At 44.7% G+C, this 144,179-nt stretch overlaps 4 protein-coding genes across 5 annotated transcripts; all 4 read left to right on the forward strand.

Moving 5' to 3' along the window:
* Window positions 1-9,364: 9,364 nt before the first annotated feature.
* LOC142564380 (uncharacterized) lies at window positions 9,365-49,282 on the forward strand. Of its 2 annotated transcripts, none has more exons than XM_075675368.1 (6): window positions 9,365-10,011; window positions 33,850-33,865; window positions 36,345-36,674; window positions 42,036-42,347; window positions 46,237-46,527; window positions 47,935-49,282. In XM_075675368.1, exons 1-6 carry the CDS (start codon window positions 9,766-9,768, stop codon window positions 48,093-48,095), a joined length of 1,356 nt encoding a protein of 451 aa, XP_075531483.1. In that variant the 5' UTR covers window positions 9,365-9,765; the 3' UTR covers window positions 48,096-49,282. The 2 variants fall into 2 exon arrangements, with proteins under 2 accessions (XP_075531483.1, XP_075531482.1); XM_075675367.1 differs by lacking the exon at window positions 9,365-10,011 and adding an exon at window positions 20,781-21,724.
* A 6,732-nt stretch (window positions 49,283-56,014) lies between these two features.
* Window positions 56,015-68,458, forward strand: LOC142564712 (uncharacterized). The gene is made up of 4 exons (XM_075675846.1): window positions 56,015-56,311; window positions 59,149-59,164; window positions 60,279-60,572; window positions 66,706-68,458. The coding sequence occupies exons 1-4, from the start codon at window positions 56,219-56,221 to the stop codon at window positions 66,861-66,863; spliced, it is 561 nt and encodes a 186-aa protein (XP_075531961.1). The 5' UTR covers window positions 56,015-56,218; the 3' UTR covers window positions 66,864-68,458.
* Window positions 68,459-78,534: 10,076 nt separating this feature from the next.
* LOC142564670 (uncharacterized) lies at window positions 78,535-91,912 on the forward strand. Its single transcript, XM_075675777.1, has 4 exons — window positions 78,535-79,034; window positions 83,356-83,371; window positions 84,111-84,443; window positions 90,764-91,912. The coding sequence occupies exons 1-4, from the start codon at window positions 78,906-78,908 to the stop codon at window positions 91,057-91,059; spliced, it is 774 nt and encodes a 257-aa protein (XP_075531892.1). The 5' UTR covers window positions 78,535-78,905; the 3' UTR covers window positions 91,060-91,912.
* A 26,319-nt stretch (window positions 91,913-118,231) lies between these two features.
* Window positions 118,232-139,009, forward strand: LOC142563220 (uncharacterized). The gene is made up of 7 exons (XM_075673770.1): window positions 118,232-118,619; window positions 122,498-122,626; window positions 124,318-124,525; window positions 125,768-125,991; window positions 130,265-130,460; window positions 136,113-136,355; window positions 138,479-139,009. The coding sequence occupies exons 1-7, from the start codon at window positions 118,492-118,494 to the stop codon at window positions 138,746-138,748; spliced, it is 1,398 nt and encodes a 465-aa protein (XP_075529885.1). The 5' UTR covers window positions 118,232-118,491; the 3' UTR covers window positions 138,749-139,009.
* The last annotated feature ends 5,170 nt before the right edge of the window (window positions 139,010-144,179 follow it).

A 144,179-nucleotide genomic window follows, 5' to 3' on the forward strand; every position in this document is an offset into this window, starting at 1 on the left:
CAAATCACTTGCATGAGAAATACCAACGTTCACGTATCTCCATACAAATGCATATTAAGTTATGTTTTTTATTCAATTTGTATTCAATTTATTCAATTCAACAGTAATGTGATATTCTACTTTGGAGGCTTTGCAGATGACCATTCAAGTAATTTATTCAAACGATCTCTCGAAATTCCCTAGATATTCGCACATGCCAAGAAATTACTATAGCGTAGGACCTTAGTAGACTACGGACACACCAAAAAAGTCAATTACATGCGAATCAAGAGCCCAGCATCAACAAAGACAAAAGATACACATATTCGTTGTCTAGAAAATTGGTTGGATCCTTGCGAACAGCATCATTTACTGTATCAGCTTCGGTGATATCCATTATAATAGTGTGGTGACCGCCATAAACTTTTGAGAGAAGCGTTACTTCGAGATACACTCTTGTGAAATGCGCTGCAAGACGCACTTAAGTTCCCTGCTGCACTTTCCGAAATTTGTGCGTCAAGCAATTTGAGATTGCTGGAACTTCAATGCCAACGCAATTCACCTGGACTGGCCATGTGCATCATGTGATTTTAGAAATATAATCAGAATAAAAACTATTTGCGAATGTGTGGTGTGTGTCGGGGACGAGTGTTTTAGAGAGGGCTCACTTGCTTGGACTTCGTGCAGTAGAATGCTGTGCCATGAACAGAAATTCATAATTGTTAAAGCTTCCCTTTCAGATGAAGCCTCAAAAACCAAGAAGCATTGCCTCATGAGCTCTGTTTGAATTCGGCTAGCGATTCCATTCACCGAAGCTGCCGTACACATTTATGTCAGCCATTTCATCCGGCATGTCTGCTGCACCACAACATGCGCTAATATTGTCGTCACTTCCACGAAAGCAGGATGGGCTCCTCCTGATCTGCTAAATAACACGTCTAGATTTCAGTATTAAATTCTCGAACCAGCACCAGCCCCATGGAATGCTCTTGATTGTAAAATAAAGCACGCAAGAACAGTGACATGCACAAATAATGAGTGAAGCCGAGCGATGTCATTTGATTCGGTGACCCCTGGCGATGGTCGCCACTATCCTGGTTGTCATTCAATCTAAGAAATATTGCAACTTTTCTGGCTGATATTGTCACGAAACAATAATCTTCAGCTGTCGTGCACGTCATTCCTTTGTTTAACGCTGCGCGCCCTTGGTGTATTTCCCGGTGAAGAACGACTTGAACGTTATCAACGTGACATAGCACTCCTGATAGAAAAGTAGCCAGTGCATTGTTTCCAAAAAACGAAACGCAAGCACGACAGATGACGACTATTGTTTGGAAACAAAACACGCCTTATAGAGAGTAAACTGTTCTTGAGCTTTATCCTGCGTTTCTCTGCTTTTTGAGCACAAGATCGACCAATTATCAGTTCAATTTCAGAGGTACTGTTTAAGCGAATGTTTCTCACTCCGCAGTGTCAGAACCCCATGTGAATAAACCACCTGTTTCATTTCTCATTTTCAGGCGCTTAATTTAGAGAAAAGCACCTATGCACTCAATTATCAGGATTACTTGAATTGAGGACATTGCTTGTAATAAATTCGAAACACGCATTCGAAAGATTACCAAATATTAAGTTATGAACATTAAAACTAACTAGATCAGCGCCCATATTAGAAGCTACAAAATGAAGCTATTGGGATTTCGCTATGTACGTTCACTTTAAAAGAATTCTGGAACTATCCCCAATTTCGGGCTGGGCGCTGTCTGACTTGCCGTTTCACTTTCTTAACGAAACCTTTTTTCTGCATTGAAGCTCAACAATTACAGAAGCAACAATGCATTCCCACGCATAGTTTGAAAACCCACATCTGAAAACTGCTGGAAACCTTCGAGCTGATTTCAAGAGGATATGACGCTTGATGTTGCCGCGAATAACGCGTAAATTTCAATATATGCCAATGAGCAATAAGTATTGAGGTTTTCAGGAATAATATACCCTGCTTTTTTCCGGAATTGTTTTGTTTATTTATGGACGTACGCTTCGTAAGCCCTGTCTCTGTATGGAGCAGGCGGTTTCTGTTGATATATAACTTGCCATCCTGAACCAACCTATATGGTATATTGCCAGGAAAGGTAAATAAAAAGGCATTTTCGCACGTGCATTTCTTGCACTGCGGGAAATCAAATGAACAGTCTTCAATTTGGTGTTAAACTATTTTTCCGTTGTGATCGCGCGCAATTCAATTGCTAAATTATCTATGGATTTTCGTTGAATTAAAGAGAGAAGACAACTATGTGGACAAATTTTACTCATTACATAAACGATCCGCGGGGGTGCCTGCGTCAGCAGGCGTTTAGTGGGCTGCGACGCCTGCTGTCACGAAATCGAACAATCCATGTACGCTTACGCACAATGCACTCGCGCACTATTGTTAAAAAAATGGCGTTCCACAATCTTGTGTGCTGAGTACAACACTTTTCGTTGTGAATATAAACTCTATAAATGCAGTAATGCTCGCTTGCATCACGTACTCATTATATGTCGACGACCTTCAGATTGCACGCCAAGCTGCTAGCTTGTCTACATGCGAAAGGCAAGTCCGGAAAACCACAAATAAACTGACAAAATGGGCAGGTGAAGATTTTTTTTCACAAAAAATCGTTCGCTGTTCTGTTTTCGCAGAAGCACGGTTTGCACCCAGACCCGCTACTAAACTTGAATGAAAGCCCCTACCAGTTAAGGCAGAACAAAAAAAAATTAGGGATTACATAATGCTAAACTGAACTTTCTTGCCCGAATGAAAAGCGTAAAAAACAATGCAAACAAAACACTCAATATCCTGCAGGTTCTATCACGAAGGCATTGGGAAGCCAACCGAACGTGCCTTTTACGCATTCACTGCTTAATAGTAGAAATCATACTTGATTACGGCTACGTAGTTTATGGATCGGCAAGGCAGTCGTGTCTCAAACAGCTCGATCCACACATAATCACGGATTGCTTCCAGCCACCGGCGCGTACAGAACTTTGGCTCTCAAAAGCATATACAACGTAAGCAATGAACCCTGCCTGGAACACCGAATAGCATTGCTCACAATGTCATATGTCTTAAGAACTAGAGCGGTACCGAATCACATATGCCGCACTATTTTATCTGACACCACAAATGGAATACACTACATAAACCAACCACCCACATTAAGACCACTTGCTCTCATGTTTGAAGAAATATGCGCGGTATATAATGTACCGAACGAGGCGCTTTATGTTGCCCAAATACCACGCTAGCTCCATGGTATGGTCTTGAACATTTTTTTGTGATATTGTTCTTGCATATCACAGGAAAAAGGAGAAACTGCAAAAGCACATATTACAATATTTTGAAAAGTGCAGGGAAAGTGCAGTAACTACATATAAGTTTTACACCGATGGTTCAAAGCCAGAAAACATGTCGGTAGTGCAATGGTGCACAAACAATTGGGCAACTGTGACTAATTGCCACAGTTTGTCTCGGTTTTTACAACTGAAGTATATGCTTCATATACAGCGTTGGACAAAATTATATGCAAAATTGGACAGGGAACTATAAAAAGGCAGTCGTGTACACCGATGCACTCAGCGCTCTGAAGGCTCTTCGTACAAAATCAGACTGCCAACCAGTGTTGGGTGGAATTTCAGGCTTACGGGTCAAAACCGAAAAAAAAATGCGCGAAAAATCAGTATCTGCTGCGTCCAAAGAGACGCAGGCATTCCTGGAAATGAAGGAAAGCAGGCAAGCGTGCATCTATGGCGGTGCACGAAATATTATTGGAAACAAAGATTCATTTCAAGGGCTCTATCATAAAACCCATCCTCAAAGAATGAAAGGAATGTAACCACCAAGAACGTCTTATGGAAATAATTTTATGTCCCCATTTGCATTGGACACACACATCTCACGCACAATTTGTATGGAGAAATGAAGACGCACCATTGTGTAATGCGTGCCAGCAATTCCTTAACATGAACCACATTCTAATAAGGTGCCCTGCTCTGGAGAGGGAAACACAGAAGTATTTTCGCGAACTTAAAAAAAAACCACTAACACCAATGCATCCCGTTTTGATCCTTTCTAAAAACACAATTGTATCCCCTGACGCTGTTTTAAAATTTTTACAGGCAATGGACTTCTAGAACAAACTGGGATAATAATTTGGCTGCTCTACCGCCCACTAGAACGTTTCACCTTGTCGTTGCCACATCATAGCCTCAATTGCTTTTGCGCCATGAAACGCTACCTAACTACAACTTCATTACCTCCACATTTTAAGTTTCCCGCTTGGCGTCGGCTTTAGAACTGCCGCAGTACGTTAGCGACACCTATCCAGAATTGGCAGAGACAGTTAGTGCCAAGTGCATGCAAGTCCCGGCAGCTGCCGCGAGCAGCACCTCAGATAAAAAATTATTAGGCTTGCGCATTGTAAATCTACATATCCTTGCCGAAATCAAGTGCTGCAACAAACGCTGAGATCCAGTTTTGACTATACAATATGCACTTTCTTTAGCTGGACCAAATTTTTAAAATGAGAAAAATCTAAATTACGCTAACTTGATGTTTACCATTCGAGTGTACGCATCGGCAGCCTTTAGATGCAGAGCAATTTCCGCAATTGCGTCTTTAATTAGCGATGTTACGGCAATTACTTTCTAATTATCCAAAATGGGTGACAACAGCAAATGAGTACTTTGGGGCCCGCACTCGACGCTACCTAACCCAACGATAACTGTTTCAATAGCTGATTTCATGTGGGAGCTATGCGAACAATTAGTTCCGCTTGGCAGGCTCCTTGAAACCGATACTGGCTGAGAAAAGAGCGTCTCTGTCGTCGATGTCGTGGCACCCCGCTTTTCATCACCTCTCTGAAGTCACGGCCGGTCGGCCCCGCAAGCAGCTTGCGTTATCACCTTGCTGGCTGGGACGTTGGCCTAACGCTTCAACGCCGGCAGACGGCCAAATTTCCTTCGTCATTCCCTTGGGCCCCTGAAAAAGCGTTTCGTCGGTGGAAGTGGACATGTGACGCTCAAAGAAAAACAATTTTGTTTTCTGTTTTCATTTCACCTAGCGCTTCGGTGCTGCAGCCAACCGTATTTCCAGAAATTATAGAAAAATAACGAAATACAATGTAGACAATGGACGATGAACCAAGCAGGTATGTCACAAAGGCGTCGTGGAATGAAAGATGTCATCACTTAATTAAGTAGGTAGCACATTGATTTGTTTCAAAAAGCAGACATCTCCGGCGATAACGCCATAAAAATATTTCTATCAACACTGTGAATACCACTGCATCAATTCATATTTGAATACTGTGACTTCTTGAAGTAAAATATGCAGGCTGGGGTAGCGCATTGTACTCAGTGGCCGTTCTCTTGATGATCATTGAACGATATTCTGCTTCAAACCGCGTCTATATTTTAAATATATAGTATAAAAAATATTGGATATTCAAGATAAGCACGAAGGGAAACATTATCCGAGTCATGAAAACCCCCGTCCTCGGTCATGTAATAACGTTAAAGAAAGTATTATAGGACTCTCACGTACATTCAATGAAAATGTGCTTGTGCTGGCAATCGGCGCCAATCGCGATGCATGGTGGTGACAGGCAATGCCGTTCAAATGAAATCATTCTGAGAGTGCCAAAGAATATGAGTGTAGCGGCGTACGGGCATGTTATTTTCGACTGTTACTTGTTGCATTAAATGAAGGTTCGGGAGTTCTCGACCTTAGAAAAAAAAAATCCGAAGACACTAAGCACTTCGTGTGAGTTGTGTAAGCGAAATCATTCATCTTCAATTTAAAGGCTGCTGAGCGGTCCTTTGAGTTTTGTGTGTAATGTGCCATTGCGGCACGCGCTGCCCAAGCCAGCAAAGAACAGCGGCCTGCAGTGCAAACGCTGCATGCCACCGACCAGGCGATACCCATCGAGCTACTGCGGTTGCATGTGAACCCTTTCGCCCACTCTTCTCCGTAGAGACGCGCCTGTGACGTGGCGCCGCAGCCAATAGTAATTTAGGTGCCATTTCGCTGCTAAAGACGCCAGCTTTTTCGCTCAATGAGCCGTGTGAAGCTTTTGCATCAAACTATTCGCAGGACATAGCGGCTAAAACATTTATTATAATAGCTCTGCGAGAGCCAGTTTCACTGTTAATCCGACTCTGACGCGGCGTCATGACGTCATGGTTTCCCAAGGCGTATCTTAATTTTTATCTAGAGCCTTGAGCAAGCAAGTCACTATATATAGCAAACGAAGGCAAACGTTGCAGCTTGCATTGCCGTAAAGATATTTTAAGTCAACAATTTTATATAACAAGGGGCTTCCACTTACCTGCTTGCAGAAGCACAGCTTGAAGATTTTCATTGCACAACACAATACTGCTGCGAAAGCCTGTATGGTGACGTCCTTGTTCTGCTTATTACCCGCTTTCATGTGTTTACTTCATTGTGACTGGTTGTCTATATGTATATTCTATGCGTTTTGACTTGAGCTACCGAAAATTTGGGAGCAAAATTAAGAAAATATCGAACCCAGCAAGGCTAAAAGTGCGAAAATTCTTGTTGGACATAACCAATTTTCTTAGTATATGTGGATGCGTTCGCACTTTTGGTATTTGACAAGTGTGTCTTGGATTGCCGCGGTGTTCATCAACGGCTGAAACCATTGCGATTGCACACGATTTCCCAGCCAAGACCCATATAGTCATGGAAGCACTCAGAGCACACGTAAGACACCTTGCTCGAGCCCCTGCCCATCATCTAGCCTCACTGCCAGAGGATCGACCACGCGCTTCCTTTTGTGCAACTGTCCTGCCCTATCGTGCATACCTTCCATCAGGTTATACAGCTCCAGCGACAGTTCCGTTTCCACCATGGTGCTTGGCTCAAGCAAAGGTTCGACTTATCGTACCAGGCATACGAACAAAAGCCCAACTCTCGTCTCCAGCACTCAAGCAGCTTTCACTGCTCTTGCTGTACGAGACGTACAACGATCATCATCATCTGTATACTGACGCTTCAACCACGGTGAATGGGTCTGCAGGATCGGTGATCTTTCCTGCAAAACCTTCCACCATAAAGATTCGACTCTCTCACCAGACTACATCGACTGCCGCGGAGCTTGCTGCTATTCGTTGTGCACTTCGGGTAATTTCTGAAGAACTACCCAAGAAATGGAGCGTGTTCACTGACTCCAAGGCTGCACTTCATTGTTTGGTTTCTCCCTTACGCCGAGGACCCCACGAACAACTAGTTCTAGAAATCAGACTGCTGCTTCACCACCTCGTCGAGCAAGGACACGACATCACGTTTCAGTGGATTCCAAGCCACTGTGGCATAATGAGCAATGAACTTGCCGACGCAGCAGCACGATCTGCACATGAGGAGGGCTTGCAAGACTCCATTCCATTCTCAAGAACAGACGCTGCAACGAAAATTTGTGTGCTTGCAAATGAATCCATCAAAACTTTATGGAACACACCAAGCTTACAGCATACACGTCTACACCGACTGGACCCATCCCTTCGACTTCGACCACCATCTGAACTCTCTCGACTAGAAACAGCAGTACTTTTCCGACTGTGGCTTGGTGTCGCCTATACAAGATCCTTCGCCTTCCGAGTCGGTATGGACGACAGCGCGGCTTGCAGACACTGCGGCGGCGAGGAGACCATCGAACACGTGCTCTGCCACTGTCCTCAATACAGCGCGCACCGGCTGTCACTAGCGACCACGTTGGCACGCCTTGACGACAGGCCACTTTCAGAACAGTCAGTTTTGGAATGCCGACGTGAACTGTCGTCGCAGCAAAAGTCGGTCAAGGCTTTGTTGACTTTTCTACGTGACAGTGGCCTATTAGAAAGACTATAAGGACCCCATTTCATCCCTTTTCATATTTTTTTTTCTCACGCTTTCATTTTTGTCACGCTCTTCTTTCCGTCTTTACTTCCCCTTTCCCTTCCCCTAGTGCAGGGTAGCAAACCGGAGGTTTTAAGTCTGGTTAACCTCCCTGCCTTTCTCTCATTTGCATCTCTCTCTCTCTATTTTTATGAAATCAAGATGTATATGTATGTCTACGTGTGCGTGTCTACTTGTCTGTCGAGAAAATTAGCGTGAAGATGCAGTTGCTGACTAGGAGAGCTACTCATTACAACGCGGTAACAAAAGGCTATCGCGATGGCCCGCCTACGACTGCAAAGTGCCGATGCACTCAATTTACCCGGGTCCAATGAATAATCATTACCACGTTCTCTAGCGAAGTGACCTTTTGAGTTCAATTTCGTAGCATGAGAAATTGGCACCTCATCTTGTACGCACCCTTCAACGTGTCCGTGTCAAATATACTAGCGCATCTCGTAAGTATTTCATGCCAGAAACATATCTTCGCCTCCGCCAAGGACAGGGATCATTAAAAAAAGAACACAGTGGTATCATGCAGCACATTAACGCCGGAATGCTACGAAAAACAGTTTATTGCTTTGTTTTTTCAAGCGGCTTCATGGATCATAATTTATATCTATCTGAAGACGAAAATATGAGACTGGGCTGCGACCTTTTCTGAGCGGGGGCTTTGAGCAACAGGCTACTTTGTTTATGTCCACCATAAAGCGCTTATCGGTGCTCACTCCTGTTCTTAGAAGCGACAATCGATTCTTTTTTTTGCCTATATAGCATTTTGCATGCGTTGGATACCGCTTTAAACATTTTTGACTCGCAGCTCATTTTAGAAACAAATTTAGTGATAAAATGCGAATAGCACGAGGCGCCGGCTTCATTTTCTTACTATGAGTGCCACCTCCAGCCATATTGTAAGAAATAAAGCTTCTTAATTATGTATGCGGGTAGACAACCCTTCGGAATATTTGCGTCGAAATCTGTTTTGTTTGATCTAATAACTTACATTCGTGCTCCAAGTCGGAATTCTATGTCGCACGTGTTTTATTTTTCCAACTATTCGCTGAACGGCATCCCCTTCGCAAATTTTTTGTCTTCGGATGAAGTTAAAATGAAAGGAAGCGGCTGACTTTACACAAATTCGAAGTCCGTTAACGTTAACAGCAGACCACGTTAGCTGACGCAAAAAAAAAGTCCGACACCGGATGCACCGTTCCTGGCGACATCAGCTGAGCGTGCGACGACGCGTAACCTGATAGTTGCGAGGAGTTCCGCCGCAACGTCGCAAACAGGCACATCCGTCTATCGTTGCTAGGGTGTTTTCTCTCAACTGATTATGTAGTCTATTACTGCCCCCTCCTCTCTTTCGCTCTCTCCTTTCCTTCTCCAGCAGACAGGGCTCTCTTGTAACAGCGCTTGCTCGCACATGTTCTTTGACATTGAGTGGAAGATAGGTGCCGTTCCCAACGCTTCTGTCCTCTTTGTCAGAGCAACTGATGTCAGCGCTTCAACCCTGATTTTCCCGCATTCCGTGCGTGCATTCATACGAAAATATTCGTTGAGCCTGAACCTGAGGTATGTAAGTGTAGTTGCAAAGGGTGAAAAGAGGCGTACAAGCTGTGGCTTGTGGTGCCCTCACTCGACGTCTACAAGTATACGGTGATGCAGCACTGCGGAGCAGGCGTTTGAAGGTCAGCCGCGGGCACGGTGTGCATGTGGACGTTTTGTGGACTGAGCTCTAAATGTAACTTTCGTGCGTTGACGGACGCGCGCCTGGCGACGGAAAAGGAGGTTGCCAGACACAGTAATCTCTTTTTTTTTAATTCCGACGAATTAGTTGTCTCAGGGCGTTTCCTATGTATCCGTTCAAAATGGTGAAGGATAAACGGACCCCACCATATGTTCAATACGTGCCAGTGAACACCTCTTCCGATACGTTCGAAGATCTCGATCTCGACGAGACGACACCTCAAGGGACCACACCAGCAAAAGTGCATGTTCGTCGGTGGATTCGTTTCAAACTTGTGAAAGTGATTCTGCCAGCCACCTTTCTCACCGTGGCTACTGCGGTGACGGTGATACTCATCTCATCTAATCTGAAGGTGAGAGTTTATCTCATTGTCTTTAGCTGTGAAATTTTTCGGCCTCCAGTTGGTAAATGCTTTAAAACTGCTTTATTTTTTATTCTTAGAGACTTTTCTATTACTCTTGAAGCTTAAGGCGCGGTTATAGAAAGCCGAGACAAACTTCAATAAACACACACAAGGTTCTTGTGTTTCCCTACTACACAAGAACCAAAATCACGTAGAATTGGTACTCGCAGTGGTTCACACTATATATCTTGTTCAATAACATCTATGTGTTATTCACTCTTTGCTTTGATATACGCCGAGCGATGCTCCAACACCACGACAAGGCACAGCGCCGTTACATCCCATTAAAAATATTCTACGTGAGCAGTATCAAACTATTCTTTATGAATTATTCAATGACTATCCCGTTTGAAACCCGTGTATTTTCATATATACCGAGAAATTCTGCTGTTTACGGGAGAAACGTAGCGGCTGCCATCAAAATCCTGGTTAGCAATGCTTAGGCTCTCAATTATTTATAGTCAAGGTAATATATTGAGATCTATCGGAGAGTGGTTATATGACAGACTTTATTCGTGAGGAAAAGCGGGCTAACCAAGGGGCCCGATTTTTACCAATAATATCATAAGAAGCCCACAAACAAAAACACCAAGGACAACATAACGGAAATTACTTGTACTAACTAATTGAAATAAAGAAATCATAAATTAATGTATATGAAAGCGGATGAAAAAACAACTTACCGCCAGTGGTGAACGACCCCACGTCTTCGCATTACGCGTGCGATGCTCTGTGCGATGCTCTGTTGGCTTGTTACGATAACACATTTTTCGTGTAGCATTCATTTCAAAATGGAGCGCAGAAGCAAAGCAATTTGCTTCACATCATAAACCTGCTTCTCCATTTCTTTGCCATTTTTCCAGCACAGACTGATGGATCAATATATCTGCCTAAACCGATGGATTGACGGCTGATGTACGCCTTAGCATTTCCTTAAAGAGAGCGCGCTTGCTGGCATCTGTGGGCCTAGGCCTAGCTTGTGCACACCATACATCTCGTTTTCGGGCTCTACTCAATGATCGTGTGCGGGCGCGTGCATGCGTGTGAGTGCACATACTGAAGCGACGTGCTTCGGAATTATCGTTGCTTTCAAAGCAGTTTGAATGTCTAACGACGTTCTACATATGAAGCGTTTCTATTTTGGATGTCCGCATTAGTAGTGATAACAATAATTTTTCAAGTAAATAAAGAAAATGCTGAACTTTCACTGAAATAGATATCCCGACGCCATCTTTCGACCACGGTGAACAGCAATGAATATTGGTTTATTGCTGCTGTCCTCCACTTTCCCCCAATAACCACCTTCTATACTATGGCTTTGCGCTGTCCATCTTTTCACGCCGAATGCAATAAGACGACACACCACCACATCGTGAAGCAGTAACTAGTCGAGCAAAGATTCCCCTAAGACTCGAAGTAGGAAGGTACAAAAATTTATGAAGCTCGATTCAGTATCATCTCGCCATAGTGGCCGCATTATATTCATGTGTAAAAACAGCATTAGCAATAGCTGAGAAACTGCAGTTTATGTCATATCACGAGAGGACGTGCTAATCCAGGATTCAGTATTTCAAAGGAGCGCTACAGGAAAAGCATAGCCGGTTCTTATTCATTTTGTTCTACTACAAAAACACAGTCGGTAGATGGCAACAGATTTGCGCCGGGCTTCGACGCATCCATTGCCTGCTTATAGATATTTCTTGAGCCAATAGGAGTACTTCTGGGACAGGTTTTCGTCAGTATATAATAGCTGGGATTTCTCGCGCAGTTGTACAACTACTTTAAACCGTATCAACAAAACTATTCATCAACTTTTCAGCAGCTTCCAAGAGTTGCCGCTGCTCAAATGTCGTGTCTCGAGGCTGGCTACTGTATGAGTAGCCAGCCTCGAGACACGGTTCTGCAAAGTAGAACCAATTTGGTTCAATGCTGGAAAAACGTTGGCCCTGATTCTCGTGACGACGGGCTAGCCTTTGACAGTCCCATCAAGCAGACTTATAGCACCTTGCATACAAGTTGTTCTTGAAAAGATGGTCCCCGCCGTGGTTGCTTATAGTGGCTATGGTGTTCAACCGCTGAGGTCGCATTTCGATGGGGACGATATGCGAAAACAGGTTTCTGCGTTGATTTAGGTGCACGTGAAACAGCCCCCCCCCCCCCATGTGTTCCAAATTTCCGGAATCCACCACTACGGCGTGCCTCATAATCAGATCGTTCTTTTGGCACATAAAGCCCTATAATCTAATTTAATTTTTTTAAAGGATGGTGGTGCGGATGTCGAAGCCTATGCTGTCGCGGTGTAAATACTTCGGTGAGCACCGAATCGACAAGCCTGTCGGGTTTTCGCTGCCATGTCATCAGCAGATGCAACACTTACATTGGAACGTATGGGAAAGGAAGCTTTCGTTAAGCGGGTAATCATATACAATAAGTTTGCCCATTGATCATCCCTTCTTCTTTGGCTTGAAGAAAACGCACGCGCGTGTACGTGCTGTCGCACACCCGTTGTGCGCCATGTGAAACACGGGGTGTTCATCTGCAAGAGCTACATGGCATTGGCATGAAAGATGTGTAGATGCGACTGTAGCCTAATGATTAGGGCATGGCCCTGCTGTACTGCGACCGTTGAGCATGTAATTAATCTTCTTTCAAGCATCAGCTATTCGGACATGTGGCAGCAGCACCCAACAGCCACGACCAAGAAGGTCCCAGAAGGATCGTAAAGAAAACTTTAATGCTGCTGCCCTGTCCAGCAGTCTCCCACTTTAAGACGCGTTGTTAGAGCGCAATCTGCTGTTTGCCGTTGCACTAATTAGTTCCCCGTTTTTTTTTCTTTAGACGCTCAGCATGCGCCGTAAAGCTAGCGTTATCACTTTCCCGCTTCCTAACTCGTTCCCACATCATCCGGGCGGGAAACTTATCGCGCTGCATCAGCGAAGCAAAAAATGACTCACACAGCGGCATTGTTGCATCATTTCCCCTTGTGTTTCAGCTTCATTACACACACTGCCTTTGCAGAGAAATGGTGTGGGTGTATGCGCCTCTGAAGCTGCATCATCTACGGATCCATTCACTTGATCCACCATTATCGCTCATCACAATTAGCTATAATGCAGCCGGGTTTGTGCTATTGCCTTAATGAACAACTCGGTGCGTCGCATCATTGCGAAATAAATGCGGAAAGCTGAGTGAATGAATGAATGAAGGAATGAAGTCGATGAGGAACTTTATCGAATGCTTTTTTGTTTTCGAGTGTTTTTAGTGTCCTTGTGAATCAGGGCAATGCCTCCTTTACTAGATAACTGCCGCAACGCTAGTCTTCCCATCGAAGCGGAGGTTCCCTAAGTTCAGGGTAGTCGTGGAGAGACGGCGCTCGCAGCCGACCCACCTCCTGTTGCGGAGGAAGTGACGATTACTAGGCTGGCGCGCGCTCGACTAACCATTTGACGAGAGATTGTGGGTCCTGCCTCCGGGATCGCAACAGACGCCGCTAAAATCTCGGAGGCTGGGCTACGTGATTTAGGTTTGCAGCGGCCACCGCAGCTAGTGCTCGCAGCCGACCCGGGTTACCCCGGGTGGGGGAGAGTAAAGAGGGGAGGGGCAGGAACCAGCTTCTCGGCTCACGCGGCAGGCATCTAGTAGAAGAGGCATTGACCAGGGTTTCTCAACAAACTTTTTCGAAAACTCCATGTTGGGAAGTATTTATTTGTTAGTTCGATAATTGTATGTTTGAAAAGTGCCAAGTGTTCACTTACGCTTCTTGATAAAAGGTCGTTTCAAAGACCAACGAAAAGATAGTTACTTCAGTGTTGATTGCTTTGTAGTTTCCCTTATCATATAGCCTATTCCATTGCTGTGGTGTTTGTTTTATTGCAGGCGAGAAGTTAAAACTAGCATGTATTACTTTACGGTCACTCATTTCTCGGAGGCAAATAATAGATTTAAGGAAGTCAGGATGAGTGGTCAGTACGAGGTCCAGAGTGTTAGCTGTTCCCCTGCGACTCGTGGCAGTTCAGATACAAGTTGGGTTACGTTAAAATTAAGGCGAAGATCAATGAAATCTTTCGGCTCTTCTTGATTAATTATATGGTGAGGTTGATTACTCAAGTCGATATTGGGGGAACTGAAATCCCCAAATACGACGATGACTGCTTTAGTGTGCTTCGAAACTAGGTGGTTTTGGAACTTTCTTAAGGTTGCAGGGAAAGTCAGGATTAGTACGAAGTGGCCTATAACACAAACCAATTAATAGTATCAGTGGTCAAGCCCGCCACATAACCCACATCATTTCCAAATTTGACGCGACAAGGCAAGTGCTCGTTGACTGCGATTAGAACTGTTCCTCCGCGAAAATCTTTGCGATCCAAGCGAATAAGAAAATCGGGTACCTCAAACAGAACCTCCGAGTTAGTGATATCGTTGTGCAACCACGTTTCGGTTAATATAAGTACATTGTTTCGTGACGATATTATAATGTTTGATACGTTATTGTGTTTCGGCAGGAATGTGAATGTTAGTATAGATTACCGATACCCAAATGTTAGCACGAGGAGAAGGCGGTGGATAGAGTGGTGGCCAGCAAGGATGAGTTGATTTTTAAGATATTGCTTTTACAGATTCTGCAGTTTCATCAAAAACGTAATGTTTTAGGCCATTGTGCAATGTTTCAAACCTCAGGGCAAAAGACGTTTACTTTGCCCTGGCAAAAGCGACAACGTGTTTCCGGCAGTTTGGAACACGGCGCGAAAGGTCTTCACCTACGCTACGTTTGAAGTTTTGGCCTTTAGAAAGAAGTGATTCATTAGCTTTGAACGATGCAAACTTAACGATAATCTCGAGTTGCCTGTCCTTAGAGTGTCTTCGGAGCTGAGGTGCGAGTTGAATGCCGTCAGGGCTCATCTGGGTGTCCAGGCGGTGGAGTGGTGTCAAATGACTAAGTAGAAACCATAGAAATGTAGGTAGTTTCGCCGGGATCGATTTTACGCGCCAACAGACAAGTCTCTAGTACGCTAACCAAACAAGTTGTTTCAGTTGCAGTGGTGGGAATCCTCTATAAATCACTGCGCAGTGTAAATATATAGATACACTTTCTTAGTGAGTTTCTAAAGTGCTGAAACGTGTGGTCATATCCGTCATTTCCTGGTCCATTGAGAGCAGTTGATAAACAAACTAGAAATTGGGATCTGATTTCCTCAAGGAACTTTTAAGTCGTGAAAGGTAACCATGAATTGATATCGTTACTAAACAATATTGTTCCTGTAAAAATGCACGATGACCATCTTTCCGTTTATGAAATACATGTAAGCCAGTGAAACAATGAATTCACTCGAAACCATCTGACATGAATTAATAGCGATATCGCCGGGTCTGCATCAGTACGGCTCCTAAATACCTAAATTTACTTATTATTATTACAGAATGTTACACGGCGTACTAAAGTCACACTACTTTATAAAATTCTCAATTCATTTATTTTGTTAACACGCGAAGCATTTACGCGAATTTTATTTTTTTTTATTTATACATACTGCAGCCCGTTAGGGCTATGGCAGGAGTGGGATTACATGCGAAGAAAACTGATTATGACATGGAGAAACAAGAACATAGAAATATAAAGATGTGAAGGAATCAGCAATAGCATTTTAAAAATTGAGAAATGGGTAACAAACGAAATATAAAAATCTGAAGGAACTATACATCAGCAATAGCATTTAAAAATTGAGAAATCGGTAACAAACGAACTTCGGCAGGTAACAAATTCCTCTGTTCAATCATGCGGGGAAAAAAACTGTATTTGAAAGTGTTAGTGCGTGGATGGAGTGGTCTGATATTAGAGGCGTGATAAGCTCTAGTTGAAGTCGGGCAAGCAGGCATTAAAAGGGAGGGATCTGATAGGTGACAAAGAGAGTTCTTATAAGAATAGAAAATCTTCAGAGATTCTATGTGCCGCCGCCTAGAAAGAAACTGGAGGCCTAATTCCGTAAGAGCAGCTGACGGTGAAAAGTCTCGGTCGAATAGACGGTAAACAAAACGAATAGCCTTCCTCTGGACAGACTCAATACAATTGATTTCACATCGTTTATATGGGCTCCATACGGAGGAAGCATATTCTAAAATTGGGCGAATCAGTGTTTTATATGTTACTAATTTAGTGTCCCTCGGAGCAGGAGACAACGTCCGGCGAATGTAACGAAGTTTTTTTTACGCTTTACTACAAATGTAATCTATATGTTTAGACCAAGACAAGGTGAGTGTAAAAATGACGCCTAAATATTTGTATTGAAAAACTCGTGTTAGCGGTACACCGTTGCATATATAATCATAACATACGGGCATGTGTCTGTGAGTAAAAGACATTAGAACAGTTTTATCAAAATTTATGCTCATTTTCCAAGTCGCACACCAGTCACAAAATGAAACAAAGGAATCTTTAAGGCGCTGATGATCAGCGAGTGAGTCAACTGGGCTGTACATAACACAATCATCTGCATAGTGGCGTATTTTAGAAGTAACATGGTCTGGAAGGTCGTTAATGAACAATAATAATAGTAGAGGGCCAAGTACGGATCCCTGTGGGACTCCTGAGGTGACATCGACTACCGACAAATCCGCAGAATCATAGCACACGAATTGGGAACGCAAAGAAAGGAAACTGGAAATCCAAGACACTAACTGAGGGTTATTTAGAATATTATCCCTATTGCAAAAACCAGCGCCACTGGGACCCAGTGCGCCGGATTATGGGCCCAGTGCAGCGCGCTGGACGCTGGGGCGCTGGGAAGGCGCGGCGTACTGGGAGGCACTGGCTACTCGTGCGAAAAACAGCTCTAGCGCGTTAAATATGCGGTGCCTGGACACCGTATATATTTTTTTGAATACAGAAAGCAAGGAAGAGCGCTTTAGTGCAATAAAAAAAAAGAAAAAAAAAACGTAAAAATAAAACCGCTCGGACAAAGATTCGAACTACCGACCTACAGATTCCAAGCCCGGCACTTTACCACTACGCCACGCCAGCAGACGGAACTTCGCGGATAATTTGCCATGTCAAACCCGAGAAGCAGTTTGTTTCGCAGAGCTACGTCTCGTACAGCCATGGTTGATGCGCTATCGCCCAGCAACTAAATCTCACGCCTGTACCAGCAAGAAAAAGTTGCTGTCCGTATTTCGCAGTATGCTTGGAAGTGTCACACCATCGATTTGCACTTTCGATTGCTGTTTTAACTTCGAGAAAAAGTCCTAAATGAACCGCTGACCCGGGATGGTGTATGGCCTGTTACTGCCGATTTCGATAGCCATTTCTTGTTTTTCACGTAAAGGATATGCACCGTTTCCTTAGTGCAGTGATGCCTTTCAGTCAAGACGCCTGGCTAGTCATCAATCTTCGTCAGAGAAGCGCGGGCTAGTGCTGGGAGCCTTCGGCGATAGCACACATACCTGTGTTTATGACGCGTCACATCTGCGGTCATCGCTTCTTATGCTGGCACTGTAGACATGAAAAAAATGTTTATTTAAGAACATCGATGCGAAAGCTGGCATACAGAGTGATTTATCCTTGTTAGATTTCTTGATTCCTGCGCCTAGACACGCCCAGAGGACGGACTCGGCGGATACGCTAGGCCTAAGCTTCGGTGGGGAGCGATCTCGGCGCGGGTAGTTAAAATAGCAATCACAAGTGAAAATCGATGGTGTGGCACTTCCAAGCATACTGCTGAATACGGACAGCAACTTTTTATTTCTGGTACAGGCGTGAGTTTTAGTTGCTGGGCGATAGCGCATCCACTATGGCTGTACGAGACGTAGCTCTGCGAAACAAACTGCTTCTCGGCTTTGACATGGCAAACTATCCGTAAATTTCCGTCTGCTGGCGTGGCGTAGTGGTAAAGTGCCGGTCATGGGATGTGTAGGTGGGTAGTTCGAATCCTTGTCAGAGCGGTTTTATTTTTACGTTTTCTTTTCTTTTTTTTTATTGCACTAAAGCGCTCTTCCTTGCTTTCTGTATTCAAAAAAATATATACGGTGTCCAGGCACCGCATATTTAACGAGCTAGAGCTGTTTTTCGCACGAGTAGCCAGTGGCTCCCAGTACGCCGCGCCTTCCCAGCGCCTTCCCAGCGCCCCAGCGTCCAGCGCGCTGCACTGGGCCCATAATCCGGCGCACTGGGTCCCAGTGGCGCTGGTTTTTGCAATAGGGATGGAGTTTCAAAAGCAATTTAGAATGTAATACAGTGTCAAAAGCTTTGCTAAAGTCAATGAAAATGGTGTCAATCTGTAATGGGAAAGGTCATGAGTGAACTCCGTAAGTTGTGTTACAGTACTAAAACCGCGCCTGAAGCCGTGCTGAAAGCTGTTCAATAGGTTATTATTTTCAAGGAACAGTATTATATGCTTATAGATTATGTGTTCTAGTATTTTACATGAGGTTGCATTTAAAGAAATGGGCCTATAGTTAGATAAGAGCTGCCTGTCACCAGATTTATATAAAGGTAGTACTTTAGCTCTTTTCCAGGAAGAAGGCACAACGCCACTATTAAGGGACTTCTGACATATAATAAACAGATATTTAGATGTCCATTGCGAGAATCGTACTAAAAAGGAATTCGGAATTCCATCAGGGCCGGCTGGCTTTTTAGTATCTAAGTTTAGTGTGAGATTCAAAACACCTTCTAGGCTAATGTTGATATCATCAATTGCATATGAATCGTTAGTTGCAAATGTTGAACGACTGGAATCATCCGAGGCGAATACTGACTGAAAATATGTATTAAACGCTTCTGAAATCTCTAATGGATCGTTAACAACACTGTTGTTGAGTTTAAAAGATGTGGAAGAAGAAGAGCCAGGAGATATGAAAGACCAGAATTTACGGGGGTTAGACTTGAGCAGTTTCGGCAACTGAACATGATAGAATTTCTTTCCGTCTTCCATCGTTTCTATCGTTGACGCCAAAGAGTTGAAGAAAACCATGATTAACAACTTATTTTAACCCTGATACGCTGGTAAAATGGGTTTTGTTCTAATACCACATGGTGGATCCATCGATTCCCAGACAATATAAATCAAATGAAATTGGAACAGTCTTATGTACGGCAGCATTGAAGCAAATTTGTTGCAAATATTTACATTTCAAATGCAGCAGAGTACTAAGAAAAGAGTGCCAGAATAACTTTTGCGTTAGGTACAATGAATCCCCTAGGTAAATATTTGATTATGCCTTAGTTTCGCGTTGTTAACTCAGCCGAACGTAACTGCAAAGGGGCCTGTTGTCGTTAAGTGTGCAAGGCCTAAAAGCTGTCTGTAAAAATGAAAGATTCCGAGGGCCGCCCTGTTTACACATTGCATTTCGCAAAGCAATAGTGTAGCTGATCGGCTGCCTCTGTACAAGCGCAAAAGCCTGTTACAGATTGTGCAGAATACACGGCAGAGAAATATGTGACACAAAATAAAACTAAAAGCGCTGACTTCCGGCAGGAAGTTGTAAACACTACATTAAATTCAGGCTCATAGTTACGCTCACCGCATATTGTCTGCATTGTGAACCTTGCCTTACCACAGCGCTTCCTTCGGTTCGGCCGTTCAGACTAAACATGTCTGAAATAAATAATCAAAAAAACTCGCGACGAACCCATCTAGCGATGGCTGGTGACCTTTGTGCGATTAGCACTTAAGCAATTTAGCGACACAATTTGTTGCTTAAGGCACGTTTTTCTACGATTTATAGTAACACGCGTTGCTGCGGGTATGTGCACCTACACTGTTCTCAGGTATCGGCCAAGGTCGCTATGGACCGCGCTTGCAAAAGTGGCCTAGGGCGTGCGCGCTGAGTTGGCGTAATATGTTCGATAGATAGATAGATAGATAGATAGATAGATAGATAGATAGATAGATAGATAGATAGATAGATAGATAGATAGATAGATAGATAGATAGATAGATAGATAGATAGATAGGCATACTGAAGATTCCTGAAGTAGGCAAACATTTTCTCGCATTACTAATTGTCTTACCAGCTAGCCGCATTAAGCATCATGTCCCATACTCTTAAACTCTAGTTTATTGCTCTCGCTTTCATGTTCTGCAGTTTCGTGCCTGAAATTCTCTTCTAATTGCATTTAAAGAAAAAATATATATTTTTAATGGCTGGATGCAGGTCACAGTTGTTTTTGGCTCCAGTATGAAAACACCTCTATCACTGCTCTCACTTGGCACCGATGGAAGCATATTGCCTATCCGTAAATTTATCTTCTTCCAAAGGAAGCTACGCCCGAACGGCAGTAAAGATAGTTCTGATCTTAATATTGACGATGACGACGATTTTTAAAGCACTAAATAATTTGCTGGAAGCTTTCATTTCTTTTTCTAACTCAAAAAAGAAACTCTACGACACATTTATAGGTTCTCGTCTTCTCTATTCTTCCTCGCTTGACTTGCGTTGATTTACGCTCCCCGCCCCCCTCTCATTTAGTCATGCTAACTCCTCGAAGAATTTTACATAAGGTTGAAAACTTGCAAACGACTCTCCAGAATCGGCCCCCGCAGATTCGTGCGCAAATAAATAGAGCCAACCGGAAAACCAGGTTACATCCTCCGCTGCCGTTCACCGTCATCCGCACTGATTCTCCCGTTCCCGCCAAGCAACCGACGGCGCGACGTGACGCAACTACCGCTTTTGCCACAGTGGGCGCAGACGCCGTCGAGCGGTGGCGGCGGCTCGGCCGGTGTTGCGTTTAGCTCTCGCCGCTGCGATATCACGAAACTCTGCCTGCGCTCTTTACCATACGACTTTCCTTCTCTCCCAACCACCGCGGAATCCGCTCGCGGTGCGAGGCCAGCGAGCCTGCCCCTGCCTACGCCAGGCGCCGCAGCAGCAGCAGCAGCAGCAGCCGCCGCTTGTGCGGGCGGGCGCAGACGCAACAGACGCGTTGTTTTGATCACTCGTCTGCTCTCGTTTCGGGTCGCGCACTGAGCTAAGCCTTGTTTCCGCTCGCATCGCGCGAAGTGTTCCGAAGCTCAACGAACCTCTCTGGACCTGACCGTGTGTGCTGCTTCGTCGCCAGTGATCACGTGTGGCCACATTTCCTACACCGCCAGTACTTCATGCGGAAGCCTCTCGGCGGTTTTGCGCACGAAGTGTCCGCATTCTTGGAAGCGCCATAGTTTCGTATTTCTACCGCATCCGGCCAAGCTGAGTAGGCGTGGTGAAGTTTCGTATTAGCGACTTGTTCAAGTTTTATCCGGTTCTGATCCCGCGTTTTGTGTTTGTACCTTTCTCACAAATAAGACCATCTTTCACTTCCCTACGATACTGCCCATTATCCCGGCATTTTGATTGCAAAATTCATCAACTGACAGAAAAGACCATGGCTACCTCTAAAGAACGGGAGCTTGCACTGGCGACGGACATTCCACCAGTTTACTCAGAACTGCCCCCGCCGTATCCAGACTTGAAGGAAACACCGCCGCCGTATGTTCAGTATGTGCATTCGGGACCATCCGGTAATAGGTTCGGTGGTCTGAACCCTGCGTCATCAGTTGTGCCACCGCAAGGATCACAGCACAAAACACCCCGATTGACGAAAAGAACGATAGTGAAATCTGCCGTGTTCGCTTCTATTTTTCTTGCGTTTGCCGTCGTGGCTATAGTGCTTCTTCTGCGCTTTGTCAAGGTGAGTGTGCTTTATTCGTTATCGCTTCTGACGTTGTTGCTTGCAGAAAGGTATATGTTTATGCTATTATGAGAAAAAAAGAACATAACACATGAGCTGGCGGGAACTGCAGGCAACTTTAGTGGCAAAATAAACGTGTTTTTAGTAGCTCGCCGATAGTTGGTGACGTTGCATATGCTTGGGATACAGAGTTCGATTAGGTATTATTCGTAAGGTGTGTGTGTATGTGTGTGTGTGCTTGATATACAAGCGGGAGATTAGCCAAGCGCAGTTTACATTTAAAGATTTTCCAGCCTTATGGCTGCATGCAACTGTTAAATCGAACAGCTTAGCGTAGAGTCACGGCGGATGAATACATAGTTGCCAGACAGCCGATAAACGATCCGTAGCGAACGATGCCACATATATCGTTGTTAGAAAAAGCCAGCGGCTCGCCAGAATAAGTGACCAAGAAAAAATGTTCTTAAATTTCTCGGTGTATCCTCTGTACCATTAGCGTTCGAATAATAACATAATGTGATAATATACTGCAGTATTGCTTTAAAGTATTAGAAACAACTTTCCAAGTCATTAGACGCTTTGCGTATCTTGCCTTCACCGAGCACGAAGAACAGAGGTTTTGACGCGGAAGCCCCATCGAGACTCAAAGAGAGCCCGGGCATGCAAAATTCGCTTTTACACTTCGTGTGTGTAAACTTGTTCAAGTAGTGTTAGTAACTTGGTCTTGTGTTGTTGAAGTCTGAACATGTCAATAGACGGATGACGCTGCAGCCTACGTGAGAACAGGCAGCAACGCCGAATCAGGTGCTGCGTGTGTCCTTTATCCCTTTTTTTTTCTAAAAAGCCTGTCAATTTCGCTGAAGTTTGGCATCGTGTTCGCGGTCGACACTCCGATTTTATAGTTTCACTTCATATCAGGGGCGAAAGTATTCAAGACAAGCATTAAACATATGGACGAATTTATGTTCCCTGCCGCAGCTATACTGAATGCATTTAGTTAGCATAACTTTTTCTCAATAACAAGGTGGCAGGTATACGAAAAATATTTTGCATTTCAATTCAACGTGCGCATATCAACATTTTTCATTTCTTATCAGATTTTTCTTCACATTAGAGGTACTTTAGTGTGCAGCTTATGCTGATACCATACAACTATCAAGCGTTCGCAGGCTGCCACAAGAAACCGTAAAAAGGCGCACAGGCATGCCGAAGCGGCCTTTGTCGATGTGTGATGTATATGCTCGGCAACTGAAGCACTATGCAGTGTACCCCTTCATTCCGCGCTGCAATATCACTGACCAAAGGGCTTAGTTAATATACAACAATCAGTAAATGCATTGCGCGTCATCTCATTCTCGTTGACTTTGCGTTATTTGAATCTGCGGGCCCGAGGCAGCACCTATACACAGGAAATGCCTAATACGTTCCTACTTCGTAAAACAACAGGTGAAACAATTGTTTTGCGAGGTGCTATGAACAACATTTCATTGGCAAAGGCTGTGAGAAAGGTCCTCGTCTGCGGCAGCGTGAATCGCACTAAGCAAACTAAAAGAAGTATTGATGCTAGTTCATGTGCGAGTCGCAGGAAGTGTGGCTCTGCGCAGACAAAATTTGATATATAACACCTTGATTTTCTTTTTCACGTTATTTTGCCTCTCTTATTCACACGGCCTTTTGTGCTTTGTTTTGTTTCTTACGTTAGCAACCTTAAATATTTTGCGCCACCTCGAATTACTTTCAACTAGCCTAAACTTGGTGCTATTTTCTAGTTTCACCAGTATAACATTATTAAGTGCTTAAAATAAGAAAATAATTACCCTGGGAACCATGTGGAGACTTCATCGTGCAACGGTGTTCACGGATTGCTTAACGTTTTCCTCAGGACCCTGTGATGTGCCCAAAGAGCTCTGCCTTCGCGTTTCAAGCGCACGCTATCCATCTGCTGTGGCTGTGTCTATGCGGGAACAAATGTGATAGGGCAAAAAGTGTTTTGCAGGTAATTGAATAGTAAATACCATCCTACAGACTACGAGCGGTTAATTGTGTAAAATAATTTCAAAATCCACTTGCGCATCTTGTTTATAATGGCACGACCATTCATTCGACTATAATATGCCGCGTTGGCCGCCAATGCGAACAGAAATGCACACAGTGCCTACTTCTGGCGAAATATCAAGTCGTAGTGCTATTCCAATGTCGTCTTATTGCTTTCTAAGCAACAAATTACGCGCTAAAATGAACTAGGAGACTACGAAACCCTAATGATTGCTCCAGTCAAATATAACAAAGCCAGGTTGAAGAAAAACTGGACACGAAATAACTATTTTTAAAAGCCCCAAGCTGTTTTCTCAACGAAGGGGCGATGACTCGCAGAAATGTACACCACTACACGTGGTTATTCCCGCGGTTGAAAAGTGGTGGTGCCAAATTTAGCTCTAGAATGCGTTCAAGGTCTGTGGTGCATTTTGCTACGGACCGATCCCGAGGAGTGAAAAGTGTAAGGCTATTGCGCACGTTATAATACAGATAAAGCGGTAGATATATTTTCTTAGTCTCAACGTACTGCAAAGGAAAGTCACTATAAGTCGTCCACAACATGTATCCAAACGCTGCAGTCATTCGTGTCTGCTCTCAACGGTCAGGTGAGAATATGCACAAGCGATCAGTTCATGTAGCGTGAAGGTTCCTTCACGCTTTTCTGGCTATAGAGAATGTCTTTTTTTTTCTCTGAAACAAAGAAGCCCACAGATTCGCGAAGCTACTTGTTATCAATATCGTGTCATTGCCATAACTGTGCCAAACTGTAGCAATAGCAGCGCTTGTCTGATCTTTTTTTTTTTGCTGTCCCCCGTTCGTGTTTACTGTGCATGTGAACGTGGAGTGGCGCTTGTAAGTAACGAGATGCTGGGGAAGGTGTCAGCTGCAGAAAGCAAAGAGCTTAAGAAATATAACTCTAATGTGATTCATTCATCTGGTTGTTAGAGTATTGTTAAGTAATGCTAATTGCAGGACATTTACCAAAATACTGCAACTAACTCATTGCAACTGTAAATTGTTTTACGACTAAACGTATACATCGCCTTATATAGAGCTGGTGTTGATACGTGGCTTTATGGCATATGCACCAGCGACCTTTACCATCTTCTTAGGTCGCATGCTGCATCGCCTGCACAAAATGCAACAACGGCACGTTTCATTGTTTGTTCGCGATACGCTGCAGCTATCAGAGAAAGCGGCCTCTCGCAGCATCCCGCATCGCCGACGGATGAGCAGAGTGAGATAAAAGCGACCGCCTCACGTCGACAGAATTCTTCCTCGCGATATCTACAGCGACTGCGATAAGCACACGGCTACATAGCCGTTGGTACACCCGCCAGCGTGCTTAGTTCAGCGTTTCACGTGCTCCTTTCTTGCCTTGGCTACAGCGTATAAGGGAAAGCAAAACGTCGGAAGAAAGGACATGCCAAGTAGCTTAGCACATGCAATGTTTGTGCGTAGCGTGGGTTGCTCGCACAAAAGAGCAGTACGTGGATCTGCCCTGCAGAAACACCGAAGGGAATTTCTAACCACTTTTCACCTGTGGAGCACTCGATCGGAATTTTATTTCCTTTTATTTTCTTTAGCAGGTTTAATAATTAACGAAGTTGACGAAGATCAAACTGCAACAACCTAATTTGGCGCCGAAATGTCTGCGCGGACGCCGGTTGTACGTCGCGTAGTTTGTTTTCGTGTTTGTTTCTGGTATATTATACACTTGGTCAACGTTTAGAAATGAAAGGCTCTTGTAATAGTACTGAAAGCTGGGCAAGTTGTCAAGAAATCGTTATGATACTGCAGCGCGCACAAAACAAACGAGGACGCAAGATACTGTACATTACATTTGCATTCGGTCCTCGTTTGTAGTTTGCGCACAGCAGTATAATAATGAATAGCTCCTGTTGTCACCATGTTGCTCATTTTAGAATGCAATATTCATCACTTATAATCTGTTAAATCGCTGCCAGCAACCACGAAAAGTAGATAGCGTTATGTTGCGGTAGGCTTCGCCACCAGTCTTTTGTTTAGCTCTTTGCTTGGCTTTCCAAAAGCCTTCATACTTGGTAAAATATACATATTTCCTTTTCGAGGGAAGTGTAAGCTGCCATACTAGGTGACCTTCATTTCATGCTGCGTTAATCTTGGCACTAGCGCACGAGAAACGCTTCCTGTTCGGGCTTTCGGCTCCGTATGTTGTCCCTGACTATCTTGTCAGTCATCATGTCGAACTGATGTGAAATCCGCGTTCACTTCTTTGAGTCATGCAGAAAACGCAAGCTAACATATGGAGTCATGTGGAGAACGACGAAACATCCCACATGCCGCTAAACCTGAGCCGCAGCGTGCGGGTTTCCACTCGCTGCTGTTTTATCAAAGGCTTCACCTGTGTTCGCTGCGGAAATTCAGGTTCTGCTTTGCGTGGAAGCAGATCTGATGACGTTGCAGCTGGCAGCCCGAGACTAAAGCACAAGTCAAATTGCGTCATCTGCACGACTCAGTGTGGCAAATACTCTCCCCTTCGCCACCACCCTCCCTCCCTTGTGGTAGCCATAAATTCAACATTCTAGCTCAGTCAGGCGAACAATGCAGCTGGCTTTGGTGAGAAAAAAACGCGCCAGCTGTCACGGCCTGTAGTGCACGTACATTCGTACACAACAACGCTAGTCCCGTGAACGCTAGGTCTAACGGTGACAGAAAACCGAGGAGCCTTGCATACAGAAAAAAAAGTGATAAAAATTGCCACGATGCGTCTTGCCAGTATTTCACCGGTTCGTACAGAACATCTTATGAAGTGGAATGACCAGGAAGCGAGTAAACAAAAACACAAACAGTGTCGAAGTGCCGAACATACGAAATAAGTCTAAGAATGACGCCTAGCATAGGATTTTCATCGTTCGGGTTTATACGCAGGCGTCATATAGGGGAAAATTTAGTAGTATAACGTACTAAAGCAGCTGGCGATCTAAGCAGGACACGGCAGTTGGGTATGCGGATTCATTTGAACAACGCGGTGTTCTTAAACGAGTGCGCAAAGCATGGTATACGTGTGTTCTTTGCACTGAGCTTCATTGCAAGATGCAGCCGGCATGACTGGTAATCGAGTCCTCGTTTTCATTCGTAGCAGTAGAACGCCGCAACTAGTGAGGACGTGGCATTATTTTTCGTCGCTAAAGTGACTTCCAGTGATCGGTACTTGGGAATTAGCGCGTTTCTTGGAATGGCACAGTTACGCATCCCAGATTGGGCAACACGCAGAACATTTGCAATGGGCAGGTGGAGGCAAAAGCTGGACCCAGAACGTCGCCAGCATCTAGGGCACTCATCGAGTATGTGACCTTTCTCAAAGTGGTTCTGACATAGCTTGGCCCTTTGAGGAAAAACATAATACAATGTTTTGCTCGAAATTGAACTAGAATATTGATTTCAACATTAAAAAAAGCATGCGTTAGTTCTAAGGGTAAGTACCCCCAAAGAGTATAATGTCCTTAGAAGAGTAAGAACTATTGCGACACGTTGGACGATGTTATTTTTATTCACCATGGTCACCGACTTATCTTTTTTGGATGCGCTCGAGCTTCTTCTATTTCCGACCTTAGGCGATATGTCAACAGAGTTGAGGACTTGACGCAATCCCTTCAGGTCGGCGCTAATTAGCGTGATTCTGACGCACACGGACGTAAACTTTTTCAAGGAACATATCGCCTCCCTGATGGTAGCTTAACCGCCATTACGAACTAACTTTGAGCGATAGCTAAAATGTTTGTTTGCTTTTGTTTTTCGCTGAGTAGTGCTGAGTTCTAATTAACATAGCATAATAATGGAGACCTCCTTTCCGAGATACACGGATAATCTCCAAGTGTACTTGGCACGAATGATATCAAGAACCGCACGGTATACTTTTCCCAAAAAAGAGTTTACAGGCTTCATTCGGCTGTATTCGTTGTCGTGCGACCGATAAGAGATCAGAGGCTGTGCGCTCAGTCGCAGGCCATCCATGGCCAGCGAGATTCTATCGTGGACGTCTGACCAAGAGCAGCAGTGGGTTGTTGGTAATGCCGGCCTGAATAAATTAGTGGCTGGTGGCATTGAATTGCAGCCAACGGGGAATATGCTTAAGCCAGCCGGCTGTATACTCGCTGCGGCAGCCGTGGTGCTCCTTCGGCTGAATCTTACGGAGCGGCACAAGAGGTGCATTTCCTTTCACTTCCTTGACATCACGAAGAAAGGATGCGGTTTGTCAATTACACACTGTAGTCTTCATAGTAATAGCTCTGAGCAGCGTTTTCGTCATGCCAATGGGTTCACCTTATTTTTTTCTAATAATTTATTATTATACGCTTCTATTCAAACGATGACAATCTTAGCAGGGTGGCTGGCATAAATAAAATAATAAACAATATTTTCATGAAGTAAGAAACAGTGCGATTTGCAGTAAGAATTGCAAATGCCAAAATCCTCTCAGGGTCAAATCTTGCGCAGGTACATAAACAGTAGTAAATGTCCAAGAACGTGGACGGCAGGACAGCCGTCGCCGTAGTTCAATGGGAGAGCATCGCACGCGCAATGTGGAGGTTGTGGGTTGGGCCCCCACTGGAAGCAACTTGCTTTTTTGGTTCGCACTTATTTCCCTTCAGCTTTGATTTAAAAAAAAACGAAGTGATTTTCTCTTTGCATCCTTGGCTTCAAATTTTCTTTTCGCTTCATGTGGCAGTGACGAACAAACGTCGGGCCCCTAGGATTTTCCGCATTTCTCATACACAACTCCAAGATCAATTAAACAAATTTGAATGCAAACTACTTTAGTGTAGATGCGACGACAATTCTAGTATTGGTCTGTGACATTTCGTGGAAGGAATTTGGTTAAAACTCGTTGGCGAGCTAGTTGGTTTGAATCCATGATAGAATGTGTAAGCGCGACTGAATGAGCAAGTATAAAGAAAGGAAGACAGGGACAGCGCTACTTTCAACTGTATGTTTTAATTTCTCACGCATCGATAAATGTATACCGATTGAGCGAAAAGAAACGAGACAAAAAAACATTCAGTGGTGCATGCCGGTGAACTCTACACTTGTCTAAGGCATCACCAAAACATACACTTTAATAGCTGCAGCAATAAACCAAGCAATGGTATCTCTTTTTCAGATAGCGACACTGATGGCTAGCTCAAGCCGCGTTCTTCTAATTTTTTTTTTTGCAATTTCATAGGCCTCCACAATCTCTCGTGTCATTCGGGTATGAGCCCCGTAAAAAGTAGAAGCACTTTCAAACATGGGTTTGCAGGGAAAATTGCGGCAATGATTGGCCAAATGGCCCGAGGTTAATTAGTGACGTTTATTAATTTTTAGTCTCTGAATGACGCATGCAAGTCAGGGGTGGACCTGGTTTTCTCTGCCCTTGAGCGTCTACGGAAGCTATACATACAATTTAATTCAGAGAATAACAAAGGGAACGCATGCTTGTTTGTTTGTTTGTTTATTGACAAAACAACCCTCAATAGAGGTTTGTCTTGGTGCCAAGGCAAAAGGCGCACTAAAAGTCACCTGACTAGGCCTTTGGCACCAGGCAGCGCACTGTAATAGTTACAGCAATAAACCGAGCAATCGTATCTCTTTTTCAGATAGCGACACTGCTGGCTAGCTCAAGTACCTTTCTGCTATTTGTTGCAATTTCATAGGCCTCCACTATCTCCCGTGTCTACCTGTTATGAGCCTCATACAAAGTAGAAGCACTTGCACTGTATGTTTTGATCATGCCATAAACACGTCTACAGTTCATCGACATGCACCACTGAGAGTTCTTTCTTATCTCGTGCTGTGTTCTACTCAACATCCCAAACAATTTGTGCCCTGCGCTCACAACGTTGTATATGCCATTCCGCTTTCCCGCGGTACAGCATATGTTAGTCAAAGTGGCAGATGCACCAATAAGACAAAAAGAGCATCAATATAATGTCGCTAGATTGGTATCGGGCCATTCGGGAAATCATTGTCGAGATTGTCCCTGCAAAACTATGTTTCAAGTTACTTCTATTTTTATAGGGATCATAGCAGGATAATAAGGCAGGTTGTGGAGGTCTATGAATTTGCAAAATTAGGAGAAAGGTGCATGAGCCAAACCATCAATGTTACTACCTGAAAAACATAAGATTCCTCGGTTTATTATTGTAACTATTGCAGTATGTGTTTTTATCATGCTTTAGACATGTATACAGTTCACCGACCTGTACCACTGAATGTTCCTTTTTGTCGCGTTTGTTTCCGCTCGTCCAGTATATATTTATCGGTGCGTCGGAAAAAATCTGCAGTTGAAAGTAGCGCTATCTTCGTGTCTATTTCTTTCTATGTCCTCTTAGAGTCGCGCTTACGCATTCTATCGTGGAAGTAATATTGATACGTGTACTTGTCTATCTTTAGCGGGCGACCGCGGTTCACCGCCTGACAAATGTTATCGCACAGCGCAGGACGCGCCGGTATGTATCGGAACGTTCTGGAATGTTGTCGATGGTTCGATCCGCTGTCTGTCACCGAACATGGTGTAATCTGATTGCATGTATACGCAACGCCAATAGTGTAGAACTGTGTGGAAGACACACGGCTCCCAGCGATTACTCTGGAACGTTAGACGACTGATGTATAAAAGCCAACGCTCTTCACCCGCTGATCGGATTTTCGACGATCGCCGAGTGTGTTTGCCGCTATCGTTGTTCTTTGAGTGTTGCCTGCTTTTGAGGGCACAAGTTCGCCCAATAAAACCAATTCAAAACTAATATTTTCAGCATTGAAAGGTGGGACTGGTAAACAACTTCATTACCTGGTGAGGTACCCAGAAAAACCAATGTATTTTTTTAATATACAGCCGTTGTAACGTCCATTACTTTATTAGTCGAGAATGTTCCCGGGGGAGGGTGTGTTGTTGTGGCAAGTTCATCTTACACTGTCAACAAGCTTTTTCTGCGTCACTGAGCATGGGAGTGTTCATCTCTGACAGGTGCACCTGTACTGATCTGTAGACATTGCTACACCCGCATTAGCGGAACTAATAAACGCAGGAAGGCAATTACCCAGCATCGAGTCTTAGTTCAGGGTTAAAAGGACGACACCCGGTGTAATTTTGTTCTCGCTGTTTTGTTTTGCCTTTCTTGACAAAGGATAACATGCCGGGCAGGTAACTTCCTGGTGTACCTACTGTTTTATGTATAAGCATTTCTGTTAAACCTAACATACTTTATTTAGTTATGCGAGAACGGGCTGCATTGTTGGTTCCGAATATTTGTATATGTATGCGGCTCTTAGCGAATTCCTATGTAAGTTCGCTGTAACTAAAACAAAAGCTACGCTCAGCTTGATTTCAGAACGTGCGTTGTATCTGCATATTTCGTTCTATTCTCTTATCGCGAGCACAAGTGACAGTCTCGCTGAAGCTCTGTGTGATCGCGCGGGCGCGTGGGAACGTGCCGGGGCACCGCGCTCTTGCCACGCATCTGTGTTGATCCCACGCCGCGGCAGCCGAAGGAACGCACCGGCTCCCTGCTGCACTCTACAACTCTTTTCCAAGTCGTGCGAGGTCACATTCCTTCGAGCGATGTGTGCTCCGATAACGTCGCGGCACACCGAAGTCAAGACGTGCGCAGAATACGCATGAGCCTCGATCGGGCGGTGGCGTGAATGTCTCTTTCGCGGGCGTTACACGTAGATTTGATCTTCCGTATCGAGACGCATCTCGTTCTTGACGTTGGCGTAGGAAGTCGTGTGTGTGGTGCAGGCGTGTGCTCGGGCGATACGCTTGTCGATTCTGGCGACTGCCGTATCTCGGCTAATTATAGCGATCACACGCGGTCGCTCCGGTGGGTGTTGCTGCTGATGGAGCGCTCGCCCGATGTTTTGACGAACTAAGTATTAAAGTAAGCTGCTGATTGGAGAAGGCAGGAAATATTGCATTTAATACAGCGATGCTGTGCTCACGACCGCAGTCGTGAACAAAAAAGGAAAGTCTCTGAGGTGCTCGCATAAGAAGCCAGCAAGCAGACACCACTTGAATTTTAAATTAAAGATAAGATAGTATATATATATATATATAAAGAAGTCTTATGCCTTATTGGGATCGATCGAGTCCCGGACCAGCACGAATTTTTCTTCAACTGCGAGGCTTTTCTTTCGAGGAACCCGTATGGGTTTCCTTTGTAGCAATTTCTACCAACGGGTCGATGCTTAATTTTACCTTTATTATTCACCTCTCTCCACCTTGCGGGTTTCCGCAGAACTATTTCGTCAGTGTCATATTCGCACACTGACGCCTGGTAACGGCCCTGAATTGTTGTAAATGTTGTGAATTGTTGTAAAAGAACAATCACAATATTCTTGATATTCTACTGACATCGCTTTATCAATTGAAAGCATGCAGTTACGGGTTTACGGGTGCGGCTTACGAACACAGTTGCGAAGAATTTCCCTACACTTTCTCAGTAGCTCATGCATGGCGTTCGCAACAAAGCGTTACTGGTTAACTAATATACCCTAATCAATTTTACTTTTAAATATCTGCAGGACGCTAAATGAAGGGCATCTGCAAACTATAGTTCTGCAGGAGGTATTAATTTCCGACGTGTGGCTTGTTTTAGTCTAACTGGCGCAAGTCTCGTTATGTTAAAGTAACAATCTAACTAATATCCATGTCTGCAAATTACGAGACGCTAGTTGCCAAGAGAATTGCTAATTAACGTTCAGATGAACATACGTAATGCGTGCATAAGTTGACACAGTGGAGATCGAAAGAAATAGAATCTTCTATGGTCAAGTGGGCCGTATATCAAATTTTCACGAGCAGGCACAGACTAAAATGTTTATACAAATAAGCATTTACAAAGAAGTTTGAAGTTCGTCGCCATATTAAGATCACAAGGATTCTGGCTCGCTGCTCTCAACGTTTAGCGCAAATTGACAGTGAATGTTTTTTGAATAAGAGTGGATTCAGGGCCTGTATTCACGGCATGTTACGCCCGAACTGTTCGCAAAATCAAATTCAAGCCAACCCTGATCCTTAGAATACTCTTAGCGAATGCGGCCGACCGATGTCAAAAAGTACATAAAAACGAAGAGCTTTGGAAATGCGGTCCCATGTTACTTATATATACTCTATCTGTCATGTCGTTCGTAGCAATATGGAAGCTGCAGGGTTCCTTATCCAATAGTAAAACTGAATGCCCCTTGAGAAATGTACATCCGCGCGGCGTTGACTGCTCAGCGGCTTCTTAATTCGCGCCACACGACGTGCTTCCGCAAAGGTCTTAACATGTCATACGTATCATGCTCCAAGGTCATGTACCAGTCACCAAAAAAAACAATACTCTCAGATCCTGTCAATAGTCAGATAGGTACGCCTGGCACTATATTCAACGGCGCAAGGATAATGAGCATGTGTACGCATTGCAGCTTCAGCAGCGGTGCCGACGACTTGTGAGATGCAGTATAGACAGTGGTTGCGTATGCTTTTGCACCTCCGAGGTTGATTCCCTTTATTTACTCACCGTTTTCTATTTACATGCCTCAAGAAAAAGCTTTACAGTTAGGACACGTTCCTATTGAACAAAATGATTTTCTTTTATTTTAATGAAATCGTTCAGAGAGGAAAGGGCCACTGCTTTTCCGCGTTGTACTTCACATGTTAACCGATTAGCAGATTCTTGGAAAACCATGCAGATCCTTTTGGTATGTTTCAATAATACTGAAAGCGATTTCTGTGGAAAATGTTACCTCACTGAATAGATAGGCTTCTGGCAACTGTTGTTAAAAACTTGTGAATACAAGTGAGTGCATTGAATGTAAGCCACCATAAACGGTAAACACTAAAAATAAGTTTAAAAAATTCAATTGACAGAAAGAACTAACGTGCTGCAAATTAAAGAAAAACGTCCGGTGACGCAAACCAAAGAAAACAGCAAGATTTGATTTAGCTCTACTTTCTGTTAAGCGGGTGCTTCTACGAAGTGAAGTGCAAACCCTTTTTTTTTTCTTTGTAGGGTACTGATCGAATATGTACTTAGCGCCACGAAACATATCCTGATACTCGCTTTTATTTATTCTGTTTTCAGGAGAAAGAATACCCAAGTAAGTCAATTTTTCACTTACCTTTACATACTGCAGGTGAAACTGATGATTACTATAGTTTTAACCTGTTCAGTATTCTGCCAAACGCAGGCATATTGGGTGCAATGGCAGATGAAGGGGAGAGGGGGGTGCACCCACTTGGTGGCGCAGAGACCAACGAGTCAAGCACAGTGCCATTACAGCAATTAGCAGGTGCATTCTACTTCGATGGTGGCATACGTTTTTTTTTTATCAGCAGGGACGTAATTACGAACACGGTTACGCAGCTGCTGAAACGTAAATGGAGCACTGAAGTAAAACGCACTTCTTCGATATTAGCTCTGTATTTTTTCTGGTTGAGCATTGCGCTACCAGGTGGCTGCGCCGTGTAGGCCACTCTCTTCCGAGCCTTCGCTCATCCGGCAAATCGTCCAGTCCGCATGCGTTTAGTAAACTGGCACACATGCCAAACTCTGTATTGTTGCGTGTATTGTACCGTGGAGCTCTTGGAAAGGTAAACTTGCTCGCGATAAAAACAAAAAAAAAGATACTCTGGGGCATTACGGGCCTTGAAAATGACCTGATTATGAGGTACGCCGTCGTTATGACCACCCAGGTTTCCTTAACGTGCATGCAATGCACGGTTCACGAATTTTCCTTAATTGTGCTTTCGTCAGAATGCAGCCGCCGCGGACAAAATCAAATTCACGCCATGCAGGTCAGCAGCGAAACGCCATTTCTGCTGAACTTCAGTGACGGGTCTTCTTCATTCTTCCTAAAGCTTTAGAGATCCTTGTGGGTGGACGGACGAATAAATATGAGATATATATTCATATATTTAAAGGTGAGCAGGCACTGCCTACATGTGAACATTTCTTTAGGTACCTTCAGAAAATTTTTGCCATGGGTGTCATGTTCCCGCATAAAAATACTGGACAAGAAAGATCCGGCAGAATAGATCTTACGTTTCCTGTGTAGCCGAACTTTCTAAAGTATCAATTAAATACGATATTTCTAAAAAGAAAGAACTAAAGAAGTGCCGGAAAGCGCCATACCGTTGTGATCCGCTCTGTTTTTACAATCTCCTATAAAGAGTGGCAGTGGCACAGAGCTTACATTGAGCGGAAATTGGCCAATTCTTATGGATTATATGTGGGAAAAGTTTGACGCTGCTGGAGTAATTATGATCGCTGCAAATAATTACAAAACAGTAAATTTTCCCCGTATATCTGGGTGATACGGGGCACCCATGGTGTCTTTGGTGAAATATACGAGTCAATTATTTATTGTTTATTGTTTTCTTCTGCTGACGCGCTCGCGCACTCTTCGAGGCAACATTATTCCTCCGAGCCCTTCTTATACTCGCTATATTTGGTATATACAGGGACGTTTACAAAATGATTTTAAATGATGCAACGTTTAAATGATTTCCTCGAGATTACTCTCACAACAGAGGCTTACACTAAATAGACCTTGGTGCAGTAGTTATGCAAGCAATTGGGCTAATTACTTTTTGTTTACCAAAGGAGCAAAGACGTCTGGTGCCAATGGGGGACTTCAAGGGTGCCATCCGAGAAACTCATAACCGCTTCAAAAATTTCACAATATTGACTCTGATTTTATAGTTTAACGAATTCCGGCAAATTCCATCCAGTGAAACGAATCTGAACAGCTGTAGAGCGCAGCTGTTACGCTGTCACTAGAAGTCCATGTGTGACTTGAATGCCTTTACTTCACCGTTGGTCAAGCATCAAAGAATCCAGATCGTAGCTTCATAAGGACGCTGGCTTGATACTTGCCCAACTTCGAAGTGCAGGCAGTGACGTCACTCGTGGTCATCTGCTAAGGGCGTGGCAGTTGCGCTATTCTGCTGTTCACTTTCGCATTAAATTTAATTTCTCAGGTTTTAACAGTGTTGCCAAGATGACAATATGGTTACGAGGTACGGAGTGGCGGACGCCTCCGGGCTACTTTTTTTTTTATTTCGGGCTCTTTCACATGCACCCAAAGCATGGTACACACGTGTTTTTAAATTTCGCCACCATTGAAATGCGGTAGTCGCGGACGGAATTCTATCCCACACCCTCAGGCTTAGCAGCGCAACAATAAAACCCGCAGCGCCTCCATGGCCCCTGGTTTCGCTTTTTCTGTCTGAGAATTGACCGGCATTCATTAAGCTGTAAAACTTAGCTGCGTCACGCTTTTGCGATTACTGAAACGGTTACGAGCTACTCAGATGGTGCTCTTGAAGTCTTCCATCGAAACAAATTAGAAGGCTCTTTATTCTTTATTGCATAACTACTTGAGCAGATACTACATAGTCATTGCGAAATTCGTGCCTCTGTGACGCAAGTCACCAAGAGAAAAATCATCTCACTATCTGACCTTCGGTATTTCTAGGCAATTTTGAACGCATTTTTTTGAGAACCAACCGGTAAGCATGAATGCAACGAACCGCTTGCGTATCGATTCAATTTAACCTTCGCGCACGTGATCGCAGTGCCCCCTGAAGTGGCCAACCTAAGCTTGGTGGCAGTCGCGGGCGACTCGTTCACCGCGACGTGGGACCGGCCAGAGGGACGCTTCGACTACTACTGGATCGAGGTTATGGACGACGGCAGTGGCGCAGCTGGCGGCGGGCTCACGACACCGCACCGCGTCGGAACCTGCACCAATGGCACCATCATGCACCCGGACCGGACGCAGGTCACCTGCGGACACATCGATGCCTGCTCCAATGTGAGCCTTAATGTACGCACCCACGTCACGGGTCCACCGGAACGCACGTCAGCGGCCGTCATCCTGCAGGGCATCTTCATACCAGGAAAAGGCGAGTGTGATTGTTCCAGGTGAAAATTACACTCCCGAAAGAAAAAAGTGGGGTCGTGGTAATTGCTACTTAGTTGTCACACTATTTACTCCCTTGATATACATGGAGTTGGTCACGGTAGAGTTAGTAACAACACTGACCAAGCTGGGTTACTAATGGATCTCACTTATAAAATTTGAAATACAGTTAGCAACACCGGATGCGAAGAAAACGCCATGCAACCGATATATGTGATAGCTCACATATTACAGTGTGGGTACGAGAAATGTGTTATTGCGGTGTGTGTATCCTTGCTCGTCTGTTTGAACTGGCTCATCTTTATTATGTATCGTACACCCTAAGCGAGAAAGATTATCCGACATCATCCAGCATACCGACCTCTCCTATAGACTTATTTTTTGAAAAAAAGGCGGTGTCGTTATCAGCTTGTTCTAGACCCGTTTAGAATTTCCGAAAGATAGAACGCATTTCTGTACACGTTTAGCACAAGGATAGCAATAGGGGCTTGTTGGTACGGCATATCTTATTTTGTTATAGCGCAAGGCACATCTGACACACACAGCGCTGTGTGTGTCAGATGTGCCTTCTGTTGTCCGTGTCAGGCTTGCGCTATAAGAAAATAAGATAGCGCAAGGAGTTAGGCTCCCAATTTGTCATCTCATACAGGCACCTTCCTCAGCGTCAGAAGAATAGCAGAGTGCCAGACAGAGCGCTAATAATGCGGTAGGGTGATCACAAATGTGTGTAACACCTTCAAACATGCAGCAAATGTCAGCGTTTGGTCAATTAACTAATCTTTCCTTGTCCTTCTGGCAAATAAAACCACAGTCGTAGATCAGGTGAAGCACGCGCTTAAGCACATGTGTCAGTCAGCTCTGGACATCTTGATCCGGGAAGCTTGAGCGTATATTTTGGTTAAGCGTACTGCGAGGCGCTCAGGAAGAGTGCTACTGTGCTATAAAAAAAACTGTACACTGGCTGAGTCCATCGCAAGAGCATCGCGAGAGTATTGCGAGAGCCGTCCCTATCTTGAACTTCAGAAGGCGCGCTCTCCGTGTGCTTGATGTCACGGCAGCACGTTGTCGAGTAAGCAAGAGAGAGAGAGAGAGAGAGAGAAAACATTTAATTGGACCATCAAGGTCGTTGCTCTTGAGGTCGAGTGGGTGGGGTCCTCACTCCAGGACTCCACTGGCCATTGCTGCTCGACGTACTTACTGGACGAGAGATTTTTGTCCCGCCAGGGTATCGCCGGTCAGCTGTACCTCCCACTGCTCAAATGCCGTGCTAGGCGTCTTTAAGTGTGGAGGTTTGCCCCGCGCGCCCACGATATGTGAAAGAGTGTAGGGCGTCTGTCGCAGCAGCAGGGCCAGATGCTGCGATATGTATGTGGGAACAGTTTACTGTATCTGTGTAAGTTTGGAAATGTGTTGGTCTGAAAAAGTCTGAGAGCTACTGCCTCTTCAGTGCTGCGCTTTCTGTGAGGGGGAGGATAAATCCAGCGGTTGAGTCGCTGTATCTCGAGTCGGTCGCAGTAGTTGGATGGCAGGGGAACGAAAGCAAAGGGTAACGGTAACTCGATGCGCTAGCCTGAAACTCCAGCGTATTACGCCAAATATATATATATATATATATATATATATATATATATATATATATATATATATATATATATATATATCGAAGCTCTCGTAAAGCGTTTTGTTAAATTATCAGTAACTGATCACGTCATGAGATACAACAAATCAAACTTAAATATGGATTTTCACGCGCCAAAACCACAATCCGTTTTCGAGGTGCACCGTAGTGAGGGACTCCGGATGAATTTTCATCACGTGTGGTTCTTTAACGTGCACCCAATGCACTGTACACATGCTTTTGCTTTTTGCATTTCGCCCCGTAAAAATGCGGCCGCCGCGGCCGGGATTTGATCCGGTGACCTCGTGCTTAGCGTAGTAAAACTGATTACAGCGTGTTGCAGCATAGAGGTTACGCGTCTTCCTGTTAAGACGGAAAGACGGGGACACCCCACCACTTGTCTCGATTACGTTGTCTCTGGCCTCAGCTCACTTTGCTGTAACATTTCCTCTAAGGTCGGTCCACTTTACCTATGCCCTATTTTCAAAAATGGCTCCCATTTTGGCGAGACGAAACCAACCGCGAAGACGCGCGAAATCCGGCGAAAGAAGTCCTAGATTATGTGCCCTTGAAGGCATATTCTTTGTTGCCGTAACAATATTTAAGCACCTTTTGTTTTTTCACTGCTCGAATACGTACACAACTGAACCAGCCACAGACGCATCTGTAGGTAGGGGCAGTGCTGATAAAGCTAGACATAAGCCGGTACGTTTTGTGAGTGGTGTCGTTGTGTGAGCTATTCCACAAGGCAGCAGCTGCAGTGAGCAAAGTCCGAGAGGGTACACGAAGAGAGCTTCGCTGTAAAAGAACTGCAACGAAGCAGGCGTATGTGTCCATACCGCCGCAACTCCTGCATGCCGGCTAGGGCTTGCGTGTCCTGATCTTCTTCTTTCTGTTTCGATGTCACTGAGGCAATGTAGCTGCTGTGAAATTAATGCTTCATTCAGTTATGCCTATGCAGAAAGGGCACGATTAAGCCACTATTAACACAAAACTGGCACTATCGCACTGGGGCCGCGAAGGTTAGTTGGACCAGTATACCGCAGCGATTCCTTGCGCTGTATTCTGTTCCTTTCTTGCCATCCATGTCTTATGCCAGGTCGATCCGTTATAACGAGATTCGTACAGTGTGCAAAAGAAGGAACGGAACATGAATATAATATTCACATTATCAGATCCCTGCATTGCCGAGATTTTGAACAGCACTAGCCTGCATGAGCTCTACCTAATTGTACGATTTAGCATTTTGTCATTTCTGACTGACTTATGGGTTGGCTACGTCTGCTCTGATTGGCTCGAAAGCTAAGCTAGGCTGCAGTTGACTGTGTCCAGAATAGCCATTTCTCCGTTGAAGTCAAGCTGTCACCGAATTTCTCTGGCTTTTTTTGTGCTCGTAGATCGTGCGGAATGTTTCTGAATTTAGGAAATCTATGTTGTATTCTTAAGAAGATCATACGGTTTTTATTTAAGAATGCAGAACCTACAGTAAAATGAATATGAAACTGGACGAAAATATGTCATGTCGCAGTTGAGATCTCACCTGCGGCACGTTATCCTGTCGACCACTTTCGGCTCCCTTTATCTTATTACTCCTAGGTTGCAGTAAAACTTGACAATTCTTTTTTCCATTGCAGATTTCGGCTTTGTTATCAGTTTCGTCCTACGATTGTGACTAAGAAAAAGGAAGTCGAGCCACTCGAATAATCTTATGTTCTCTCTCAGTGCATAGTGAAGGTCTCAAATTTGACCACTTCGATGTCATGAGGTAGCAATCGGACGTTTCTTGGCAAGTTGCTTTCTTCTGAGCGTTCGTATTACGAGACGCATGTGGTAAAATATCCGACGCTTCGTCCATTAGTGCCGTTAGCTAGCACTTTCAGGAGTAGTAGATTACACATGTACAAATAAATACACTAGAAATTGGACAGGAAGATGATCTTCATGGTTACTCATTTGTATAGAATAGTACGCTTGTGCAGGCGATGCGGGTATGTTTCTTTATATGATTATGACTAACAAACAGAAAACGATGACACAGCCTCAACCATGTGTACGGAAGTGTCATTTGCGCATCCCTCCACCGCTTCGTTCTGTTCATCGTTTGCCAATTTCCATTTCTGATTTTCTTTTTCCGGCAGCATTTGATTTGTCGTGTTTCATGTGGGTCTGTAAACAACACTCTTCCTCTCCCCTTTCCTGTTTACACGTACGGAGTAGCCAGCTAGATCAGTTACCTTAAGGCCGTTAAGGCCGATCTCTCTGCCGTTTATTAAATAAAGTCATTTTCCATTGAACTATATCCACCGTTGCAGCAGTATTGCATGGATGTATAGCGCTTTGATCTCAGCAAGATTTTTAGCAGACAACTAGCTCGGCATGCTCCTGTGTGGTAACGTTGCTAGCAATGCTTTCACAGTCATGTGAATAAGCTCACTGAGGATGAGATGGCAAGCGTGGATAAGCAGTGGCCATAGCAGCTTTGCTTACAGCTTTCGAACTACTTGTAACATTTTTTGGCCATTACGAACACGATTTAAAGTTGATCTTGATTTATTTGCTGCTTGAGGGTATTTCACCCCTTAGAGAGGCCTAAAAATATTTCTTATGAAATATTCAGCAGAGACTGTGTGCCTGACACTACGCTGAATTGAATTCAATTCTGGAGTTTGACATGACAAGACCTGGATTTGATTATAAGGCACGAGTTTATAAATGAGCGACTCCAGTATAATTTTGACCACTTGGGGTTGCTTGACGTGCCCCAAACGCGCGGGTCACGGGCGTTTCTACATTTCACCAGCATCTAAATGCGGCCACCGCTGCCAGGATTTGATCCCGTGACCTCGTGCTTAGCAACGCAACACCATAGCCGCTAAGCCACCATGGCGGATAAGACAAGCCGCTCTCGTGCTTCTATAGTAGCGAATATAATGCGAGAACCTCAGGCAGTGAGACTTCCTTAAGTGTTCCCGGCGACGGAACGTCAAAATGAAATACTTCTCGCGGATTAAGTAATGTAATAAACTTGGTGTGGCACCAGGAACATTCCTAAGACATACACAGCACTTCAGAAACTCGTATATCACATTTTCAGTTGCCGATCACAATATCATTCGTTTTCGTTAAACATGTGATGTTATTTATTTAACATGAACAATTTTCGTTCGTGCTGTACATTTTTCATAGTGCCATATATGAGCTGGCAGTGAGATGTCTCATAAGTTGCGGCATTTATTATTTCCAATTTCGGCTGTGGGCATATCAGTGAATGACAAAAAACGGCCCTAAAATACGAGTAAAGCCATTCGCCTTGTTATAAAAATTACTGTAACAAGGTCGAAAAGCTTGTTGCGGGTCAAAGGAGCCACAGTATGTCCATGTCTAAGTTTCTGATTAAATGTGCGGTACGTTTAACCCTTAATGCAACACCATTCTAGCATTTCTTCACGTTCATCAGAGAAAAGTGTGATCATCAAAATCATGTGATAGGCACGTATTCACGCAAGAAAAAGTTATCTGCGGGTCGTCATGCTATATCTAATTTGAAATTGATGGAGAAGTATTAATTAGCTGTTCCGTTTAAGAGGGAACGCTGCTGTGCAAGCACCAAGCGCACACTTTTTTAACTGCCGCAGGAAATGTTACAGTAGAGACGTGCTAACAAATGTTTGTAGCTAAAAAGATTACACGTAACCCAAAAATCATATGCGTTTCTACTTCCTGTAGATCCGGATCCACCGAAAAACATCACCGTGGCTCCTGAATCGCCTTCGCAGAGCCGGATTTCATGGGATCCGCCTGTTGCCTACACGGGCGTGCTCGACGAATACGCAGTAAAAGTGTGCTACACGTTCGATTCGTGTGACGCTGGATCCGAAGTGTCCACCTGCCGGGAGTTTAACACACCTGATACTTCCCTACACTTCGAGAGCACTGTGGACACGTCCTACTGCGTCCTTGTAACGACTACCACCCGCTGCGGCAACGACATCCTTAGAAGCACGCCGGAGGCTGCCGAAATTCGTACACCTTCTTTCGGTGAGCATATGATTTATCTCTTTGATGCTGGGCGATCTTAGGGTGTGTTTGGTTGAACTGTGTTTCGAGACCGTTTTCGTGCACCAGTTCATGTGTCGCAAGCGAAGCCGCAAATGGGATTCTATTTCGCGCATATGTGTGGTCGAATTTCGGGTGACTTGATTTCTAAGAAACTACGCAACAGGCTCCACTGGAACGATGAAGATAGCGACGCTCGTAATACGAGTTACTTTAGCGCCGTTGCAGGCGCGAATGTTCGGCGGCCGCAGTGATCTCAGGTTTTAATATCGTATCCACTATCATGTTCGATGCTTCAAGGAAAAAAAACGGTCATCGCGCGAAACTTGGAAAGGAGGCGAAATGAAATGATTGAGCTGACAATATTTTGAAGTTGAGCTACTGAACGATTCTGCCTGGTCGCCATGAGAGCGTGATAGTGGGTGGCATAATTCTTTTTGTCTTTACTTGAGCAAGTGTAAGCCATTTTTTTATTTGTTCCATCATTTATCATTACTACAGAAGGAGGTACCAGAGTTATATAAACTGTCTGGGGCACCTCCTATTACTCAGTTAACGATCTAGTAATCAATACATTATAGCAAAATAGCAGTGACAGACATAAAATTACACGAAATTAGTGAACCAGATAATCAAATGCAAGAAACGTGCTTACAATAATTGAAGTTCAAGTCAAACACAAGCAAATGAAATAGATACTGTGCATCAGTAAATGAAAATGTAATGGACACGTTAAGGAAACATAGGAATGGCGTATATCAGAGGACAGGAGGTTAGTGCAACAGATAATTAGAAACAAAAATATGCTTAAAGTATGCGAAGTACAAGTGAAATTTATGCTACGCAATAAAAAACTAAACATTTTTAAGAAAAATATCAAGACGACAATGAAAGATAGAGATTAAAGCCTATACACTAGTCAAGTAGAGAAGCTAGTCGAGTACAGATTCATTGAAAGCTGTAAAATAATTTTGTAAAGTTGATGCGTTTATAAGAATGAGTACGTAGCCAGTATTGCTGTAACTAAACATTTCTTGGTATATCTCTAGAATCTTCATGTGCGGCAGGCTTTTTATGGGGTTGTAATTTATTATAGTATTTAATGGCCGTAACCGGGGCCGTACACATTCCATATTTAGTGTTTATACGAGCGAATAAAAAATTGTTGCTAAAGGGAAATCTCGTATTCTTAGTGTTGGTAAAAGCATATATAATAAATATATCTAAAATAATTCCATGGATTCGTTTGCGGTATATTAGTACAACCAATTGAGCTGGAGTATGTAACGTAATGTTGGTATTTTTAAGGAAGTGAAAATCAGTATTGCATAAATTTGATGACCCTGAAGGCTTCATTTTGTAAATGCTGTAGGTGTGTCATGTGCGTGGAATGTGTGTTTCCTAAAACTGAGATGCAGTGTTACAAGTGCAATGTGTAAATGCGTAATGATGTAGAAGTTCTTATGTTTTGTGCAACGTGCGAGCGCGTTAAAATTAGTACCCTTATTCCAAGAGCCATTTTCAAGATCATGTGAGCATGCAAATACATCTGGTATACTATCTGGTGAATGATCATGTGTAAGACAGAAAAAAAAACATTGAATTCATTTGCGATATCCGTTGCTTCCATTACTACCCTTGTTGCTGTAGTAAGTTTGCTCAGTGTGCGGTTTGGTGAAGACAGATGAAGAAATGATCCTATGTTATCCCAGATTTAGTGGCTATTGCTGTTGTATTTGGTAATTTATTAGAATAACTTATGTACCGTAACAATAATGTTACAATAAAGTTACATAAAGGGTTGGTGTTTTAATTTTTTACGAAGATCATCACATTTAATAATACATTGTAAGAGGGATACCGTTATCTATGGGTTTCTAGGAACTGATAATAAGTCAGTGTCTTCTTAGCAAAAGGACTAGACATTGGGCTAGCTGATTCGTCTAGGCGTGGGAACAGCGTAAGAAGACTACGGGAACTGAGATAGCGCTTCTTTAGTGTGGCGCCTACAGGACCGAAATTTAAACCCTCCGCGAAGATAAGGAGTTTAGAGGACCTCCCTGCTTTACTTACAAGTGGTAGAATATGCTGTAGTTTTAAACTGTGATTCCTGAACCCAAGCGAACTCTAGAATCAAAGAGAGCGCTTGAAAGAAGACATAAACAACGTGCGTGCTCAACGCGACCCCACTCAGATTGACCCGGCACGCAGCTCGAATTTCGGCCAGGACGAGGGAAAAGCCGAGCAAGCAACTTAAACGCCAAGCCCACGGCAATAGTCCTTATCCGAAGGCGCGCTATAATAGAGAGGACTTTCATGCACCGCTGTATAACTCATACTAAATAAGCCCAGTTAATGGCCAGCTTTGTCCAGGCTCATGCAATTCATTCGGTACACTTCAGACGATTGGGGAAGGCACACTGTAAACTGGAGTAATTCGCCCATGGATTGCTTCGTCACTTCTCTTTTTTCCAGTCAGAACTTTTATGACTTAGTGGTGCTCCAGATCAGGCCTATGCTTACTTGCTGTGCGCAAGGATGCACCGAAAATTCTGTTTTTCGAATAGCAAATGTCCACTGTGAGATCATACTTTGTATAGTTAGCCTTAGGACACTTTGTAACATGTTTTCACTTGTTTCATCTTTCTGACTAAATTCTTTCGCACTCAAATAGATAAATTATTAAACGTCCGTTGAAGAATACTTGAAATAGCGTGCTATTTCCATCAGTAAGTTCAAGTAAACGTATATCTTCTATTTGATTTGAAAAATATAGCAGCGCTAACACGTGCATCGATAAAGGAACAATGACGAGGTGCAAGTGCTGTATAAGCAATGTGTATCTAGTACGGGCATCGAACTTCACCAATTATGTTGCCAAGGCCAATGCAAGTTACATTCACCAATTGCGTCTTACACGGACATCCGAAAACCGACCTAAATTTCATTATCAAGCGACTGCATGCAAGATAAGGGTATTGCCACTGGCAATGGGAACAAAATCCGATCAACAATATCTACAGATTATCTCAGGCTTACTTTTTCTGCTGGGGCACAGCCAACTCGCTGATGCAGCCGGTGATATGATTACAATATATTTAGGTACAGTTAGGATCGTCGAGATTTAGCCGCAGTCAATATATCCTGCCGATTGGTCAGACTGGTTTCGTCGTAGCTTTGTTCGTTTAGTTGACCGTATTCACAGTTCAACGTACAAAAAGTGCTGTCGATGGAGTGGACGTTAACTGCTAACACAGGTCACATAACATATCCGAATATTTCTTCATTCAAAACAATACCTTGCATATAGCTTGCACAGTATTTAAAGCAAACGTGATAGCCACTCTATTAGAGTGGAATGTCATGTAGGAGAAAATAAATGTCTGCAATAAAAATACTATAGCATGCATTTATTTCACTCTAGGGTTGAAATATTACACCTTGGTTCCGAAATTAGGTTTTAGAGTTATGCGACAACAGATTATGTTGAGTTCAATACTTTGTTCACAAGATAGACTCGTTTGAAAAGATTCGTAAGTAACAGCACAGAAAAGACACTGAGAAGAAAAATTAGGGACATTTTGTTAAAAAAAACCGCACTCGCAAGGACACTATCTTTTTTTCGCCTGCGTCGTTTATATCAGTTGGATATTGTGAATGCGACGCGACAAACGCTGTGGAATCCTCTTTCCCGACAATGAAGATGTTCACAAAGTGAACAAAAAACGCACAGCGTTCGAGATTCATACATGTGCCTAGGTGTTTAGGGGAAGCTCAATCTTTTGGCAGAGATGCAGATTACAAGAGTAGACACTAATTTCGAGACTATCACAACCTTTCCTGTGACTGTGATTTTCGCTCTTCCTCACAGCACCAGGGGACTTCATGGTATATGCCACTGCCACCGATTCCAGGACTGTGGAAATTGAGGTCTTTGTGCCTGAAGTTAAGAACGGTGCCTTGGAAAAATGTTACGGCACAATGCGTGGCCCAGGAAGTGAAATAAACTTTCTCTGCAACGAATACGGCGGCAAGTCGTCCACGATTACTCTGAGCTCGCTGCAACCGGGAACGGAATACAACTGCACCGTAACATTTGCAAACCTCTACGACGGTCGGGAGATGGCCACACGGAAATCGATCTCTGTCAGAACGCCCGAAGGTGAGTGTACGTGGTGTGAACTCAAATAGAATATGCTGCTTTGCACGCAGTATCATAGGCTACCACCGCACCTTTATGCACGATCCAAAGAACTACCCTCCTTTATGCACCATCTGATTCCTAAGGGCCTAGTCTAACGGGGAGGCTGTACTGAGTGGTCAACTTTGTAGTGTGGCACTCTTAGGCGTAGCACCTTTCACTACTGTTGTGTAGCAGCAAACAAGAACTGCTATGTAAGCACTAGCAATCGTGGAAGGATGTTGAACACGCTAAAAGGTTTGTGGCCTCAGCGTCTTCGCGCAAATTTCTTTTACTAATTCTGGAGCTACTTGCCTGCCACGGAGAAGAAAATGAAGAACTAGTAAAAAATTAGTTGCTGACGATCGTATAGGTACCAAGTGTTCGCACTGAAGTCCTTTTTGTGTACCAGGTTCTACAGGAAAGCATTTTTTTGTAATTTGATTTTTCTGGCCGATCCAGGGAGAAAACTGTTTAACAAACTGGAACGAGAAACTGTATCGCCAGCGTCCGCATGTAGCAGTGAAAAAGTAGCAAATTTAAGTTTTTATTTTTAGTTTGTCAATATAAAGGACTGATGGGGTCATACCGAAGAAGGAACTCAAAAGAAAGTTGTGAATCTTAGCAAAGCTATATTAGGAGATTGTCGATATGTCGTTGATTAGCTAACAGGAAGATTGGAGATGGCCAAATCCGGAAAAAAAAATTGCAGTGTTGTGTTCGCTTTTAAATTGCACCTGCTGTTCCTTCGCTTATCACTCATAAAGGATAAGTTTACGTATATAAAGAACAATACAAGTTAGTTTTATAAGAAGCTAGAATCACGTTTACGCTTCTTACTTCTCCGCTTTACTTGGTTTTTTTTTATCTAACATGATAATGCCCCAGTTCGACTTCGTTATTGAAAGTGCTAGCTGATATGTAAGAATCTGCCGTCTGGTAGAATGTGTTCTAGCACTCTCATTTACATGACTTCAGCGTTGTCAGTGATGTGCGGCCACAGCTACACATAACTGCGCACATTCCAGCACACTCTGTTTTTAGTAGGCGTTATTACCGTATTATCGTCTGTCAGGTTATAGCATTCCTCTTCGACATCGTTGTTGTTCACGTGCGGTTAGGTGCAGGATCCAATACCGGAGCATTGTGCCTTGCGTTGCCATGTCAAAAAAGTAAAGCAAGTGTCAGCATTTTCCTTTCATGTTCCAGTGCAACACGCAGACTCTATGCAGTGAATATGGCTCGACTGCGGTATGGGCACATTGACCGCCTTTATGTTCCGTGTGTGTCTGGATGCACGTTTTACCATCATCCTACGAAGTGATGGAGCAGTCTTAAGCTCACTTCAAGTAACCTATCCCGATTTGTGTACCCTTTCTTTGTGCGCAGAACCGGTGGAACGCGATTGGAATCAAGAAACCTGGGAGCCGCGGTCGCACGATCGACCCTACATGGCCGCTGGCGTGGCTTTGCTTCCGGTGCCTGCAGTGCTCTTTCTCTGTGTAGCAGCTGTTCTACCCCTGCGTGGGCTACAGTTACAGCACCACTGAATGCGCAGCCACAGATAATAGGCTGACGCGTGCAAGACGAGAACATATTGTCATCGCAGCTGCGCATCGCTGTGCCCTCATGAGGCCTTGAAGTATGGCGCTAGTAACAAAGGTTAGCGCGATGAGGGTATCTTGTGAAAGAATGTGGCACTACTGCGATGACGATTGCATTGTATATAGGAAGAAGCACCACTTATCATAGTGGGCATGTACAATGGTGATATAATACGTTGCCAAAGACAAATTTCACACTATAGTGACGCAGTGCCGCAACTATCGAATGATCAAGGAACCGGGAATACCTTGACCTTGATCATAAGTAGGGGGTCACTGGCGCGATCTCCTTGCGTTTTCATTTGCTTTATTCGATACGTTGATTTGTCCGCTGACGTCATAACAACTTTGACGGGTCTCTCTAATTTTTTTTTCTTCACGAGACACCATTCTATATCCATGCGAAGTCTTCTCCACAGAAGGCAAAGACAAATAAGAGCAAATTACATCAGAACTTTTATATGTTGTTGCATGAAACCCATTTATATTTCATTTAGGGGATGTTCATGATGAAAGAGTGTTAAATCTCTGCAGCTTGCCGACTGTGCCCAGTGGTGTACTGCATGATCTTTTTGGATTTCCACATGTAAAAATGAATTGGCCTTCCGCATTGTATCTGGCGCTATTAATTGTCGTGCAAAGAATGAGGACCGGTGGATCGATAGGTGAAGTTGACAGATAACACATGGAGTGTCAATTGTGGAGTCGTAGTTTCTTGTAGCTCTTTCTACTGTGACAACCGAATTGCTTTTTATATGTGCCTCATGGCATTGCCGAGGCATGTAATTTTCTTTATAATGAATTTATTGTACTTTATTTCAAACATGTTAGCAAAAGTTGTGTTTTTATCTTTTTCAATATTCATTTCAAGTGCGTTAGGAGCACCTGGTGTTATTACAAAAGCCAAGGACCTCTAACTTGAAGCAGTCAGACCATTACCACACATACCTCCCATGCGCTGTATAAACGTACGTGGCAAAAAAGTGCGTTATAGACGGGAGACCAACTGAAGTGCACTTTCTTCAGTGTCCCATATATCTTCTTTTCCATTTGACCAATGAAATGAGAAAGTGTGTTGTGAGAAATGAGAAAGTGCCTTGTGAAAGTTCAATAAAAATTTCTTTTTTTTTTAAGGGCTGCTCCATGTGTTGTTGAAATGCGCACATCTCAAAAATCAGGTGCGCCAACTGCATTAAGGATGCTTGAATTCTCATGCTATCGTCGCGTAATGTGTGTAGAGCAGAATGATGTGGAATGAGGCGTGTTGTGTAGGGTGTGTTTAGGCTTATCCCTCCAAAGGAGTGTGTGATTACTAAATCAGGTTACCTAGCACAGTCTTCGGTCCAGCACAATAAAATGCTTTTCTAAAAGACCCCTTATCTAGTTATAGCCTGCGGAAGGTTTCTGTGTAGTGTCGTTCAATAATGGCAACGGCTTGAGCAATCATACGCAGTAAGAGCGACTGATTGGTTTGAAGCTTTGGGCTAATCCCTCTTGCTCCTATTCGACGTTTTGGCATCTTATAACTAAAAACCATTAGTGACCGTAGAGGTGAACGCTTCAAGGAGGCGCTGCGATGTTGTTGCGAAAGTTGCTAGCAATCGTAGCCTCCGTCGGAGGTAATGACTCAACCGTACGGTGGTATCATACGCGCTGAGTTATGCATATGAAGTCCAGTAGTGAGTTTATGACGCGTTCTTGTGCACCAAGAGACGCACACGCGACGAGTTTCCTGCCGCTGCGTTTGATAGCAAGCGAGATTTATCCGGACCTCAAAGCTGCCATGCGTCAACTCGGAAGTTGTTTCTGAATTGTGTGAAATAGCGCTGGAGAACACACCACGTTGCAATAATGGTCCCCGGTGTTTTCTTCGACAGGGAGTTCGTTGAATAACGTATATTTACTCTAATGCGTTGGTGTAAATAAGGTAAAGCAATCGTTAGACTTTTAGTCATAAATCGCCGGAAGATGCGACTGATGCGCAGTCAGCCCTTCGCTTGAGGGCTGGCGTTGTCGACCACTTTCTTGAGTTATTGTAAAGTTTCGAATTGAGGAAGTTTCTAGACTGCAAAATATATAGGCTACCCCTGTTGGTGCGATCAGTGTGGCCACAAGCTTCACTCGTCTGATGATCAAATGTTGATTGCGTTTTGTTTCTGACATTGTGCCCAACACAAACCCAACCCAACTCACCCAACCCGAACCAATGTGCCAAAAAAATAGGAGTAAGTGACATAACGGAGTCGCATGCCATTAAACTGAGCAACGAAAGCGCTGTTCTGAGCATAGAGCGAAGGGCGCATATGCTAGGGTTCGTCCACTAGAAGGTGTCAGTTTTTAATAGACCACTGTTGGAATGTTTGAACTGCTTCTGTTAGCCCGCAGGGATTACCCATGAAAGGTAGGGGTAGAAGTTTATGCTCCAACGCGAAACTGCCGGAAGTGATCATTGAGGTATGAAAATTGCTGCTTTTATATATAAATTCATTTGGTCGTTGAGTTCTCAGATAGTGTTTGAACAAGACAGACACCACTCTTGCTAAACGTGTCTGCAATGTGCCTTTGCATGGACTCAACTTAGTATTCACACGTAAGCTGTTTATCGCATTGGCGTGGACAAGTTGTGGAAAGATTTCAGTAAGAAGGAACCCTACAACCCAATGGCTCCACCCAGTACGATTTGTTCAGATAAAGTTTTACGAATCATGGAATTTTCTTTTTCTCTGCATAAGTATTGTTCTACTGCGGTCTCCTGTCACACTAGACTACGCGATGTCTAATATTTTCAAATTCATGGGCTATGCATAGCCAAAAGATGCTTGCAACGTACCGCTTTGGAAGGTAACTATATTTGTAAGCCCAATAAATCATGAATGCTCGTCATCGCAACGCTCGCGGCGGCTGTCTTTAATGTAGGTGCGTCGTGTGATTTCTGTTCATGGTTTTTCTGCTGGTCACTAAAGAAGCAAGTTTGCTCTATTGCAGACTACGTCTGAAACGTGCAAGTCGCTCCAATGCGACGCTGTTGCCTGGGCATATTCGCTTCGGTATTTGCACAAAGTATCGTAGTGGCGGGTCTGACGTCTAAATTTGAGACATAATTGTCGCATTTGATGAGATGCCTTTAGATCGGACGTCTTGTCCTGAATACGGTTGAAAACATATACATCAATACATAACACAGTTTGTTCATTTATACTATGCGATATTGTTTGCTGTAAAGGCGCGCAGTCTCCAAATAAGAACACACGACATCTTGGTAGTCGACAAGTCGGCACTAGGGAAATCCTTCGTGTTGCTTTCTTTCTGTATTAGCTGCTACATACGAGAATGTACGGTCCCTTACGTATGTTTAAAACTATTGGCATTTCAGCGAGGGTACGTGCGATTTGCATAACAGGCAGTCTTTAAATAGCGTTTGGAACCAAAGGTAAGCTCTTTGCGTGCATAAAGAAATAACGTTGTCATCAGTGCTTGTTCTCCGAACGTTATTTGTTTTTTTCTGGTTTACGTGCACTGTGATAACGTACGTTATTTGGCGAGTTTACCTTTCGTATGTTTACGTACGCAAATAAAAATAGTGTTGCCGAACATGGTGGCACCCGTGGCTCCCGCTTCAGCGGGAATCCTCGTCATGGCTACGCTCTCGCTCTCACTGACCGCCAGAAACTATTGTAATGAGCTTTCGCTTCCTCTGAACTCACCTGAAGCGTTAGTAGTGGGCGCATGGCGGCTCTAATTTCTGAAATCGTTCGGTGATTCCGGCGTCCGTATGCCTGAACGAGAAGCCTCTTCTTAACAGCAGGAGAGTTTGTTACAATATCCTGAGCTTAGATGCGTTTGTATAGGCTCTTTTCATGCTTGCAAACCGCGTTCCCAGGAGTTTACCGGTTAAACCCTCTGGAACGCAAGTTAGAATAGCCTAAAAATTAATACAACCCTCCAGATGGCACCAGTTTTGCTGCATAGTTGCAGTGGTTGACAAGTGAATTGAATTGTCAAGTCAAACAAAAAAGCTCATACATGAGCTCGATGCGCGGCGCACGTTCTTTATATCTGAAATCATCAAGAATATGTGCCCACAGTACGCTATTCGACAAAATACTTCCTTTTTCTTGGCTAACTAGATTGTCGAAAACGGCTGACCGGAAGTTCTCTGGGGTCATAAACGCACTGCTACTACCTCGCGGATGAAAAAGGTCCCTCCACAAGGAGAGCATATAGAGAAACTCTAAGCGTCTTCCTTGCGTATGCGTTCCCGCATGTTAAACTAAATGCCTTGAAGGGACGCGCACCATAAGAACCCGCAAGGGTGCTTGCGTTGAGCGCACATAAGGCAAAGAATGCTATTCTAAAACTGTCTGTTGTCAGTGTAACCAACGGGAACGCAAACGTAATGAACATATCAACGGACGTGGCACTATCGGGTGCCTCGTGCGCAATATGTTCAAGATGTTGCAGTCTATTATGCAACTTAGTGTGCGCTTTCTAAGCTAACGCGTCTCGTTCGGCCTATGTATGCAAACTCAGGTTGTCCAATGAGCTATGAAATTGGGCCGGCTACCCACACATATATCTTGTGATTCATGTTGCAACTCGCACTGGGACTTCGCGTTGGCACTATCGCCACATAATGTCTAACTTAACTTTTGCGTCACGTAGGGGCGTAATATCGATAGCTACCTGTATCGAAATATAGAACTGAAAAGTCTTTCGTGCAAAGTAATTATTGAAGACACCCTTTTGAGATAAAAAAAAATATGGGTGCATCATACGGCGCTCGAAGCGCCTGGCAAATGTAGCCGAGAAGCGCTCCCCTTGACACAAAATCTGCAGTTTATTGCTAGTTGAATGCCAAGACTAAAGGGAAGCCTAAGCTCCACCTTTCAAACAAACATGTGCTTGTTGCAGCAAACAGTAATGCCGCGTAGCGCTCACAATAAGAGAGTGGTGTATGCCGGTACAGAGCCCTGCTAGCTATCACACAACACGACCCCCTATAGAAAGAAATTAACAAGAGTGCACACTCATACAGAGCCTAGCCACCGTTTGCCTGGAGCGCTCCAGGCCGCCGCCATTTACACCGTAACCACACTTCCGGTTTCGGTTATGGCCGCGCGCTTTGAACGCTAGCTGGAACGCGTTACGACTGCTGCGCTAATCAGCGTGGCCTGTCTTAATTTTTTTTGCTTATACTGCTTAATCACACGCGATCTTGGTGCAGAATCGTTTTATCATTAGGTAAAAGTGGTTTCGAACGCTTTTACAAGCCTTCATCGAATATCTGCCAAGCGCAATTTCATAAAGACGAAAGCCATATTCTAAAACCAGGAAACGTTCATCTTACTAAATATAAAAGCTCGTTCCCGGCTTTTTATGCATTCATCCAGCGTTGTGGCACCAGGTAAGCAGCAGTAGTTCCCGTACGAAGCTGCAAGAAACGAGGGCAGCTGAAAAAATTACAAGCATGCGTCATATTGGTATTAACGTCTTATAGGAATAATACGCGTAGAGGCGAAACGTGCGAAAGTGGCGAATGGGCAGCATTACAAATAAAAGTAGTTCGCTTTTACGTACATGGCGTAGAAAATAGCCGACCCATCGCAAACAATACCGAACATATCACGAAAACATCCGATTTCCTCGCATCCCCCTCTTCCCGGGCCTTATTTCCTGCACTTTAAGAGCACAAATGCGCTGGCGACCGCGCATTTACAGAAGAACTTGGCTTCAACCTGACGCGATGCTATGCTATACGTATACACAGTGTTTCCAACAACAGAGACTTTCAACCAGATTATCCTACGCGCTCGGAGAATTCCTTCTGCTCGCACTCAAGAAAAATGCGTGGGTGAAAGCCTCTTTTCAGTCCTTCAGAAGACAGAATTTTCGAGTTACAAGTTCCTGGTGTTTGAGGTCCTTGTTGTTATATTTTGCGCGTTCTGGCTGGCACAAGCTACACATTCCTGTCTTATCACTCTTGGCCATTGCTCGTCGCCTTTTCGACGGGCGTGAGTACCGAAAGACGGTACATGTTGTTGCGGCGCCATAAAAATTGTCACGAACTTGTCTCACTAAGATTTAGAAGACTCCAAACTAACTGCGTCGCACACAAGGCCGAACTTATTTTCACTAAGTGCGTCACAACGCCAAGCGCGGCGAGCCTGCCTCAAAAGTATTCCAGAAGTAACTAAATTATTTACAATAATTCTCGGTGTCAGACAAACCGTCACAAACTTGTCCCAGTAAGTTTCTGTACACGCGAAACTAACTACGTCACCCGACCGAACTGCTTTTACGTAACGGCGTCACAACACCAGCGCGGCGAGAGCGCTCAAAAACCAATAGAAATTAGCCACAATAATGTGGGACTCACAGAAAGCGTTGCAAACCTCTCCCACAACGAGTTATTGATTCAACTGCGTCAAGACGTTGAGCTGTTTTTCGCCAACAACGGCGCAAGTCTAGGTTCCGTGCCGTGAGCCCAATTGCTTAAAATGTGTCGCAGGCTGTCAAACAAAATTTCTCCTCTTGCTTTAGTCCAAGAGTGATGTGGTGACGTGTTGTAGTCCAGAAGCAACGCAAGAATACGCCGGGAGCCCAACAACCAGGCTAAATAAAAAAAAAAGAATAGGCAAACAGGTCATGAACAAGCCAACGCTCACATGCGCAGCCGGCCTCGCTCGCTTCGGCTGCGTGTATGACGCATGACGCATACATCTGGCGTGTCATTGGCCTGTCGCTACGTAACTCAAGAAAACTAATGCATCTGTCGCACGGCATGTGTAATGTCATTCGCAGCAAGTGACATTCATACCGAATGTCATTGCGGTCTTGCGTGCCGGCCTACACGGTTATACAAAATGACATTAGCAATTGATGGTGATGTTTACCGGCACCCAGGCAGTCGGTCATCGACATGAACAATTTCAGGTTACGCTTCGGCCTGCGCGAACCGTTTAGGTGGTCTTCCCACACTTCCAACAGCGCGCGCGACTCGTCTTCGGTACAGCGCGCTTTTCGCTTCTCATTATCCGCGGAAGAAGCTGCAGAGTTGGCTTCCGTGGTTGGTAGATAGGCTTTAGCGTGGCACCACTTTAAAAACAATATGAGAAAATTGAAAAAAAAAATGCAGACGAGTGTTTGTAAACATGGCCGAGAAGAGAGTCTAGCGCACAGTCGGAAACTGGGAATAAGAATATAGCTGCACAAACTTCAACTATCTTGATATACGTCGTAAAATTATTAAAAATTTCATAGTTGCAATTATAGCAGCCTTTACTGTGATTACATTGCGTTTTTACTTGTCAATTTCGTAAGTTTTTGCCAAGCCTCTGTCGTTGAGATCACTTAAGCCGCGCTTTCCGGAGATCGGGAAACTCATTCAATGGGTGAATGCCCCTCCCTGAGAATGTCATTCACTGTGCCCGTGTAGAAGCAACAAAAATGAAATTCACACGCAATCTCATTCGTTGCGAATGACATTACATGTGCCGTGTGACAGGGTTATCAGTCGCAAAGTAGAACCTAATTTATACGCAGATATTTTTAGTTTTGCCGGGAAAGAACAAAACAAATAAAACAATGCCTTGAAACATCATTCTACATTGTTCTTTTTTTTTCGATCCTCGCGGCAGCACACGGTCGACATTAGTGCTAACGCGACGTATTTTGTGTTGTCACTTTTCGCCGAGTGACCTCTCTTGTTGAATTTCTTTCTCTATGGCGACTCGTCCAATTGAAGTACCGATCGGAGCGCCACCACTGAAAAACCCCGGCGAGCTTATTTTCTTCCGTTCGCGCTGCGATTAGATACCGTAAAAAAGGAAAAGCAGCAATAAACGGCGGCGGCGCCTGTATTTTCCGGGGCGTTCGCTGCGTAAGACATGAGCAACTCTGGTCACACGCACGTAGGACGGTCGTCGGCGGATATGTAAAAGCAGCCTGCGGTAGAGCGCGCGCTGTTCGTAGCCGCAAGATTGGTTGTTGCAGCGACTGGAGCTCTCCAGTCGGGACAAAGGAGCCGCACAGCTACCGCGTTTCTCTGTGTTCTTAGGTCTTGCTTGGCCATGGCAGCTTTTCGGCGGGACACTATGACGCGACGATGGACTGCGAAAAGTGCCATTGTGGCTGTATTGGTTGCGCTTGCTAGAACTTCAAATGTAAGTTGCTACTCTTTATTTTGCTTATACTGGTTATAGTCTACCAGGGACAAACGAGATAATCAGGTTTTTTAGTCCTCCAAATATCAAGCTAATCTAAACAGTGACGTGAAGGTATTGAACAATTTGAGCAATGTGAGATTAACGTACGTATGAAGCATCACCAAACAAGCTAGCTTTATATTACTGAATCATATATATATATATATATATATATATATATATATATATATATATATATATATATATATATATATATATATATATAATTATCATAATATACTGTCTACTGTTAAGCAGCTATTGGTTTCGTACCAACTGTTCTTGAGTCACTCCGTAGTTAGTAATCGCGAACGAGTAGTGGCCATGGATCTCATAACTTAATTAACTTAGTGTATCCGAGTATGACGGCCAAAGGGTCCGTACTGGGCCCGTTCCATTTTTACGATTTGAGTCAATGACTTTCGCCACATTCTCTTTAAATTTCGTAAGCTAACTGATGTAAGTCGATGATAATTTTATGATAATAGCGGTAGCAGCATCAAAGAGGTAGACAAGGCGCACGTTGAAATTATCTAAAATTTTTCATTAGCTTACACAGTAAAAGGTTACTTAATAATAAAATAAGCAAATAAGCAAACACGCAATCTTTATTCGAGGTCCGAAACCGTCACTTGCGGTTGTATTACAGCGTACATTATTCAATATCCACTTGGACGCACTGAGTCACATAGTTATGTCGGTGTTATTCTTCACAAATACTTATACGGGCGATGACATTTAGAAAGTAGTTGGTCAAAGTATTTGGTGAAAAGTTTGCATCTAGCTGTTACACTGTTTCACCGGCACGGAAATGCTTGCAGTCAAACATTCTTCGTGCTTTGTTCATTCCGTTCTCCTGTGTTTCTTTGCTGACCTGGAATATTGGTGATGAACTATCGTGACGCAACTTGAACCTGTTCGACGCCTACCATTAACATTCCACACTTAAATAAATTAATACGCCCAATTTCTCACATTTCAAATAGTACTGACATTAAATAACAGCAAGATTTCCTTGGCTAATTACCCGTTTTGACATTTTTATAGGTCTTCCTGTATCTTATGCATGAGTGTCTTTTTTAACATCTATGTCGTATTTCCTTATGTACGTACATTGTAGCCAATTGCAATTTCGTGAATGCACTGCTGCAGCCAGTGGCTAATGGCAAATACAGTGTAGGCAAAGCTTTATATTTTGCGATCAATTTGAAATAGAAAAATAATTATAGGTGGAACGCTGCTCTTTCATTCAACAATATTATTCCCCACCAATAATATACCTCTACGGGTACCTATTGTCATGGTTAGTATAAACTGCACATAACAGCTGGCAGATGAGCCGATGTGCTCCTTGACTTTGCATTTGATGCAACCATGTTTCTCACTCATGTACGTACCGCATGAGGATATTGTGACAAGACAGGAAACAAAACGTGCCTTCCGTACACTCTAAACTTTTTTACACCTTTAAGGGTGTTTTCTTGTCGCTCTGTAACACCCTTACCGTTAGGGCCTTACAAACATTTATAGAGGACGACAGCGGAGCTCTAACGAGACGTGCGATAACAAAAGACGTAGTTTAAAACTATGTAATCATTCTGGCAGCCTTGAGCGCATATAAATATCCGACAGGAGAGTTTCCTATCTCTCCCTGTGAAATTCTCTTGTCGGATATTTCTGTGCGCCCAAGGCTGTCAGAATGATTACATAGTTTTAAACTACGTCTTTTGTCATCGCACATCTCGTCAGAGATCCGCCGTTGGTCGTCTATAAATTTTTTAGGGCTCTAACGGTAAGGGTGCTACCGCGCGACAAAACACCCTTAAAACACCCTTAAGGGTGTAAAATGTTTAATCTGTAGGCCTTTGTGTGGCATGCCTTTATTCTAAAGCACAGGTCATTGCTGTTAAAAAAACCTTTTATGCAATTTCTTCTGATAATAATTGATGCTTCCTGGCACGGCAACGCACGTTAAAGCGGCGTCATGTACATAGTACAGCCCGGTGCCTCTATGTTTTTGAGTGCGATGAACTACAATCAGAAAGACAGGTCTTCAGATGCGGTGACTATGATCTGTACAACGACTGCCTTCTTTGATGGAAATGTACGCCGATTGGAAGCCAGTTGCGGTGCCACTTTAAACAAAAGCATCTCACTAAACATTGATTGAGGAGATATATCCGGGGTCACTGCGAAAACTACCAACATATTTTTTTTTAACTTGGCTGTGAAACATAAAGCAGTTTTATTCATTGATGGGGATTACTCGAAGACGTGGATATTATTTTGAATTATGTTCCACCCTTTACGGTGCAAAAATTCGTTGTTGTTTCACCTAATCTGTTAACAGAGTGCCGTTTTCTGCACTTAAGTAATAATGTAATGGCAACGCTAGCTCTCTTCGTCACACACTCTGGATTGAATATATCGAAATTCTGGTGCCATTTTCGGAATTAATTTCTTGTAGATACGGCTATCTGACGTTGCACAATTCGCAAGTTGAAATAAGTATCTTAGAGTAATTAGTTGAACACTTCTTGAGTGAATCTTATTATCTATTTCATTATGCATTTCAATCTCTCGTGAAAGTAATGTCCCCCTATTTGAGTAATCTCGCTCAATGAATACGATTGTGCTATGCAGAAGAAAGATATGAAAAATGAAACTGCTTTCACAAGAATACACGGCGTATTGAAGTTTTAGTCTTATAATTTGTGCAGCTGCACTCTGCAGCGGTTCGCCTCCTTCAGCCTGGATAAAAACCAGTTTCTTCTTTTCTTTTATACCACTTCCAGATTGAGCCTCGGGCTGGTAAGTACACTTTTTTCACTTTTGTCGCGTATCTATGTTATTCTTAGTTAATAAGACTGAAGATACATTTTAAACATTACACGCATTCTTCTTCCGCAATACGAAGCATATAAGAACCCGTGAAGCTATTGTAATTTTGCTTTTTATCTGTGCTGCCAGGATCTTAGATGATGAATAAATGTTTGATTTGGTTTGTTATCAAAGATAAACATTTATTTGGACGTGTGTAGTATAAGTTATGCACTGCGAAAAGCTTCCAAATAAATTTTACAGGCAACGCAATATTATCAATCTGCTGCGATGGCCCGCCGTTTGGTTTTGGAACTTCCTTCAGCAGTCTATGAAAATAAATTTCACAGTGGACAGCTGTTTCAGCTGAGACAACCTTATTCAAATGCACTCAGTCGAAATGCTGCACACGTGGCGGGAGCGCAGGACGCGTCAATTTCTTGAGCAGCCTGTGACCATAGCCAGCAAAACCGCTCAACAAGATTTTACTCGCGTTTAGTTGTACAGGCTGTGAATTTGGGGCAGAATTCCCCAAGGATTTTCATTTGTCAGTGACGTTTGTTATTGCCGGGCTGTCTTTACTAACAAAATGTCCTGCATCAAGATTCAGTAATATTTGCCCTTACGAACAATTCTAGCATGAGAGGCTTTTGTGCACATGGCCACTGAGTACGAGGATTCGCTCCCAGCGCTGAAATATTCGACTTCTTTCGTCTCTTATGGTCCATTAACATTGACAGCGGAGTTTACATACTCAGCAACAATGGAAAAATGTCGGGTTCTTGTGGAGACATCTGCGAGTTGTTCGGTCTCCAATCCTAGAGACTCCCTAAACAGTCCTTTTAATATAAAACAACCAGACAAAAAAAAACAAGCCGATATACTTTTAGTGCAAGTCCATGTCGACGTCCAACGTTGTACTAAGCAACGCGCATGACTTAATAGAGGCACGAAACCCCCTCCGGATCTGCCATCTACATCACTCGGTCGGGTATTGTCTTAAGCACTGCTTCTACGCCGTTAAAGCCCGCATGGCTATAACCTCAATTCGCGGCCTCATGCATTGCCTTTGACCGCATCTGGGCATTGGGGGTCTGGCACGCAGCACCGGGAGATTTCGAGCTCTGGGGCACGGCCACTGGTGCTAGGTCAGTCGAAGTCGTCGTCTTCGTACCAGAGGAGAAGAACGGGCTGCTGGATTCCTGCTACGGCACGCTGTCGGGTGCAGACCAAGAACGCCACTTCAGTTGCGATGACCACGGAGGGAAGTCATCTACGGTCACGCTGAAAGGGCTCGAACCGGCTACAGAATACAACTGCACTGTCACATTCGTCAACGAGCTGGACGACTGTGAAGAAGCTGCCACAACAAAGTCTATCGTGATAAAGACGCCGGCTGGTGAGTGTGCTGCATGCAGGCTCCGTTATTCGTGTGACTTGCATCCGCTTAACCTATGCAGTGTGTTTTATTTTGTTTTCCTTTTCACTTATAACACCGTTTCTAAAAGTAAGCCTTGCAAAAGTTACACAAATTACGTCAGAACCAAATAATTATCTTCCCAGGCGGGCAATCTTTTGCAAGAATATCCATAGCAATTCAACTACCAATAAACTAATTGCACTTAGTAATTTAGTAACTCTCAATTTGCTAATACCTGCCCTTGTCTATACTGTAAAACAGGAGGGATTTATCATCAAAATCTAAGTCAGTGCTTACAGAGTTCAGAAATGGCTATTTAGAGCGAAATAAGTGGTATCGAAATATTCCCCTAAATTACGTCATTGCGCACCAGGCACCACGAAACGCGGCCCCCTGTGTAAACGCTCTGTGACGTAAAAGCTTGGTGCAAAAGGTTATTGCCGTAACATTTTCTTCTTTCGACGATCTTAGTACGATTCGCACTTGGCGCAACTCTAGATCGGACGCATAGTCAGCTCAGCAACAAGGGTGAGACGGACCGTGTTTCGGGTCACATGGCCAAGCTTGATTTTATGCCGTCCAACTACGTCACAGAGGTTACACCGCTAGCTACACTTCGCACTGCTGCGTGCATAATCAGGTAAACTTAACAAATAATTTGGCCGTAATTGTTTCAGTGTGCATATTAGCTTTAAAAGGTAGAAACAGGAACTTGACTTTTATGACAATTTCCTTCAGCTCTCCATTATGAACGTGGATCGTAAAGCTAACTGACAGAGAGAGGGAGAGGCATATCAAGAAAGCAGGGATCTTAACCGATCAAGAGTCAGGTTGGCTGCATACGCGGGGGGTAGGGAGCAACTGAGAGGTTAAATATATTAAGTACTGTAATTAAGGAATGAATTGCTTTGGTGTTTTGGGGGAAGTGGTGTCCGTCTAGGCAGATAAATAATCAGTAGTGACACGTTTCGAGTAAGGTTTGCAAGCTTTTTTTTATTTTTCAAGGCTTTCGAAGTAAGATAAGAGCACTGCGAAATGCGTGATGCAAAATATTATTTTCGTGTCTTTAATTCCTATATATTATTGACGTAATTGTGCTCTGGTAGCCTAATTGTGCTCAATTAACCTAATTTCGCTGAATTAACCTATTCGTGCTCTGATAGATATATAAAACGCTTCGACCGGGGATATGCTTGAACGCGCAGGGCATGTAGCAAACATGTCGGGGTAAAGCAGCGATTCCCTTGCGAATCTTCTCGGCCTTCTGTAAATGGTCGGGACTTCACGGCGGCCATGTAGGTGGGCCGTAAACGGTCCAAGATATGAACTGAATAGAATCAAGGAAAAGGCACTTCTTACGTGTAGCTACTAAGCAACAATTGACGTACTTAGTTCTAATTTTACAGAAATCAGCACTGAGTGCAGAATACTTCTTCTCTTACACATTTTTGCAGAGCGTATACGTCAAAAAAGACATACAAATCAGCGGCTCGAGTACCTGGAAGTAGAAGTGAAATTGCACTGCAATATCGTGCTATCTCACTGAGCGGCTCTAATTTTGTTTTGGAGTAAGCATTCACATCAAATGCGTTTATTCTTAAATTGAACCTCCGGACAGAGGCAGTATACCTTGAGTGTCCACAAGAATAAACAGTATCAGAGAAAGAAATAAATTACTTATTTGTCACGTGTATACTTTGGTAATTACCAGTTTGTTAGAAACCAGTGACATGGGGTTGTACTTGCAAGTTCAAAGCAGTCATTATCATAGATTCTGTACCGTGCCTAAAAGGTGCGCCAAGCCCCATAAGTTGGCTGTCAAAGAAGACACGCGATATGCTTCCAGCCTTAGCGCTTCGGCTTGGCATACCACGCCGATGGCTAACGATTGTGTGCCCGGGAAGCAAACGATATCGGCATATCCCCACACAAGCGCAAAGCGACAAAGCGAATAAAAACTGCTTGCCCGAGCGAATTATCCGGTGGTGCGGTTATCTTTTCTCGTGGCATTCCCCCGCGGAATTTCCACCCACTTGGGGTTACAGCCAGCACAAATGTGTACCCTATTTTCCGGACAATAGTCAGCGGACAATAGAAGCATGAAAGGAATTTTGTAGGATGTGGACGATCCATGGACGCGGACTAGATTTGTTTTCTTAAGAGCTGATGCGTGCTTGAAGATAACGAGGTCAGCTGCACCTGGGAACGTTTCTCGTAATAAATCACATATCAAAATTAGCTTCGTAAAGTTAGTTGTTGCGCACGAGCAATATTTCCGACTCATCTTGACAGCTCGGATATTCTTAGGCTGTCCCAAATATGCGCTGTAATATCTGAAATACTATGAAAAGAAGTACGGGTGTAACGTTAAAGGAAAAGAGCAGATTGGGTGAAGGAACAAGCGCGAGTAAAGGACATCTTAGTTGAAATTAAGAAAAAGATATGGGGGGGGGGGCATGGGCAAGACATGTAATGAGGAGGCAAGATAACCAGTGGTCATTAAGGGTTACGGACTCGATCCCAAGAGAAGGGAAGCGTAGCAGGGGGCGACAGAAAGTTAGGTTGGCGGATGAGATTAAGAAGTCTGCAGGGATAACATGGTCACAATTGGCACATGACCGGGGTAGTTGAAGAAGTATGGGAGAGGCATTTGCCCTGCAGTAGGCGTAGCCAGGATGATGATGATGATGAGGAGGATGATGATGATCTGAAATACTGTGACTGTATGCCAGCGAGTGCTGCACCTTCGCTGCATTTTTCAAGTTCAGCGTAGTCTGAAATGCGCACCAGCTAATCATTCTGAAGGTAATGAAACACCGAGCACTGTTCGTCGAATACGACGTGCTTAACTTGTCTTAATTCTGGGAGACATGACGAGAGTGAATTTGATGTATTTTAGTATTTACTCTTATTAAATATAGTCCAACATAGGAGTCAAGGTTGTACTGATTGACAATAAAATGTTTGTTTACCTACTGTTTACCGGTTTAAGAAATGACAAAACAGTGCCATTTCTCTCGAAGGTCATCCCTACAGACTATAAACAGGATACGAACTATCAAGAAATTTTTTTTTAAATTTAGGCTCAAATTTGCCCATGTCGACTAAACAGCGGGAGCAGACATTACTCTGGAAAACACGGCACTCGCGCGTTGAACTCTTCCTAACATCTGTGCGCGCATAGTAGCAGAACGTAATTGTCAACTTCTTTTGTTCATTTACCGGTTGTGACTAATGGTTATTTTTTAATCTTGTCTTAACAAATTTTCTCTCATTTGTTGGTACATTTCCCTATCTTGCTCAGCCAGACACGCGACATTTTCTTAAGCATACTGGGTACTACAACGTCTACTTATTTTTTCCAGGTATATATCATCGAAGCATTGCTGTGCTCTGAAATATTTCCTCTTCATATACCAAGCAACATTCTCCCAATGCGTAACGCGGGCACAAGAGTTCCCGCCTAAGCTGCACCAACCGTTTCAGTACCGAGCTGCAGTAGGGGCATTCACGATGGTGTAACTTGCATACATCTACACCTGTAATGGTACACTCTGGGCCCAGATGAATGCCATAGCTCCCCCGATTCCATCCGTGCGTCTGACCGCACCTCGACGCGTGGCAGCTGTTTTGTCTGGAGCCCAAGACCTTGAATTCAATACTTCATTTTGTTGAAGCAAGGTGTGAGACTGGCCTAGTTGGCAATCTATTACGATGTGCACAGCGCGACCGACAGACAAAGACGTAAAAACAACCAAGATGGCAAGCGCTGACTACCAACTGAACTTTAATACAAAAGAACGCACACGTATATGCACGCCCGTACACGTTATCAGAGCTAGAAGTGCCCTTGCATAATGCCTAAACGTAAACATGTCTTGGGAATTAAAAGCACAAGCCTAAGACGGCACGCCGCGTCGTACGGCTTAATTACCGCTCTAAAATTGAGCGCGAACATTTAGCGCAGAAATAAATAGATGCACACAACGTCGTAACCTCACGTGCGCGATTTTCGACATCTACCTTCTTGAACTCTGGATCTTGCAGGTTCTCTTGAAACATGAAATTGTGTCGCCTCTCGAAGAGACGTTATCGTGAATATACAAGACACTTTGTTTACCTATTATCACGGTGCTCATGTAATAAACGATTTTGCAATGAGCAAAACGAGAACAATGTAAAAGCGGGGCCAACGTTTCCAGAAGTGGACTTATCTTTTTCAAGGCGACATATGCTGTTCTCGGCACAAACTTTATGTCACCTTGAAGAAGATAAGTCCACTTGTTGAAACATCGGCTCCCGCTTTTATCTTGTTTTCGTTTTGGTCATCGTTTTGAATTTCCATCTCCCACCATCTTCCCCGTGTTTTCCCACGATTTTGAAGTTCTCCTTTGTTTTCGGTTCAGACTTATCAACCGTTTTGCCTTGTACTTTTAATATGTAAAAGGTGTTCCGCTCCCTCAAGACCCGAGTGCACATCATTGCCATAGATGTGAAAATTATTGTGTGCCAGTTAAATTTTTTTTAAATTTTAAGTTTAGTTCATGATTGAATTGCCCGTGTAAATAATTCTACTCATGCAAAGTGTTTTCTCGCTACCCAGCGCGGTTGTGAGAGGGCGCAATTTTGAATCATGAAAATGACTCAGGAGAAGAAATTATGAAGTTTATTCGAGCTCGCATAGAGCATTTTATTTATTTCTTGACCTAGTGGGGAAGTCGCGACCCGAAAGCGTCGGCCCACAGGTCCCAATCTGGTCTGAGCCCTCATCGACATTCCTCGCTAGCTGCTGTGTTGAGGTGACTGCCTTGGGGCGGTGCACGGCAACAATCCCGACAAGTTCTGAAAACACATCGGCACCCATAACCCATGTAGAATTTAGAACCATTCACTTGCAACTGCATTCACTTAGTGTACTCTCTCAATGAGATAAAGTGGAAACTTAAGGACATCTAATTCAAAACGATATTCATTACTCTTAGAGAATAATGCTCAGCACCTCCATTAGCTGTGTGCCTAGCAGAAGCTGGGCTTCTGCTAGGCACACGTGATTTTATGCAAAACAAAGGACAACCTTGTCAACTCGGGTCGAGGGTGCCTAAATGCGTACAAATGAAAATGATTTGAAAGATTCCTATGTAGTTGGCTTACATTTCCTTTTGGCGCATATAGCCTTTATGTTGCTTGTATTTCCTTGAAATATTTTTGAGGTATTTGCCTTTTTGCACATGCTGCGCAAGGTGTCTCAAGAAAGGGGTGGCCACTGAGGCTGTCAATCTCAAATCCAGGAGGGCTAGAAGCGGAATCTGCCTGCGTTCCTGTCCATAGGCGCACTCAAAAATAACCCGTCTCGCTATTTTGCACAGACTCATTGACTTCCATTAAATCCTGTGCCCACCTAGACTTGCGAAATAGGCATGTATGCTGCACACAAGTGTGGTAAGAATGGCCTACCAAGCTTGCCACATGTCTGGCTAGTATAGAAGCCCGGCCACGCTGTGGTCACTGGTAAACACATGACTTGACTCTCTGGCAAGGAAACTTGTCTCCTACCAGTGCGAGACTCGGACACGTGCCTGACGACCCCGTCGACCGGGACACTGTCCTGGTGGAGGCGAATGTGACTTAACGGGACATTCTCCGAAGCCTTCTCCCAGAGAGAGAGAGAGAAATATTTAATAAGTGGAAATGTGGAGAGATTCGCAGGAGGAACGTGTTTCTCGCCTGCTACTCCTTAGTGGCGTAAAGGGGAAGAGAGAAACAGAAAAGTAGAGGAGGTTGAAGAGTGGTGATAGAAAATGCTGCGTGATAAGCACCAGTTCGATCAGTTTAACTGGATCCTGGACAAGCTTACTCGTCTGCCGGGGAGGTTCACCCGCTCTGTAAGTACGTGCCAGCGACTCGTCGTCAGGCACTCAGTTCTCACCCCAGCCCGCCGCGTCAATGTTCTCCTTCAGAACTGGGAATCGGCCATATGCAGCTCCAGTCCTGGAGGTCATCTGCTGCATCAGCAGATGACCTCCGGGACAAGAGCGTTACGTACTTGCAATGTTTACTTTTTAGTGTTGTGTTTCACAGGGGGCATTACTTTTAATTTTTTTTTCTTTCTCAGAACCGACGGAACCGGATCCGAGCTTCACCACTAGGCCCAACCGAGATGAAGCCGCTGCTGGCATGGTGTTTTTACCGACGCCTAAAGTGATCATTTTCTCCACGTCTGCACTTGTCGCTCTGTGGCAGCGACACATGAGCAACAATTGTATGAACTGACGATCAGCTTGAATAGCCGTTTCTGAAATCCCCGCCCAATATAGGTTGAAAACTCAGCAAATTACAAACAATGGATGTGCAAGATATTCAAGAAGGCAACATTTGATTCATTTTGTTACAAAAGAAGTGACGTACAGTACAATCAGTACTTGTTTTGAGTATTTCTTTCTATGCTGCTGAAGGTTTCCCACCTGCGGAATCATCAGTGGATGCAGAGGAAGCTCGTTTCACATGTTTGCTTAATTTATGATTGCTAGGAGGTACAGGAAAATATGTGTAGCTCTGTTACCTTCTCTTTATAGGTTGTGCTGAATCAGCTAAGGAAGCGCTGTCACCTTCTCTTCATACATTGTGCTGAGCCAGCTAAGGAACGAGCTTGTTTCAATAACTTTCCACTTGAGTCGTTGCGTTACATATGTGAAACATGCCCTACCGCAATCTAGAATAAAGACAGAAATGGAACCGAGGACGGATTGTAGGTAGCACACGTCTAGCGTTTTCAGTTACTGAGAATGACTGAGTGCGTACGTGCATGATTCTTGTTGTTTAGTTTGCCAACTTCTTCGCGAATGCGCATGAATACATCATTAAAATCGTCCTTCGGATTCCGATCTGAATTGTGACTCTAATTAGCATAGCCACCATTCTTTGGAAATATTTGGTGACGGTAATGCGATCATCAGTCATTCCTATGATAGATGTAAGTGATCTTTTATGTACTAAATTGATTATATGGACAATAATTGCATGCCGGTGCCTTAACCTTATCTCATCCGTAAATCGCTGAACCTTAAGGACACATCATCAGATGCGCGAATTGGCAATTTTGCTGCCAGCCGCCGTGACAAATGATACCAGGACAAATATTTATTGTTGTATTTACTGCATTCCAATTGAAACACGGTAGCTCCACCATCTCTATTTTCCTGGCTGCAACTTTGTCGCAATGGCAATACATCAAGCGGGCGCGCATGACTCAGGAGAGTCAGTAATAGATAGGGTGCGATCACTTTAATATATTTAGGGCTACATGTCTCTTGTGCCCATTTGGCCGACACATTCTGAGGCAAGGGTCACAAAGGGGAACACGTAAATATGACATACACAGAAACGAGAGGAACAGTGTAAAGTCATAAGGGAAAGGCTGGGAGGTAAGCCATCCTGAAAGTGGTAGGCTGAGATGAGAAGAGAGAAGTGTCTAGTTTGCACACACACACACAATCAAGCAATCATCGCTGAATCATTCACAAGCAGTAATATGAGCTTGTGAAATTAAGGAAACGAGGCCGCGCTTTTGTGGCTTCGTACATAGCAAACAAACGAGGCCATGGTCCCAATACATTCTGTTATATGAACGGCCTGTCATCTAAGTGCCCTAAAACTGTCCGACGAGAAATCGTTTATTTTTGTATGTTGGACACTCACACAGAAGAGGTTTGATCGTTTCTTCTACACTCCTTGTGCGTCAAGTAGCACTTTACGTGATTCCAATAAGGAATGAATATGCAGTTAGTCGCACTTAGAAAGCACTTAGTCGCCGTTGGCACAGTAACGTTTTTCCCGTCCAATAAAATTGTGTGAAAGTTGCAATCTCATATGTGCGTCTTTTGCAATGAAGTGCTAGTTGGTGAACTCTCGTGTATTACATTTTCTTATAGGTTTATTATAGCAAGACTGCTGAGGTACCACGCTACATCCGTTCTCGACAATGGTATCGACGTGCGCTCACACTTTCCACGTGCCTCGCTGGCTGCCTTGTCGCTTCTCTCAATGCCAAGGATGTCGCACTTCTTATGAACCACTGAAATTCTATATCGTGGCCTTTGTCCACTGCTCGATGGTAGTGTTATCGTATGCCTACCACCAATCGTTCGTGTGGACCACGACACGGAGCTGATAAGAGCGATTGCCGGACTGCCTTTAAATCGCAGAGTTTAGAGCAGTTATTGGGTGACAGTTGATGTAAATAAAGCACTGCTCTACAGAGCGCGACATGTTTCAACCCTGTTTATGTTCTGACGAGGCTAATCTTCAACTTCTTGAAGATTGACTCCGGCGGAATAACTACCACACTGTCCTTAAAGTAGGAGCAATCTGTGCAAATGTGAACTCGATTGATAGTTGGGATCATGTACTAGATGTGCAGTGGCTTGATTCAGGGTACAAGTCGGGAAGATGGACTTCTTTCCAATTCACGGAATGGAGAGGCACACTTGGTATTTCCAGAGACACCACAAAGGACACAGTTATCTGCCAGCAGGTTTGAACTCACATGGAAGAGTGGAATGGCAGGAGGCTACAATGGCTCGGAGATGTGGCCTCTGGCCCTACTTTCCGAAAACATGCAAGGCGTTCAGACCTCACTCGAAAAAGACGCCAGAGATGAGTTATAATTTGCCTGTTTGGGTGCAAACCATGTGGCACCAGATGTCCACTCAGCAAATCAGCAGTCAGCACACAGCTAATGGCACAAGCCAATAAACAACATGAGGCACAGGGTAAAAGAGATTATATACAAACCAACAAACCGGAAGGTGGCTAAATTTCCCAAGAAATTGTAATCGCTATATTACGCTGCGACATGCTCATTTTCCTATCGGTCGCTGTACTTCTAAGGCAAGTACGTATTAGGTTTCTGTGATCATGCGTAACTCTTTGCGAATAGTTGAAATATTACAGTATTATTTGGTGGAAAGTGATTCATAGTTATGTAATATCCGCACCTCTGTGCGAGGGTTACCTGACAGTAACAGAAATACATTAAAATATGTTGCTATCTCGCACTGCAGACGCCAAGATCAGTGGCAGCAACCGAAGGTAGGTCACGGCGGCCATAACTTGAACATCGCCTATTTACAGAGCCGCTTGAAAACACAGCGACAATGTTCGGGAAGATCTATGGGTTACCCCTGATAGCCATAGTGGCTGACCCAGCACTTTTGCAGCTTCCGCACACGCTAAGCCACCAGTTTTCCTTCGATGAGCAAAACTAGAACAAGGTGAAAGCAGGAGGCAACGTTTCGACAAGTGGACTTGACTTCTTCAAGGCGACGTATGCTTTCCTCGCCACAGTATATATAGGTGGGGTTCTTGTGAAGAGGAAAGGGTGTATATGTTGCCTTGAAGAAGACAAGTCCACTTGTCGAACCGTTGCCTCCTGCTTTCACCTTGTTCTCCTTTTACTCATCGTCTTGAATTTCCATCTCTCGCGCTCCCCATGTTTTCCCCAGTAATCATTCTAGTAATAATTGTAGGAAACTGGTAACAACAAGGCGTTACAAAGTGCAATGCTGCACTGGATCACTTATGATACGCAGCTGGAAGAGCGCTCTGGCAGAAATACAGGCTAGATAGCATTGACACGCACATGTTCGGGGGGGGGGGAGTGGTGCAACAGGTTGTGGCAGACGAAATTGACCACACTGACAACACTGACCCTCTCGCATGAATACCAGCTAATCCTATGGTCGCCGACAACCAACTGACCAAGTCTCTTGCAGGAAACTTCTTTCCGGCTCCCCAGCGACTCGAGCACAGGTCCCTGACGACCGTTACCAATCGATACTGTCTAGGTGGATGCGGAGGTGCTTCAACGGGCTGCACTCAGCCACCTTTCCCCAGAAAATTCCGGGATTTCGCCCAGGTTGAAGGCAAGCGCGTGCAACGCGTTGAAGCTGACACATCATTTACGCCAGCCTGCCGAGCTAGGAATTGCGCGTTCAGACCTGGAAGTCAATCCCCTGTCGCTGCTGTCCTGAAAGCCACCTGCGAGATCCATTGCACGTGTTCTGAGACGGCTCAGAGCTCATTAAACACCGTCGATGGACAATGCGTTATTTATGATTGTTCGTTTATTTGTATAGTATTGCAGGCGTTTCATTATGGTCAAAGAAAAAAACTTTTGGGGGGTGAAGAAGTCAAAAGTATATATCAGTGGTTATAAGGTAGCCAGCAAGATAAGGCGTAGGGCCAACTTGTACAATAACATAAGAAGCCAGCAAAATACTCGTGATCAAGGTACTTCAGGTAATTCGGACCTTCTTCGTTACGTCGAGGCCTCGGAACTCGAACTCCTGGCGTCTTTCTACTGGTCAACCCGAGAGACGGTGCTTTGTATACCAGTGGTTACTAGTTTCTTCAAGCGAAGCAAAAATGGTGGGCAACCTTAAACCAGCCTCCTCCATTTTCCTTTACCCCGCTTTGATAAATCGACTTCCAGAGGGTGGAGACCGCAATTATTTAAATAAATATTTCAACAACTGCTGCATTTATCACGATAGCGAAGGCGTAGAAGTGACGTCTCCGAAGCGTCGCAAGAGAGCCACAGAAATTGACGTCGTTGGCTTATCAACAACGCGCTAAAGTTGGTGAGTGCGTTCATATCTTTTAGTGAACATTGTAATACGAACTACAGCTGCAGGATATCGCCTGTGTCGTAATTCTCGACGCAAAGGATTGGAAGAGTCAAACAACTGCTTCATTATTTTCGTTTCACATAGCCAACAGAGCCGGATTCAATTACTGCCACTTGACCGCACAGAACCGAAGCCGCAGCTGGCGTTGTTTTTCTCCAAATTGACGCATAATGTTCGTCCTGCGCACGTCGAAACCACTCGCTCTCTGGCAGCGACACTTGGGGAACGACTCTATGAGTTCTAAACCACAATAAAAACGGTTTCTCGAATCCCCGCACCATATAGGTGAAAATCTACGCAAACTGCGTAATATGGGTGCGCGAGATGTTCAAGCAGTTAACGTCGGATTTGTTGTCTTAGAAAGGAAGTGACATATAGTGCATTTTATAATCCGTACGCATGACTTGTTTCTCTCGGTTCGCGGTACGCCGAAAGGCGTATCCGATTGAGGTTCCATCAGTCGAAGCATGGTTTGACAGGAGGCACCGGCACCGTTGTGTGGCACAGCCCAACTCCTTTTCATTGATCGGGCTGAGGGCGCTCACAAGGCAACTCACTTGAAGAAAAGTATTCTCGCTGGGCTCGTTGGTTTTCAGGTTAAGAATACGCACTCTCGCGAACTCCAAACGAATGCAAAAATACCACATGGAAGGTGGGTAGTAGGTAGCGCGCATGAAGTGTGCTTCTCTGAGTACATCCGCACGTTAATTGTAACTCTTAAGGATGCCGGTTGTCCCATACGCATTACATGACTAACCCAGCTCAAGTTTTCCCTTCCAATTTATTTATTTATTTATTTATTTATTTATTTATTTATTTATTTATTTATTTATTGTCATACTCTCAAGGCCCGGAGGCATTACAGAGAGGAGTGGTGATTATTACAAACATATTCGTTAACAATATTCTTGAAGTTCGTGGCGTCAGAAATGGCAGTGATGGAGGCAGGGAGGCGGTTCCAGTCATTCGTCGTTCTTGGTATAAAGGAATCAAAATAAACGTTGGTGCGACAAGTTGGAACTTCAACCTTGAAACGATGATCCGTGCGTGACGATATGTATGATGGCGGGGAGATTAGTTCATCCTTAAGTGTTTCGTTAGAGTAATAAATCTTGTGAAAAAGGCATAGGCGAAAATATTTACGACGTAAATCTAGGTTAGGCAAGTCAAGGGTTAGTTTCATTGATGAGATACTTGCATGACGAGAATAATTCGAAAGAATAAAACGAGCAGCTCGGTTTTGAATGGATTCGATGGTGTTCTTTAGCTTTAGAGTAGACGGGTCGAAAATGGAGCATGCATATTCAAGTTTAGGCCTCACTAAGGATTTGTACAGAAATAACTTGACAGCTGCAGTTGCCGATGAAAAATTACGCCGTAGAAACCCAAGCATGCGATTAGCGTTACCGTAAATGTAATTTATATGAATGTTCCATGTAAGATTGTGCGTAATGTAGATACCAAGATATTTGTATGATGATACATTTTCTACAGGCATGTTGTTAATATTGTACGTAGGAAAGGTGGTATTTCTTATAACACGGGACACACGCATCGCCTTACATTTATTAGAATTGAGCTTCATTTGGGATCTAGCACACCACGATGTTACTATGCCAATGTCTGATTGAAGAGTATCGCAGTCGCCAAAGTTAGAAATGACACGATAGAGAACACAGTCATCTGCGAATAACATAATTGATGATTTAATTTGGTCTGGGAGGTCATTAATATAAATTAAAAATAATAATGGTCCTAGAACCGACCCTTGCGGTACACCGGAGGTTACTCGACCAGTGGAAGAGAAGTATTCGTTAGCATAAACAAATTCGGAAGGTTAAATTGGGAACAATTATTGTCAACTATAGTATCGCCTTTTCCCGTACGCTATCTAATCCACATCGATACCTTCCTGTCGCCTAAGGTCACGCCTAAGTTTTTTGTCGTACGGGCAGAACGGAATGATTGCGTGCTTTCTTTAAGCATATCAGGAAAACTGCCACTCATGACTGCTAAGCCTGCAGTGTACGTTTCGACCAATTTTAAAGCACGTAGCTTTGCTTTGTCACTCTTTTTTTCTGTTTGCTGGTTGGGGATAGGTCTTATATTGCTTGTGCAAGGACGCTTACGAATATACCTTCTGGTCCAGCGTCTGGCTTTGGCGAGCTTACTTGCCGCTGCTTGAATGTATTGCCATCCCGTGCTGCGGAACAGTTAGGAAATGCCTTGCTAGTTCTCTGAGTAAATTACCTGATGTCAGTTCGTAAGAGGCCATCGCGGATCCACTATACATCATATGGATCCAGCGGTAATTACAGTATGTGGAGTTTTCTCTAGTCCATCCAAACTTGCGACGGGCATCATTAGCCGCTGCGTCTGTAAGTGTTGTGAACTATTTAAGCTTCATGGTAAACCTCCTATGGCGTATGTGTACATACCCTTCACGGCATACATATGGCGGCATATATGCGGAGCCTCATGGCAACGCCGGCGCTGGCAGGGGCTGCGTCCACGAAGGCGAAAAATCGCTTGGAGGGTCCATATAATTGCGATCGCAATAAAAGGGACTTACGCCGCAATAACGCGACGTATTGTCATGTCGCATCCTCGACCCGTGCGTTATAAAACAACGTAATCAATAGCCCATCAGCTACCACTGCTTCGAAAGTTCGCGCAGTCCGCAGCCGGCCGCTCGACAAGCGTTATTGAAGCTATAGAGTGCGAATATATCAACTATATAATTCATGGGCGGAAACTGCATCCAACAAACGGTGTAGTCGTGCAGTGTATCGGGGATAACGATTTGAACGCTTATCGAATAAACAACAAAGCTTGTTCCGTTGCATAAAAGTACACACGTTGCTTCGATCGTCGCGTAATATTTCTCAACTATAGTCATTGGTGTTGGGGCCCAGCATAGAACTACATGTAGAATGTTGCAGTAAGGGCACAATCGGGAAACTAATTTTCAAAAATTCACAACTAATGCACGAAGCTGTAACACACGCGCACACATCGCGCTGGGTGCTCCGTCCGCCTCACCGGTAGCAGAAAATCCCACCGTGCCGCTTTAAATCTCTTCAGCACGTCGCAAGAATTGTTTCCAACGTGGAAGATGTCACACTAAACAGACCGCTCTAGCCCGAGAACAACCCCCAGCAACTGTCACCGAGGCTATACCTGTCATCCAAAACAGAGCTTTCGCCCAAGCGAGCATGCCAACAGCTCATAGATGGCGCCACTAGGTACATAATATGGCGGCACCCGCGAATAAAGTGTCTATCTCGCGCATGCGCTAGCGCAAGCGAGTTGTCGTCACTGCTGTTTTACAAAGAAATTGTTTAATCGGAAATATTCTTTTAAAACTGAAGCCGGACCACCGCCATCTTAGGAGGCGCACGATAAGCGATTAGCTCATTCTGAAGGACTGCAAGAGCTTTCCTTACACCCCCTATAAGTTTAACGTGACTTGTGCTGTAGCACCGAATTATTCAACGTGTAACTTTGTGTTACTGGTATAAGAATGAACTCTGAACACCTTGACATATTTTGTTGGGATCAACGTTCGCAGTAGTCGTCTGCCTCTTGAGAGCCTGGTCTTTCACAAAAGTCCAGCTGGGTGCACAACATTTGAGGCTGACCATACCACCCTTTCGTCAAAATACGCTCCTTTGCAGCATGTGAAAAGCTCGTATCAGAAAAGCATCGTCATCGGCCACAGGGTAATACGAGTCCTGAATAACAACTGCAAAACTTCATTGCGCACTTACGTATAAATTGAGACACATTAACGCACCTCATTGAGCCGGAAGAATATTCTTTCATGAGAGAGAGAGAGAAGGGAAGACGGAAAGCCAGGGAGGTTAACCAGACTGAGTCCAGTTTGCTACCCTACACGTTGGGAGGGGAATGGGGAGTGAAAGAGAGAGAGAGAACTTAGGTGTAGGGTGTCTATAGTCGGGCACTCAAGTCTGTGGCCCTCAGGTAGCGAAAAAGCGCTCGAACTGCTTTCTGGGCTAAAGAACTGTAAGGCCAGGCTCCCAAGATCTTCGATTCTGTCATGAGCTTTTTAATTACTCTAAATACCTTTCATTTTTAGACCAGGAGTCATTTACAGATAAATAACTTTGAAGAATAAAAGTCGACAATCCGCCTTGTAGGTGTAAGCGGTGAACAAAGCTTGAAAAGTTGGGGACATGAAATGTACGCGTACTGTATCCTTCCTTCTGGTCCCCTTGTTTCCCAGCCTTGTTTACGTCCTAGTTGAAAAGAAACGGCCGCCTTGAGTGCCTCAGCTGAAAAAAAGAGACGTCTGGTTTACTTCATGCTTACAGCTGAATGTCAGGGCGAATAACCTGTAGCTATACCTTTGACGCTTTTGTGCTGAGTCCTCGTGCTAGTTTCTCTTCTTGTACGTTTGCGCGTACGTGTATGTGTAGCTGTGCGCATGTGTATGTGTTCCGGTGTGCGTGTGTTTGGGTTTGTGTACGTTACGCACGTGGGTGTGCATTTCGATCTCAAATCCCTTTCATAGCAATGGGTTCAGGCATTGGGGTTTCTAGGTGCTACCTCTTCTATAAAGTGCGTGGGAACCAATGCACGTAAGTTGTCCCACGTTCACGCGACTACTGTGACTCCAGGGCAATTTTTAGAAAGCGGTAGAATAATATTCTTCTTTTGAAATTACCAATACTCTTCAGTGTCAAAGCCGGCCACTGACAGAGCACGCAGTATTAAAAACGCCGTCCTTGATGGAACATTGCGATAAATGGATGATTTGGCAAAGAAAAAAAAACGCCTAGGCACAGTCCACGTAACTTTGGGATGATTTCGCTTGTGTAGGAACGTAGCTTAAACTGATGCAAGAGTCCAAGTGACTACTGATGACGAATATCATAGCTATAGAAAAGCACAATGCATATAGAAAGGCACTATGCGTAGGGTTTCCAGACAAAAGTGTAAAACAACAAAAGGAAACGAAGCACTCGTTTATTCAAAGTGCTGTCTGATAGCGGGTCTCAACGCTTTTTCAGCATACTGCCTTTACCACAGAGTGCAGGTAAACAGAACGGCCCACACAGCGATATTTTATCGGTATACGGCTTTTCCGCACAGCTATCGCCAGAGGACCGATTGTTGGACGGGATTTTACTTGATTTTGCAGCTTGAGTTGCCTCTGAGTTCAAACTATTGCCATCCCAGACTAGAATGTAGTCATACTGTCAACAAGGGTTATTGGACCGAGCAGAAGCTCCGGACAGTGCGTCACTATTATGATTAATTTTTGCTCTGCATTGTCTGCGAGGTGTGTGACTACTTATTTTCATAAAAGTGAATTAAGAACTTTTTAATGCACACGCAGGAACAAATTGCGATAGTGTTAATATAAGTGCATAACACACACACACAAACACACACATACATACATACATACATACATACATACATACATACATACATACATACATACATACATACATACATACATACATACGTACATACGTACGTACGTACATACATACATACATACATACATACATACATACATACATACATACATACATACATACATACATACATACATACATACATACATACATACATACATACATGCATACATACATACATACATACATACATACATACATACATACATACATACATAAAAACAAACAAAATATCGCAGACTGTGCGAGTGGTCGTAATACTTTCTGGAGCCGAAAAAAAGGTTTTACCGCAGTTTTACCGAGTTAATTCCGTGCGCGGAAGCGAATGTATCCCAGGAATATATGGAACCACTGACTGCTCAGTGACAAAATGATGCCGAAGTATGTCAGTAAACAATGCGAGAAGCTCGCATTTGGCTAAGTCTAGCCAATAAGTCTAGCCAATAAAATTGCATTTATCTTGGGCTCAAAATTGTTCTGCTCCTGAAATGCACAATTGGCTCATGTTGATCAAACATTACCAATTAAAATGACCTTTCCTGCACCGCTACGAAATGACTCGAATCTACGGTTCAGCATCAGATGAGTGAAACTATTGTTTTTCCGCAATCAACCTGTTCCACCTGTGACCACACGCTTTGTATTTTGAAAGTGAGCGCTTAAGGCACAGGGCAAGCAACGCTTTTATTTCCAATTAAGTGGATACATGCCAGCTGTTAACGAGTCATGACAAGCTGTCATATCGAACTGAACGTAAAAAAAATGAAATTAGCGGAAATCCGCCTTTCATATATGGTATCTACAGCTGTGTGCTTCTGAGCTCTCTATGCCATTTCTAAAGTACACACACACACACACACATATATATATATATATATATATATATATATATATATATATATATATATATATATATGCGTGTGTGTGTGTTGACCCAGATTTTCCGGCCTAGTTCAGCCGGCTTTGTAGGGGGGAGGGGCAAAGGGTATGGCGCGGTCACGTACTCTCATTCCTGCTTTCGTTCAGCGTTGCGTGCTAGCCTGTTTCTTGTTAAAACTCAAAATGTCTCTCCCTCTCTCTCTCTTTCTGTATCTCGCTGTTTACTCATGTGGGGCAACAAAAGTGTGAGGCAGCAGTGATGACAGGAAGCGGAGATGCGCCGGTCGCATGACAAAGAAGCAACGGAACGCGGGTACGTGAGCCACTGTTGAAATGGTGAGTGGAGTTCTCTTTTGAAAGCGGACAAATGCCGCTCGTCCGTCGCGTCCTCCAGACACAGACAGAGACGGAAAGGAAGGAGAAAGCAAAACCATGGAAAGGGAAGTGCCTGTTTGCCTCCCCGGGGCAAGGTCGCCGCAGAAGCGCGTGGCTGCCCTCTCTCCAGTGCAGGTCCGGCCAGTTTGCGCCGTGTTGTGACAGCACGCAACTCGCTTCGCTATAAGCAACACCGGACAGGCGCAGTTACCAACTAACTGCGCAACGATAATGACGTTGCGTTGCGTTCTTCCTTGATTTCCTCGTTTTATTTTATTTTCTACGCGTGATCTCTAGCATTAGCTTACCTCCAGCACGTTCAACGGCAGTACTGACCGATTGAGTTAACCTTGTAGTTCAGACCTGAAAATTTCGAAACAGAACGTCAAAATTTCACCTAACAGAGAAGAGTAACGAGCTTGCCGCCTTTCTTTTTTTTTTTTTTTTTTTGTTTCGGGTTGATCGTATACTAGAGGTATACGATCCAGGACAGAACATCGCGTGTGACGCGTTAGTGAAATCTCAAGGCTACTTCGCGAAAGTCTACGCTCTCACGGATCCGTGCCCTGCAGTACCGGAAGCTGCGCAGAGAGATCTCTCCCACATCCAGTGTGCGCGCGCATACTAGGCAACGCGTATCGGCGTCGACTGGCTGCGCGTTTTCAGAGGTGTGGCGCGGCGCCTCATATCGGCTCCGTGTTTCCCGGCGCGCGCAATCTGCAAGTTCCCCCCGCAATGTATGGCGTCGTCGCCACGTGTTCCGGACGTCAGGATTATAAGCTCGCGCTCGCGCGCACCTTGGCTACCGGTTCGCTCGACATAGGTTCGCGGCACACGGTGCGCATTCACAAGTCCCGTGCTTTGAGCGTCAGCTAGGACGCGAACCGTTGTCACTTGCGCTTTCGGACGTAGTGCCTGCTGTGGCAATGCTGTCTCCGCAACAGCGATATCCAAGGGGACGCTGCTCGCCGCCGTCAATCGCGCTGAAGATTGGTTTGCCAGTTCTGATTCTGCTTTTGATTCTCCTCGTGGTGCTGTTCGCCGGAGTGTCCTGGGTAAGCATAACTGTTTACATGAGAACTTTTCTTGCGAATTTTACACCGGGGTGATCAGCACTCGTAGAGTTTAGCCCTAATTAATCGTAATGTTTCGTTTTTCTAACGAGTGACGTAATATGTGTAATTAGGAAAAGTGCAATTTTGGATGGTGGCTTAGGTTTAGCTAGGAATCGTAAGGTAAATAATTGTGGACGTACTGTGCCCAACTTTCTTCGAACCCAGTACAAAAGCGCCGTATCACAATTTGTTTTGACGTCAGAGATTTATATTTTTCGAACTTCTTGACGTGTGCCCAAAACGCAACTCCTGACACTGGAAATTCTGCCACATCGCCGTATGACACGTGCTGGTGCAGATCATTTACGTCGGGAGCAATAGTTGCAAAAACGCAACTAAAGCCAAGCCGGAAGTGTACGGAAGGCTGCCCTTAACAAGTTAAACCTAAATACAATTTACAAAACGTTCACAAACGTGTGTGTGATAACCGTCCGTCAGACTAACGCTAGATGTCACAAAATACGTGCATAGCATATGAACCAGGCCGTTTTTAAAGTTAGTGCGCCGATATAATGGGGCCGACCTCGACCGAAATAACGCATTCACACACGCATATATATATATATATATATATATATATATATATATATATATATATATATATATATATATATATATATATATATATATATATATATATAGCCTTCAAAATTAAGGTTATTGTATTTTTTGAAATACCGTGCTAGCTATGCAATCTGCTTCCACTGGTGTTTTATGCGCGTCGGCGAATAGAATTTCCGCGGCGAATTAGACTCACCAAACTCATTGGTAACAAAAAATTTTGAATTTTCTTTGTATTCACATTATACATATATGCATTCGAAAAGGCAATCGTATGACAGTTGAATAGAGCTTCATTTTGTTTGATTCTCCTGGAGTACTTCTTTTCTGAGATCTTGATAATCAAATTTGCCACTCCGTAAGCCAATATAAAATTCGGGCGTGTCGATGTCGACACAGCGTCAAATGTTCATTGTGACGTAGCTTACAGCGCGTAGCTCCCAGTTTGCAAGCGAGGCGAAGCTAATAACAGCTGGGCTCTTGCTGGGCTTGCTTGTTTTCGTCGGCTGACGAAAACAAGCCACGACTTTTCATTTTTTTGTCGAATTCCAACAGATGCACTGACGCGTAATCGTCATGCTCGACAGTTTAAACATTGGAACAAGCTCACGGACGCTGTATATTTATAAACATAATTGGTGCACTTTGGATATCCTAAGAGATTCGTCCTAAAGAACTGTCATATCTATTCTTGCTATAGAGTCACAGATGTAAATTTTGAGCTTACATTGTTTTTTAATGTAAGCAGTTTCAGGAAAATTTACAAAAAAGCAATTGCAGACCTCTAAGTACACACACTGCTTGCTATTGTCAAAGGCAAGAAGTAAACAAGTCGCAACAGATAATGAAGAACTCAGCTACAGATATATGAGCAAATCGGCAAAAAAACAGCAGAGCGTGCATACATAAAGTGAACTAGAGAGTACATTAGACGAGAAGCGTTGAAATACACAGGAGTTTAAGTGTCGGTAACGAAAAACTAAAAACACCAGCTCCACAGAAGGGAGGAATTTGGTAGTAGGGTGTGTCACGACATTGCTTTGATGTTCGTCGCATTATAGCCGACATGTATAGTAGAATGTACTCTGTCGAAATTCGTTTGCCATATAAGATGGGCCAATTCAAGAGACAGTGTGACAGTAATAAGGGCCCTTCGCCGAAATAGCCTCTTAGCAATCGGGTCGATACCCGAGCTGCTGCAACTGAAACTTAGCCACATGTTGAGCCGAAGCTTTAGCCAATGGATATTTCACCTCGCAAGGGTATTGAGGGGCTTTGCAAAGTGAGCCAATCCGACAAGCACTGCATTTCAGTTTATGCTGATTACGTGTCGTATTACAGTCGTTGAGTTGTATAGTTCAGCACCAAGCCTTGCACATTTCGCCGTTTGACGTACGCATCTCGCCAGATATATAGCAGACGGTATCCCACTGACGTTTGGTTCGGATATCGCAAGCACAAAGAAAATTTGTGGGTCAAAGGTAATTTACTAAAAAAAGAAAAGGAGATCACGTCGAGTGCAGTCGGCAGCAGCTCTTCTTGGTCGCATAGTTTCAGTGCGTCGATCGCGCAGGTCTTCGTGAGTGATTGAAGTGTTCAAAAGGAATCGCTATATCTTTATTGCTTCTCTGTGCATATGCATCTGATAACAGTGTGTGTGTGTGTGTGTGTGTGTGTGAAAACATTTATTGGAATGAGGTCCGGAGGCTCGACTTCTTCAGTCAAGGTGGGCCGCTCCCACGTTGGCACTGTCAGGCCAAGCCTTTCAGCGACATCATGGGCCCTTTGGACGGCCCTTAGTTGGTCCTGAAACAATGAGCTTTGAATCCTTTTCTCCCACTGTGTCCATTCTTCAACGAGGTTGGGGAGAGTCGCGGGGCACCCCGCCAGCATATGTCTGATTCCAATGATGCCATTACAATCGTTGCAGTCCATCTTAATTTCCCTCTCTGGATATATTTTATTAATAGTGTGCGGTGTGGGATATGTACCTGTTTGCAATAAGCGTAGTGAGACTGCCTGAGCCCTGTTCAGTTTTGAATGTGGCAATGGGAATTGCCTGCGTCCTAAATAGTAGTGTTTGGTAATGTTATTGTATGTTATTAAATGATCTCTATATTCCCTGGCTTGATGGTGAACGGCTCGGTTGTGACTGTCACGGTTAGCAAGTCCTCGTGCCAAGTCATGAGCAACCTCATTGAGGTTTATCCGACTCTCGTCCACTTTTCCCATATGCGCAGGAAACCATCGAATTTCAGTTCTCATAATCCCAATGTTTTCAAAAAGTTTAGCTGCAACACCAGCTACGTAGCCTTTATCAAAACACTTTATAGCGGATTTCGAATCACTGTAAATGCAGGCCCACTTATTACTCCTGATGGCTAGAGCAATTGCCATTTGTTCCGCAACCATGGGGTCCTTGGTAAAAATAGTGATAGCATCTTGCACCTTCCCTTGATAATTTGAGACAATGGCCGTATATGCTTCTTTACCTTTCACCCAGGCTGCATCAACTGTAGGTGCCAATTGGTTCTGCTGTTCTATTTCCTGCAAGAGTGCTTTAGCTCTTGCCTTTCTCCTTTCGACATTATATTCTGGATGCATGTTTCTGGGGAGAGGGTTGGTTCTGATCTTGTTTTTAACGTCAGCCCTTAATTCTACTTCAGTCTCTATTGGGCTTCTTGATGTATTCAGTTCTGCACCTATTGCCTGTAATATGGTCCTGCCAGCTCGTGATTTTGTCAATCTTTCGTGTTGCGCTAGCTGTTGGGCCTCCGCGATTTCTTCCATTGTGTTGTTCACCTCTAGACTCATGAGTTTGTCAGTTGCAGCGTTACTGGGTATCCCTAGAGCTATTTTAACGAGCTTCCTGAGCATCACATTAAGTTTGTTAAGTTCTGCCTGCTTCCATTTAAATAATCCAGCCACATAAGTGAAGTGACAGAGAGCAAAGGCGTGTATTAGCCTCAAAGCGCTGTCCTCTCCGAAGCCTCTGTGTCTATTGGTAATTCTCCTTAGTAACCTAATGACTTCATCTGTTTTATTCGAGATGTGTTGTATTGTTCTATAGTTAGCATTGTTTCCGTCTATGTGATACCCAAGAACCTAGATTGTTTCAACTAGCCTGACTGCGGATCCTTCATGAGTGTATAAGCACACTCTTGGCTCATCTTCCGGAATGTAACCTCTTGGTTTGCGACCTTTTCTGCGATGTTTAAAGACCAAGAGTTCTGATTTGGCTGCCGAGCACTTCAAACTGATAACAGTGGCTGCTTCACCACTTGCAAATAGCTGCATCAATCCTCAAGTCATAACTGCATTTCTCTCACATACGACGAGGCCATGTAAACTTGGGTTTCCATTACAGCAAAAAGTCGACAAATAAATCAGTCGTAAAAAATACAATTTTGAACACAATTGTGTATCTTTGCATGAAGCTTAAGTAGTTGTTGTTTTTGTAGCCTGTGATGCGTGTGGCGCCCACCCACGATGGGGGATTGGCAAAGAAAAGGGTGGATTATTCGAAATTATTATGGAGCATAAAAAGCTTAAGTAAAACTATTTACCGAAGCTTCGCGCGAGGTTCTTCTTCTGCAAGAGCGTTACACGCGCACTAAGATAAGTGTGTTTACTTGAAATGTACCTACACAGGGATTATTCATGCACCGTCATACTGAGTTTTTTTTTTTTTCGTTTTCAGGGCAACAGGGATCCTGGTAAGTGGCTCTTCCTTGCTCTCTACCTAGAAGAAAATACACCTAATCTCATGCCTATCTTTATAGTTCGCAAGTTATACAGATAACATGTAAGTGTGGGAATAAGAAACGTCCCGAATTCTTTTCGAACTTCTTAGCATTTTCTGGTGTGAACTTTCTTTATGAAGTAACAATATTCAACCAAAAAAGAAAGACAACGGGAAACTAATAAAATTTCCGAAATTTCCGAAACAGCATTCTTGTTATGCGAGAGCCATTAATAACAAATTCTATGTATTTTGCGGACCTTGTGGATCTTCAAACTTATAAATTTAAATCACATTTATGCGAGGGAAGTGAAGGAATTACTGAAAGATTATTTTGTTGCCGTGTCTAAGAGACTTTAGGCACCTCAGCTGGTAGGCTTTGAAACTGTCGCTCAGACGCCTTATCTCACTGTGAATCAATATGTGGACTTCTACAACTTCCAGAGAGAATCAGTGAAGCATAGTTACAAATCTGCATATATGAGGTAATTAGATTCGCTGGCACTGATTTCCTACGGTAGTTCTTGCTTTTATGCTTTTCTAAGCCAGGTATATCTAGTGAGGCATCATGATCAGCAGAGAAGTCACTGCAGAACAGGGTTAAAAATGCAGCTGTTCAAAAAAAAATATCAGGCTTAGGCTTTGTTATCCCAATGTTTTTTTTTTATTTTGGGGAACACGTTTTGGTGAGAGCCAGGTTTCCTCCCATGCAGATCCACCCAATGTGACAAATCTCACGTTGGTGTCCGCTGAAAATGGAACATTTACCGTGGCTTGGGAGCAGCCCGAAGGCATCGTCGACCAATACTGGGTGCAGGTCAGTGCCAGGGCCGCCAGCGGTGATGACGATGGCGACGGAAAGCGCAGGGCGGGACTATGCGCCAACGGAACACTCCTGAGGCCCGACCAGACGCGCCTCACGTGTGGTGGCGTCGAACCCTGCACGAACGTCACCGTAACAGTGCGCGTGCTCAACCTCCCTCGGGGACACGGTGCTGCGAAGTATTCCGACAGATTACGCCTCCCCATCTTCTTCCCGGGATACGGTAAGCGACAGGAGGGATTTTAATTTGCTTGCAAGTGGCGCCAGAGAGCACGAAGAGTAAGTGGGATCATATCAAAAACACCGCGACTCGCGACATATGTCGGCCCAACAGACAGTTTTTGAGCTTAGATATAATCTAAACAGCATAGCTACAATGCTCTTTCACTGGTACTTATGTGTGCAAGCATAGACAGATTAAAAGAACACAAAAAGGATGAAACAAAAGTAACCTCTAAAGATCTACGCTAGCATGGGCGACATGTTGCTTCCCCGAGGACACTGTACCTTCAACCTGATCATGTCACGTTTCCTCCTGAAGTTCTTTTGTGATATGGACTTAGTGTGTGATTCTTAATGCTTTCCAAGTTTATTTCGAGACGTTTTGAGGGGGGGAGGGGGTTATGGGTAGGCCGGCCTAGCGTTTGAACTGGGTGGCTCCCGGGCAACGGGCTTCCGTCCTTTTCAGTGTAGGTGGCGGTCGCCTTGTGTACATGTCTCGCGCTGCGCTTTGAATGGTGCCGAGCTACACGACATATCTAAATATGTTAGCGTTAAACCCTTTCTATACTCTGCGCTTGGAAGTAGCGATTGCCGGCAGTTCCCGCAATGCAAATCCTCGCGCAGCCAGTAACCTCCCCCTTTCCACATCTGCGCTTGCATTGTAGAGTCAGCGCTTGCACCCCTTCTTGGGAATCAGATCTAGCGCTCTGCGCGGATTGACTGACTAGAGGAATCGTGGGTGCGCTCCAGGCTCAAATTGGCTGAGGGAGCATGGTGTCAGCGTGCATTTTGTTATAGTATCAACGAGTGTGTTACCTACGCGGATGAGCCACGAACCTGCAGTAGTTGCGGTATCTTGTTTTCAACGTATGTTCTGGCAAATGTGTGTAATCAGATTGCTGCTTACAAGCGACCACTTAGTTTATGTGACCGTAAAATGAAAATTCAGTTTTCAGGCGCTTTTGTGATAGTCTTTGTGCTTCTGTAATCTTGTTTGTGCTCTCTGAGGCTGTTCGCAAGCCATGACAAACTGATTAGTGTAACCGTATGGTTTTACTTTAATTTTCACTCCTGAACCTAGAGAGACGAGACCTAAAGAGAAGCTTACATCACAAAATAGTTACAATTCGGGTTACTTTGACTCCGCGTTTCATCATACGGCGCTACAGTCAATCAATATTGATCTGTGGCGGTAACGGAAGAAAAGGCGGAGTTCTGCAGTTCAACTCGGAAATGTCAGGGAACGTGATTTTTACAATGGTCGCCCTGAGACCTAGCAACATAGCACTGGTTACCATGAAAGCGCGTGTGGAGCACAGTTATTCAAGCCAAATGACGACGTGCGCTTTTGAAGTGAAACTGTGAAAAAAGGTAAATCCACATAGACACACTATAAAGCAAAATCATTCTTTACACATTCCACCTCAAGAAGACGTCCGCATGATTCCGTACGATATCATGCAGTTGTCACTCTGTCGGCCATATTAAAGCACTTTGGGACATTGCAAAGATTCTACGTCAATCCTCCAAATTATTTTCCTAGCCTTCATGGCAGGACGTATATTTGATACTATAGAGGTATATTTTCTAGCTTTAGGGATCATCCTCGGCAAGTCTATCTCTTACCTTAGTTTCACACACTGCCCAGTGTTGCATAACATTGAAAATATACTTTGGAGCTTTGATTACCTGTGAAGGCTTCAAGGCAAACGGCTCTCGTAACAACACCACCGCCGCCACAATGACAGCAGTTAACCAATTCACATACGCGTTGAAGCAGCACACGGTGTGCAGTATTGCTTACTGACATTTCGCGATTGTCATTGTCTTTCTGCCACCAATTTCTGTAATTCTGCTATAGATACATTAATTCTTTATTTGAGGCAGTACGTCATTGTGTTTCTCGTTCACCAGCCACCAACCTTACGTTTCCTGTTTACTTCAAGTGTGTCCCGAGTTCTCCGCAGTAGCGTTTATTATTATATTTCCGGCGGTACATTGAGCTGCAAAATATTTTCCGGAAATCGGAATAATAAATGTTGCACATTAAGCGAGCAGGTGTTCGCGTAGTGGCGCTTTGTAACACATGCGAATGCCGGGCGCGTGGCAGGAATGGAAGAGCTCTTGGAAAGCATGTGTGTTGCTTTCCTGTCGCCAGTTTGCGCCTGCCTACCTGCATGGGAAACTGGAAATAAGTCAGTTTCAGTTTATTGGTCATTCAAAATAAACAGATTGTAGTTAGTAGTTGACTGGCGAGGGTCCCAATGTCAAGTGACTGCAGCGGCACCCTCGATTACAGGACGATCGGTACAAAACTAATAATTAAAACAGCAGTGGAAAATTGTAAAATCCGCAAGTAAATAAAAAGCGAACGAAGCAGTGAGAAGGAACACGTTCGATTTTTATGCAAGGAGTCGTGCATGTAAAATGACAAATTTCGCACATTAACCATCTAAATTGTATAAACCTATCTTACAAATGAAGCGCACTCTTTTTATGCAAACAAATTAATCAGGACAACAAGTTACACAAAATGGAAATTTAAGTTCATACTTGAATGCATGCAAATATCTTGGTGATTAAAAAGCATGGGCTAAGTTATTCGACATTTTAGTCGCTGAGGAGGAGGAAGTCATTTTGCCATGGTACGTGTTGCAGTTAGGTAATAGAAAGTTGTGAATATGGGCAAACCAAGTAATGTTGGTATTTGTGAGCAACCTACAGTCCATTAACTGGCACGCGAGCTGTTCGTTAATTCATTTAAATAGAGTGATAGGTAAATGAAATATAAACAAGCCAGGTATACGAAGAATATATACGAAGCCTGAAGGAGCGGAGCACCATTACAGGAAAAAGAACTGTTGGTATAATGCGAATGGCCTGGTTCAGAATGTGCTGTATGAGGAAATGTGGCAGTTATATGTATTTCTCATTGGCCATATAAATAATGCCATATGTGATATGACTGTGTTGAAGGCAAAGTATAAAGACAATAAGGCATGAACAGAAAAAAGTGGACGAGATTTAATGAGAGCTCTTATACCAAAAGTCTTTTTTTTACATAAGCAATATAATTATTAAACTTCAGGTTAGGGTCTAATATTATGCCAAGGAAAGTTACACAATCAGGGGCTGGGATTAAACGATGGCCTATGGATACTTGCGTTAGATAATGGAGAACTTGTTGAGTTGCTTTAAAAATCATGAACTGAATTTTAACTGGGTTCAAATTGGGTTGTTCAAAGAATACGATTGAATAAATTTGGTCAATTCGTTCTTCCGCTTAGTGATTAGCATTTTAAATGATTTATGTGACATGGAAATGGTGGTATCATCAGCGTAAAACACATTATTAGAAATATTATTGCAGTCACGTAAATCATTATTGTAGATACCAAACAAAGAAGGCTCAATGTTGAGCCCTGCGGTGCTCCTTGATTAATGACCTTAACATTTGAATAAACGCTACTTATGCAGACTGATTGTTCACGATCAAGTAAGTAATCTTTTAGAAATACTAAAGGTAGAGCATATATACCCAATGATTATAGGTTAGTACATAAATTATTGTGATTAACGGTGTCCAAGGTAAAAATCGAGAAATACAGAACTGATGAAACCGCAGTTTTCGTTGGAAGACTAAGAAATCGATTACTGATAGTAAAGCAAAATTGTGTGAACTACCTGCATGGAAACCGAAGTGGCAAGGCTTTAGCAACCTAAATTTGTCAAGGTACTTGGTAATACGTTTCGGAAAGAATTTTTCAATAATTTTGTTATTTGAGGGCAGAATAGAGAATGTGCGATAGTTTACTACCTCTGTAATGTCACCTTTTTCGATAGTTTACTACCTCTGTAATATCACCTTTTTATGCTCCGGGATTAACTTGGCCTTCTTAAGTTCGTTATGAAAGGTGCCACATTTAAAAATGAGAATAATTATATTGCTTACTACTTCCGCAATATATGAAGCAGCGAGATTAATGTGATAAGCGTAAATAGTATCTAGCCCGAAGCTAACGTGATTTTAGATTCAGGATTGTAGAACACACTTTATCAAGGAGGACAGGAAACATCACGTTTCACAGGTGACACACTGTATTATCGTGCCTCTGACGCAATTCGTCGTCTTCCGAAGCCGCAGCATTTACTCGCGTTATGCGCATATCTACGCAGTTGATGCGCCTATGAACCATTCAGGAGGCAAGTGTTTGTGTTTCTGTGAAGTGGTATGTCTCATTTACTTTATGCTCAGTGTCATTAGAAGAGAAAGAAGTGCGATAGATACAAAGCAACAAAATTTTCACTGACCTTCGCTCACTTCATAAGGTTAGGCTGTGCAACCAAACCATGAATTTTATAGTAGAAACGTGGAAAAAAATATCGGGCATGTCACGTGCAGTGCATGCACAGAAAAGACTGAGCGTTATTAGGTATTGCCGTGACATCACCTTGAAAGCAACTAAACAGAAATGCCCGCCAAATGGGAACATACGCGCACCGCAAACAAACGGCAATAAGTTAATGTTGCGACTTAGTTTTCTGTAGTTGTGGCGCATGTTAAACACTCCTATACCATACGTCTGATCAGAAGGGCTTTGGGTATATACAAAAGGATAAAGACGTGACTCTTCTATTACCGGTCCATATTCTAATGCGTTCTCTTCGCGAGCCATATGCCAGGCGCGACGACTCGTTCGACTATATCCAACACTACGCGATCCCTCCAATTTGCGGTGGCTAACTAGAAACCCTGCGAGTAGTATTCAGTCACATGTATTAGTGCAGCAAGCTGGAGCATCCAATGCATGACCAAGCATGCGTTCTTCCCACTTTTTTCACCGTATCAGGCCTCTATCAACAGACATCGTTTATAGGATTGTGCTGAACGGACTGTGCAATGCCTCAGAGAAGTACTGCCCACCCTAAGGGACCATGTACGAAGGCCACAATTGTTTAGAAATCTCTTCCGTATACTGCGAAGTACTGTCCTTCACTCACTCTCTCGCCAAACATATCAAGTTAGCGTCCCTTTGCAGCAACTTCATTCCCTTTTCTTACCCGCCTGTTTTTTTTTAGGTAACAGAAATGCTTTTCTGATGTTCCCCGGATAATCCACGCAAAAAATCGAAAGCAAGCGAGTACGAGAGAGTTAAGGGGAACTCCAGAACCGACGGACAGCGTCAGCAGCGCCTCCACATGCGCAAAAAGCTCTAAACTTCAAGAAACTTTAGACAACTGACTTCATAACTCCCTTAATTTGAGGCGCTGTTGTATGGATTAGCAATAGTGTAGTGATTGTGCTGAAGACATTTAATTGAAACCTCACCTGAAAGCGACCGTATTATAGTATATGTTTACGAAACATGAACTTCTCAACTGCGCACGAGTAGAAATGCAAATAAAATAATTAACCTTATGGAATGGTTCTTGCGAACCATTAGCGCAAAAGTACGAATCAATAATAATACAGACTATTATTGTTTAAGGTCATTTATTGGTGTGCGCTTTGCAGTATATTACATCCTCAAGCTGTGGATACTTTTTTTCATAGGAATGGTGTGAAAAAAAGTCACGATAACGTGGTATTCAGGCAGGGTAGAATGCTGCGAAATATGTCTTCAGGGGTACATGAACGACAGTACACGAAAATATTTCCAATAATCAGTCTCGAAACGAAGGTCTTAAAATGCCCTTTCAATTCTCAACGTTTCTTTTTTGTTTGCTGATTTGCTTTTTAGACCAACCTACTCAGATATGCTGGTTAGTTTGTTCCGATATGGTAATTTGGTTTATGCTCTTAAAGTAGGTCTACCCTTTATTCCGTCAGAGAAAATTCATGGCTACGTTTGTGTCAGCAGTATAACAAGCTGTGTGCGTCTAAGAAACAAGTAACTCTCGCGAAATTGACCCCGCCTTTTTTTCTGATGTACGTCGATTTCTAGGACAATCCTTGGCGTGTAAAACCTAATTGAATGCTTCTAGAAATAGAATACATTTGTATTTAGAGCAACGTCACGCGACCAGCTTATACTTTTTTTTTCATAGAAGGAGTGCGACTGCTGTGTTGCTGCATATTCATGACGTCAGCAGAGCTGAGTCCTGGTCTTGTTGCATCTTTCGCAACCGAAATACAGCGCGCACACAAGCACACACATAAAAAGGAACAGGGGTACAGCTGACAGCGCAGCGCTGGTGGTGTCATCTCTTTCTCTGAGCACGTTTTCTGGCGTTCGCCTTTTTTTTTCGTCACGACGTCAGCATATGCTGCTCGTCTGCATTGTTGTGCTTTCAACACACACTGTTTGCTCTCTTCTCCAGCTCCTGACACACCAAGGAACGCCTCCATCGTCGCTGCGTCGCCCACAGAGACTCGGATATTGTGGGAGCCGGTCCTTTCTCATACGGGTGACGCCGTCCTGTACGACGTCAGGCTGTGCGACACATCGGGACCCTGCGACGCCGCGAACCCTGAAGAATGTGCGCAGTTCACGACGCCGAACACTTCGCTCGATTTGAGCTCTTCCGCGGTGAGCAGGCGCTGCTTGTTGATCGGAGCGACTACGCAGTGCGCTGGACAAGTCCTAAGAAGTAGCCCTTTTGTCCTAGAAACTTAGGTTCAGATACCAACCGTTTAGAACGTGTGTTTCCATCAGCCGCGTTTAATTTGTTAGTTGCGCTATTTGTCGCAGCGTCTCACACTCACTACATTCCATCGATGGCTTTTGTTCCTCATCGCGGGTATCATCTTAGCAACAGCCAAGTTTGTTCCAATTCGTGGCACAAATTTGATGTCATCTTTTCTCAATTATGGCTGCAGTTTTTTTTTACATACTGTGATGATCACTAGCGCGTTACACTCACAATGGGCCATCAATGTTGTGCAAAGCCTCGGCGGAAACATCAAAGTCACCCTCAGCATGGTGCGAATGTGCACGTTACCCTACAATTGGATATTTTTTACACACTGTGGTCAAAGAAGACATGAGATAATTCAATAATACTGTTGTTCTATTGTCTCTTGTTGAATCCTCCACATTCAACTTGTTTACGCCACTTCTTTTTAGCCATTATTAGACTTCCTGCACGAAAGAAATGTGTTTGCATACTTGTAAATACTCTTTTGTTATATTCCTTAGGGCAGCAGGGTTTAGAAGTGTAAAAAAGAAATGTTTATATTAGCTTGCCATTCGACCTCTCGGGTTTTCCTGCCGTAAGCTACTTGTTTCTGGGTGGTTACAATGACCGACAGATCACCTCCTCCTTCCTTTCTTCTTCACTCACGTGTGATGCTTACTCAAACACAAAGACAAAGACGGCCGCGCCGAGAGTACATTCATATAGAAAGCATTGATGGCAGGCCTTTAAAAATGGTGTTGTTGTGTCCATCAAAGTGTCCGTTTGTTACATCCTTGCAAGATGAAGTAGCTGTACATTATCAACGAAGGAAATAAACCAACCACAACAAAGCGTTGTCTAAACCATTTTGTCGTTATTATGGTATTTCTGTGTATTGATAGTGCATTAAAGGCGCTAGTAAATTGAACTCTCTCAGCAACTTATCTCGGCTGTTTGAGCCGTTCATAAGTTTCAGCAGCCCATGCAAGTTAATAATCATATCTGCGTAAAATGTTCCATAGGGCACTTTATGAAGATACTCGTGAAACGGTCTGCTGCTGGCCTGCTTAATGAAAACCGATAAGCCACTCACACTCTCAAATCTCACTCACGTTGCGCAGTCAAATATTATCAACTTAATATCGTTAGCAATACAGTTTAGGTACATTCCTCAGGTAATAGGGTCTAGACATAAATACTAGAGCAATGCATTTTTTTAACACAAGGCTGAGAGTGTTACAATTGGCAAACGGTGAAATGAACAGGACGAAGCAGGATAACAGGATACGTAGATCTTTATTCTTTCTCAAGAAAGTACGCACAGCAGCACTTTAATATACTGAGTTTGATTTACCTAATTATTTAGCAGAAAATATCACAATCATCTATTCTTGGCCAAGAACGCGTAGTGGGTAAATATCATTGCTCTGAAACACAAGAAAGAACAAGAATGAAGTGCTTGTAGCGCTATCATCTAGCATTCTGCTCGACGTATTTCTAAGGATCTGCAGCTTCCGCTGGCGTTTGAGACACACAGAAAGGTCTGACACAAGCCCGCAAGAACGTGAGTATTCCCTCGTAGTGTCTGGTTCACTTTCTTAAGATTTAATTTCAAGTATGTCAAGTTTATATTCGCAAATCACTATTTACTTCGTCGTAACATTGCGTTTTCTCTTTGCGGATTCCTGACAGCGAGCGAAATCTCACATTAAGGGTTTGGAAAACAATGCTCGCGTAACAGCAGGTGGACAGAGTGTTATTATTTCTATGTTTCTATGGGCAATGGGAAAGTTAATATGGAGTGGAGGGTAGAAGGTAAAAGCGCAATTATCTAGGTAGGCTGACAGCGCCAACAGCGAGTGACCGAGTTTAGAAAGCAGAGCTTTCTTTGCCTATTCTCCCGACTTTCCGGGCGCTGCTGCTGTTGCTGCTGGGGTCTTGCTCGCTCGCGCCGCTGGGTTTCTCGCAACACCATCAGATCGCACTCGCCTCCAGGCATCCCGAAGAAAAAGAAGGCCGCACCTAGAATATTTTTGTAACCACATAAAATTATTAGGCAGGAAGTCAACAACAATACAATAACTTATCCTGGAAGAAGATGAAAACAGACTGGAAGGAGAAGTGGCCATTAATTACATCCGAAAAACAACAGCTGAATCTTCCCAAGGCAATACCGAGGTTGTAATTACAGAAAAACAGAGCATGAAAGAGACCCAGGTGGAAAAGGAGCTGGTGCTGATAAATGTCAACTGGAAGAAAGCCGAAGAGAAAATTCCTAAGCGCACAGCCACAGGACTAGACGAGGTTCCCGTTAGGCTGATTAATGAACTAAACCCAAAAAGTAAGGAAGCTCTGGTGAAAGCAGTAGGAAAAAGTTTAAAAGATAGATGAATACCAGACAGTTGGCGGCAAATTAGAATGGATTTTATATTTAAACGTAAGTAGGATAAAGGTAGAATTCACTCGCATAGGCCGTTGACCATTGCATCGGTAATATACAGCCTAGTAATGCAAGCAATCAAATTAAAGCTTCAAGCATGGGCAGAGAATGATGGGATTTTGGGAGGACTTCAGAAAGGCTTCAGAATAGGTAGGCGTTTAGATGATAAATTATTTGTTCTTACTCAGTCTATTGAAATATAAAACGTAGAAAGCACACCGTTATATGTGGCATTTTTAGACATTACAGGAGCCTATGAGAACGTGGACCACAACCTTTTATGAGACATTCTTGAAGGGGAAGGCTTTGGTGACGATTGTCTACTGATTCTGAGAGAGATTTACCTAGGAAATACCGTTTGCGTTGAATGGGAGGGGATGAGGAGCGAGGAGAAAGTTCATATTAACAAGGGACTTAGGCAGGAGTGCCCTTTATCCCCAGTGCTGTTTATGATTAGAGGGCTCTAGAAGGAAGTAATATCCGTTTTAATTTCTCATACAAACAGGCGGGTACAGTAGTAGAGCAGCAGCTTTCAGGTTTATTTTATGCCGACAGTATTGTGTTGCCAGCTAACAGGGCAAAGTGATTTTCAACGTCTGGCTAATATCTGTAGACACGAAGGCAACAATTTAGGTTTGAAATTTACTGTTAGAAAATCAGCTGTTATGGTATTCAATGAAAACAGTGAACAGACAGTGGCGATACAGGGCCAGGAAATATTTCGGATAACAGAATATAAATACCTTTGTATATAGATAAACGAAGGCAATAGATATAGGGAAACACAGGAAAAAACAATAACCGTGAAGGGGAAGAGAACGACAGCCATAATGAAGCGCAGAGCGCTATGAGGATACAATAGGTATGAGGTGCTCCGAGGTATGTGGAAAGGTGTAATGGTTCCAGGACTAACTTTTGGAAATGCGGTTGTTTGCTTTAAATCCGGAGTACAATCAGGACTCGATGTGAACCAAACATCAGTGGGTCGCCTCGCACTGGGCGCTCACGTGAAGACTACAAATGAAGCTATGCAAGGTGATATGATAGTTTTAAAGTGAGGGAAGCTCGCAGTAAAATTGAGTATGAAGAACGACTGATGAATATGGAAGAAAGTGAATGGGCTGGGAGAGTGTTGAGGTATCTGTACAGAAAAAAACAGATTCACAGTGGAGGAAAAGGACTAGGAAGCGTACCAGCAAGTATGCGGCCTGTAGGGTGGGCAACACAGCAACAAAGAACGTGAAGCAAAAAGTCAGGAAGGCCGAAGTAATCTCATGGGTGGCAAAAATGGAAAAGAAAGCTGCCATGAGTAACTACTTAAGAGCGAAAACGAAATCAGGAAAGGGACATTTTATGGTAACTCAAAGGGAACCTCATTACTTTTTGAAGCGAGATCGGGGTGCCTTAGAACACGCACCTATAAAGCGAGATATTAGTAGGAAGAATATTATGTGCTTGCTGCGGTAAAGCTAGGGAAACTATGGAGCATGTTTTATTAGAATGTGAAGACGTCTACCCAGCGGTCAATTTAGGCACCACTGGCCTCCTTGAAGCCCTTGAGTTCAGCGAGAGCAGTGGAAAAGTAAACAAGTCCGCATTAGGGATTAGTAAGAGGCGATTGGAGAATTGGTGGAATAAAAGCAGGGAAACGACAAAAACGCAGCCGTACAAAAGCACAGTTCGCAATAGGGGATCAGAAAATTTGGTTGTGGGAGTTCATAGCGTTTTTATTTTATTTTTTATTGTTTAATCTAGGTAGGGCATTAGGCAGTATAATAGCAAGAGCTTGGTGGCGCGACCCACCGTCCCGTTCCAAAGGGGACGCTCATAACAGCCATCCATTCATCCATCCATCCATCCATCCATCCCTCCTGGCTGGTGCCGCCGCGGCATCTTTTCACACTTTGTGCGTGTGGCACGCGCTCTGCTTGCTCTCCAATGCTACAAAAAATGCAGGTGCTGGGCTGTAGAGATCGCGTATTGGGCTGTGATAGCGTAAACATTACAATCGTCCGTAGCCTGAAGAGAGCGCTTGGAGCTGGCGTATCAACAGCGTGCAGGCCACGTATGCAGCAGTAGCATGTAAATGCGGGCCGGCAGAATGGCTTCGAAACATGGACTCAGCGTCGATGGCATTCAGACTACGCAGACAAAGAGCAGCGGTGTACGCAAGGTAACGTTTGACATCGATTCACCACTCTCGTGTCGTAGGAGAAGCTGAAGAAATTGCACATTTGCCACCTACATCACCGCTAATGATCGTCAGTCAAAGCAAAGAGCATACGAAGCTTCGCTTACGTAGATTCCTACAGTGCCTGGGATCCGCATAACTTATTTTGCAGATCTGATGGGTTTCAACCGGAATCGATGTACTCGCGACCGGAGTGCCCCTTCGTCTATCGTATATGTGAGCAACATTAAGAGCTCCCAACAGTACGGACATTACTTAGTTAACGCCTTATGGCGAAAGAAAGGTTAAGTGCGCTTCCGTGGCTTCCACGTGGAAAGCTATAGGATTGTATTTTCCTTTTACCACTCGGATCGCCGATAACAGCGGCACGAAGATGGTCGATTGTTGTTGCATCTGAATGAATTCATAGATATATCTAGTGAGCAATATTGGTATCTTTGTGAGGATTTTGCTAAACGTAGCGCGCTTTCGTGCCTTCAATGACAACTTCGCCATTTTTCACTCTAAGGGACTATTTCAGTGACATATATAACCAGTAAATGGAGTGCATAAGATTCCTAGCGAGATTGTGAAAAGTTATCACGTCGTCCCCATTTTATTCAGAGGGGTATGCCCCTCATTCGGTGGCTGCTGCTAAATGCATGCTCAATAGCTTACTACTCAGTTATCAGGTTGAATAAAACTAATTTTCTACGCATTGTGAACTCTTGAAATCTGATACTGTTTTATCAAATGACCGTTCATATTGCGTTTTCACATTTGCTTGATGGCTGCCCCATGCAAGTGCGAAACATAATAATAAGTCCTACATCGAGGAGTTATTAAAACACAGATGATGAAATCGCGTGAGGCTGATCACCATCATTACCTTGCGGCTCAAATAAATGGAGTCTTTTGGGTGGTGACATGGCGACCTTGTTCGGAGAAAAATGGACGCTGACAAAAATAAATACTAGTTTTTCAAATGCCAAAACTATAATCTGAATACGAAACAGGCTGCAGTGGGAGAACTCCGCACTAATTTTGACGAGCTGGTGTTCTTTTAAAGTGAGCATAAACGTAAGAATACAAAAGTATGTGCATTTTGCCTCCTTTTAAGGTGCAACTCCCCCGACGACACTCAATGACGTGGCGTCGCGCTCCGCTGCGCTGCGCTATAGCCGCTGCTAAACCGTGGCGGGTGTACTAACACTGATAGTGCTTCGCTTCTGCTGAGCATTTTGGAGTATGATGAGCGCCAGGTTATTTAACTGTCAACCCTGCTCCCTCACAACGCGTCTTAACTAACGAGGCAAGCATTTCAATCATGCTCATCTCTCAGGCTAGCTGAAAGGAGTTGCATTCTCATACATTTCTCCATTTACTGATCGCGTCTGATATCGCAGAACAGCGCCCCTGCCACTGAGACCAAGCAGTGAAAGGATACAGCAACTGTTTTTCTGCCTGGGGCTTCTTAACAAATAAGGTTACACAGGTTACATGGTCAATGAGATGATTTGCATTTGTTTTGTTGAGAATGCAGTGGCAGCGCCCAGTAATGAAACTTTTGACTTTATGATCAGCAGTAGGATGTCAGAACCACTGTATCATTGTATCGCATAAGGTTGAATAGTGCCAGACGCCTGCGTTAGCTACGTTGTGGCATTCACAAATAAACTCTCATTTGGTCATTCTGTGTTCTTTAAGCAGAGAAAAAAAATGAGCGAGAATAATTTTTGTATGTGCGAAGAAGCTCTATGTTGCGGAATAGAAGGGGCGATGATGGAAAGGGACATGAAATACAAATTCAGAATGAGTAGTAGTAATTATGTTAGGAGCAAAATGAGAGAGAGGCTGCCTAAGCATGCGCGTCGGTACCGGATATGCAGAGCGTGCGCAGCCATGCGAAGCAAAACAGGGTCGCTGCGCGAGGCAAAGCAAAAAATTTAGTGCCGTATTTATTCGTGTAGAACATGACACGAATCCTCGATACCTTCGAATCAGTAGTACTAAAAGTTACAAGAAAAAAATCATGTTCATGCAGTGCATATCACATTACTCAACAATAACTAAAGTATGAGGAAATGAAATTACTACCGGAAAGCTTCGACATTTTTATCGATGTAATACTCTCAGCTCAGGCCTTGTGTCATGTTTCTAGGTTGGTAGGCCACTCGTATAAGTCTGTACCTGAGCAGTGATTAGCACTGAACATCACTTCTGGAAGCCATCTAGAAAACCCTTTTATTACCAGCATATGTTCTAAACAAGCTATATGAGTTTCCGCAATATTTTAGCAGCAATCACTGCTAAATGTACATCATCTAGTATTACTCAGATCATATTTACCATGATGAAACTTGGCCAGCGGAGATCACCAGAAGTTAACAGATTTCGACGTTGTTATCAATGCCACTGCTGTCGTCTTGCTCTTCTTGACCCACCTGCTGCTCGTTCTGGGGGCGCTCCATTGCCCTTCCAGTATCACACCCAAAGTACTATCGCGGGAGTAAGCGCAGCGCAAATGCATTTTAGCGCGCAAGAGGAAAGGCAAAGCATACCAATAGCACACGCTACACGCAAACAGAAAACAGGACGTCCAAGCGCTCGTGCGCATCCTGTTCATTGTGCCTTTTGTATTTCGGAACTTTTCGAAGCCATTGGAAAGAATATACAGCGAGCTGCAGTGACTCGCGTTGCAAAGAAAAGTCCACTTTCGCACAACGCCAGGTTGCATCACCCCATGCAGGTAAGCGATGTCTACTTCGGTCACACTGAATTGTTGCACACTTTATCTTCAGAAGATGCAGTAACATTGCCTATTCACGATCTGGTTTCCGTATTTGCTTTGCCATAAAGTCGACACTTCCGTCAGCGACTCGTGGCGACACGTCAAAGCCCACATGGAGGTTAGCATGACAGACAAATATACATGCACGTATCAAAATGTGTGCGAGGCTTTCCGAGTTTTGTTACCACGTACATTTTCATCACATCATGCTTGTATCAAAGAGCATATCTTCACTGCATAGTGAAAATTAACTATACCGTGCAGACAACGTCACTTCTTCAATCGATGCGATTGTATTTTTTGTTATACTAATGGTTCAGCGTCTGGGGTTTAAAAAACGCTTGCCTAACTTTTTGAAAGAACGACAGGGAAATCAAATTTACCAGAGAGCTGATACGACGATAGGTGTAAAGCTGCCAGTGCACAATGTGCTCCGAAGCAAGAAGGCTGACGAGGTAAACGTCACATGTCAGCTTGTCCCCGAGACAATTTTGACATTTTGTGTTTCTTACTTGCGTCCGGTTTGCTCGCTGATGCGTCAAAAAGAAAAGCGCGACACGCTTTACGTGGAAGGACCTGGTAAGCCCTGACCCAGATCTCTGCAGTTTTCGTGCTGCTGCCACAGTGGGGTACGAATATGTTCAATGATGGTAGTGCGGGGTTGTGTCTACTTAGTCTTGTATTTTTTCGTTGGATCTTTGCGCACGCACATGTTAAGAATCAGACAAATTTTATTTGCGGGCAAATATCACAAGCACTCGTTCTTAATTTCGACACAGTCGCATCGTCATATGGCGTTGGACCATTGCTACGCTGCTTCTAGAAAGCTCAGCTGTATTTGTAATAATATATGGGGTTTTACGTACCAAAACCACTTTCTGATTATGAGGCACGCCGTAGTGGAGGACTCCGGAAATTTTGACCACCTGGGGATCTTTAACGTGCACCTAAATCTAAGCACACGGGTGTTTTCGCATTTCGCCCCCATCGAAATGCGGCCGCCGTGGCCGGGATTCGATCCCGCGACCTCGGGCTCAGCAGCCCAACACCATAGCCACTGAGCAACCACGGCGGGTACTCAGCTGTATTTGTATCAGCTGCAGTACTGTAGACCAGAAGCAGAAACTGTAGTTACGCAGCACGCTTTAGGGCTTGCAAAACAACTGAACCAGTATACACCAACGAAAAGGTAAAATGCGGTGAAGCTTCATTAGGTACCATATGTTCACTGAAAAACGCTAAATTTCTATGCGAAAGTGCTAGTACCCACGAAAAGGATCGCTTAGAACCTTTCAGCAGGCACGTTTCGTTGTGTGTGCGTGAAAATAGTCTCCATATATCCGCTGGTGCTTCCAGTTTGTGATTTCTGGCATTCTCCAAGAACTGATACACAAGGGACACTTTCGTTGCTATTGCTCGAGCTGTTTGCTACCAGCAAGAAGAACAAATAAATCAAGCGCACTTAGGTATCCCTACGTGGATGAATGCGAAAGCACTGTGACGTCTTCCCAATGATGACTCGTTTTACGAAAGGTAATGGTATCGTTTTCACGTTGCCTTGTATTATTTATCGCATCATGAGTGTCGGCCACGTTCGCGTACTGTATGGACGTCCAAAGAAACCGGGCGCAGCCACCGACTGAGAAGCCGAGGTTGAAGGTTCTTCCATCGCAGTGCCGGACAGAACTCACCCAATCCACCGCACCGACTTGCGGTAGGCCACAGCTGTCAGCGCCTTCGCAGAGGGAGGCGCAGTATCGGGACGCTGTTAAGATGAGCGGCATTGGACCCAGACAAGGAGATTTAATTTTTTTTAAACCTGCTTCTAGATAGATGTGCAAGAAGATGGCGACGAACGCAGGAGCAGTGGCATGTGCGAACGCGTCTCCGGGACCACGTGACTTCTTGTGCCATCTGCGGCAACGTCACCGGAGCCATATAATGTTTTCGCATTAAAGATTAGTGCCACATTCACGGCTATAGCCATGGGTAGCGCTGCCTAACCCTCGATGGGCTAATAATGTACAGAAACACAGATACACAAGAAATTTATGGGACGATGGTGGCACCGCTGTAGCCTAATTCGTAAAGGACCGCACGTCTGATATCAAAGATGTAGGTTCGGCTACAACTTGCGGCAGCTTATTCTTGGATCAGTTTTACTTCGCTGTACCTTAATAATTCTACAATTAATTAAAGCCATCAATTTACTTCTCCCATGATTTCACCGGCTTCGTAATGTGCCTGCGCTTGAGTTGCTTTGGGAACACTGCAATCTCGCTTAGGCACACACAATGCTTGCGCTAATTTATCGCGTATGACGCAGTAGCCAGCGCTCTCCGAGCATCTGCCGCAAAGTTGCACGGCGAGACGACCTTGCCGTGGTGAACGCGCTACAAAACGCGGCCATTGGCCACGCTTCCTCGACGCACTCCAGCGCGAAATGGAGCGACGGCCGACTGTGGGAAGGCCGGCGAGACGTGGCCACGCATCAATGCGCTCTGCTCGGCTGCAAGCAGAGCGGCCCGGCAGTGGCCTCGCGGAAATCCGGACCCGGAACGCCCTGCGGGCTATGCGTATTCATTCGAGGGCAGCTCTCGGGCCGTCCAATTCGTTTGGCACGCAGCACCCGCTCATCTGCTGCAATAGGTTGCGCACACGGGCGCCCGTTTTGGCGAGGCATCGATGATCGTCTCCGTCATTCGCTCGGTCGACGCCTGATGTTATGGCCAGCTGAACTTGGCTCACTTTTCACCGTACACTGGCGCAGACTAGACCAGACGGGTACACGTTACAGAAAAAAATAAACCAAATAGATTACACTTACTTCCATTAAATACATTTAATTACCATACCAATTACTGGTTCATGAAAGTAATAGAACAGTTATTCAATGTAGTTTACTTCCCCCCAACGTGTACTGGAGGCTCCACCTATCAGGTCAGGCACGTTTGCGTTTCTGGTGAATACGTATTCTTCAAAAAGCAATACGCTTCGCGACAAGCTAAAACTCGCTTTTTAGTGTAATGTGTAAGCTCACTGCTTTTTTAACAGTGATATGTAAAACGCCAATAGCTGTGCGTAAAAAAGGAGTGTACCATGGTTGTGTGCGAATTTTGCACTGATTGCAATGTAAAGCCACTGGAATTAAACGCGTGTTAAGCGAAATGCTACAGAATTCGGGAGCAAATATTGTCGCGGCCAAATACATGGGAGATAGCGGTGGTCCTCTTCCTATCCCTCTTCTCGATCTCTTGCTTTCATTTTAACGCGATAGCGTTAAGGAGCTTGTGTCGCAGAAAAGCCGGTGTGTCGTCGGTGTCGGCGGCGTTGGCCATGAGCGAAAAATCCTGGAAGGCAATTTATAAATAAAAAGAACTTGCAAGATGGGCAGGGTGGGAATCGAACCAGGGTCTCCGAAGTATAAGGTGGAGACGCTACCCTCAGCCATGAGTTCGATCGTTGAAACCGGGGCAAAAACGCCTCTAGTGAATGCGGTGTTGACCTACAAACGTGCCGTAGAAAGTTATACTGCTGTGTATATCGGTAATTATGCCAATGTAAATTACAGAAGTCGCAGTTAAACGCGTAGCGAAGTACGTTTCCGCTACATTTCTTCTGCGCTTTCCGCACACGCAGAGCCATCTAGCGGCAAACACAGAAGACCCCCTCCTCGCAATGTACTGCGCTGCCCCGACAGGTGGCGCGCCAGGCGCGCATTGGGTAATGGGAGCAATGGTAAAGCAAACATGTCCGCAATAGACATTAGTAAGAGGCGACTGGAGGATTGGTGGAAGAAAAGTATGGAAACGACAAAAGACGGAGACGTACAAAAGCACAGTTCGCAATAGGGGATCAGAAAATTTGGGCTTGGTAGTTCAGAGTCTTTTCTTTCTTTTTTCATTGTTTAGCCTAGGTAGGATACTAGGCAGTATAGTAGCAAGAGCTTGGTGGCGCAACACACCGCCCCGTTCCAAAGGGGACGCTCATAATATCCATCCATCCATCCGAGTGTAGCATTGGGGCTGTGCGGGGACCGGTGCGAGGCGCGTCGCCGCCCGGTTGTCCGTGCCGATCACGACGTTCCGAGACACCGAGTTCTTTGGTTCGTTCCGCTTGCTCAGGCGCACGTTTCGTTGCCGCGCCGAACGCTGCGTTGCTCGACGCTCACTGCGTGATTGGTGGGTGCTAAGTCCGATGCGGGGCCCCTCGTAAGTCATCACTGCGCCGTAGCGCATTGTCTTACACCACTTGGCGGGTCGACAGGAACGCTGTCGCGTTCCACTCTTGAAGGCGAAGCTTAAGCGTCCTCCAATTTTTTCTCACTTAAACTTCTTGATAATGGGGCGAGCTAGCTGCCATATGTAATGCATACTTATTCTGATGTAAGAGATAACGTTGATGCGCCGTAATTTCACGTGTATAGCCTGCCCGTCACGTACAACTTTAACCCATCTAGGCCTCCATGGCCACAAGCTGGAAGTGCTCATGGGTATTCATATAAAATTATGTCACCATCGTTCTCACAGCCACTCCGCACGTTTCTCGCGACAAATAATACATCGGAAAAAGGTATTGCTCTTTGAGTGTGGTAGTTATTGGTCTTCTGTCACGGCTGCGCGGTGCCTGCGGATGCTGCTGACAACGAGGACGCGTGTTCCATTCCGGCAACGATATCCACATTCTTATAGTAACTGAACGCAAGAACGCTCTTAAACTGAATGTTCGATTCGTTTTTCAGAAGGCTATATCGGCAGCTACCCTTTGGCAACAAAGTCCATATGTTGTTTTGCCGCGTGTAACCAATAAATCTTAATTAAGCCAGACACCTAGCCAGCAACACTTGGCAAGTGTCACGAGCGTCATCGCACTCGACAAAATCACTGTGGAGCCTTTCTTCATATGGTGTCTTGTATCGAGGCTGTCAATATTTGATGTCGACTCTCCTATGCTTATTGACATTAATAGGTTAGCCCGTCACATAAACAAATAGATTAATGATTAAAAATGGCAAAATATTAAATGCTAGATGATGAACGGGAACTGCTTTCTTCTTGTTGTAGAGATAACACGGAAAATAAGGAAGAAGTAGGCGAACGCTTTGCTGACAAACTTATTTCACTGCGTTCGCCGTTAAACGGGAGGGACATGGCATAAGGGCATGTGAGGAGGGCATGAGAGGAGAAAAACTTCGCCTACGATTCGCATCACATCGCGCTGTTTATACCGCAGTTTCGTACACCGATGACAACAGCGAGCGCATTATGCACATTCCAAGCTATTTTGGCCATGCATCTGGCACTTTTCACACATGTTTCGCATTTCCTTTTACTGTCTTGCAGATTCACTACCTCAGTGCACAGGTGCTTCAGTACCGTTGTTTTTGTTTTGCACCCAATGACGTGAAGGAAATAATGTTTACGCCTTGCTATGATTATAAGTTTTGTCTAACGCGTTCTTGTACTGAAGTTTTTCAAAACATTGCTGCGACACAAAACGTGTTTCTTTTTCGCCATGTCGTGATTCTTTTTACTCCAATAAGTGGCTCCACGGGTCAATATGTGTAAACGTTTTGTGTCTTTTACTTTGTGACTACACTGATATGTCGGTCGTCATATCAGCAATAGTGCTGCCAACAAAATGATTAGGTTGACAAAGAGCTGCTCACATGGGCAAACGCTTATATGACTTGAATTTTTACAAAGGGAAGCGCAGAAGCGTTGTGGAAAGAATGAGACCTGGACAGGAAACAAGAGTTTTCACCCATAAGTGTCTCGTCTGAAAGTTTCGGGATTCCCTTCGAGTGTGCTAGTCGCAGTGGGTTCATCGCTATGGGGCCTGGTGAGGGCCCCTCACCTGGCCCCATAGCAAATTTTGGTTATACGCAGGAATTCGTGACGCAGGACACATGACTAGCCATAGAGTTTAGTGCTACACGAATACTGAGGCAGAACAAAGCGGATCGCAGAGCATGATCACGCTATGGAATACGGTAGAAAATGACATAGTTTCAGTACCTACCCACGTGACTGCACGACCGTGGAAACAAGCGCACGAAGCGGAAGTACATCTCTTGCTTCGATGCGAAGTAACACGAAAAAACACGCAGACATACCGTTTGTGTATTTTATTATTTCCCTAAACTTCAATTCCTGAATTCAAGCAATAGATCACACAAATGACAGATGTTGCCTCGAACAATTATCCAAGTCACGTGTCACCATGAGGGAGGTCACACTGCGAACACGAGCACGTCGTTGTCCGGCTTGGAACGCGGTCGCCGGGAGGGAAAGAGAAAACGGCGTTCGGTTTGAAATTTCAGACTTTTCCGCGCCGCGTGGCGATGTAATTCGTTGTGAACACGTTACTTAGCACGCATTGTATGCTCTGCGCTTGTAAGTTCAAAATTGCCAGACCTGATGAATTTAGGAAGCTCCTTTAGGAAGCGCCTTTAGTAAGCTCCAGGCTTCACTCAGTGCTATGCCACGCCGAAGGACAAACAAGTTTGTCGTTATGCCATGTGTCCACACAACTTCACACAGCCTAAAAAAAGATCGGACAAAAACACGTCGTTGACCTCGTCATCACAGCTTCTCTCAAGCATTCTTGGTTCTGCGCCCTTGCAAACGGCCAAAAGAAGAACAAGACTTGTGAAAACAAACACACGAAACCCCTCGTCTCTTCTGCCGTCGAAGTGGTATATAAGACACCACTCGACTGTGGGAAAGTTTGCGTTGGGCAGACGGGGCGCTGTATAAATCTCAGGCTAAGAGAGCATTCTTCATTTTCAAAGGCCCTGAGCAACACCACGCACCTTCCTGCGCAATGCAGGGATTGTGGCTGTAAAACCCTTTTCCATAAAACCAAGATTATAAGCAGATTCAAGCGCAGACTCGAAAGGGAAATCCTCGAGGCTGGTCAGATTCAATCTCACGCTAACCTTTGCATTAGTGCGGCGTCAGTGCTTCTGATAGACAAGGAATTTATGTTCCTCGCCCTTGGCTGAAGTTAGGGCCCACGCCTCGCCCTCTCCCCGAAGATTTTTGAAACGATTTCTGCCAGGCCACTTCATCCACACCAGCCCACACCCACACGAGCGTTCATTATTGAAGAGGTGATGGGCGCCCCATATGTTGAGCGGTTTGTTATTTAAAAAATCGAATTGTTTTCAAAATTCTCCATGGCAGCACATGCGCAATAACGTTCCTGGTTGTCTGTCTCTGAAAATGTACTTAGTTGCAAGTGAGCGTCTTTCCTATCCAGGTACAGTACAGCAAAAGTTTGCGGCATGCGCAAACGCGTGGCAAAGCGACCCTCCTCCCCTTCCAGCGGTGAACCCCTGGTGTCGAGACCGACGTCTGCACGCATGCGCGTCCCTCTGAGACTGCAAGCGTGCATGTTTTCGCGTTTTCTCCTTGCGCGCCCGGCGATATCCGAATGTAGCCGCGAGGTAACCATCTTGCGAAATTCGCTGTGACGGCTTCGACAGGCGAAACTGTGTGAAAGGTGTTTAGAAGCGTGAACTTGCGGGCGCCACTGCGGCCGCTTTGTCGAGTCACGAGCGCTGACGCATAGGTCTGGCCCGGTGGCGAAGGCAACAAGTCATTTTTTTTTCTGGGCCGCACCTTCTCGTGGCCAATCTTCGTTGTTTCTTTCTTTTTACGAACGGTGCATTCTACCACAGAAGATCGTGTCAGAAGACGCGCTCTATACAAGGAGACCGGCAAGACGAAAATGGACAATTCATTTCCGTTGTATAAACGAAGTTCTGCCTGTCGAAGCAGCCACGGCGCATATCGCAGGTGGGCTATCTCGCCGCTACATTCGGATATCGCCGGGCACGCAAATAGGAAGCGCGGAAACATGCACGCTTGCAGTCTCAGAGGGACGCGCATGCGTGCAGGCGTCGGTCTCGACACCAGGGATTCACCGCTGGAAGGGGAGGAGGGTCGCTTTGCCACGCGCTCGCGCATCCCGCAAACTTCTTTTGTTGACTGTACGTCTGTTTTCTTCCGTAATGCTTCTGCGCTCCCCTTTGCAAAAAGTCTTGTCAGACCAACCAACCCAAGAGCTTACTTTTATAAAGCTTATATGCCTGTTCAGGAAGCTAATTGTCCTCATGCCGGCAAGGAGCGTCTGGAAGTGTACAAGCGCAAACTTCATGACATCCAAAGAAACCGACTATATCGAACCCCGGCCGCGGCGGCCGCATTTCGATGGGGACGAAATTCGAGAACATCCAAGGTAAATATACCTAGTAGCAAAGCTTCCATAAAAGCCCATACGTTCAAAACATGGCGGTCTGTCAGCAGTTCATGCGGCTTAGCGCCATCTGTACTAGGAGGAAACACTTCCGGCGGAAAAAAAAAGAATGTGACGCCATATACGTTAAAACAGAAGTGACGTCATTTCCTTCTCAAAGGCGTGAAATTTGTTTTGGTTCTCTGCCATTAGATCAGTATATTTTAATCCCCCGCCATTCGACATGATGGGCTTTTCAACCTTTCAGCTCAGAAAGCGATGCACGAAAAGGTCAGCCGTATGGGTGTCGAAATCGCACCCCTGAACGAAACATACTTTCTTTGGAGGCCGACGAAAACTTTAGGTGCAGAGTGCTGGTTGTATCGTCGGGCGGGGAGCCCGTTGGACTGCGCGGTCGCACGAAAACAACTAAAGTAAGCAATTATCTGGCAGTCCGAGCTCACTACCTTTAGATGAACAGGTTAAAGAATGAAGATACCCGCATCACCACATTCAGACAAACATCGACAAGCAAAAGAGCACAACTTGTTAGGGGGGCGTGTTGAAACAGGTGAACTTTGCGAACACGCCTTTCCGAACACTTCAATAGCTACATTGCTTTGCAAGCGACAGCGGCGTCAACGCGTATTGATAATTATAAAATCAAATATATTTGTCTTTTCTTTACTCTTCACGCATATATAAAATTCATAAGGAGTTTTCTTTTCGGTGAATGAATAACTGGGTCTCTCTTTCATTAAAAACATTTTCTTTCCCACTTTATGTTTCATCCAAGCATAGTCGCACTTCTATCGCTGCTCCCGTAACCACACTTGCTGATGTCAGTGACAAGTTGTTCTGAGCCGCCTTTCGCCCGAAGTTTCGCGACCCATTTGGATCGAGCTAGAACACCCGCGTCCTTCGATTTAGCTGCACGTTAATGAAATCCAGGTGGTCCAAATTTACAGAGTCCTCCACTACGGCGTGTCTCACAATCAGATCGTAGGTTTGGCATGTAAAATCCTTAATGTAAATATAAATTTTTAATAGCAGCAGAAAACTGTAAGTGTACTCACATTACGTTAAAAATATATCTTTTATGCAGCACACATGGTTTAATTTTATAAGACATCACATGGCCCAACAGTAAAGTATATATCCTTGTAGTCCAATCGGACGTCTGCTAAAACCTTCATAGTTCTTGAACTTCTAAGCCATATATTTTGTGGAGCCTTGGACGGACGCCCTTTATGGCGCCGTGAGCTGCATTGCCATATGAAGAATTTAACCAGTCGAAAGGAGCACCAGTTGGTTGTATTGGTGCTGAAAGTGAAAGCGCAGTGGGACAGATCATATTTCATTTAGAGCGAATAACCAGTGGGAATTTACGATTCTAGTGCTACAGTTTTGACCTCCCGGGGTTACATAACGCGCACGCAGTGGAAGGTACGTGGGCATTCTTGCATTTCGCGTTCATCAAAATGCGTGCGCAGCGGCCGAGGCTCTGACCTCGCGCCCGGACTTAGCAGCGCAACGCCAGTCTAACTACGGCACACGGGTGGATGAAAGGAACACTGACAGCAGCAATAAGCCTATCCACCAATCGAAAGGCTATTTCCTCGCAATTTTTGTTGTGCTCCCAGCCTGTCTGCTATCAACAAACCATGGTTTGGAAGGAAACGTGTTGGACACTGTCCATGCTCCTGCTTCGTCGGGAGAAGACCAATGAAGAGAGGATCGCATGGAGACTCCAGAAGGAGAAGATAGTCAAGGGTGGTTCACGACTCCTTCGCTGGTTGATAGTCATCGACATCATTCTGTTCAGCTTGTGGGTGGTGGCGCCGCGGATACCTTTCGACACCAACGCCAATGTGAGTATACGCCGCAGGAGAAATCTGCACCGCGGCACATTACTTCTGCCAAGTAAGGTTAGCCTACTCCTAGGTGTGTGTTGATTAACGAGAGAAGCGTCCACGGGCCGATATGCTTTATCGACTTTTGAAGAGAACGATTAGTGTGTGGGTGAAAGCTATGGAAGTAAGACGCAGCGTTGGCCCTTGTAGGCAGCGCTTTGCAGACACATCGGAATAACACTTCACACTTTGATGCTGCGACGAAAATACAGCGTTAATACGCTAATATTTTAAGTACAAGAAGTGACTCGATAGCTTACTACTGCAACGATCCCAATACAATGATCTTGACGAAAGTGGCTTACGACCTATATTTAAAGAAGCAAGTATATTATGAATTACAAAAGTAAACTTGACCGCGATAATTCAGCGATTATAGTCCTAGTACCTTCATTTTTGAGCTTCGTCAGTTATCCGAACTATACTCAGCTGGCGTTATCACCAAGGTCAACCGATCGTGAGCCACGTTCTTTTAAAAAGCCATACAGTGGAACAAGAAAAATTGCTACAGTGCATTGGTCCTAAGCCTGGTGAGATGTCGGCTAGTAAAAAAAATTGTCGTTATTCTTCCAATGCATAACCATTATTAGGCGACTTCACACACTTTATGGGGTGGAGGGTCTATTTATGTGTGCTTCAATCTATGTAGGCTTTATGTGTGCTTCAAGTATGTAGGCTATGCTTTAATCTATCTATACATGCTTGTATCTAACCATTTTGCCACCCACCTGTGTCAATGGGTTCGTGGTCGATGAGGTAGCGCGCAGGGCTGCCCAACTGAGAAAACAAGGTTAAAAACCAACCGTCTGAACTAATTGGGTCACTGAGTATTTGGCAATGTGTATACATGTGCCACTCTTCAACAAACCTCTTTCGCGCCGACGTCGGGTCACAGTAAATGCGGCAATGGGTAGGTACCGCTGTTCGAAGAAAATCTCTGGGGTCATTTCGAACACTGCGTATGTGTTACCTGGTCTGTGGTTGACCTCAATGAACCTCTTTGATGTTAATTTGGCTTACTTGGTTATATAACTTGGGGTATATGGGGTAAAAAGATATGTGCCACAGGGAATGGGCCGCTCTACAATCCCGAAAAAAGATCCCTCAAATTCCTGCGATGCTGAGCGGAGTCGAGCCTATGTCGCTAGGTTCCTCAAGGACCGCAACACGACGCATTAGCAGGTGGCGCCACAAATGCACTGGGCGTGGGTTTTTGTTTACAATGAACACCTTTCACGCCAACGCTTGAGCGTGCTGCACCATGAATGCCCTGGGCATGTGCCACTCTTCAATGAACCCCTCGACAATCTGGGACACTGGGTGTGCGGCAAGCCAGGCCACAATTCTCAGCATGCTGGCACAAGCATGGCATCTGCGCGCCATGCTTCGCTTCTTGGAGTCCACGCGTGTACTTCTCGGTAGTGCCAGTAGAAGGCACAGCGTGTCCAGAAAAGAAAAAAAACACGAGAGGCGAGCGTGGTTGACGTATCACGCCTTTCTCCACGTTCGCACGCGCCGAGGCATGGATCTTGGAGGCCACGATCAGGCTTCCTGACGGTGGCGCTAGATGGCGTTGAGGCCTCCTAAGGAAGTGCAAAAGTGAAGTCCCACTGCAGTAGGTGCCTAATACATAACTCGTTTTGACGGTGGCCTTGCGCTATGTCGCTAACTGATTCAATGCTACGCGCATTAGCGTCGACAGTCATTGTGCGATGGGCGCTGCCGTTTTTTTTTTATAGCGGGAACCTGTCAAATTTGCTCCAGTGTTTTTTTTGGGGCTTAATTACAATATGGAAATATTTTTTGTACTTACTTTCTTCTGTTAAGGCAATAGAGCATGTGAGAACAATTATTCAACTGCTCTTTCTTTTACTTTTTAAGATTTTTGAGGATTGAAAATTTTGTAGAACAGCAATAGACACACCGCCAAAATCCCACGCTTCTAATTTGTGTGATAAAATACGTCAGGAAGAGTGTTTAATAACTCATTTTCGCAACATACTTTATCATTCTATATTATGCGTTTGGCATTCGTTGCGCCGAGCGATCCGCCGTTACGATAACGGCAGTGCGTCGGTGAGCGAGCCAATTCGGAAGAAGAGGAAATATAAAACGTTTAAGTGATTTTTGTGTAGTTCCGCGCTTCTATTCGTGCTCAAGGTGTATGCTCCTAATCACTTGCTGCGCAGCCGGCCGGACAAGCGGCGCCAGAACGAAACGTGGATGAGCACTACGCAGGGCAGACGTATGAACCGGCCGGGTACAACGAAGGCGGCCAAGCAGAGCGGTACGATGCCTACCATCACGCCGACCATGGCAAGTACAGCGACTTAGTGGGACGGGAAGATGGTGCTGCCCACCCTGGTGTTCATCATTCAGGTAATGTGTGGTAACCTTCATACACAGGCCTTACATATAAGCGTCTTGTACAAAGCATGGACACCGTGTATAAGGCAAATCGCTTTTTTTTTCATTCAATCGTCATATGTGGGCTGCTACAGTGAAAGGTGCGTTGTTGCCATCAAGCCGAACGCGGGACAGCATTTTTTTCATGTTTTGAAAATTGTTCATTCAATGGCAGATTACTTTGGACGCTGTACAGTTTGTATAGATAGAGAGGCCAGCCTTCCTTTGCCCCTCTTATTTGCATGATAGGACTTAGACCTTCACTGCTACTGCCACGACAATGAAGTTGCAAGTTCGATTACCGGCAGCTACCGCATTCTGATGGTGCCAAGTCTAAAAGCACTCGTATATTTAAATTCGGGGTCACGCTCAAGAACAACTTGGAGTCAAAATTATTCTATTTCCCTATAGCTCCCATCACCAGATGCCTCTCGAATCCTATATGTGTAATATTGCTCTGTGGCGTTATTTGCCACGAACGAATGAATCGATTCAGCAAGCAAACAAATAATCAACTGATAACGCCGTCCGTTATAGTGAATCGTTCGTCGATGTAGTCGTACGTGTTTAAGCGCAGGTGGTGATGGAGGCGTCGCCACGGGACAATGCCACAGTGACAGAGAAACAAAGTTTTCGAATAGAGGCGGTTGTCCGGATCCAAAGATGTGCGCCAAGTGCTGTCCCTGCAAGTGTTCGAGTCGTGGCGGTGGCAGTCACGGGAAACCGCGGAAAGGCGATTCCCAAAGCGCACCTAAGGCACACTTCCGAGAGGAACCTGAACGACGCGCACGCAGCAAGCGCCTCACCGGCACCTGTAAGGAAAGGAACGTGCTAACGCGGCCAATTCCACGGGATGCTCGGGCAAGCTATTTCATGGTAAGCAGCTGAACAGCAACGAGACTAAAAAAGGGGAAGACTTCGTCTTTCCCAGTGACTGTCCTGTGTCTCGAGCTAATGTGCGTTTGTTTCGCCTGTAATTCTCCTAAGAAGCCGGACATTGGGAGAAATGTGGCGTCTATACGTAAGGGCAGACATTAGAGAGCACTACAATCGCTTTGTATCCTCCGGAAAAATGAATGTTTTCTAAACTATTGTAGCACTTACTTGGCGGGAACAGGTGGGGGCTGTTTGTAAACAAGAACGGCAAGAGAGAGCTTCATTTTTAAATATCCTGCAGAACCGCGGTACATTAGCGTATGCTGCTACCTCGGCCCTTACAAAGAGCAGCAGCATAGGAGCTGACAGAGGGAGCAATAGCGACTATCAGAACGCCGCAATGTCGTGGTCACCGATGACAACCTACTGTATCGTGACGTCGCGACAGGGTAGGAGTGGAACCAAAACTGGCCATAGAAATGCTACTACATCGCATGATTCACCGATCTCTAAAGCTTCCGCTATTTTTTAAGGAGTTAAATGTATAGGATCCTCATTGAAGACAAAATTATTATTGGTCAAAAATATTATGTAAATACTTTATTAAAATATCTAACAAGTCTTTCCCGAACTTTCTACGTAAAAAAAGAAGAGTAATTTCTCAGATTTCACTGAACATATTACGGTCTGATTATGAGGTGGGCTATTGTAGGGGATTTCAGACTACTTTTGGCCACGAGCGGTGCTTTAACGTGCACGTAAATGCATGTACCGGAGTGTTCTTGCATTTCGCATCAATAGTAAAGCAGACAGCAGCGCCGTGGATCTTGCATATGCGAGTAGAACATAAATCCTCGCGAATAAGAGCCTAAGTTCGATGTTTTCACGGGCGACAGCAGGGCAAGCCAGATTTAAGTCTTCGTCTCCCCAAGCCACCACGCGATGGCCGCGTAACCTTGCTACTCTCGATTATTGGAGATGTATCTACGCGTTGTATAAGCCACAAGAAAATTTCTGAAAAAGTTTGTTGTATTTCAATATGTGAAACAGAAGCCTTCGACACGCAAGCGCAAGTGGAAGGTCACGTGAGGTAAGGCAATCTATTTGTTATCAGTTTCTTGCCTCGTGAAGCCCCAAAACTCATTTTTTTGGTGACTCGTTGTGAGGAAATAAAACTACAATTTCTAGCCTAATCTGGACAGCGGTGTTCATTTGCATCAGTACAAGACGCGAGTTCTCCTTTAGCGTAGCTATCCTGACTAATTTTCTGAACTCTTGTAGTCGCTTGAAAACTCCGTGGCATCATCTTTGTTGCCGACGAGATGACCCAAGGACTTATTATAGTGATAGCTCTACTGCTCCAGGTGGAAGCCCAGAAGAGGCCACTTGCGTATGAAAGGACTTGTCTTTGAAGGGGTCCCTGTCCGATAAAGGGATAGAGGCTCAATTTCATCCCGACGTTGTCATGGCGCGGCCTCGAGTGGTTCGTACGGCCGAGGAAAAGTGAATGTACTACGAGGAACGACGCCGAGAGAAGCGGTGAGAATGTGACCGTCATCGTCGACGTCGCCAACGTGGCCGTGAGAGAACAAGAACGCGCCCATGCCACGCCGCCGAATGCAGCCGCCGACTTGGGGCCGATCCGGCTGCCCGGGACAAAGAGCGTGCCCACGGCGCCGAGCGCGAGAGATGGCGTGTAGACGGCGACGACGCCGCGACGGCCATGACAACGACTTCGCCGGTGCCAACGATGGTTTCCGAGAGATTTCCTGGACCGTCACTTTGGATCGAGCTGCCGGGTGTGCTACAGACTATGGTTTCACAACGATCCCTCTAAAATCAACGCAAAACGATCAGAGGAAAGACAGACGGTGCGATTCTTCTGCTATCACGTGTGCGTTTGCTGCGGCAAGCAGTTCCGCGTAACTCTGTGTTGTACGTGCAGTCTCGCCGCTGTGCCGCCCAACAGAGCTTCGCTGCTCAGCAAACTTCGCACTTTGGAATGGCGTTTCAATTTTCTTGCGATATCAATTATATGGACACTCCAGCCGCATTTCTGCCTTCGCCGTGAGGTTCCGTTTGAGTGAAAGCTTGTGAGGGTGAGCCGGCGAACGCGCTTCAATCTCGCCTGCGCGAGCGAGGAACGCGGCCAAGATACGTGCCCTCCCCTGTGGCGCGCGAGGAAGAGAGCTGAGGCTAGAGAGGAGGGGCGTTCTAGTCCGGCGTCTGCTACGGTGCCTCGATGTCCTCTTCGCCCGCCGCTCCATACAGATTAAAGGTAACCGCGGCGTCTGCTACGCCGTTGAGCTCGGTAAAGCCCCCTCCCCCCCCCCCCCCCCCCCGAAGAAAAAGCGGCAGGCGTCCTGCGAGTCTGTGTGTGAAGTGATTTTTGGAAAGGATCCTGCGAGTCTGTCACCACGTAGACCGATTGGCGCTTAGCTTCCGCGGCGCGTATGGCCAGGGCTATGGCCACAGCTTCGGCCGTTGCAACCGATTTCGTGTGTATAGATGCTGCTACGGTTGTTCGTCCTTGGCTAGTCACGACTGCTGCAAATGTATTGAGGGTGCTTGTATTCTTGTGGTACGAACTCGCGTCTGTAAAGTAAGTATCCGGATCGCTTCGCCGCCTTAGTAAGGTGGCTGCCCGCGCGTGTCTCCGTGCCGCATGATGGACTGGGTGCATGTGACGGGGATTGGCGCCACATGGATCCGCTCTCGGATTTCAGATGGCAGTAGTATTGTTTCGTCGCCGCAATATTGTGGGGTCAGTGGATAGTGAAGTCTCTGTAAAACCGAGCGTCCCTAAGGTGTTGTGTTTAGCCGTTCATGCTGCGCCATTAGAGTGGCCGCTGCATATTCCTCGAAAGTGTTCATCATTCCTAATTCGTTAAGTCGGATCGTGCTTGTGCTTTCAGGCAGGCCGAGTGCTGCTTTACAGGCGATTCTTATGTACTACGCCGTTGGCCACGCGAATCGCGGATGCCGTAGTAGACGCCTTGGGTGGACGCCATATAGGGACGCGTTGCCGGCGCTCGAGTGTCTTGAAAGCGGTCTGCGACGGGGCCAAAGCGCGCCCGCACGAGCCTCATCTTCAAAGCAATCCTGCGATGTTTGCAGAGTGCGCGTAGTGCCGGTAGCTTCATATGCGCTGTGCTTTCTACGTTTCGTACGCGTTGAAGCGGCAGATGCGCGGAGGTCAACTGGCTCGCGGATGCTGCCGCGATACCTAACTCCAACATTTTCTCAGACAGTTTCCGCTGTCGTCAAGTTATTTGTATTAATGTTTACCTTTGCGAGCGTGACACCGTGCTGGTTATTTAGTTAAAACACGTTGACGGGATAGTTCCTTTTAATTAATGATAGAATGTGTAAGCGCGACTGAACAAGAACTTAGAAAGAAGCAGATACACACAGACAGTGCTGTCTAGCGTGTCTGTTTCTTTCTACATCCTCGTTGAGTCACTCTTACATACTCTATCATTGTTAATTTAGTTGGAAGCGAATGTATAAAAGCTTGTACGGCCGATAAAACTACCATCCTTACTTCGTACAATCATCAACTACTGTGCTATCGCGATCGCGTCTTCGCCTTTCTGGCGGAACTGCGAATTTTTGTGTTACATCCACTCAGCAGGCTACACACTGTCTATGGAGCCAGATGAATGGTGGCACTGCCTGCATACACAAACCTAAAAAGCCTCCACGCTTTCTCTGACTTGTACTTCATATTCAGGCCGCATATATAATTAGCCTGTCTGTTATCGTTAACATAGAAACAAAAATGCGAATGCCTCTAAGGATACCCCATAACCTTTAAACTAACACAACCAAACGCAAGGCGAATACACGGTGCTTGAGCTAACATCGGCCTCGCTTCTCAAAACTGTACAGCGTAACGAACTGAATTACACACTATTTTTGCCTGTATCTAATCTCGCCTGTTCGCTCGGTAGTTTTCGAAACTTCTATCGTTGAGCCTTCGGTCACCTTAGAGCGCGGTGCGATAGATGTTCACTGCGAAACTAATTCCAAGCAGACGCCGACCGAGCCTTCTGAGACGCGCTGCCGTATAGGTCATTGTCTACGGTTCAGGGATGCTGAGCTCAAATCGAAGATTATATCACGATCGAGGTAGCCGCATTCCAATTGGGGCCGAATGTAGGCAACTCTCGTGCGCGTCGCATTGTGTGCACGTTGAAAAACCAAACCCTGGTGGCCAAGTTAATCTGTAGTGCTCCTCTACGGCGAGCTTGACAAACCGACGGTAGTTTGAGGACAATGCCCCCTATATATATATATATATATATATATATATATATATATATATATATATATATATATATATATATATATATATATATTGTGAGGTAACGACCAATTAACTCAACTCTTAGTTCGCGTTTACCGAACGTATTTTATCGCTTATGAAAATTCTACTTACTGTAAGATTGCCCTTTCTGTTCCTCCGGAAGTGCGTAATGCACTAATCAGGCTTAAAAAAAAGAACACACCTACAACACTCCGCAGCCTTTGCAGGAGTAATTTATTGCTTAGACCTAACACTTCTGTTTAGCACATCTTTGAGTGAAGATGGGTCTGGAAACGCCAGTTTCAGGCATACGTTGACCTGGACCCGCGGCCGCTTGGAGCAGCACCCCTGTATTCACGATGGCTCATGGTCGAAAAAGGTGGCTTGATTCCCACTCTAGTTCGTTTCGTATACGCAACATTAATTGTTGAATGGGTTATGATGGTCGTGTGAAGAATAAGAGGCGTAACGAAGAAATTCAGCGTGTGCTTTATATGAGCTATTAGGTTGATTTCTTTTCTTCTCGTATGCACGTGACCAAATGTTGTCTATAGCATTTGAAGTCTGTAGGTGGCGTTCGAGCAGTACAATTGCTTGCAAAACTTGCAAAGCTAGGTCCATCTATACAAAAAGCCATGACATCCTGCTCCTTAGTAATGCTATGTTGAGTTTGACGACTCTGGCTTTTTGATTTGTAGAGTCCGACGCACTTGTTTCAGATCTCATTTGCACTCAAATATTTGTTGTCTTGTTTACGGGAGTTTTTCTAGATTAGTAATACAGTTTCGGTGTACATTTTCTTGCCAAATCGGGGATACCAAGTGTATTCGGTGCATATCTGATTGACAAATTTTTTGACGCTCCGGCCTGCTACATAAGTTCATATCCTGTGTTTTCAACGTTACAGTTGTGTCAGGAATGCTTCATTAGAGTTTCTTTGTAGGAGTCCAATAAGGACGCCCGGGTCATAGGGCATACCGACTATGCAGTATTTAAAGGTGACTGGATTAATACTCTGAAGCAAACAAAATCAGACCTTTATTGTGACAACACGCATCTACAAAGCACCAGATAAAAAACATCTGCAGATCGAACAAGCATGTTCGAACTACTACGATGTGAAGCTTCAGCGAAGCCGTTAACATAAACGTGATAGAGGTAAATGCGATGCCTAAAGCCGTCCAGTTATTATCATCTATGCAACATGTATGCTCATACAATAATTATGTATGCGCACTTTGTCGTCCCAACTGTAATTTGATTCAATAGTTACATTTATGCGCTCAGCGTTCGCAATCTCAGTTATGCAAACAGACGCCAATGCAGGTGGTGTTACGAGGACGAAGGTGATGTTTGTCGACGGAAGCATGCTGAAGAGAGGTGTATGCCGCGAGAAGTATGATGCTAATAACACGTCTAAGATTGGCCATTATGATTCCTGTTTCATTCTTGTGTTGATGGCCTAATGGAAGTTGGCGAGCGCGCAAGCTGTCGTGCGAGCATGGCCTCGCGCGCACGTACTACGTGAAATGAGACCCACGATTATTCGGCAAGGCACTATAGCAGCCACTGTTACGGAAAGTCGGGGAAGTTTTAACTAAGAAAGGCTCGAGTTCGACAAAAAACTACATGCGACACCGGGAGTATGAACGACGCCCCAATCACCAAGAACCCCCCCCCCCCCGCCCTTTCCCCATTTCGGCTGCTTGCTTTCGCACGGGGCACGCAAAACAGGTGAAAATAAGGACCTTAAGCGGCGCCCCAATCTCCGAGCATCTCAACCCCCCCCCCACCCCACTTCCCATCTCGGCTGCTTGTTTTTGCGCACGCAAAACGTGTGAAAATAAGACATACGACTGCTTGGACGGCATACAGGTGGAGTAATTCACCTCATCGTGCTCTTTGTGCGAAATGGCACGTCAGCTGTTTGGGAATGCGGCCCTCAAAACAATATGACCGAAAGAGGCACTTATATTTTTTTCTTACGACCGCAAGAGGGGATCTGTTTCTACTGCACACTGTGCACATTAGTCTAAATGCTGATTGCGAAGTGATGTTGAAGGCAACCAACGCAGGAGCACGTGTACAAGCCGACGGATGCTGACAGCTCGTTTCGGCCGACGCTATGCTCCACTCCGGGCTGCCGCTGGCTGCAGTCTTTTCTGGACGAGGGTGGCGTGCCCAGGAGGGAAGCCGCACGCAGGAACTCCCCCTGCACCAACTTCTACCGTCACGTTTGCGACGCCAAAACGCGCTCGCCGTACAAGCTGGGCAGGGAGAAGCTCATGGAGAGCATGCGTCGCATCCTGGGTCGTCACAAGACCCCGGAAGGCCAGCTGCCGGTGAACTCGGACTCGCTGTTCAAGCGCTGCATGGAAGGTGTGGATCTCATGATCAAGGACCACATCAGATAGTAAGTTTGCCTGCTCGCGCGTTGTCCTGTCGCGGTAGCAGCTTCGGTTGCTGCGTTGAACGAAAGAGTTTGCCGCAAGAATTATGGGAGCAAACCGCGGGGCTTGTGTTTGCGGGAGCTGCGGGAACGACGGATCAGCCAGTACGGAAATAATGGGAAATATGCGAATTTTCCGGCGTCTTTGCGATTTGGCAAAGTGGTATGTTTCATCACAGAATTGCTTTATTTATGCAACAATTTGCGCTGATTACCTGTGTAGGAAAGGCTGGTTTATTGACTTCGAATTCAGGAATTAAAGGGTGATAAACAACGCCGCAGGAGTAGCTGAAGCCATCTGAACATCAGAACGCAGTATTCCCATGACAGTTTCCTAACCGCAGTAATAAAATTTTTAGTAATTTTTGTGGAATACATTACTGACATCACATTGCCGACTCGTCTTAGTTTTCTCCGTCAAATGACTTTCCGAACATTTTTAACAAAAGAAAAACAAGCTTTATCGGGAATACTGGAACATGGAAGGGTGCCCTCAATCGTTTACTTTTTCGCTTGCTTTTGCGAAGCAATTTCAGACAAAATAGATGAATGGATTCATCGCGACGTCATGACACAGATGCTGGAGCCGGTTTTGTTATCACTTAGCTGCCACACGTGAATCCCGTCAAAGAAACAGACGCCGCACTCGTGTTTTGATAATTTATGTTTGTTTTTTTAATGAGTGACACCATGTTACAGGTCTTATTCCTTCACGACGTCAGCTAATGTTGTTTTGCGTCATGACCTCTCAGCAATACCGGCAATGTAATGTTCGGTACTACGAGGCAACTTTGGTAACACAGCTAGAATGTTCTAAGTTATCTCAACCTTCATAATTGCAGAGCGTAATAATTTTTACGAGATATGAGCCCGTGATTAAACTTTACCAATTTTGAAAATGCGTGTCAGTACATTTTGCACTAATTTAAATGCCTCTAATCATAATCCTGTTCGGTCATACATAATAGTGTATAAGAATGGGCCTGTGTGCAATAAACTGAAATGATTGCGGGACATTATTTTAAAGGATATACGAGTCTGTTTTAACGCGACAACTCGTCCAACACCGCGAAAATACTGCCTCTAATTTTCGAGCACTTGTACCAGCATTTCTTCTGGAAGGGAAAACCCGGTTTTCATCTTTAAGATATATTAGTGGATTATGGGTTATTGAATATATACATATATATATGGGAAATTACCCTGTATACGTAGTCAGTGATATGATTCTCTTTGGGAAATCAGTGGCAACGCAGGAATTGTCTATCTTGGCATATAATGTAAAAGAAGCAAGAAAATACGTTTTAGGAGAAAGTTAAGCAGTGGTCATTCTTGCCTAGTTATCATTTATTTTTGAAATGCTCTTAAAATGTTCAAAGCTTTAAGAAACGAAAGCACTCGATTGAGAAATACACAATTTAAAAAGAATGGAGTATCGATGCAGTCCTTTAAGCATGGAATTTCCGGTGTGCTTAGCCATCGTGTATCTTATCTGTGTGAATTTTTGGCGCTCACATAATTAGGCTGTCAAATGCAAAAGGCCGATATTATGTGACGTTGATTTCGTGCGTTTAGAAACTGCCATGTAATGTTTTTGTTCTAAAAATTTTCCGCGCGTGTTTTTGTTTCGGAATCGCGTGCCGTTTTACGACTTCTTCTTATTCCCGATACTTATTGATCATTTCATTCACAGTTTCCCTCCTTCAATTATGCTTTGCCATCCTGGCATTGAATCTGTGGCACTAACAAAAAATAGATACGCTGATATCATTAAAGCCGGACTTAACACTCATCCTAGCTATTCGTCCTGACACACAAAATGTCAGCTTATTCCGCATGCTGTGGCATCTTGCGCCGCGTCTCAAAGCGCTAGCTGTCCCGAGGGCCTGATGCACGTGGCAGATGTTTCGTACAGCTGCTTTGGCTAGATAGAAGCAAGCACGTAGTCGCAGTACAATGGGACGAGCATTGTGCTGCTTTGCTGGAACACATAGGTTGGATGCCACCATTCGTTGCACATTCTCCTGCAGCACTATAAGCAGGCATCATGCACTTTTGACGTATCTAACGAGCAAGAAAAGTTCAAGTGGGCTGAGTGAACGCGTGACAGCTTGCGCAGAATTGCAAGTTTGTAAGAGATGCAAGTATAGAAACGTCACTTTGATAGAATAGAGCTTGCAATGTCGCCTGTTACGCTCCCGGACACAGCTGTCGAGATATCATAATCATAATTTCTAAGTAGGCTATCGCATACATAAAGAGCAAAGGGTGCTGTGTTGTGGCCCAACGTTAAAGCAAAGCTTTCTCTGCCTGCTTTCCCGGATATGGCGACGCTGCTTGGCTGCTGGATTGTGGTGATTCAGTCGCTATGAGAGCAGGCATATTTTCCGAACTACATAAAAAAGGTTACATGTGCGCCGAATGAAAGCACCAGCGAATTGGCTGATAATATTCGTGTACGCTAACCAAATTTGTTCCATTTCAGTTCAGCAGAACAACAACAAAAAAGTAACCTCCGACATAAAGCCTAAACCTATATTTTCGACTCACACGCACCTCCAAACACATCGACCTGTTATTGCAATGGTGAAATATATTGATGCGGTTCTTGTATTTGAATTTTTTCCTTATTTAGTGGCTCAGTAGGCGCCGCTCAACAGGTGCCCGTTCTTGGCCGATCCTCCAGAATTGCCACGTCCCACTACGACACAAGCTTTGCACAATCCCCTGATGTTGCTACATTCGTGCAGTATGCTTTGTCGCATACATTCGTCATTACCAGTCTTCTCTTGACAACCATCACAAGTTGTCTTCGTCCATGTGCATCGCTGCTGACACGTCTGACACGGTGCATCTGCGTAAATTTGAGCTTGCATTGACGCATTGCCTGAAACCATTGTAGTGCCTAGAGATAAAAATTGCATAACAACAAAGTTGAGACCTTTGTGGCAGATAAACATGAACAATCCATGAGATTAAACGTAGCATAGCATGATATTAAACAAAACCGTATGCATCGCTGTTTGTTCTAAAGCATTTAATTAACCGCTTGACTAGAGCTTCGCGTCACAATGTGGGCGTGGGGTCTGCATATCTTTTTTCAGTTTTATACGAAAGAAGTGCGTGCGTTATAGTTCGCTTTGTATTTCTCGAATAACGAATCTCACAGCGGTAAAATGTAACTGTCGTGCTTGCATTTTTGTATTTTCTTTGAAAATGGCTTTTCATTTATTCGGACTTTATTGCAGCTTACAGAAATGTTTTTAAATACAAAATACGGTTAATATTGGCTGTAATGTTCCAGGAACAAAAAGGACCAATTACAAATATCAAGTAATTATGACATTGCGAAAATGAATTCTGCTGCAGTGTTTGGGTTCACGAATTAGTTGAAGAAGCTGTATATCATATTTGTTGCCCAATATTGCTAGAATTTGCTTATGACACCTTTTACGTTGCACTTGCTAGAAATGAAAGAAATGTCCAAATCTGAAGTTCCACAGGGTAGCAAAATATTTTCAAAGCAACTAATGCTGGCTTGGCTGCACCTCTGGTAGTCAGGCTGCTAAATGCGTAGTGTGAATAATGAAACTACGCAAACAAGAACGGACACATAGGTCACTAAGAGTTGCACGTCACCCTTGATATTTATTTCAGAATGCTTCAATAAAACAGCGTTCTTACACAAACATTTGTTTTCCCGCAACGCAATCTTTATGTACCCTAAGCAAAAGCAGGAGTTAACCGTGCCCCACGAAGATGTGTCCTAAACATAACAGGACTAGGTTATCTAATTTTATGTCTTTTTTCTTCTTTCTTTGCTATTTCCGGTGCCTTGGTAGCGACTGGGACGAAAAGAAGCTAGATGGCTGCACTAACAACGTGCCCAAGACACCGGTGACCCTCTCGGACAGATTCTTCAAGTCGGGACGCCGCCGCACCATGCCAGAATTCTTCGATCACATCAAGGGGTAGGCAAGCAGTGCGTTACAAGCGAGACTGGGAAGGAAATGAATGAGCAGTGTTGTGAATGCATGAACACGGTCACAATATGCATGCTACTAACTGCACTGAGGTCTGTCAGAACCATGCGTATGTTGTTCTTTAGCATTACAACAAAGAGCTCCTTAACCAACTTTACTGTGCTGACAATATCATTATGAGGGGTTAATCCCTCTGCTACTTTAAGTTTGCCAAATTCATTCGCCGATTGTAATTGCCTTCCCACATCACTATTTTGTTGTTAAATATCACCAATGCTTAGTGTTCTTACGACTCATTTGAAAACTTTCCACAGCGTAAGACATGGACAGAGACCTACCTCACCATGATTGTCGAAGTTGATGCGAGAGCATTTACACACACAAACAAACACTGTTGAACACCCCCACACACTTACATTTATTGAACTTCAATTCTATTGTTTGTCCTGTCCGCAATCAGGGGACGGTGAATGATAAATAGTGGTACATATTGAAACGTTTTGAAATGTTGTTTATCTTTAGCACAAGCAAGACCTATTACACCACCTGTCTTAGGTGTAGGGATGAAGTCTCTGGCTGCCCCAGTTTTGGGCGGAATGGCGAAGACGTTGTTTTTCAGCACACCGTCGCTTCATTTAGTGAACCCGTTCTGCTGACGGAGATATCTTAATTTTGCAACGCGTTATTTGTAGCTGTGAAGGCGGAGGTGTCGTTATATTAAAAGGAGCTGGCCTTGCTCGCGACCAGCCCTGGCTCCTCGCACACTTTGTTTCCTTTTCTGCCTAATGAGAAGCACTTCGGGTTCCATTCTATACGTCGCCTCCTAAATCGCACCCATTACGTGTCCTTCTACAACTGTAGGAGTACCGGCTGACTTGATAATGATTTTGTGTATGAGCAGCGTGTGCAGAACGCGTATGGATGTCAGGAATGCCCGCGTAGGTAAAAGGTCTGCGAGGGAACACATAAGTGAAAGTCTTAGGTACACGCGTGATGCCCTCAAGCACAAGATTGAACTGCCAGAGTGGTTTCAGGAGCTTGACAGTTTGGTGTCTGCGATATCCTCTTTGAGGGCCCTTTAAATATGCTCAGTCTCTCCAAATGATGCAATATTATTTTTCTTCACCAAGTGACCTCCCTTGTATGCGTTTACGTGGTGCTGTAATGAAGGTAATTATGAAAATAAAAGTTGCTGTGGTGCCAAGAAAAAATATTTACTCACCACACTGCGGATCGGGGTTTGATTCCTTGTATAGGACTCAGCGCTTGCCTCATCTATACATTTTCTTTTTTTACAACGGCTGTCGAGCCATCCTATCCAGGCCAGTTATATTCCCAGGCCAAAGTGGGCAGGGATGGGCAAGGAAATGCTCTCGCATTTAATTAACAAAGGCAAACACTTAGAAGACACCACAGTGTGCCATATCACGTTAGAACGAGCAGGCGAGTTGTCACCGCTTGGACAAATGCTGTCTTGTGCTTCTTAGTGCCCTTGTCGCGTTCACGGTAATGTTATCGAACGATTGTCCAATGTGCGACTCTGTCGTGCTCGGTGTCTATCACTGCTATTGCCGCGAATTCTTTGATGGGAACAGAGACCGACCCGATCTGAATGTGCACTAGTGGTGCCCGTGTGAAGACTCAAACACGAGACGCACTCGCCTGAATGCTCTATGCAGCCTGACGAACAATCTCAGCCTCGACGACTCCACATTACCCGCGAAGGGCTTCTTTACACGTGAGTGGATACCGGCCGCTTGCCAATGGGTCGCTCGCGCCGCCCGATGCCACTACGCCTTGGACTTGAGAATGGAGACGGGCGAACATCTGGAACGATACCAGCTCTACTGGAAGGTCATCTACTTCTCGCCCCTTCTTGGTCCTATGGTAGGTGCGCCAAACGCCTTCGACAAGCATTAGCCAAGCTCGTGACATGTTCTTAGAGCGTCGTCTTGCACTAATATATGAACGTTTTTCAATGTGTACCTGTGTTCTGAGAAAGGTTCGATAAGACTTGAAACTTTAGTCAGCGCTTGTTATGTGTAGCTAAATTTACATGGTTCTATTACTCGCAGCGTTGAGCCAGCTTGTTGAACTATTAACTCGCACAGCTTTCTCTTATACTAAATGTAAAAAAGAAACATTTGGTACTTTCTGCTCTCATCGTTAATGCAAGCACACAAATGACAATATAAAAGGAGCTGGCAAACCTGCGCACAATCAATTACACGTGTTTCAATTTATTTTGTTCTGTAGAACAACATAGCACAGTAAACAGAACAATGTCACCACAACTAACGACAGTCTGAGCCTTAATGAGGGCAGAAAAGACACGTTCTCTAGAAATAACCTAAAGAACTCAGTGCCCTTACATTCTGTGAAGAAGGATCACCAGCGAAGCTGTGTATGTGGGCCTTTTGATGGCGAACTGCACCTCTGCCGTGGGTAGCCTCGGAATTTCAATATCTTTGGGATCGGCTCACGTATGGGGAGTGTTTAACACCTGCTTCACATCCACCGCGGGTTGGCCCGGTATTGCACTGCCTTCGGGACCGGGCCACGTATGGGGAGTGCTTAACGCCTGCTTCACCTCCGCCGTTGGTCAGCTCGGCATTGCAATATCTTCGGAATTGGCTTACGTGTGGGGAGTGCTCAACGCCTGCTTATCATCCGCTATGGATTGGACCGATAGTGCACTGTCTTCGGGATCGGGCAACGTATGGAGAGTGCGTGCTTAACACCTGCTTCCCTTTCACCGCGGGTCGGCCCGGTATTGCAGTATCTTCGGGATTGACTCACGTATGGGGAATGCTTAACGCCTGCGTCACCTCCGCCGCGGGTCAGCCAAGCATTGCACTATATTCGGGGTTTTTTTTTGTGCACGTGGACTCGATATTGGGGAAGTAGCCCTTAAATGATTTGCTGTAAAAGTCAATAGAAAGCTTTCGTAAATAGACACAGCTTCACTGTTATTGTTAGCGCATGTGGCACCTGTTGAATTTCTATAAGTGTCCTGTGTTTACCCTAAATGGATTGAGAGCAGAGGGAGTAAAGGTGGTGAAATTGTGGATTGTGCATGTCGAATGATCCATCTATTTTTCGTCTTACAAATATGCATTTCCTACGTAGGCGAACAGAATCTTCGAGGCCGTGTTCGACGAACCACCAAAGGCCCGTGTTCAGGCATGCTTCAATCTAATGGAAGATCATTACATCGTCAACACCACGAAGACGGCGCGGCGGGCGCTGAAGGAAGCCATCCGACGACCGCATGACGTCCTCTCACACGTTTCTTGGCTGCTTCGCTGGGCGCTCAAGGACCGCGTACCGAGATGGCTCTCACGTCGCAACAGGCAAGGCTGATGACGACGCTCCCTCATTGTGCATTTCATGCATGTTTTGAACAGGCGGAGACGTAAAGCAATCATAATCATCATCATCATCGTCATCAGCCTGGTTACGCCCACTGCAGGGCAAAGGCCTCTCCCACAGATCTCCAACAACCCCGTTTATGTACTAATTGTGGCCATGTTTTCCCTGCAAATTTCTTCATCTCATCCGCCCACCGAACTTCTGCCGCCCCGTGCTACGCTTCCCTTTCCTTGGAATCCATTCCGTCACCCTTAATTACCATCGGTTATCTTCCCTCCTAATTACATGTCCTGCCCATTTCTTATTCTTTATTTTAACTAAGATGTCATCAACTCGCGTCAGTTCCCTCACCCAATCTGCTCTTTTCTTATCCCTTAACGTTACACCCATCATTCTTCTTTCCTTAGCTCGTTGCGTTATCCTCAATTTAAGTAGAACCCTTTTCGTAGGCCTCCAGGTTTCTGCACCGTACATGAGTACTTGTAAGACACAGCTGCTATACACTTTTCACTTGAGGGATATTGCGTTATACACTCTTATACCCTTATAGAACCCTTACATAAAGCAATACAACTGTTTTAATTAATCTCCTAAAGTTCTGAGCTCACTTTCGCTAACCTATTTAGTATTCTAAATTGTGTTCGATTACAACTATATATGCAGTCTTTTTATGATGGAACATTCCAATATAGTGGCCGTTGCACCTATAATAGCGTTTTTTTTTCTCATACGTATTCGTTTTGCGCTGATATACGCTCTCCTATTTGTGTTGTTACTCGTGTTACTCTACCAGAAGGAATATGCATGCAATAATATGTTTAATGTCCCTGGTTTCTTACACACACCACCGAACAAGCAAGAGCTGCAAGAAATCTCCTATAGGGACGTTCAAACAAACTACGACTTTGCCGCACACGCTCACTTGCAGCACAGTTCTTTCTACTACCAAAAGAATCGCTTTCCGCTAAGTAAACGTTGTCTTCGTTGTTGCAGCGTCCAACGATTGATTGCTCAATATAAGAACAATTACCTTCGTTTGCGGGTCTCAGGAGGATGCAAAATGTATTGTGCGGCATCATTAAGCTATTCACGAAAATACAGAGGCATGGTTTCATGCGTACTAGACGATTTTTAAAGAACGATATGAATGTAATGAAAGCGCAAAACAGAAAAGGCAAAATAGAAAAGGCAAAGAACATAAAATAAAGCGGAAGTAAAACACGAAGAAACAAAAGACAGGGACCTTTAGCTAAATGACTTTCCAAGGAAAAGCATATGGCAATCGCTCACAGGTAGAGGAATGAATTTCGAAACCGGCGCTCAACCACCGCGGTAGTAGAAAGAATTAAAGTGGTATATTATTGAGAGCAAGCTCTCCACAAGGAATATGATGATTTCACACCTGCAAGTAGCAGGTGAAGAATAAAGAAGCAGTGATTGCCGCTTAAAAATGTACTTTTATTTTTGTGTTTATTTTGTCGCTCAAAGTAGAAGCAATTGAGGCATACATGTCTGCGAAATCGGATAACAGATATCTTTAGGTCCCTAGTACTTTTGTACTGCAATATCAGGAAACTTCCTGGTAAGCAGTGGAAACAAAACAAAAAATTGGAGGACGCTTAAGCTTCGCCTTCAAGAGTGGAACGCGATAGCGTTATCGCACCCCGTTCGCACCACCTACTCTAACTATCTACGCGAGCCAAACGTCGCGATCGCCACGCGATGGACCGGGCCGCGACGCGTCATGAAGGCGGACGCGATCACGGGGCGAGTGGCGCGCCACGTGTCGGGGCAGCGCCATACATTGCGAGGAGGGGGTCTTCTGTGTTTGCCGCAAGATGGCCTTGCTTGTGCGCAGAGCGCAGGAGAAATGTAGGGGAAACATAATTCGCTACTCATGAAACTGCGACTTCTGTAATTTACATGGTCATAATTACCGATATACACCGCAGTATAACGTTCGAAGGCACGTTTCTACGGCAACACCGCATTCACTAGAGGCGATTTTGCCCAGCTTTGAACGATCGAACTCGTAATTCAAGTTCGTTTGGGAAAAGCACTGCCGCAATATGTTGTAACGACCAGTGATGTGAAGGGAGGAAGTATTAGGGGATATCTGCGCGAAGTGGTTGATTCACTTCGTATGTTGCGTGTGCGGTTTTCCATGGAATATCTGTGCTCTGTGACAAGAAAAACACTGTATAAAGACTTAGTTGATACAATGTTGCCAATACCATTGTACAGGTCTGTAAACTGGGGAGGCCAAGGAGATGATGTACTTAAACGGGTGAAAAAAATGCCAGTTAGACCCTCTCAAAAAACGTTTTTCTTTAGGCTACACACAAACACGCTACCCGTAAAAACATGGTTAGACGAAAAAGGAATATATGTGCCATGGACAGTAAACTGCTTACTTTGTAAAAAGCCAGAGACCATTGAACACGTTTTCATCGATTGCTGGAACCCAACATTTCATTGGGATATCTTACAACGTACACTTAAAAAAGAACTACCGATTACACCTCTTGGTATTCGATATTTGCCAACCGATAACGAAGGAGGAGTTCCGTACGATATGTTTATGCTCCTTGGCCTCCACAGTCTGTGGAAAACGAGAATGGCAGTGCGACACTCGGATGTCGATACCCGTCCGGCGAGAATAAACTTCATCGAAAGTGTCGCGTATATTCGGGAAATATATCGTGCCCAGAGTGAGCCTCCCGAGTGGGTGGCTATTCTTGATGAACTGATCAAGCTGAAGCGATTTTAATATATAATGTTAGCCAAAGTGTGGTTGACATGTTTTAGCATTTGAATGTGTTCTTGGTGGACTCCTCAGGTCAAATACGCGCTGGTGGTTCAATTCGCACCAGAAGCTCCGAAACAGCGGAAGAGGCGGCTATCGCTCTGGCAATAGCCTCCACACATTGTCATTACATTATTAGCGATTCCAGAGCAGCAGTACGCAATTTTGCGAAAGGTCGGGTCTCGGCTCCCGTAAAACACATAATAGACACAAACCAACACCCACGACCAATCCAGATCATTTGGGCACCAGCGCACTCCTCCCTACCCGGCAACGATGCCGCCCACACCGCCGCTCGAGGACTCGCCAACCGAGCACCCGGACGGCTCACGCTAGGGTCAGGGAGGGATCGCATGGTCAGTTACCAGGAAATAACTCAGCACTACAGGTTAGCCAGGGCAGCGTACCCGCCAGCACACAAATCGCTTAACAAGCGACAAGAAGTAGCTTGGAGACGACTTCAGACGAACACCTACCCCAACCCCGTAGCCTATCACTACTACTACCCGGACCAATACCCTAATACATGTAAGCATTGTAAGCAAAAAGCGGATCTATTCCATATTATGTGGTCGTGCCCAGCCGAAAATCACACAAATCACGAAATAAGTAGTACTGAGCAGTGGGAGGCCGTGTTGCTCAGCTCCGACCCTGACCTGCAGGCCAAGGTCATCGAGAGAGCTGAGTATGCCGCCCGGGCCCAGGGGCTCGTGGCTGCCTAACAACAAGGTCATCCGTCAATACCTTGTTTTCAAATAAAGTCTTTACTCACTCACTCTTGGTTTGTGCTGCAAACAGGCAATAAAGAAAAAAAAAACTCGTGGCTGAGTGGTAGCGTCTCCGTTTCACACTACGGATACCCTGGTTCGATTCCCGCCAGCCAATTTTGCAAAATGTTTTTTTTTATTTTTGTAGGGCCTTCTGGGATTTATCGCTCACGCCCAACGCCGCTGACGCCGACACCGACGACAGCTGCTTTTCTGCGACACGAGGTCCTTAACGCTGTCGCGTTAAAAGAAACCAAGAACCACAATTTTGCGCATATCGCGGGTTCAGCATGGTCTCTGCCAGGTGACTAGTAATTACTCGGGGGCACCCTTCTCCTGAAAGGAGAATATGTTAGATTATGATGCCTGGTTATCAAAAAAGGTGATGACCATCGACGTCGCCTTCGCGTTCTAGACGCTGTGCTGGTGCTTTCGATGAAGCGCACGCATTTGTGTCAATTTTTTCGCGCTTCTCTTCCCGACACCGTTATCGCCGTAGATGCATCGCTAGTTTTCCTTCTTCTGAGCAAGTAATTCACAACAACGCGTCTGATCAGGCAGTGAAACCCCACATGAACGTGACATCACCTCTGCTCAACAACAGTACGTTAAACAATCTCACTATTTTCCAGATAAGAGTTGGTTTGGGGACAGTTTCTCGAGAGTTGGCACATGTCGCAGAACGAAAACCGCTTTGGAAGCCACAGCTGCATCCGGAGCAGCAGACGCAGCCGGGACTACAGCCACGCTCGAGGTAGCCCAGTTCAACGCCTCCATAGCTGCGGCAGTCCGGAGGCACCTTGAAGTAGTTGACGCTGAATTCCTCAACAGCATGCGCCACCGCGACGTGCCATTGATGTCGCTCTTCAACGCCGAGGTACGTCCCTTCGTAATTAATTCAGAGTTCATAAAAAAAGGCTTCCGTATTACGTGCATACCACGCCGTAGGTTATTCAGTGTTACTTGTTGAGGTTGTACTGGCAGCACTTTGTCCAGCTTAAACGAAGCGACGTTATTAAATGCGTAATCATTTCTATGCTTACCCAACGCGAAACGCAGTCCGTCCGTCCCGTAAGACGATCGCTTTCAAAATAGAGCCCGTAGCAGTGAGCAACATTACCTTCGTGCTTCCCGTCGCTTCCGCGCTCACGAAGCTGCGGGAACACAGCGCTCACGAAGCTCTCAGCACAGGCCGCACTTTGCTACCTTTGGAAATCGCTTTCAAGATATCGGCCCGTGCGACTATCTTCAACGCGAAGCAGCAAGAACAACGCGCGCGAAGCTATCAGCAGTCGTCGCTCTCGGTAGTCATTGCATATCGTTTGCAAGATATGATATGGTCCGCGTGGTCCTGCCATAGGCAGCAGCCGCCGGGGAACGGTTGAGCAGGTGCTTCATAATACCTCGACGCGGATTGATAAGGCGCTAAAGAGCGATGTCCGCTAGCAATGATCGGAAAACAATCAACGCACCTTGCGCCACCACCTGCTGTAGTTTGCTTGCCTAATCAGTTCACCCTACGCCGCCGTCCGCAGCAGTTGGTGTAACCGCAGGGCTGTCGTTTATACTGGTCGTATGGAGTTTCATAACATTGATAATGACACCGGGCTGTGTGGGGATACCCAAGTGGCACATTGCTTACGCATACTTAGATAACTCCCAGAGGAGTTTCTGCGTGGATTTTTTTTGTCTGCGTCATCTCCGCGTCCATTGGCGGCTCGGATGACGGTGACATTCGGCGAGGGCGACGGGTGCAATATGCGTTTATTAGAACTTGGCAAGCTAAGCGAAAACAAAGTGCAACATTTTCGAGTTTTGTGACTGAATTTAATTCCTTCAGATGGCATGGAGCTTGTTTGTGTGCGAAGACACCTGAATTACTGCAATGCACTTTGCTATTTAGCGCAGCATACTTTCAGGAACTAGGCCAGCAGCGTGGTTTTACAAATAGCCAGAAAGAGGATTTATTGAGTCTTACGGGTCGTACCACGCCATGAGAAGTTGTGCAAGTTACCGCAAGATTGGGCGAGAGGCCCGAGAACCGCTGTGAAAATGATCGCTTTTAACAACATTCGAAAAGCATTTGCAAGGGACATGCTGAACGCCTCTTAACGTAATTTTGTCGAACAAGATAAAAACAAATTTTTCAGCTGACACTCCAGTGGCTGCAGAATTGTTAGAACGGAGATTTGGAACCACTGGCACGATCACTATTTTGCACAAAACTTGCCATGTAAACGCGTGCGAGTGCCCGTGACATGCCACATGCCTGGGGACTGGCACAACTGCCGGCCAGAAGTCACTGAGGGCAATGACTGCTAGTACTGGCCACATTTCTTACGCGGTAAAAAATGTGCATGTGTAGATAGACGGTATCATGTTATTTTTCGCTTTTGGCTTACCGTTAAAATATTGTTCGATTTCGGATTAGTTGTTAATTAAATACATTCTAATAAGATTATTATAGTCTCCTTAAGCAAGTTTTACTGATATACGGTTTAATTACAAAACGTCGCCTTAAAATGATTTGCGTAAACAAGTCCATCAATCTGAATGCCCTTAGTGTAGTTGACGACAGTAAATGGAGCGTCGCAACTTTCCTAATTAGTCACAACGTCAGTGACAATCGCGAAAGGCGCCCTAGTACCGAGTTCAAGTCAACCATAATTTTTCAGAGAATGCACGTAAGTAGGTCGAGAAGCAGCTCAGATTATCAAATGTGACTACTCAAACAGGAGCTCCACTGCACGTGTTTTAGGCTATTATAATTGCTGAAAAGCACAGTAACACATGAAGTGCAACAGTACCCGCGTCTCCACTGAACTAGCTCGATACCCTTGTTAAATATTCGAAAGCCCACAGGGTGGATGAAAGTGAAAGGGAAACTTTTCATCTACCCGACTGTAGAACGGAGCTACCGAGGAAATCCATACGAGTTTCTCAGACATCTCTATGCTCGATTCTCGAGCGCGTGGTCACTACGTGGCGCAAGCGCTTCCAAACGGTATGTCAGCCTTACAATTACAAATGCCTTAATTATTGCGCGTTTTGTACTTAATCAGTGCATATGCCGTTGGTACATTCGACGCCACTTTTTAAACACACCTGAAATGCTTTGCTGCCCTAACTGCCGGGTGGTCTAGACATGGCCCACTTTTCCAAACACAAGGACATACTTACCGGCACTCCCATAGACCGAATATGAAAGTGCGCATACCGTAGCACTCCGGAACATATAGAATGACGTGCCCGTGTTGTTAGGTGCTCTATGGGCTTGTTGGGCACGCGGCTCAACTTTTTCTGAAACGTAAAACGGCGCAGGTGTTAAGCACGCATTCCGTTCATCCGGTCGTTGTCCACAGCAGATTATCAAAACATGGGGCAAGAATCGTAACATTAAAACTATGGCAATAAACCACCGTAAAAAATTGGAGAACCTCGGACAAGCAGCTCTTTCTGGTGTTAAGAGAACAAAATAAAATTGTGCAAATTATTTGCACTAGTTTCACAGAAGTTCTTCCGCAAAAAAAAAGCAGTGGTGAGAACTTTCGACCGAATGGCAAAGTCAACCACCTAGTTATGGTTGGACGCGGGGGATCTTCAACGTTGCGCGAGAGACGTTTCTACGTTGCGTTCTGTTCGCTGAGAAGATAGCTCTTTTCCGTACTCGTAACCTGTGTTGGATGAACGAGGCAAGTACCGGAATTATGTTCAGGGGAGGGGGCACGAACTTTACCACGCACGCAACGTAGGAGGAAGAGGGCAGGGATGCTCAGAAGGCCACATGCTAACAGAGAGATATCAGGGGGAGGGAGGGGGGGGGGGTGGCACGTGCCCGGTGTGCCACCCTTGGCTACGCCACTGCTCAGCAGCAGTAACGCATAGCCGCAACAGCCATGTATACCTGACACTTTCATCGAAGCTACAATTTAAGGCAGCTGAAGTGGTGAAGGAAGTAGCATCCTTATCCAGGAAAAGCCAGTGAGACTTCATGTTTGATTCCATAGTGAGTTGTTTATGCATAGTTCCCTAGCTACATAACAAAAAAAGAAATTGAGACGAAGCAGTCGGATCAGCTAGGCCCCACAGTTGAAACTTGAACTGTACAACTAATCTAATGCCAGGGCTCTCCTTTTTGGCAAAGAAGCACCTGTTCATATTGTAAACAGCTGCCTACTTGGGACACATAACAGTCAAAACGCGTTTCCTGGTTACGGTCATTTTTGTAGCCCCTGTTTATGTATTTTTGGGGCTTAGGCTATGCGCAAAATCTATGCAGCACCTTGACGAATCAATCTAAACGACATGCTATACTGATAGCATTTGCCGGGGTATATAAAGTTATATCTTATATATATATATATATATATATATATATATATATATATATATATATATATATATATATATATATATACATATATAATGCATAACTTTAGTGACACAACGCAGTGCGTTCTCCTGCCAGAATATTTCAGACATGCTGGAAAGATTTTATCTATGACGATGGACAAGGCATAGCAACTATTTTCACGTGCACATCAGTGTTTTTTAAATCTGCGTTCTGGAGTGAATCAGGGGGACCTAAGCTATGGCATTCATTTCCAGCGACAAGTTCACACAACCAGACACTAACCTTCGAAGTACATGTGGAATATGGTGGTAGAATGAAAGGAATGAGGGGGGGGGGCAGCGAATGTGCACTTTGCAAGACGCGCTGTGGCCTCTTAGATTTCCACAACTGCGCATTTTTCTTTTATGTCTAGTGAACTCGCCGGCTGGTGTCCTTCTGCATGTTGGCTCGTTTTGAAGCCTCGCCTGCAGAAATTCCCCGGGTCGATATCGGTACTCATAAACCGCGTATCTAACTTAACCAATCATGCGCAAAATGATTTCGGGATATGCGCACCAAGATTACTTGAAGGGAGGCGCGCGTTGAACACTAGTGGCTTGTTCTTTTGAAGAAATTCGCAGAAGACAAATGCTTGTCCAAAGAGTAACAATGCCTATCCGAGTGTGTATACTTTCTCATTCACCCGCAATAAGATAGATAGTACACGTTGTTTACAAAAATCTGGAACTGCAGCCTAAGATATAAGCATTGTGAAATGTGTTAAAAGCCCTAAGTAAGTTAGGGGGGGGGGGGGGCACAGCACAAGAAGTGCGCCGGACAGCAAGTGACATGACAGTCTTTAATGCAAGCATAACACTTCCCGAAATTGTCGCATATGGTAGGTAACGTGATCAAGACTTCACTAATGTTATTATAACCAATACCACTGCATACCAGACGCTAACTCTAGATTTACTGGGCAAATGCAAGGCAGAAAAGAAAGCTAATTAATATGTCATGTTTTTTGAATGCAAGAAACGGATAAATGGGTCAGCACTCACTCTATCGGAATCTTGAAGCCGAAAAACTACTTGAATAAGTTTAGCGTTGTCTGTGTGTACGACGGGTGATATCAAATAAAGTAACCTCACAATAGTTGCTGAATGTAAGCTCATTCCATGGCCTAGTGCTTCTTGTAACAAAATCAGCTAAAGGACACCGCCGGTCTAGCAACTTTGGGCTTGACTTCTTTTTTAGCGCTCTTAAGATTTGACATTTCCAACTGTGTACTCTCCCAAGCTTCCGCAATATTTCAGATACGCCGTAAATCAAAACATCAGTGATGTGGTAGAGACCCGGTATAGTCTGACACGGGGAGGCACATGACAAGGGTTCTGGAGGGTTCCCATTAACAAGCACAGAATGTCGCTATGGCCGTCGTTAACACTCCAATAACAGTCTTCTGTGCAGCAGCGTTTACGCTCTATGAAGCCTTTCCTCTTCTCCATTCAGAGGGAGTGTGGATTTAATTAAATTCAAAATTGTCATAGCGAACGCAATGCAGATAGTGTTCTAGTATGTCTACCATTCCTCAGTATATCCTGATTAAGCTTCATGACGACAATATGGGGCTTCCGATGTTCGGAGACATGGCGCTGGTTCTCACCTGCTTAAGAAGTACCGCAGAGCTAGTGGGTCATTCATGACTTCGGTAAATGTAGTCCAACTTGAAAACGCGGACGCAGATTGTAAACATGCAAGCACCGTGCTGAATGAAGAAAGCCACAATTTCGGAAGGCAGCGCTTTCTACTGAGTCCAATAAAGCCTATGCGTCTCCTCTTACAGCTAAAAGCCACCATAGAGGCAACGACATGGTTTGGGCCTGCCAGGATACGCACCGCTAGGGAGTGTTACGTCCATGATGTATACTTTGAAATTGTCTTAAATGATGCATACTTTTTTTTTTCAGAAGAAAGTGCTGCATTCTGAACTTGTGTCGTTGCTTGGTCGGACGTTTCGTGTGTGCCGTCTTACTATGGGGCTAAATTGTTCTCTCTAGTTCCAAGGGCAATCGAGGCTCGATCATTTGTGAAACGGGCATAATGCTTGACTTTAGAATGATGATGTATGTGGTGTTCTTGACATTTGATATTTGCACAAGGAAATGTGGACGCTTTTGTCGTCCCTTATTGCAGGCACAATATGTGAAAAATCGCAAGGCCATCGTGGTGTCGCCAGGCCTGGCGAGTGTCATAATGAATGTGACCCACAGCACGGATCCTTTCGCGACTGTTCTCATCGGAGCACCTATCCTGCGAGCCATGGTGCCGCGCCGCCAAGGCGTGTACAAATGGCGGTGGGCGAGCCAGCACCGTCTCAACCGTGCCATCAACTGCGTCAAAAACAAGATGGCGTCGAGCAAGACGGTAGCCGGAAGGGTGCGTTCGTAAAAATTTGTGTTCCTTAATACTTTTCTTGCCCCTCTAATCTATAAAGAAAATATGAAGCATGTCGTTGCCATTATGTTCTTGGAATCGGAGCAGAAAACCTTGGGTAAGCATGTAGCCAGTAGCAGTTTTAAATTGCACGTGTCGTGATGTTTGTCTACAGAAAGTAAAAGTCAAGCGACCTAGGCAAAAAAATAAAAAAACGGCCGGTAAAAAAAAAAACATGAACTCCTTCCTTACGGTCACAAGGTCGCACACACCTACAGAATGTTGCGTCGCGTTATAGTGTTTCTGATGTTGTTTCAAGAGTGTTTCTCCTTGTGGAACAAAGCCAGAATTGCAGGAAGCAGCATGCAAGTTTTGTTGACTTTGCTGTCGTAGTTGTTTATTTGGTGCATTTCACTTGCGGGAAAATGCAAATCGGGCAAAGAGAGTACAAGGCTTGTCAAAGAAAGTACAAGAGTGCTTGAACGGTCTATATCAAGCGGAACTCGCTCCCATTTGCAATATCATTGTAAGCAGTCCATATGCAAGCCCCTTGCTCACTACAAATTTCAAGACGTTTGAAGCTCATTCCTCCTAAGACGCTCCTTAGTCCAAACAAGTTTCCAGTGCGCGCGCTGTTTCGAAAATGAGGCCTGCTCCAAAGCGCAAGTACAGAAACATCACACATATTCCGCGAATTTTATTGGAATAAGGAAACATTTTATTTCATTGAGTGTTCTTCGGCATTTTGCTTTGACGTCTTTCTCTGTTTCCGCACTACATCAGATGCGTTCGTTTAACAGCATTGTCATCGAAACATGCAGAAACAAGGGGGGGGGGGGTGACGTTGAACTTCAGAGCGATAGGCGATGCATTGCTAACGATAGCAAAGTATTGCGCAGGCACATGGAGCGCGGTTTGTAGCTTCACAAGCAGTATAAATTGCAGTGAACATTCCCTTTCAAACTACATATTTACCGTATCACACGATGGCAAACCAACACGAGCTGATATCACTGCGAGCACTCCCTCCCGCAACACCGGCTGATGAGGTGCGCGGGTAGCGGCGAGGTTGCGTGCTTGTTCTATAATGAACGCTCTCAGCTGCCACTCGCTTCGCCATGTCAGTTGTGGCGCGGCTCGAAAACTGAGATTACGCGACCTCCAGTTCTAGGCGGGAGTGCGCGTGAAGCCACCAGCCGCATTCGCTCTCCCTTGCACGCTCATTCTTTCTCCTTCACCCAGAATGCGGTCAGCCACGTCCTTCCGCGGCATGGTTAGCACAGGACGCGAGGTCTCTTCCTCGACTTTATTCGCGGACAACATTCAGTGGAAATGAAGGGAAAGCAACGGGCGCGAGGCTGCTGCACATGTGTTACGGCGCCAAGTAGTCCGCCAGTGTTTGACAGTTCTTTTGGTCGCTCGGAACAGACGCTGAATCGACGCAGCTTCACGTGCGACGGTTTCGCGTTTGCCAAGACGCGGAAGGGAGAAGCCGCAAAATTGGTCAACTTTTACATTTAGTGGTGTGTTTTATCTTATTGACCTGTTGAAAATGAGTGGTTGATGTTTTGTCTTCCCCAGCTTAAACTAACGTGGATGAAAACACGGAATAATTTTCAGAAGCGCGCTACCTTGTGCGCGCTTTGCCTCCTTAGCTTTCCCTTCAATGCCACAGAAAGTTGTCGGCGAGTTTTTTTTTTTATGGTCAGCGCGGACTCGTTAACGCTACCTTGAGCGTAGAGTGCCTGGCAAGATGGCGCTCATAAAGCCGTCACAATCCTTCCCCCTCACCTTCTCATCCACGAAACATAACGTGGCCATCACCATAGCGTGCGGGACGCTGGTGGGTTTCGCCCTTTGGATTTTATTTAGGACAGCATGGCGGCGACGAAGTTGGTGACGAAATTGCACCTGTAGTGTCCCTAATTGTGGGCGCAATTTGCAACTAAGCGGCAATTCCCTCGGCTCTTAAGATTATTGCGTCATTAAGCAAAAAAAAACTTGGTCTCCTTCATCGTGTTTGTCGTCTAATGCAACTGAGCTCATGATGCGCCTGCTTCCTGATATATTAGACTGGAACGTTACCATGAAGTGAGACAAATCTTTATTTACGTATGTCTGACCAGGTTGTAACCGAGTCGTCCATTCTGGAACCCCTCTTTGACGCCTACCGACGGAGCCTCGCCGATGAAATAGGCCTTGGAACGCGCCTCACGAAGCAGTACAGCAACAACGAGCTGTTCTACGTGCTGTGGGCGCTCGGGCACTGTGACGACCCTCTGGCAGATGAGGTCGTGAACGGTGTGGCCAACAACTCTGCCCACTTCGCCTCCACTTTCGGGTGCTCCCGCGGTGACAGGCTGTGGTCCGAGGACAAATGCACCTTCTGGGTGTAGAACAGCTTTTTCATTTGTTCTTGTTTTTCTCACCGTCTGTTCTTCTTTAAGTGGCTGTTGCGTTACTCCCATTTTCTTTGGACCTTTACTTAATTATTTCATTGCTCCTATTTAGTGACATAATAAATGTTCTTTGTTTTCTCTCTTGCTTAAGAACAGGTAGACTATTTTCAGGTTCTGCCTAGCTGCATGAACTGCATTACATAGGGTAAATTGGAAGCAATTTATCGTCAGTTAATGAAATGCGCAAAAATACACAAAGCACAGAATCGTTTTTTTTTTCAGAATCGGAATCTGTTTTTACTGAGATGATTAGAAAGTCTACAAGATGTTAATATGCAGAATGAGGTCCCGAAGTCTAAGACTGCAATGGGACCTCCTTTACAAAGTAAACGTAATAAAACAAAAATTACAGCAGTTTCAACAAATCGTTAACATGGAAGAATTACATGTTTTAGTACGAACAACATGATTGAAGAATTACATCTGCACAAATGTCAAGAAAGAGAAGCACTGTAGCACAATCTCGTTGACAATAATTAAAGTAACAGAGAAGCTGACGTGACAAACACAGTATAATTTGCTAACTCGAATGTCTATGTACGGCTGATACAGAAACCTAATGGTTTGTCGATGAAAATTAAATGAAGGCAGCCTGAAAGAATTGTTGAGTATGAACTAGGCATAGGCATTCGACAGAATGTACTCTTTTAATCGTTTCTTAAATTCGTGAATTCTAAGTGTTTTTATATGCAATGGTAGTGTGTTCCAGAATGCGATAGATGAAAAATTGACGCTCTGCTTGCCATAATTAGTACGTATTTTGTGTAAAATGACGTTCCTATTTATTGCAAACCTGGTAATATTAGTATTTATTAGAGAATATTGTGTTATATACAGATAGGCAACGGCTAGATCCACAATATCTGTGCATTGTATAAAGTGTACAATCGCAGCGGTATGGCGGCTCTGGCGTTGTGCTGCATAACATGAAGTCGCGGGTTCGAACACTGGCCAAGGCAGACGCGAAGGGAGATTCACATCGTTGGACGAAGGAACGCAGGAGCGCTCTTTAGAGGGTGATTTGCTTGCACGTAAGCGAACCTTTGTGCACGAATCTCAGATGAAGTTGTTCCACAACATTCTACTATGGCGTACCTCAAAATACCCTGTGGTTGTGGGACGCCCCACTTTTTAATTTCTCCTTAAGAATTAGAGGGGGGGCACGAGGGGGCTTTTTACAACACAAGCGTACTAAATCTTGGAACAGCTGGGTTTGTTCGATAGTTCATGGCAGCAATCACTTTTAAAGAAAAAAGGAAAATTGTGCATGGGCGTTGCCTCCAGGACATTGCCGTAGTTAGTGCTGCTTTTTAAACATTTTAATTGTAAATTTGCATACACCGCGCGTGTACATTTCTGAGTAGTGCATCCTTCGGCTTATTTGGCTTATTTGTTGAATGCTAACACAGCGAGTGTATAGCATTGTGAAATACCGTCGAAGAATAATCCCTCCAGTTTACGTGGACGCAATAATTGCGGAATAACATTGAGATTACTATTGACGAGGGAGGGTGGAGCACCACCAAAACAAATGACAAAGTACAGAAAGAATTGCAATAACTTTGAAAAATTATGGCCTTTTGGATGCCAAAACCATTCCTGATTATGAGGCACGCCTTAGTGGAGGACTCCGGAAATTTCGACCACCTGCGGTTGTTTAACGTGCACCTAAATCTAAGCACACGGGTGTTTTCACGTTTCGTCCCCATCGAAATGCGGCCGCCGCAGCCGGGAATTGCAATAACTTAGACTAGTTACATTTTCTTGATCCAAATCCCGTATAATGTAACGATTCTGCGCAAATGCATCGCGACTTTTCGAGCTCGTGCAAGTTGCACTGCGCATTGCCGTTTTGAGAACGTTTCGTGGATGCAATCGCTTTCGATTCATAAATGAAGCATCACGTGATACAGGTAATGATCGCAAACTACTACTCGGCAAGCGTCAAGAACGCAAGCCGCTGTACGATTTCATATCATTCATACATCTACAAATTAGCCTGAACAGCTAGAATAGGTAAAAAAAAATATCCGATATAACAGAAACATTTCCTGGGTGCACTCTGCCATCATCAGCCTTATTCATGCACAACACTGAAGTAACAGAATTCTGTTGATCTTGGTCCTTCGTTGGGATCAAAGCCGCCTAGGCCGTCGCCAAACGCGAAGTATGCCGCACTCACATGCAGGAATTTGCTGTCTCAAGAACTGAAAACGCGGCGAGTTGTTATGATTCATAGCAGTGGCGTTATAGTCGAGGGCTGTGCTTCGTAGGAATTCTTACACATTCCGCTTCTACCCTGCCACTTTTTTTCACGATTCGTCGATGACGTGCGTCAAGCCGCACCGCCTTTATCACCCACACACAAGAAAGATCTCTCATCTGGTATGTTTGCTTAAGCGCACGATAATTTATACAGAAAGCATCGCAAGTACGTAGTGAAACGACCACCAAGTTTTCACTTCAACAGCACTTTCCGTTTTTGTAGTTTTCACTTCCAGGTGTCACATGTACGATGTGCTTTCTCCGTGGATTTGGGTCCATTTTAATAAGCCTGCCAGCTGAGAGTTGGCGCTCACGTCGTCCGTGTCGTCCTTTCTTGTCGCTTTGTTTATCGCAAAACCCACAATACGAATTCAGTGTTACTTTGAGTCTGTGAACTTCGCCGCGCTCACTATCACGTTGGCGGCGAGGTGCTAGAAGAAAATAATATATCGCTTGGAGGTGATGGTAATACAACGAGAACAGTCGTCTTTCGTACCAGGCAACCACCGCAATATAGCTTTGCGTTAAAGATAAGCTATGTTAGTTTTGTTAATCCATAAATGTTTATCTATCACATTACTCCAAGCATTGCGTTTCTAGCCCCTATTGTTGAAACTCTTCATCATCATAATAATAAAAAAAATCGGCAGAACACATCTCATGCCTACTGTCGACGGTAATACGTTTAGTGTTGAATCAATATAGCGGCACAACGTATTGTCACCATCTAAACGAGTTATGTATGAGGCATCTGCTACAGCGGGACTCCCCTTTAGCGCTTTCCTAAGAACATAGGGCGGCATCTAGTGGCACCACCGCCAAGCCTGCACATGGCGTCCGAAAGGAAGGGCGCGCAGGTGCTTCAGAACGCTGGGAAAGGCGTCACGCCGGAAGCGGGCTTTTCACTCGGCACTTCATTTCGGACATACTGCGTCACCTAGCGGCGCTACTGAGAAGTTCGCGCACGGTCCTCGGTACCAGAAGCGCGACGCGCTGGTGCCTGCGAAAGCTGAGAATCGTTCCTTCGCTTGCCGCAGATACAGTGGCACATACTCGGCCACTCGAGCTGGCGACAGGTTTCTTGAAGGGTAACACATACGCCGTGCATTCAAGGTGCAGCCCGCTAAAGCTTTGACATGAAAGACGTTCATTGAAGAGCGGCGCATATCTAGTGCATTTATGACGCAGCCTGCTAAAGCGTCAGGTTGTTAACATTGAGAAAAGCTTGTGACGTGAGTTGAATTCCGCTGAACTTGAGAAAAATTTCAGGGATCAGTTTCGTCATTGTAGGATGGCACATTCTGCATGACACATACCTAGTTACCCAAGCAGGTGTCCAAGAGTTTCGTTGAAGATCAGCGCAAACCTGCAGGTACATTACCTAGTGGCCTAAGTTGACGTCAAGGAAGTTTATTGAATACCAACACAGACCGTATGGCGCTTACCCGGTGCTCCAAGTTGGCGTCAACGAGTTTTATTCAACCGCTGTACCCACCCAATGACGCGACTACAGTAACCCATGTCCACGTTGCTGTCCACGTTGCTCGATGCTTTCCGTTGCTCGAACGGCAAACTGAAGCGAAATGTCCTACGTTTCTGCACGCACAGCAGGAAATGTGCTTGGCTGGACAGCCTGGATCGGATGCGATGTGGTGAGGTGAACCACATCGGTTGCAATAGCCCGCGATGTGTCGACTGGCTTCGCGGAGTTCCCATCAGTGCTGTCCCAGGAGGCACACAGATGGTTGTTACAGTATACTTATGTACTTTGTGAATTTTCTATGTGTTATCTGTTTGTGCAAGGCTGCATCTCATCATCCTCCCAAGACGGGGCCTGGAACTGCAGATCTGGAGTGCAATAACTCATATTCAGTGTTCATGTGAGTTTTTTTTAAATGGGGAAGCCAGAGATATCATTTTCTATTGTGTAAGAATGTATCACTAATCATGTGTGTTACAGTACTAACATGTGTTCTTTGATTCGTGACTTACTTTTGTTGCGAGGAGAGCGAGTAGATCATGTTTCCTTTCAAGGGAGAGGTGATGTGGTATCCGTAATCTCTGGTTTCGGTTTTGGGTCTTTACATCAGGGCGCCACTCAGCGCCAAACGCTGTAAGTGCCTCCTGTAAATTGCCTCCCCAGAAATAAACATTCATTCTTTGTCTTGTCCCCGACTGGATCAGTCCGGCTCTTTTCTTGCAGCGCTGCGCGCCCCCGCCGTTTAAGCCTCATGCATAACCCTTTCGTCCAGCCGCCCCGTCGAAGCTACAACATTAGGCAAAGAATAATTTTTCCCCCAAAATCGAAAAAACAGTAAGCCTATATATAGCCCATGAAAATATCATTTTTCCGACGAAAAATAAAGTGTCTCGAGGGCGCTGGTTCTCGTCATGTATCAGTCCCAGGCCATGCGCAGGTGCCGTTTAACGCGTTAAATAAACGATTAGGCAAAGAATAATTTTTCCGCAAAATCGAAAAAACAGTAAGCCTATATATAGCCCATCAAAATATCATTTTTCTGACGAAAAATAATGTGCCTGGACGGCGCTGGTTCTCGGCTTGTATCAGTCCCAGGGCATGCGCAGACGCCATTTAACGCGATAAATAAACGATTAGGCAAAGAATAATTTTTCCCCAAAAATCGAAAAAACAGTAAGCCTATATATAGCCCATGAAAATATCATTTTTCCGACGAAAAATAATGTGCCTGGACGGCGCTGGTTCTCGTCATGTATCAGTCCCAGGGCATGCGCAGACGCGGTTTAACGCGACAAATACACGATTAGGCAAAGAATAATTTTTCCCCAAAATCGAAAAAACAGTAAGCCTATAGCCCATGAAAATATCATTTTTCCGACGAAAAATAAAGTGCTTCGAGGGCGCTGGTTCTCGGCTTGTATCAGTCCCAGGGCATGCGCAGACGCGGTTTAACGCGATAAATAAACAATTAGGCAAAGAATAATTTTTCCCCAAAAATCGACAAAACAGTAAGCCTATATATAGCCCATGAAAATATCATTTTCCCGACGAAAAATAAAGCGCCTCGAGGGCGCCGGTTCTCGGCTTGTATCAGTCCCAGGGCATGCGCAGACGCCGTTTAAC

Source organism: Dermacentor variabilis, chromosome 11 (assembly GCF_050947875.1).
Source record: "Dermacentor variabilis isolate Ectoservices chromosome 11, ASM5094787v1, whole genome shotgun sequence".
NCBI lineage: Eukaryota > Metazoa > Arthropoda > Arachnida > Ixodida > Ixodidae > Dermacentor > Dermacentor variabilis.

Coding starts and splice junctions, on each gene's coding strand:
- LOC142563220 (XM_075673770.1), top strand. CDS start 118,492: ATGGAGAGCATGCGTCGCATCCTGGGTCGTCACAAGACCCCGGAAGGC. Junction 124,526..125,767: donor CGCCCCTTCTTGGTCCTATG/GTAGGTGCGCCA, acceptor TTTCCTACGTAG/GCGAACAGAATCTTCGAGGC. Junction 136,356..138,478: donor GCAAGACGGTAGCCGGAAGG/GTGCGTTCGTAA, acceptor ATGTCTGACCAG/GTTGTAACCGAGTCGTCCAT.
- LOC142564670 (XM_075675777.1), top strand. CDS start 78,906: ATGCTGTCTCCGCAACAGCGATATCCAAGGGGACGCTGCTCGCCGCCG. Junction 84,444..90,763: donor CATCTTCTTCCCGGGATACG/GTAAGCGACAGG, acceptor TCTCTTCTCCAG/CTCCTGACACACCAAGGAAC.
- LOC142564712 (XM_075675846.1), top strand. CDS start 56,219: ATGGCAGCTTTTCGGCGGGACACTATGACGCGACGATGGACTGCGAAA. Junction 60,573..66,705: donor CGTGATAAAGACGCCGGCTG/GTGAGTGTGCTG, acceptor TTTCTTTCTCAG/AACCGACGGAACCGGATCCG.
- LOC142564380 (XM_075675367.1), top strand. CDS start 21,419: ATGGCTACCTCTAAAGAACGGGAGCTTGCACTGGCGACGGACATTCCA. Junction 36,675..42,035: donor CATCTTCATACCAGGAAAAG/GCGAGTGTGATT, acceptor TACTTCCTGTAG/ATCCGGATCCACCGAAAAAC. Junction 42,348..46,236: donor AATTCGTACACCTTCTTTCG/GTGAGCATATGA, acceptor TCTTCCTCACAG/CACCAGGGGACTTCATGGTA.